Consider the following 121,896-nt stretch of genomic DNA (forward strand, 5'->3'; position numbering starts at 1 on the left):
GTACTTTTGAATCATAGAAGCGCTGGACAAAAGGAAACTGTGCAAGGTCTACAGATATATCCGTAGTTCTACGGGTTTAGGAATTTTCTACGGACCTACGGATCAAGTGCTCAAATCTAAGGATTTTCATAAACTTTACAGAAAAGATTGAAAGTTTCATTTAGTGACAAAAAGCACGAGTACGCTACAAGCAGGGAATAATATCCCGAAGTGCATAACTTTTTTATTTCTGAGAGAAAGAAGCGAACAAAATAGTTTACTTTAATAAGTGTATTAAAAATGGAAGATTTTGATTTTGAAATTCTTCACTTCTCTGCTTTCACTTTCTGATCGTAGTGATATTTACATTAATACTAATACTAATATTTCCCTGGTTGGAGTACGGCAAAATGGCAAAATATTTTCATTTTTTACCACATTTTGGCAGTCCCTAATATGATTTCTGTAGGGCTAAATAAAGCGAATAAGCTTGTTCTTTCTAATCAAGTAGAAGGAATCCTTGTTCTATATGTATTAATGGTCAATATGCTCTTTGAAACAAAAGTTCTGTTTAAGAAAATGTATTCGCTGTGTTCAGATTGGCAAGAAGAATGCAGTGATTACATTTCTATAAACAGCACCCCGCTTTTGGGCCTAAAAATTGCTTCCGAAATTGGGCTCTCCGACGAAAAGTTAATGACTGCTGATTTCCCCGATGAAAAGGTGACTAAAATACATAGCAAAGACAACGAAGAGACGGCAAAAGACAGCGGAATGTTGACGAAAATGTGATTCCAAGTCAAAGGTACAGTGATAAAAATATGGCAAAAATACAATAAAAAGACGACGAAAAGATTGCCAAAACTACGACAAAAAAACAACCAAAAATGGGAAAGAGACATTTCAAAACTATCAAACCGGTGACAAAATACAAAAAAGACAACGAACAGATGACCAATATACAACATAAAAAAGACGATGAATAACAACGGATAGACAAGAAAAAGACAACAGTTTTTGTTGTCTTGGCAACAAAAAGGACGAAAGACGATGAAAAGATGACAATAAACCCAAGTAACCAAGAGTTCGAATAATGGTGTCTAACGAGGGTTAAACAGCTTTATGTATATTAATCTATAACTTACTAAGCAGCTTCACTTTTAAGTAATTAACCGAACTTTCAAGCTGTCTTGAGTTCGCTGCATAGAACGCTAAGCAGCTTCAAAATAAACTGTCAAAAACTAAGAAAAAACTAAAATTTAGCAGAACTTCTATTTTCTATTTTTATACTTCTACCTATAACTTCTATATTCGTTGGACTTGCCTGATGTTGGGTTTGAACCCGGGTGTTCCGCGTTGTAAACCTATCCCGATCCACTGCGTCACCTTTGTCGTATACAAGCGATGCGAATTTTGCCAATGAGTTGTTCTTAAGTAGAAGTTCGTTTTAGAACTTGCATCAGCTTTATGCAGCGCAAGTTAATTATAGAACATAAAGTTTGGAGCCATTAACTAGTCGTGAGATACCGACAGCATATGCTACACAACACAACATAATAATGAAGAGCATTGCATTCTAATTTATGTTTGTAATTAGAAATGTGCGATGATTAAATTTATTCGAGTGAAATAAAAATAATTAATCTCAAACAGTTTTAGGTTCGGCTAGTTTGATCACCAGAAATTTAAACAAAAAAAATCATTTGGTGGCCAGAAACATGCACCGCAGAACTTGTTAGCAACTAAAGTTACTTCAGAACCTTATGTAGCATCCTAATAGCTTTGAAGTATCTATGAAGTACTCACAGCACTTCTTAAAGCATTTAGTTCCACGTATACTTTATATACATTACTAATCAGCAAGAAAGTTCCACGGAACTGAATTTGAACTAATTGTGAACTTTCGAGTTCGCGTTTCAAGTACTATTCGAACTTCTGGTTGCTTGGGAAATCAAAAAAAAGGCAGCAAAATATCAAAAAACCAAGATACGGTGGAAAGTTGGCAAAAGGATCATGGGAAGACAAAAATACAGCAAAGAAATGCCAATAAGACGACAAATACGGAGAAAAGGCAGCAAAGAGATGACAAAAAGGCGACGAGAATGTTCCGAAAAAGCAACGATAATATGACGAATAGACAATGATAAGGTGATGAAAAGATGAAGAAAGAACGATGAAACGACGGCAAATAAATGACGAACTGCCAGTGAAATACCAGCGAAAAGATTTGACGGAGAAGTGAAGACAAGTAGGCGAAAAGACGACAAAATATGATTAAAAGATGCCAAAAATGGCGAAAAACCAAAATACAAAACGACGAAAAGACTATAAATAGATGTAGCCTTTGACTGAAGGTTTTGAAGAGACAATTAACAGTCACTGAAACAGTAACAGGCTCTACCAAAAATGCCACTAATGATGACGCCGGTAAACCGAAAACGCCACAAAAAGCAATAAAAAAGGACAGAAAAATTGTTGAAAAGAGACAGAAAGACGATGACAGAATACCAGATCACAACTAACAAACGTTAAAAAACAAAAAAAAACGATGGGTCAACACGGTGTAGTGGTTAGCGAATCACGAATGACCCAAGCTGTAAAAATGACTATAATCAGATTAAAACAAAAAAACACGACAAGAAGATGATAAGAAAAAGCTCGTATAGGTCCTATACAATAAAAAAGTCACTTTTATCACTTTTCAGCAAAATTAAGAAACACTTTACATTAACAAACTTTTAAATGAATAACAAATGTCAAAGATCAAATGAATCAAAAATTTGATTTGAAATTTAATTAAGTTTTATAATCTATGACCCTTTCCTCTTAAAAGGGTGACCCTTCCCTCTTAAGAGGTTAACCCTTTCCTCTTAAAAGGGTGATCCACTAGACTGCTGCAGCTATCGCGGTATTACGCTGGTAAACGCCGCCTACAAGGTACTCTCCCAGATCCTGTTACGCCGGTTGTCACCGATAGCACAAGGTATCGTAGGGAATTCTCAGGCGGGTTTCATGGGGACTCGCGCAACTACGGACTAAATTTTTACTATGCGGCAGAACTTGCAGAAATGTCGGGAATACAACGTGCCCACGCATCACATCTTTATTGATTTCAAAACAGCATACGATACAGTCGATCGAGACAAGCTACGGCAGATAATGCACGAACACGGTTTTCCGGAAAAACTGACGCGACTAATCAGAGCCATCGAGACATCGAGTGATGTGTTTCGTACGCATCTCTGGGACACTCTCGAGTCCCTTCGTGGCGCGGCGAGGGTTGAGACAAGGTGACGGTTTATCCTGCATGCTGTTCAACATCGCTCTTGAAGGGGTGATCCGACGAGCGGGCATCGAAACAAGTGGCACGATTTTTACCAAGGGTAGCCAACTTCTAGGCTTTGCAGATGACTTTGCAGATCATAACCAGGAACTTTGCGACGGCGGAGGCAATCTGCATCAGACTGAAAGCGGAGTCTAGGAATTATTGGGCTAAAAATAAATGCGTCAAAGACCAAATACATGAAAGGAAGAGGCTCAAAGGAAACAAACGCGCGTCTCCCACGGACGGTAACCGTTGACGGCGACGAACTAGAAGTGGTAGAGGAATTCGTGTATTTGGGATCGCTGGTGTCCGCGGACAACAACACTAGTAAGGAGATTCAGCGGCGCATTCAAGCGGGAAATCGGGCCTACTTTGCCCTGCGTTAAACGCTACGACCAGGAAGCATACGCCGCCGCACGAAGCTAACAATGTACAAAACCCTTATTAGACCGGTAGTTCTTTAAGGACTAAAAGCCGTGATGCTGCTCACGGAGGACATACGCACCCTTGCCGTGTTCGAGCGGAAAGTGCTGCGGACGATATTTGGCGGAGTACAAACAGATAGCGGAGAGTGGCGGAGGCGTATGAATCACGAGCTACAGACACTGCTTGGGGGGACTCCCATCGTACATCTAGCGAAAGTTAGCAGCGATTTGCGACTTCTGAGACGACTAGGAAATTGGCGACGAGTGGCCCAAGATCGAGTTGAATGGAGACGAGTGCTTGAAACAGCACAAGCCACCCCGGGTCTATGCTGCTGAAGAATAAAAAACCCTTTCCTCTGTGATAAAACACAGATAGTAAAACTACGGATTTTTCTTCAGCAAAAATCCTAGCATCACCTGGCATCACTGTGTGCAACCCCCCTTATTAATGTAGCGGCGGATCTGGTTGAGTTATTTTTAGACACAAATTGTGCCTCTTCCTCCGTCTACTGTAGAAACCATGGACCGAGAAGTTTTAATCTAACTTGTTTTTACTTTCAGGACAACGACACTATGCAGGCCCTTACGACTTGCAAGGTACAGCGTGTGACGTTGTTCGTCTGTCTGCGTGTTAGTCGCGATTCTCAGTGCGGGTTTTCGGAGAAAGGCTCCGTGCTTTGAAATTGACCAAACTCGTGGTTTTAGTCTTTGCCCTTGAAATGCGGTCAGACATTAATATTAATATTTTTTGAAACGATGGTTCTACAATTGATGGAGGAACACGCTGACAAACGAACAACGTCACACACAGGACACAGTATCAGTACCTTGCAAGTCGTAAGGGCCTTCATAGCGTCGTCGTCCTGAAAGTAAAAACAAGTTGGATTAAAATTTCTCGGTCGATGGTTTCTACAGTAGACGGAGGAAGAGGCAGAATTTGTGTCTAAAAATAACCCATCCAGATACGTCGCTACATTACAAAAACTATTTTCATGCCAACGTAAGAACCGATAACTCAATATTTAGTGATTTTGATGGGAAACATATCTCCCGAAACCGGTCGGTTTAAAAGGTAAACTATCCGTTTGTAAGAACTATTCGTGTTATGTCCCGTTCACTAAATATTGAGTCGCTACATTAATAAAGGGGGTTGAACAGTCTCCCTTTTGTCCAGCGCCTCTATGGTTCAAAGGTACACGGGTACCAGCAAGCCACACGCCCTGGCCTATTACACCCTCCCCCCCTTTCTATCCACTCTTTCCCCTCCATTCCCAAACAATTTTCATTACTTTCCCCTACCGTCCCTCCATCAATTGTAGAACCATCATTTCAAAAAAATATTAATATTAATGCCACACCGCATTTCAAGGTCAAAGACTAAAAACACGAGTTTGGTAATTATTTAGTTATTCAACACCCAATTACCAGCTTTTGCATCTCGCTCTTCACCTTGAAGCTCGTGGAGTTTTTGCGTTTCTTTTTCTAGGAAAACAATCCCAACAAAGATTTTTGTTGAATAGTAGCTCGTTCAACCATTGTCCAGCTAATTACCAGGTAACAAGAGCTTGATAAGCTGTTATTCAACAAAAATGTTTGTTAGGATATGTACCTATATGAAGTGCACAAACTTTTTAGGTCTCGACACATTAAAGCTGATATCTTATCAAAGACTGCGGCTGAATTATGCAGAGTTCTGCACAACGAAAAAAAACCGTCTGCGTTCCGCAGTACGCAGCAGCACCGGTTTGGCACGCTTAGGGCTTAGGAAGTCGTTACTGCATTGTAGACGGTTAACAGTGGTCCTTTATAACACCAGCCACGTATGGATAATAAATTTCCCGAAGCAGTAAGCATTGTTCTGGCGTTGCTCGAAACTCTTGGGAACAATGGAGACGCCACCATCGCATCGAGTTCGCACTTGAGAACCTGGGCAAAGAAAATGCTCATTGTCGTAGCCACCAATAAGACACGTGTAGGCCTAGAGGGCATTACCACGAGATGCTAACCCGTGATACTCAATCAAGCCCGAAAGCAGATAAATTACTATCGATATAGAGAGAGAGCCGAAGGTGTAATGCGCTGCGTGACATTCGGGTTAATATTTTACGTGCCGCGTCGACACGGGAAGGCACTGGCTGGTTGGTTTGCGCTGCATTCTTCATTTGGCTTGTCACATTTTTTCCCACTTTCAACACCTTTTTTTTGTTTCCACTCCAAGGCAGAATTCCCGCCAGGAATAAACCGTCGCGCCGTTCAACGTCATCCGCATTCACAGCTTTTTTGTACATTCTCCGTCGCTAAATGGTCTATTATCCGTTTTTGTCTCAACGTTATGTTCAAGAAAATATGTTTGCGTGTCTTTTTGAAAAGTTCAGCCAATCCTTTATGCTTAGTTGTGACGGCAATAAAAAAAAAGTGTCAGGTCTGCAACTCTGTGCTGGTGCCTCAAATCATTTTTTCTGCTAAGATAAAGTAAGTCTACGTGGTAGATCGTATAGTTCTTCCACAACTTTTTTGCCGATGGAGCTGTGGGCTTGGGAGCTGAGATGAGGCGGCTTACTGGTGAAGGAATATGAAGATGAATGTGCGGCTAAACATTGCATGCATCCCTTTCATATACATGACCCACCTTACACAATACACAGAGGGACCTTTCTTTGGAGGAATTTTCCTTCCATGTGTCATACTCCATTACTACATACGGAATTATGTGATTACAATAGCCCTGTGATAGTAGGATGGCCTTTACTTAATTTTATCCTAAGATTAACTTTATTCCACGGATAAACTTCCTTTAAGTTTTGCAACCGACAGCTGAAACAGTCACACTTTAAATGCTTTTGTCAGACGCAAAACACTACTTATGCCAGTGTACAAATATGTAAAAACATGACAGAGCAATATGGACACGCCCGGAGAGATTCTGAATATTCCATAATAAAATTTTATTGTCAACGCATTAGCAATACGAAAGGATATAAAGTTCCACATGCTCGATACGTATCGGACCGGGAAGCTGTTTCCGGCAGCTTGCCTGAAAGGCGGGTACAAGGCTGTCATCGTCTTCCAGTTCGAAGAGTGTCGGATGGATGGGTTGTACCTAGTACTGGTGACAGCAGCAGCGGCGCAGCACCAGAGCAGACCAAGGATATAGAGTGCTCCTCCGTCTGTGACGCTGGAAGCAGTTCTGTCAATTTAAGGGCCATTAGCGTAACGATGATACACCGAAGAGCAGTTTCGTGCTGTTCGCTTTGTTTGTTGCCTGCTGTTTGTTACTCTAGTTAGTGTTTGTTCCCTTCGTGCTGATGTGTTCGCCTCTAATATGAAGAATAGAATTTCCCCTCTAATATTCATGAGCTGGCTGGCGCGTAATGTTCGCTACATGTGAAACCAAAGTACTCTTCAACGGAAACTGCTGAAAGTTGCTTCACGATATGATACTGCCGAATATTGACAAACATTGCAACTGTGCGAGCGGAAGTAACCAAATCGTTTTCAACAGTCTAGAAAATGATATACGATTGAAATGATTCGAAAATTAAATGGCTTCAATTTGGGGACAAATTATAATACTAAATACCACTACCTTCCATCATGACTGTAAACGAATCCATCAAACATTCCCAACATGCACCGGGTGGTTCGGAATCCATTCGTCATTGCGCTACATGCAATTAAACTCTCTGGTTGTTCGACAACAACGAACCGTAAAAGCTTTTCTCCCCAAACCACAAATGTGTTATTGAAACAAAGACAAATCGGCGGAAGTACTTTCCGGAATCGAAACCAGAGAACACCTGACGGATGCAAAAAAAAACGGCACAACAAGCAATGAAACTCCATCAAGTGGATAATTTATTAATACCGACTTTTAAATAGCGCACGACAAACAATCTGTGTTTGGATTTCCAGATTGTGAAAATCATTGTTAATTATTCATTAACCAGGATGATCGACATCACCATCATCATCATCATCGAAGTACCAGGGCAACAGACATTTAGTCGCTTGATGCTAATGCTAATTTTAGATGCCTGTCTAGCTGATAGCCAATGATCACGAACGGAAAATTCTTTCTCCATATGGTAGGGTACCTTCCGGTTTTTAAAGTGCTCGGAAATATTAAGGCTTTTTACGTAAACTCACGCTCCTAGTACGCTCCGTGCTAAATTGCTTTCGCCTTATCTGCTACGCAGTCTCTTTGTTTGCCTATCGGCGCTGCTCTGTTGTACCGTTGTTGGTTGTACGGTCGTGGGATTAAAGTAGGAGCGAAGCAATTTTTTTCTCTTCTAATGATTTTTCAATTTTGATACACAGCTAAACTTCCCTCCTTCCGTAGGCGGACGGACGGAAGTTATGAAAATAGCATCGGATTACGGCAAAGCGAGGCTCAGATAATGATAGCGGTAATCGTTTCCGCTTGTGATTTCTTATTTATGGAAAGCCGAAGGTTGTTGGTCTACCTTTAAAGTAATCTGATTTGAGCAGAAAATACTAAAAAATATTTCCTTGATGGCTTGGTTGCTTGGTTAAAGGGGCAATGTTTAAATTTTCCGTGGTATTGCTTTCAAGTGAATGAAACTTTACACATATTCAGTAACTTAAGTGTAGAAAAACGATAATGGAATAGGAAAAATTATGTAAAAATATAATACTTCAAAGCAAAAAAACTACTACTAATGATTAAAACATAAAAAAAATACTAGATGCTAAAACGCCAAAATGACTAAAATACCTTTTAAATTTAGAATTCTTGATCACTTGATTTCTGGAACTCTGCAATATTTGGACTTTAGGACGCTTCAACCCAATTGTTGGACTCTGCAATTATTGAACTTAACATTTCTAGCACTTTCCTATTCTTAGACTCTCCAATTCTTGGACTCTTCAATTCTTGGACTTTTCAATTCTTGGATTCTACAATTCTTGTAGTCTTCAGTTCTTGGACTATCCAATTCTTGGTCTCTCAAAATTCTTAGTCTGTCCAATTCTTGGATTCTTCAAATTTTGGATTCTAAAATTCTCGGACTCTACAATTCTTGGACTATCTAATATTCAAATATTCTCTCAAATTCTTGGACTCCCCAATTTTTGGTCTCTCGAAACCTTGGACTTTCCAAATCTTGGACTTTTCATATCTAGGATTCTACAAATCTTGGACTATTCAATATCCAATTCTTGTACTTTCAAATTCTTGGACTCCAATTTTTGGACTTACCAATTCTTAGACTCTTCAATTCTTGGACTCTTCAATTCTTGGATTGTACAATTCTTGGGCTCTTCAGTTCTTGGACTATCCAATTATTGGTCTCTAAAAATTCTTAGACTGTCTCATTCTTGGATTCTTCAAATTTTTGATTTCACAATTCTTTGGCTATCCAATATCCAATCCTTGGTCTCTCAAACTCTTGGATTTTCCAATTTTTGCACTTTCCAATTCGTAGACTCCCCAATTCTTGGAGTATTCAATTCTATGAGTCTTCAATTCTTGAATTCTACAATTCTAGGTCTCTTAAATTTTTTAACCTTATTATTAGACTCTCCAAATCCTGGACTTTCCATATCTTGGAATCTCCAAATCTTGGGCTATCCAATATCCAATTCTTGGTCTCCATAATTCTGAAACTCTCCAATTTTGGACTTTCCAATTCTTAGACTCTCCAATTCTTGGGCACTTCAATTCTTGGACTCTTCAATTCTTGGATTCTACAATTCTTGGACTTCTCAGTTCTTGGACTCTCCAATTCTTGGACACTCTAAATCTTAGATTCTCCAAATCTTGGACTCTGGTAATTTACAAATGTTGGATTCTTCAACTTTTGTATTCTCCAAATCATGGAATCTTCAAATCTTGGAATCTCCAAATATTGGAATCCCCGAGTCTTGGATTCTTCTATTCTGGAATTAGACAGTTCTTGGAATCTCCTAATCTTGGACTATCTAGTTTTCGGACGTGTCAATTCTTGGAAAACTTTTATCATTTTTGTATCGACTTATACTGGTCAAGTTATTTGGAGTGGGATTGTACTAAGCTTCAATCCCACCTGGATAGTCATTTATTTGAACTTTCTAATTGTTGGACACGGCAATTCTTGGACTCTCCAATTTCTCCAATTTCTAATGATGATCTATTGTGAAATCGCCAGGATGCATACTGTATTCTGTACTATTAATCTTTTTGCTACAATCGCTATTGAGTGCCCACGCATCATATTTTCGTGGATTTCAGAGCAGCATACGATACAGTTAAACGAGAACAGTTATGACAGATAATGCACGAGTACGGTTTTCCGGACAAACTGATGCGGCTGATCAAAGGTACTCTGGAGCGAGTAATGTGCTACGTGCGCGTTTCGGGGACACTCTCGATTTCTTTCGAATCGCGCAGAGGGTTGCGTCAAGGGGATGGACTGTCCTGTATGTTATTCAATATCACTATTGAAGGTGTGATCCAGCGGGCGGGCATCGAAACGAGAGGAACGATCTCCAGCAAGAGTAGCCAACTCCTAGCCTTCGCAGACGACCTCGACATTATTACTAGAAACCTTGGGATGGCGGAGGCAATCTAACCCAGACTAAAAACGGAGGCTAGGAGGATAGGGTTACAAATCAATGCGTCTAAAACCATATACATGGCAGGAAAAGACTCCAGAGAAAGCAACATTTGCCTCCCATGGACAGTGACTATTGATGGTGATGAACTGGAAGTGGTTGATGAGTTCGTATATTTGGGATCTCTGGTCACCGCCGACAATAATACGACTAAGGAGATCCAACGTCGCATTCAAACTGGAAATCGAGTCTACTTTTCCCTTCGCAAGACGCTTTGATCTAGGAGCATACGCCGCCGCACAAAGCTAACGATGTACAAAACGCTAATCAGACCGGTAGTTCTCTACGGACTTGAGACAGTAACTTTGCTTACGGAGGACATACGTGCCCTAGCCATATTTGAACGAAAGGTTTGGCGGACTATTTTTAGCGGAGTACAAACGGAAAGCGGAGAGTGGCGGAGGGGTGTGAATCACGAGCTACAGGCACTGCTTGGAGAGCTACCCATCGTATACCTGGCGAAAGTTGGGAGACTACGGTGGGCCGGCCACGTCGCAAGGATGCCGGACAACTGTGCTGTTCGGACTACTTTGAACAAATGAAACTATTTCCTTGGAATCAGCCTTATTTTCTGGCAGATCAAAGCTAGAATTATATTGTTTGATTAGATTTACATTACTTAAACTAGCCCTACTCTAACTTACATTTTTAGTTTCTTTTTCCCTCCAGCAGATCGGCCACGTTCTTCTCTAGCAGCTGTCTTCGAGCAATAAGAAAATTGATTCACCTTTTAGCGTTTCCAATAATTTTCACACTAACTTTAATCTATTTTTCTCCTGCCTTGTTCTCGATCTTTAGCTGTAAGTTTTAATGTGTGTTTTTATCTAGGTTAACAAATTTTGCATTTCGTTTTTAGGTAGAATAACAACTTTTAATCAAGTCACACATTACTCACAGTGATCAACTTTTGTATCCTGAATTCACGAATCAAATACACGGTATTTTTTGGTGCAAATTAGGCTTAATTAAATTTGTTTTATAAATCTCACTCCCTATTATAAATAGCACAACTTTCCTTTTATCCTGACTACTATTTACTTCTTAATTTTTATTGTTTTCTTCCGTCCCGTCACTCACTCGTCTCTATTTGTTGTTGTTTTACACCGCACGTCAACATACGACCTGAAGTTGATCGTGGTCGTTAAAGGAACATACCCCGGCTGAACGTTCGGCTGTGTACGCGATGCGCTCAGTGCAGTGCTCCCAACATTTCCCCGGCCCGTAAACCTAGTCCGGAGGCCACTTCCGGTCTGGCTTTACCACCATCTTCTTCGCCAACCTCGATCACAGCCAACTGCGCCACAGCTCGCCGAAACAAACCACTGCTCGTCCGGACCAAGGCCTGCCGAACGCGGCCGTCACTCGCCGGGATGACCTCCTCGATTCTTCCACGTACCCAGGATCTTCGCTTGGACCCCTCGACTACGTAGACTAGGTCGCCTTTCTTCAGCACTCTCGCTTCACCGTGCCATTTCGACCGCTGGTTCAACGACGGCACGTACTCCTTGATCCATCGGCCCCACATCTCCTGCGCCAACTCCTGCGAACGCTTATATGCATCCCGCAACACTTCAGCAGGGTGCGGTGGAGGGGGAACCATCTGTGGCTCGTTTGGCGAAACACCTCGCAGAAAGTGGTTCGGACTGAGTGCTTCTGCCTCAACTGTCTCCTGCGAAACGTACACCAGCGGCCTCGAGTTAATCATATCTTCTGCTGCTGTTACTGACGTGTGTAGAATTTCATCTGTCAACCGCTTCCCGTCGTTCAATGCTTCCAACGCCTCCTTAACCGATCTGACCAATCGCTCCCATACCCCACCCATGTGGGGGGCAGCTGGTGGGTTGAATGACCACTGCATCCGCGCGTCGGTTAACTCGTCCGCGCAGCCGCTGTTGATATCGTTGATCATCCCTGTCAGCTCCTTGCTTGCACCTTTCAGGTTAGTCCCGTTGTCGGAGAAGAACTCTTGCGGTGGCCCTCTACGATGTATGAAGCGACGAATAGCCATCAAACACGACTGTGTGGTCAGGCTAGCACTCACTTCTAGGTGAACAGCGCGCGTCACGAAGCAGGTGAACACGGCTATCCAGCGCTTTTCGCTATGACGCGCTACCGTAACGTTAACTGGGCCGAGGTAGTCTATTCCGGTGAAACTGAACGGTCGTCGATAGGGTTGCAAACGCTGTACCGGTAAAGCTGCCATCCTCGGGACCCGTGGACGACTATGATGAACCTTACACCACTGACACGCCTTCGATACTTTGTACACCACCGTACCGACCTTTGGAATGTAGAACCGCTGCCGTATCTCGTTTTTAACCGTTTCTCGATAACCGTGCCCGAAGCGTTCGTGGTAGTGCTGCACGATCAACTCCGTCACATGGTGGTCTCTCGGTAGAATCACTGGAAAGCGCAGATCGAATGGTAAGAATTCGGCTTTCTCCGTACGTCCTTCCATCCGAATCACGTCGTTTTCGTCGACCAGTGGCGTCAACTTGTACAGTGGGCTCGACTTCTCCAAGACTATCCACTCACTCGTAGGTCTGTTTCGATTCTTCATCAAGGTTTTCAACTCATCCCCGAACGCTTCGGCCTGAACCGCTCGTAATAGATACCGCTCCGCCTGCTGGAATTCCTCCTGCTTCAACGGTGTACGTACTGCTGACCACTTCACCGACCTCAACGACTTCGCCTGGTTCTTCGTCGCCTTCAAAGTTTCGATCGGATCGCCTTTCATTCGCCTTCGACAGTTGGACCCGAATCTGCATACGCAAGCCACCGTCCTTACTAACACGTTCCATTTGGAGAACCGATGAACGTCGACCAGAGTGTCCTGCACAACCACGTCGTGAAACAGGAACTGCGCCCGTAGCTCTTCTTTCGTGTTGGCCGGCGCAGTCTGCTGCGGCCAGTTCGCCTCGTCTTGGTACAAAAAACTGGGCCCTTTGAACCAGCTACTGTTCGATTCCAACTCTGCATCACGCCTCCACTTCGTAAGTCTGTCTGCCTCGTTTAGTTTCGTCGGTGTCCAACGCCAATCGGACAGATTCGTACGGCTGAGGATTTCTCCAATGCGAAAACCGACGAATGGCTTATACCTTCGCTGATCCGATCTAATCCAAGACAAGACCGTCCGCGAATCGGTCCAGAGGAACGTTTGCTGGATCTTGTAACTGTGGCTCTCTTGAACGGTGCGCACTAACCTGGCGCCCAGCACTGCGGCCTGCAGTTCTAGCCGTGGAATACTCAGTTGCTTCAGCGGGGCAACCTTGGTACGACTCATCACCAGCACACAAACGATCTCTTCGTTGACGATGGCACGAAAATATCCTACGCACCCATACGCCTTCTCTCCAGCATCGGTGAATATATGAAGCTGCAGGTCTTTCACTTGTTGAGAGTGTGCTTTCCCGAAATAGCTTCGCGGAATCCTGATCTCCGCAATCGTCGGCAGCAACTCAACCCACCGCATCCATTTCTCCATCGATTCGTCGTCGATTTGCTCATCCCATTCACACCCGGTCCTCCACAAGTCCTGAATCAACATTTTCCCGGATATCGTGAACGGTGCTAGTAGGCCCAACGGATCGAACATCGCCATGACGCAGCTGAGAACGTTCCTCTTCGTTGGCCGCACTTCACCTGAGATCTTCAACTGGAATCCTGCATTGGTGATGGTGGAGAAGGAAAACTCATCTTCTTCAGAATCCCAGACGATCCCGAGCACCCGTTCTGTTTCGGCTTGCTTGTCCTGGTGAAAGCGCACCGCGCTGCTGTCGCGTTGCTCTCCCATCTCTCGCAGAAACTCCGACGAATTTGAGACCCAGTTTCGGATGTTGAAACCGCCACGGGAATGGATAGCTTTCACCTCCTGGGCTCTCCTAATTGCCTCCTCAGCCGTGTCTAGACTGTCGAAATAGTCGTCGACGTAATGGTTTTTCACAATCGCTACCGCCGCTTCCGGATACTGCTCCGCGTGCTCCTCTGCGTTTAAGTTCTTGATGAATTGCGCAGAGCAAGGTGAGCAAGTCGATCCGAAAGTCGCCACGTCCATGACGAACACCTGCGGTTTGTCGTTACTTGAAGGACGATACAGGAACCGTTGCGCCTGTTTATCCTCCGCTCTGATCCGGATCTGGTGGTACATTTCCTGTATGTCACCACCAAACCCGACGCTACGCTCACGAAAGCGTTGAATTACTGCCGGGAGAGACGTCAGCATGTCAGGCCCCTTTAACAGTTCTGTATTCAGGGAAACGCCGTTTACTGTTGCAGCTGCGTCCCACACAAGGCGCACCTTTCCCGGCTTTTTAGGGTTCGTCACAACGTTAAGGGGTAGATACCATACTGCTGCTGGATCGGTGTCGACGAGTTCAGCCGGCGTAGCAATGTGCGCGTAACCCTTCAATTGATAGTCGGTGATCTGCTTCTCCACATTCTGCCGCAACGCCTCGTTTTTTAACAGCTTCCTCTCCAATGCTTGCATCCTGCGCACAGCCATCGGATAGCTGTCAGGGAACTTCCGCTCGTCATCGCGCCACAGGAGCCCTGTCTCGAAACGACATCCAACACGAACCGTCGTACTTTGAAGAATCTCACGAGCACGTTCGTTTTCGGCCGACTCCGGAATTCCGGCCGGTGTAACTCCTGCTTCCTCCATCACGTATTGGCTGCGAATCATATCGTGCAACGCCTGGTTGCTCACTGGCTCCACTGCGTGAAAATTCACCACCGCACTCGACAACGAACACTGGTTCTCCTGTCCGTAGACTGTCCAGCCTAATTGCGACCGAACACCGATAGGCTCGCCCGGTCTACCAACCCTAGATTCGAGCGGAGCGAATACGTGCATGTTGTCCAACCCGATCATCATTTTCGGTTCTTCTGCGTCATAATCCTCAACCGGTAGGCCCTGTAAGTGGGGATAGCGTGCCGCGATCTCGCGGAATTGCATCTCCTGTTTAGGCAAAATGAGTTCCGCAACGGTGCGAGCTTCTCGTAGCGGGAACTGCTCGGTTGAGCCTCTAGCGGATACCATCAGATCCACTTTCCGAGAACCGTTCTCGAAGCGCTTCATGTTCCCAGTCCATGTGACGACTAGCGGCTCAGCTGTTCCGTTGATCTTCAACTTGTTGGCGATAGAATCCTCGACCAGGGTAATGGAGGACCCCTCATCCAAAAATGCAAGGATATCCAGTCCTCGGTTCCCGACGTGAAGCGTAACCGGTAGCATCCTAAACAACACGGAGCGATTTAGGCGGTTGTGAGCATTACACTGGACCTCCATTATCTGGACAATTTCTTCGGAACGGTGCAAAAGCGGATTATGTCCTCCTTGGCAGTTTGCCACGTTGCAGCGAATCTTAAAGTTGCAGCGGCTCTTTCCATGGTTATTAAGGCACAGTTCACACAACTTGAACCTTTCGACCAGCTTTAGACGTTCTGCGATGTTTAGTTTACGGAAGTCGTCGCAAAACCTGATCTTGTGATCAGTCCTCTTGCACACCCAGCACGGCTTTTCACTTTTCACATTCGGCGTCGTTTCCCTTTTGCCGGGGAAGGAGTTGTGGACGTGGACAAACTCCTTCTTGTTCTGCTTCGCTCGCGCGGAACGTTCACTGTGATCGTGAAGATCGTGAGTGGAGAATTCGCTGACCTCGGAGACATCGGAAACAATACCGTTCATGAATTCGGTAAAGATCCTTAATGGAGTGCCGACTTGGTTCCGTTTGTAGCGGACCCAATCCAGCTTGTAGTTTGGAGGGAGCTTATCCACAAGCTCTTGGACCAACATGGGGTTGCTCAAATGATCCACGAGCTTCGCAGCTTCTAAGTGGTCGCAGAGCTGCTTGACCGTTATACCGAAATGTATGAATGTTTCTAAACGGTCAGCTCTTGGTGACTTGGCCTGGCGCACTTTCATCAGCAGCGTTTTTAAAAGCTTCTCAGGCCTCCCGAACAAATTCCGGAGATCGCGGATTACATCGGGAACCGAGTCAGGGAGGACCAGCCGACTTCTCACGGCTTCTAGAGCATCCCCTTTTAGGCTGTCCTGCAGGCGCTTCAAATTGTCCAGGTTAGAAAATCCACACGCTTCGGTGGTATACTCATAGCTACTGATGAAAATCGGCCAGAGTTCAGCCTCGCCCCTAAACACCGGTAACTGCTTGGAAATGGACTGTCGAGCGGATATTTGCGCTTGGGAGAGCCCTACCGGTTCCGGCCTCGACACGTTTCGTGTACGATCCAATAGCCCTTCTAATAAGTTCCGTTCATCGCGAGTCAATCGTTCGAACGGATCCTCATTATTTGGAATATCGTGACGATTTGCACTCGGGTTTTTCGGTAAAGTGGGAGGGGGCAAGGGCCCCTTTGTTGCCTTGGCACCAGACACCACAGGTTTCTGTTGAAGCTTCTGGTTATCGAGCCAATCCTCTACCTTCCGATGAAAGTCTTCCTCTTCTTCTTCATCCGGAATTCCACCAACAGCGCCTTCTTCATCTCCATCCTCTTTTTGATCTTCTTCCTTTTCACGACCCGTACCGCCGTAGTTTTCAACCAGTACTTTTTTTGCATTTTTGAACTGTTCACGCAGCTTGTTTCGCCTTTTGAGAAACTCTTCCTCTTCCTTCAGGCGCTGGTTCAGCAATTCCTGCTCCTGTTTCAGCTGATCTGCCCGTAACTCCCGCTCTTGGTCCAATTCCATTTGGCGTAGTTCTCTCTCCAGGCTTAATTCCTTCTCCTTCATCGCACGTTCCATTTCGAGCCGTTTCCTACGTAGAATGCGCTCGTTCTCCAAGGCCTTCTCCTTGGCATCCATCTCTTCTTGCATCTTTCGCAAAGATTCTTCGATTGTCAAAACAGCACTACTCACTGAGCCAGTTTCTCCCTTCGAACTTGTCTTCTTTCCATCCGTGGAGGTCTTTTTCGACGTTGCGACAGCAGCACCTTTCTTTTTGGGTACTTGCAGAAAGTTGCTGCACTTCGGACAGCTCCACGGGTGATCCTTTACCGTATCATTCACTCCAGCACAACCGTAATGCGCCCATCCGTCGCACTGGTCACATTGGACCATTTCGTTTGTGTCCACTTCCGAACACAGAAGGCAGCTGCCGGACTTCGAATTAGCCATCTTTCGAGGTTATGTCCGAGAGATAAAAATCTTTGATTTTTGTTCGGACTACTTTGAACAAATGAAACTATTTCCTTGGAATCAGCCTTATTTTCTGGCAGATCAAAGCTAGAATTATATTGTTTGATTAGATTTACATTACTTAAACTAGCCCTACTCTAACTTACATTTTTAGTTTCTTTTTCCCTCCAGCAGATCGGCCACGTTCTTCTCTAGCAGCTGTCTTCGAGCAATAAGAAAATTGATTCACCTTTTAGCGTTTCCAATAATTTTCACACTAACTTTAATCTATTTTTCTCCTGCCTTGTTCTCGATCTTTAGCTGTAAGTTTTAATGTGTGTTTTTATCTAGGTTAACAAATTTTGCATTTCGTTTTTAGGTAGAATAACAACTTTTAATCAAGTCACACATTACTCACAGTGATCAACTTTTGTATCCTGAATTCACGAATCAAATACACGGTATTTTTTGGTGCAAATTAGGCTTAATTAAATTTGTTTTATAAATCTCACTCCCTATTATAAATAGCACAACTTTCCTTTTATCCTGACTACTATTTACTTCTTAATTTTTATTGTTTTCTTCCGTCCCGTCACTCACTCGTCTCTATTTGTTGTTGTTTTACACCGCACGTCAACATACGACCTGAAGTTGATCGTGGTCGTTAAAGGAACATACCCCGGCTGAACGTTCGGCTGTGTACGCGATGCGCTCAGTGCAGTGCTCCCAACATGTGCAGTGAAATCCGTTCTCTTTAAGAACCCTACCGGCACCATGAATAGAAGGGCCCAACGTGCTAGATGGCTCGACCAGGTTAAAGGCGACTTGCGTGTGTCGAGACGCGCAGCGAGTTGGTGGCGAGTAACCCAGGACCTAGTACAATGGGAGGAATTCTTGATACGGCAAGAGCCATCCCGGCTCTCGGCTGCTAAAGCAAGCTACAGTCAAGTGGCTTCATCGGGATAATATAGAATTCAGCACGAAGGAAGGGTAATGAGGTACCTGAGAATAAGCCATTGTTAAGTCAATTGACATCTAATAGCCTGATTCTACTAATCTTCAAACCCACGACCGCCGGAATATTCTTGTAGGTCGTAGGTTCTTTATAGGTTCTATTTGGATTCTTTTTGGACTCTTTGTGGAATCTTTTTGGATCATTTTGGACCCTTTTAGGACCCTTGTTATACTCTTTTTGGATTCTTCTTGAACTATTTTTTAATTCTTTTTGAACTCTTTTGGGACTCCTATGGAACGCGGTTTGGACTTTTTTAGGCTTGTTTTGAAGGCTTTCGGACTGTTTTAGGGGTCTTTTTTAACTTTTTTTTGCACTTTTTTGGATTCTGGACTCTTCGGGATTTCTTTTAGACCCTTTTTGAATTAGACTCTTTTTTGATTGTTTTTAGATCTTTTTCAACTCTTCTAAAAATGTTTTTGGGCTCATTTTGGGCTTTCTAGATTCTTTTAGTTCTCTTTTTGTATTCATTCTGAATTCTTTTCGGATTCCTTTGAATGCTTTCTGAAATTCCTTTTGAATCTTTTACAGGCTCTTTCAGAAATCCTTATGAATATTTTTCAACTTTGAAAACTTTTAGGATTTGCTTGGACTACTTTTAGATTCTTTTTTGGGTACTTTTTCGACTCTTTGTGGACTGCATTTGGAATAATTTGTACTCTTTTTAAGTTATTTTTGAACTCTTTTTGGAGTCTGTTAAGACACTTTTCGATCTCTTTTTGGGCTTGTTTAGGATCCCTTTTAAACTCGTTTTCACTTTTTTGGACTCTTTATGGATTCTTTTTGTACTCTCTTTGGACTGTCCAACTTTTCTTGTACTATTTTTTAACTTTTTGTGAACTCGTTTCCAACTCTTTTTGATCCTTTTTAGATTCTTTGAACTCTCTTAAAACTCCCATTTTGGAATTGTTTTGTACCTTTAATGGATTTTTGTTAGACTACTTTTGAATTCGTTTTGAATTATTTTTCTTTAATTTTAATCTCTTTTTGAACTCGTTTTGGACTCTTCTTGGACTTTTTTGGGATCTATTGGAATTTATTTTGAATTATTTTTGGAGTCTTAAGACTCTTTTCGGCCTCGTCTTGGATTCTTTTTAATTCTCTTTTAACTCTTTTTGGGCTCTTTGAATTTATTTTGAACTCTTTTTGGACTTTTTTGGACTCTTTTATACTCTTTTCGGACTTTTCCCATACTCGTCTCGTACTTTTTTATTTCTTTTTGAACTCATTTTAGATTCCTTTTGAGTTCTTTTTCAACTCCTTTTAAACTTCTTTTGGACTCTCTCTTCGGCTCTTTTTGGAATCTGAATTACTTTTGGACACTTTTTGGACTCTGTTTAAATTTTTTTGACTCTACTTGGATTCCTTTAGAATTTTTTTTGAACTGTTTTTGGACTCTTTTTAAACTCTTTTGGAACTCTATCCAGACTCGTTGGACTTTCTTTAGAATTTTTTTTGACACTTTTTGAACTGTTTTTGGACTTATTTTGTAATTATCGGATTCTTTCCGGACTTTTTTAAACTTTTTTGAGTTTTCCTTGGAATTTTTTTTTACTCTTTCTGGACTCCTTTTGAGCTGTTTTTAAATTCTTATCGAACACTATTTAGGCTCTCTATGGACTCTTTTAGACCACTCTTTTGGGCTCTTTTTGAACACTTTTTCGATTGTTTGAGGACTCTCTTTAAACACTTTTTGAAATTCGTTTAATTGTGGACTCTTTCGGGATTGTTTCTACCCTTTTTGACTCTTTGTAGACTCCCTTTTGACTGTTTTTGAATATTTTGGACTCCTTTTTAATCTCTTTTTGGATTAATTTTGCACGCTTTTTAAACTCTTTTTGGCCTTATTTTGTACTTATTTTGAACTGTTATTGGACTCTTTGGTATTTGGACACTTTTTGGACTCTTTTTGGACTCTTTTCGGACTCTTTTTTAACACTTTTTTGCATCTTTAAGGTCCATTTTGTGGGTTCTTTTTGGGCTTTTTGCAGTCTTTGAATATTTTTAAGCTCTTTTGTACTTTTCTTGGAGTCTGTTAAGACTTTTCTGTTAAGACTCTTTTCGGCCTCATGTTGGACTCTTTTTTTTCTTTAGATTCATTTTGCATTCTTCTTGAACTCCTTTTGAACTCTTTTAGGACTTTTTTTGGGTTATTTTTAAACACTTTCGGACTATTTTTGGACTATTTGTTTTTCAACTCTATTTGGTTTGGACTCTCTTTAGACCCTTTCAGAATGTTTGGAGTCTTTTAGGCTTTTTTGAACTCTGGACTCTTTTGGAATTCCTTTTAGAGTCTTTTTGTACTCCTTTTGCACTCTTTTCAAACTCTTTAAACGTTTTTGGGCTTTTTGGATTTACCTTGAAATTTTTTATGTCTTCTTGAACTCTTTTTGGAGTCTGTTAAGACTCTTTCCGGTCTCTTTTTGGATTCTTTTTTAATTCTTGGATTTGTTTTAACTACTTTTGAACTTTTTATGGGATATTTTTTGAACACTTTTGGACTATGTATTTTGTACTCTTTTATTAGCTGATTTTAGCCTCTTTCACCATGCTGGGATTTGAACACGGGTCATCGCGTAAGAAGCATGAATGCTAACCAGTTCACCGGGATCGGAGAACCTGTTATTTTCCATTCTATTCTTTATGGTCTCTTTTTAGATTTTTTTTGACTATGTTGTTACTGTTTTCGGATTCTTCCCGAACTCTTTCGGGATTCTTCTTAATTTCCCTCTGAATTCTTTTTGGATTGTTTTTGAACTCGTTTTAAACTTATTCTGGACTTTTTGGGGTTCTTTTTAGAGACTTTTCGGACTCGTTTTGGACATTTTTTGAACTGTTTTTGTTTTTTCAACTACTTCTGACCAATTTTACATTTTTTTATAGTGTCCAATTCAAATTATTTGCATTTGAACCTCTTTTGAACTCTTTCACAATTCGTTTTTGAATTCGTTGAACTCTTTTTGAATTCATTTTGAACTCTTTTTGGACTCTTTTCAAACACTTTTTGGCCACTTATTATGCTTAGGCACTTTTTTAATTCTTTTGAATTTTTTTTAACTATTTTTAAACTCTGTGGTAAGTATTTCATGATTATTTTTGGCCTCTGTATGGTTTTTGGTCTTTTCTGGGCCCTTTTTGGAAGCTTTTGGGACTGTTTTTGGATTCATTTTGAACTTGTTTTGGGTTTATTTTGAACTCTTTCTGGTCCAAAAAAGGGTTCTTCATGGAATCTTCATGTACACTTTTCGAGTGCTTTTGAACTTTTTGGTATCATTTTGGGCTCTTTTTGGACACTTTTTGGGCAATTTTTTGAATCCTTTTTGAACTCTAACTCTTTTTGGATTCGTTTCGAATGTTTTTTTTACTCTTACCTTTTTTTGAGTTATTTTGTTATTTTAGACACTTTTTTGGACTATTTTTGGGTTCTTTTTAGGCTTTTTTTGAATTATTTTTTATCTCTTTTTGAATTCTTCATAAACTTTTTATTAATTGGTTTTGGACTCCGTTTGGAGTCTTTTGTGGTTTTGATGGACTCGCTTGAACTCTTTTTAGATTCATTTAGATCTCTCTTTGCATTCCTTTGGACTCGTTTTTGGACTCTTTATGAACTTCTTTACAATCTATTCAGACCCTTTTTGGGTTCTGTGACATTTTGGATTCTATTTTGCTCTCCATGGCCACTTTTTGGGGTCTGTTTGGACTCTTTCTAGTTTACTAAAGTCGTAAAAATCGTTTTCTTCGTATCTTTACCTTACTTGTAGTGACATTTTGCTCATGTTTCCATCGGAATTTATACCTCTACTAAGTATCTATAAAAACATTTTTTTCATAGCGGTAGACTTTTCAACATGCGGAGAAAAAGGTAGAAAAAAATAATGAAATCAAGGTGTCTTATAGTGTCCCTAGATTGGGAAGGTTATCATGGAAGCCAGTAATAACCGGATTCTAATCCAACTTTTCCCATAGGGCCCATAATTCGGACCTGCTTCAAGCTACGGAGCTTAGTTGGATAAAAGGAAACGAACTACGAACCAAGTAAGTGTTGCTTCAATAAACCACGCTTATCTCATATTCAGCAATTTTTCCTCCACATAATCTACCGGCCTTATAAAAAAACCTATAATTACATTACTTTCTTCTACCATTAGCTCCATCTATTGAAGAAACTACCGCTTAAAAAAATTAATTTTGAACTCCTTATCATTAAAACTCTCAAATTTTTATTTTTATTCGGTCAAAGCTCAAAATGCTTTATTACATAATTGCATAACCGAAAATCCTATTATAGTCGGTGTTGTGAAATCCGATTGTCACTCCGGCGCTATTTTTTTTTCATTGATAACATTTCCGGGCGAGGGAAAACTAATTGCGTTTACAATAGCTATAAAATTCGTGCCGTTGTCATTCATCATCCTGGCATAATAGTTTGAGCAAACATTCGTGGCACAAAAAAACGTAGCATCATACTAGAGGTATACTACATATATGTATATGACATTGACAATTTTTTAAGTCATTGTGCCTGATGGGAGCGATAGCATTTTAGTCACGGTGATTTATAGATCCATGCATTTGCAAAAATATCATGACGGGTACGAGCACGGGGAAGAGAAGGCGTGGTGGATACAAGCAAACATTTGCTTTCATTCGTTTCCGTTTCCGGCCGTTCGTTTCGTTCCGTGGAATGGCATGTCAGTGGAGCATATATCTATCTAACTGTTACACAGCGTTAGTCAACTAAAAATAACAAAACTCTACTATCACTTCAACAATTCCAAATTGTTACGGCTCCCATTCTCATCCCACCGACAACAGATGGCATGCATAAAAAGGCATTCTAAAATTGAAGAGATTCCCTTCTGCTGCGGTATGGCAGTGTTGCCAGTTCTCAACCAACCACAGCCATCTTAAAATATCGAAATAATCTCAAAATGATCATGCTTCTGGTCGAACAAAAAAAACTAACAACCCAAATGCTCTCGAATTCGGCACCAAAAAAGCTCACAAACTCGTATATGTATGTACTTCATGTACTAAATTCGAAGCAAGGCGCTAGACTATGAGAAATGGCAGACAACAATAGTGGTGACGTTCCATCATCACCGCCGTTGTCGTCTTCCGTCATCGGCTTTACTCACTGCCCTTTTTCCTCTGCGCTGCTATGCTGCTGTGTCTATATCACGGAAAGAAGTCATTACAATACCACTGAAGCTTTCAGCAGAGCCTCTTTATTCTTCGTTGCTTCACGTCGGAAAAGTAGTGAGCCGGAGTAAAATAATTCCTTGTGAAAATGCTGGTGGGTAATCAACACTGGCAGAGACGAGGCGAACATTGTGAGAACCACACAATACCCTGAATTGATGCAACAAACATGGTCGGTTAAGCCGCAATGTATGCAATTCGACATAAAAAGTGTTTCACACCAAATTTCCACCGACTCCAAACAGGACGACATCATACTGTGTGATGTCAACCATCTGTTTTTATCGCCGAACATTCCACGGTTGGGGGGCGCTGACGCTGGGTCTGGCGCTGGTTGCGAGTGACACAGGGAACACATAATGGGTCATCCTCTTTGTCATCGTCATCATGCCATAGCTTCGCTAGCAATGCCAAAGGGCTCTCAGGTTGCTGACGGCAGCGCAGATACTAACGGAGGAAACGCTTTCCGCTGTGCCACCCCGGAGAACAACTATTTAGAAGGATTATACAGGAATTGATGCCTCCTAATGATGAATCATGATGGTTCTTAAACGAAAATACCTAATATGAAGAATGACTTGGGCGTGTTGTTGGCAGGGTTTCTGAGATGAGATGTTTCCTCTGGTTCGAATGTTGTGTCTGGCACATGTTGCAACGTCGTCAATCAATTGCGGGAGAAGGACCCGGCACCTAATTCGCCTTATCATGCCACTCATTGCCGCGTACATCATCATAAAGACATAAAAATTGAATTTATTATGGCCGACACATCTCGTTCCGCCTCGCATAACAGTGGTCTATCGGATTATCCTTGCGTCGCTTCAAATGAGCGTATAAACACAGCCATGGCGGGCTGCAATTTATGGGAAAAATAACAACCAACTCCGCAGAGAGTGCACAGTATCAACATGTTATGTACGAATGGCTCGGTCATTTTTACCGGCTGTCGAAACAGTACCATCTTTCAGTTTCAGTTCTCACTTCTTTCTTCAACACGTCCGTATCTATACGGCACTACGGATAGGCGCGAAAAGCGCTCGGTCATTGTATGGTTTCCGCCGTAGTGCCTATCACAAGAGACACACAGCTAGGAGCTTTAGTATCCACTTCCGTACAAGAAGCACGTGAAGCCGATTAGCCTTCCTACAGGCGCGCAATGTTTTTGCGAGTGCCTCCGCTAGGGTGTTCCCCTTCGTCCGTTCGTGATAGTGCGCAATCTGATGAAATCCGAGTCCTGCGAACCCCAGAGCACAACTAGTTGTATCATTTGTATGACGAACAAGTACCTAGTAAGAACTGTTATGGACCTTACCGTGGAAATTTAATATTCCTGGCGCAACTGGGGTTCACAATGAATGTATAAGTTTTACAGTCACTTTCACACAGCTTTTATGTTCGTAGTTGCTTCACAACCAGACGTGTTTCGGGCGGAAGAAAGATTGCTAAATGGTGAAGCACTATTTGCGATGATCCTGCAAATTTATTTTTAATGAACTTTCCCGATCAAACAGGGAAAACCATTGAGTGCTGATAGTATGGCATGGAAGTACCATTCATCTTATCGCACTATACCCGATGCTGAATTGCGGCTGCCGAATTAATGTTCTACAATTTTATTCCAGCAATAAATTTTGGATATAATGCACACTTCATCTTTAGCCCCTCACGCTTTGTCTGAAGAGTCGCCGGATTATTCTTGATATACATAAAATTTTCTTTCACAACGTTATAGTACAGGTCATAATGGTTCTGAATATGCTAATTTAAGAAAAACCATCGAGAAAAAATTGATAAATGTCAATTCGAATATTTTAAGGTGTACGCACTTAGTAATTCCATGATAAAAAGTGTTCCGATTTTATTCAAACTTTGTGTATTTGTTCTTTTTATGAAAATTTTAAGACCGTACTTTTTAATTGGCGCTTAGAGTGCCGCTTCCTGATTTAGGGTGGCTCCAAAAATCAACATCTGAGTCATGACACCTTTTTAAATACTTAACTTTGGGTTCCCACTTCTGTCACGTGATCTTTAAATATTTAAATTTTTGTGCTTGACTGGATGAAAATTGTCAAAGTGAAGAATTACACCTGACAATCACTCGAAACAGTGGACCCCTCGTTCGTCAAAAGGCCAGACAGTTTTCAAAAGAGTTAATTTTAGCGAACGTAAACATTCTCATCGTGTGATTTCTCAAATTTGCTACGTAAAAAAATAACAAACGACACGGTTTTGTAAAAAGAAAGGATGAGGTTTTTAAATTAATTGAAAAACATCCTCTTGCTTCAGTCCATCCAACGTCACGAAAGCAGCTGAGGTCTAACCTGCTATTCTAACGCACGATTTGGATCCGTCCAGCGTCGCACGAATCAGCGTAACTAGTTTCGTCGGAAAACCATGTTCTAGCATTATCTACCACAGCTCATTTCGTTTAACTGAATCATAAGCCGCTTTAAAGTTCACAAACAGATAGTGTATCTGCAAGTTGTACTCCCGGAACTTGTCTAGCAACTGATGCAGGGTAAACATCTGATCCGTCGTGGAGCGACCCTCACGAAAACCAGCTTGGTACTCGCCGACGAAGGACTCCGCTAACGGTCTCAGTCTGCAGAGCACGATACGGGAAAGCACCTTGTAGGCAGAATCGATAGTTTTTACACTCCATTCGATGTCCCTTTTTTATAATTGGGCAAATGAGGCCATCCAACCACTCCTCCGGCATTTGTTCTTCCTCCCAGATCCTGACAATGATCCGGTGGATTGCTTCGTACAGCCGCTCGCTCCCCGCTTTGAGAAGTTCAGCCGGGATACCGTCCTTCCCAGCAGCCTTACCGTTTTTCAGCTCACTGATTGCCATCTTAACCTCCTCCTGTGTTGGTGGCTCCACAGCTTGACCATCGCTTACAATTTCTATCCTGTCCCTGCTGATCTCCGCATTTACCTCTCCATTCAATAGTGTCTGGAAGTGCTCCTTCCACCTGGCTGCTACCGCCGTTTTGTCGGTAAGCAGGTTGCCAGCACTATCATTGCACATCACAGGCATGGCAAACTTCCTGCATCTCACCGTTTTATAGAAACTCCGTGTGTCGTTGCTGGCGTATCGCTCCTCTGCGCTAGCAAGCACGTGCTCCTCGTACTCGCGTTTCTTTAGACGATGGATTCTTTTTTCCGCAGCTCTAGTCTCTCTGTATCTCTCTCTGTTTTGACGCGTTGCCGCAGTGAGCATGCGACTCCTGGCCTGGTTCTTTTTGTCTGTCACTCTCTGGCATTCGGCATCAAACCAGCTGTTACGCTGTCTTCCACGCGTCGTACCTACCACCTCTCTCGCTGCTGTTTGGATGGCACCATGGATGTTCCTCCACAGCCCATTTATATCTTCTTCTTCTACCTGCTGCTCTGCGATTCGCTGGTCAAGCTTCCTGGCGTACTCCACTGCTATGCCGGCTGCCATTAACCGCTGGATGTTGAAACGCAGCGTCCTCTCAGTGCGAGCTTTCGCCGTGTTCGACAGCCTTGCGCGAATCTTACTCACTACGAGATAGTGGTCAGAGTCGATATTTGGCCCACGAAAAGACCGTACATCGATAACGTCCGAAAAGTGTCGACCGTCAATCAAGACATGATCGATCTGAGAGCTAGAGTCTCCATTTGGATGCCTCCAGGTGTGTTTCCGGATATTCAAACGTGGAAAGTAGGTGCTACATATGGCCATCCCTCTGGCCGCGGCAAAATTTACGAGCCTCAGACCGTTATCATTGGTCGACATATGCAGGCTATGTCTTCCAATAACTGGACGGAAGAATTCCTCCCTCCCGATCTGCGCGTTTGCATCTCCGATGATGATTTTCACGTCGTGTTTTGGGCACTCTCCATAGATCCTCTCAAGCCTGTCGTAAAACTCGTCTTTAGCATCATCGGATTTATCATTTGTTGGTGCGTATAAGTTGATTAGGCTATAGTTGAAGAATTTGGCCTTAATCCTCAACACGCATATACGGTCATAAACGGGCCTCCACCGGATAACTCGTTGCTTTTGTTTTCCCAACACTACGAAACCGACTCCATGTTCTGCTTTCTTACCGCCACTGTAGTAGATGTGGTACTTGAAAGAAGTGCCTGCAATAGGATCTACTGCACGGAACTTCCTTTCTCCGGAATTTGGCCACCGAACTTCCTGACTGGCAAGCAAGCCAGTCCGTGCCGGTTCATGGAGAGTTCGAACATTCCAGGTACCAAGTTTCCAATCGTTATCCCTTAATCGTTTCCTTGTCCCTTGCCGTGTCCTATACCAATTGTTCCGTCCTGAATTTCTTTGTTCGTTGTTCGTGGTAATTGAGTTTTCGGTATACTACCTTACCGGGGTCGCGATACCTACATCCCGCTGATGGGTCTGCCATCTTAGGTATAGCTTGCGGGATACAGCATTTCATATTCAGCCGCCAATTACGAGACAGACGCTGTGTGAGCCGCCCCACACCTGGAGAACAGGCGCTCTAGTTCGCACCTCCTAGCTTAGCTGCTTTAGTAAGTACATGAAGCATTTCCGGGTAAGGCCATCGACCGTCATCATTTGACTTAGATCTGCGTGGAGGCGCCAGGGGGGAGCTTGAGAGAGCCAGAACTATGTTTGACGCTCCTTCCAGGTAACTCTCTTCATTTCATACCCTTTTTTGATAGCCATAGCTGTTCTAAATTGGTAACCAACATTCTATTCAAAAATTTTTTGTCAATCATCAGCTGCAAATAAGCATTGTCAGCACTATGAGAAGCTTAGCAGTAAAGTAGCCATATATTTTATCAAAATAGTTTTAAGTAGCTTTTAGGGGGAAACCGAAAATGGCTTAAAGATGGCTGGATAAATGCCTACCGTTCAATCTATGTATTGTTTTGTGCCTTAAAAAATGCGTCTGTATTGCCAGCGCACGCTTTCGCCACGTAATCAGTGCTTCTAGTGCTGTTATAATATCCTAAAACTTGTCATTCCATTTATCGGTCCGCTATATATCAAAAAACGCTCAGCAAAATATAATTGCTATTGGAAAATAAATTTGACTGATCATATAGATCATTACGTGTTCATAAAACGTATAATCTGGAATTAGTTAATAGATATTTGGGTGTACACATATTTCGTTGCACTAGCGATTTCCGAAAAACAGCACTACGGTCTCAAAGTTTTGCCTCATCAATGAGCATCTAAAGAGCTTTCAACTTTTACCGCATCGATAAGCTTAGAGTGAAGTAAACAAACGATCAGCTGACCAGGAATCAAAACCTGGCCTTCAATGCAAACGGATTAATTAACCATCCGATTGATCCTATGCATTATTCAGTTGCTGCTGCAAATCTTAAATGAATCGAAATGTCTTGATAAAGAAAACAACCTATATTTCGAGATGTTCGTAGACGGTGCGGTTGGCTGCGGATCAGCTGTGTTTATGTTTGCAAGCTCTGCTATTTGACATGTATTATCAATCCTTATGCACCATTCAAATAAACTTTTAGGTTTTTAACGAACACATGAGATGTACAGTACAGTGTTTGTCGCACTAATACAATAACGTTAGCCACTTTCGGCTTCTCCTTAATCTCATTGCAACGGAGAGACCTATCTGGTCAACCACGTTCTAGTTGATGGTGATGGCCAGCACTGTTCGGATGTCGCATAGGTATCTTGACTGACGACCGTGCGGTGATCGAAAGGTGGAAGCAGCACTACGATGAACACCTGAATGGTGTGCAGGCGGAAGACCATGATAGCGGAGGAAGTGACCACATTGGTGTAGCAAGCAACGAAGATGTGCCACCCCCATCGATAAGGGAAGTTAAAGAGGCTATCGAGCGGCTGAAGAGAAACAAAGCAGCGGGAAAGGATGGCATTGGAGCGGAACTTATTAAAATGGGCCCGGACAAGTTGGCCGGCTGTTTGCATCACCTGATGGTCAAGATTTGGGATATGGAATGATTACCGGAGGAGTGGAAAGACGGGACTATCTGCCCTATCTACAAGAAAGGTGATACGCTGGACCACTGAGCGATCACTATTCTGAATGCCGCCTACAAAGTGCTGTCCCAAGTCATCTTCCATCGACTATCGCTAATAGCCAATAGATTTGGGGGAAGTTACCACCGGCTTCATGGAGGGTCGGTCTACAACGGACCAAATCTTCACCCTACGGCAAATCTTCCAGAAGTGCCGCGAATTCCGAGTCCCCACGCATCACCTGTTCATCGATTTCAAAGCCGCATATGATAGCGTAAACCGACAAGAGCAATGGACAATTTTGGACGAAAACGGCTTTCCGGGCAAGCTTACTAGACTTATCATGGCTACGATGGATGGGATCCAGTGCTGTGTGAGAATCTCGGGTGGATTGTCGGACCCATTCGAATCTCGCAGGAGACTTCGACAAGGAGATGGTCTTTCCCCCCTGCTATTCAACAGTTACGCTTGAAGCTGTGATAAGACGAGCGGCGATCGATATGCGGGGCACGGTTTTCAATAAATCCAGTCAATTTATATGCTTTGCTGCCGACGTGGATGCTGTCGGCAGAACATTTAAGGCGGTGGAAGATCAGTAAACCAGACTAAAACACGAAGCAAAAAAGATTGGATTGACGATAAATACGTCTAAAACGAAGTACATGCAGGCGGGCGGGACAGGGCGCGACAGGGCCCGCTTGGGCAGGACAGAGGTAATGTGATGGTAATGTGGTAAAGAGGTGAATTCGAGATAGTCGACGAGTTCGTATACCTTAGCTCACTGGCAACAGAGAACAACAATACCAGCCGTGAGATTAAAAGGCGTATTTTCAGCGGAAGTCGGGCCTACTACGGACGCCACAAGCACTTGTGGTCGAACAATCTGAGCCTCCGTACAAAGTGCATACTTTACAAAACGCTAATTAGACCGGTTGTCCTCTACGGGCACGAAACGTAGACACTGCTAGAAGAGGACTTACGAACACTCGGAGTTTTTAAACGGCGGGTGCTAAGAACCATCTTTGGTGGAGTGCAAGAGAACGGTGTATGAACCACGAGCTCGCGCGTCTCTACGGCGAACCAAGTATTCAGAAAGTGGTTAAAGCTGGACGGATACGTTGGGCAGGACATGTTGCTAGAATGTCGGACAACTAAGACGATAGGCCAATTAAGTAAAAAGTAAGTAAGTAAGATGATGCTGATGATGATGACGATGATGATGGTGGTTAATACGACAACCATAGACGTTCTACTCCGCAATAGACAATATGTACTACATTTCACTAACAGATAAGTACAGCCAACTGTCGCTAATTGCACTAAGCTCTTAGCCCATTTATTGAAAGACTTTCGGTAATTGGGCTGAGATGTCAAAGCCGAGAGATACATCAATTGTTTTTGTCAAAATCGTCGCATTTTTAACTGCTTCACCGTGATATTAAAAATGGGAGGGACAAGTTCAAAAATGACCAAAAAACGATATGATGCTATTATATTCCATTTAATTTGTTTTAACATTTTCTATATAAATTATTTTACACATTTGAAATAGTCCATTCAAGAGCGCCTCGGAAGAAAGAATACGCTGTCAGAAATGACGTTTGACTTTGTTTTAGATGAGCTATAGCCCAATTAACGGGAGCCCGATTAAAACGTATCCAGCTTTCCACGAGCGATAATGGCGGATATTGAGCACAAGTGGGCACAATTTTTTGACATGCATTGGAGGAGCGTCGAGTTCGCCCTGACGGAATTACTATGGATACATTTATAATTGTTTGTTGTTCGAGTGTAATAATGTAAACATTGTTTGATTTTGCAGATCAGCTGAAGTGGAACATAACTAAACGGATTCAAACTTTTATAGTGGTTTGCGGCCATAATTTACTGAAGGCACTGGCTCAGAATACTTTTTCACAATCGTGCGAATTAAACATTCGAAACATTACACATTAACGCAAACATTAACTTCATGTTGGTCGCGCCGTTGTCAAGTTTACTCTCGAACAGCGTCTCGACTTGATAAGAAACTTTCCGTTGCGTATTTGGACATTTTCCCCGAAATGTCCGAAAACTGCGAAGCCACAATCCATAAAACTTCTTGTCCGTACAATTATGTTCCTCTTTAGCTGATCTGCAAAATTGAACAATGTTTACATTTTTACATTCGAACAACAAACAATCATGAATGTATCCATAGTAACTGCGTCAGGGCGAACTCGACGCTCCTCCAATGCATGTCAAAAGATTGTGCCCACTTGTGCTCAATATCCGCCATTATCGCTCGTGGAAAGCTGGATAGGCGAATTCGAGCAAAACTAAGAGCAACCGTTCGCTACCTGGTTGTGATTATTGGAACTACAAAAAAAGTGCAATTCCCAAAATGCTTGCTGGCACCTATATGGAACTCGACTTTAAATGTAATATTTTATTGAATTACCAACAGTGGGAATGATGAAAATGGATAATAAAGGTAAGAAAAAGCATTACCTTTCATTTGATATATATTGTTTCTGTTTCGGGAGATTATTAGAGCTTCGCAAGTGTATTTATGTTTACGAACTGATAGGTTATATGTTTGGTTCTTGGCGCAGATGATGCTAATCACGAAAATAAATCCGTTAGCATTTGAAAACACATTGGCAAACAGTGCAGACTGAAAATAATTGGTGATTCTCTATCCCGGATATGTAAACTTTTCAGCTGACTCTATGTACTTTTGTTTCATGCGGTACAAAATCAAACATTAACATTTTTCTGCCATAAAGTTAATTAATTCGAATATTTTCACTTACCTTAACGTAGATAAACAAATTTCTTCCAATATTTCGCTATCTAAAATCCTGACAATTGAAAGGATTAATCAAAAACTGCATTTTATTTCAGCTTTTTTCAAAAATGTATGGAGTTTGACAGCGATTTTACTTTTCATCACTTTTTTTATGCAGCGCCTCTAAGCGGGCGATAGCTTATCAAAAACGCCTATAGCCCACTTAAAGATAGCTCAACGAGCGAAAGTTGACTATGTTGAATTTTTAGCTAGATTTATAGCTACAGTCAAATTTCGTTAATTGCACCAAGCTTATCGCCGATTTTGACAAAAACCTTAATTAATTAATCTGAGCTGTTTTCACTAACAGTTCAAGTGTTGTTCATGTCATCCTTTGTGCAGTTAACGAAATTCGACTGCAGTTATCTCGTTCGTAACTGTAAGCGGTTGGGCGGAAACTCCACTTTTCAGCGATAAAGCCATCAACCTTTTGGCGGATACATTTTTGACCGAGAAAACAAGTAATAATTCATTTTCGATTAAACATTTTCATCGTCACCCTTTTCAGCCAGGCCTGCAGCTCATCCGATAAGCTCGGTATAAGCCTTCCTCAAAATATTACATTGACATGATACCATTAATCATTCATTAATCAAATTCCTTAAAAGACTGCTCTAAGCATAAACACCGCCGGTCGATAGGGCGCCATGACGAACGATGGTTCAATCAACAAGAAAAACCGACAGCAGCGCAACGTAGTGGTCGAAACAGTACCTATACATATACTTACCGGCATCTGCCTGCCGTGTGGATCGAGCGCGATACGATGACAAGCCATTTGCAAACAAAACTTGTTGCCGTCGGGTTGTTTTGTTGGCAACAGCCATGTAATCACAAGTTTTCCGTCAAAAACAGGATTACGGTTTTAAGCCCTGCTTAACCGATCGCAAACATTGCGCGCTACCAGCCGTGATGAGACAGAGAACGGTATGTAAGATAAGTCATATTGTGGTGATGAAAATCTTTGCAAAACAATATAATGGTCGATTATTTATAAAACCGTGATTCTCAGTGAACGTTTTCATCATGTATCAAGACACAATGAAGCTTGCTACAAGCTTTACAATCATTTGGGCTCTGCTGGCAGTTACCACAGTAAGGACATTTATAAGATTTTTGCATCACACTATTCTAACTCTGCACGTAATCTTTCATCCTCAGGCTCAGTTCTTACCATCATGGTTAGATGGATCAGTGAGCGAAAGTTTAACGCTTCAACGTTCACGACCCACCTATCCGCCGACAGTGCAACGACCGAATCAACCACAAACTCAGCTGCCAACTCCCGCGCAGGAGCAGCGCGCGGTTGATTTACAGAATCACGCTCTAGAACGATTGTTCGCCCGAGCGTTCGGCATTTCCACTCCGGTCGAATTTCGTCATGCCGTTGTTCAGCTCTTCTTCCGCAGTCAACGCGAGCTAGATCTTTGCGCAGAATTTCTGTGGGAAACACACCTGCTGAAGGAATACCGGCAATGTGCAGTACTGACCAGGCAAACCGCCTGGCGTCAGGTGCAAGTCCTGGCGGAGGACATTCGCGCACTGACCGCAGCCGATTACGATTACCGAACGTATTAGGTATAGCAAGCAAGTTACAAATATGGTTCGACGATAGTCAGTGTGTATTTAGTTACTAGAAATAACTTCTGTCATCCTTCACTATTATTTTAAATAAATAAATGGTAGGCTATCCACAGTAAGTTATCCACAAAAGTCAACTCTTGTGCGGTATCCAACAAAAAGAACGAAAGGAACGATAGTTGATTTATATTGTGGCATGTTGCGCCATCCTGCTGAAACCAATAGTGGTCCCTGATGGTTGTCTCTTGTACATTTCAATTAAACTAGCGTACCCCATGATTTCACAACTTGATGTTCCTTCGCAGGATCGTCCGATCATAGCAACGGCAGATTGAATGCAGCAGCCCAAAGATGTCCAAGGTTCGTCGAAATGAACATCGGGTCCTGTTGGACACTTGTCAAGGAACCAATATTGTGTACGAAGTGCCTGCAAAAGCATTTCGGTGCCTGCCAGATTAAAACACCATGTGGAAGAAGCAACGAAGTTGATGCACAATAGACTATTGCACGACGACAAACGTTATATGTACCTAGTAAGGTTACAACTTCTGAATCAACGAAACCGTCGAACAAAATTCAGGATAACGAAGAAAGTTCTGTTTCGGTACGTGCCAGTGGTGGTGGGTCTCAAGATGAAACCAGCGAGGTATTCGAGCTCCCAGAAATCCATATCCTTCCGAAGAAGTCTGTGTCAGTTACAGCGATGGCCACCAGGTATAGCTATCTTGAAAAGTGGAGTCCTACGAAGGTCGAATCCTAATAGGGATGAACAACTGTCCATTGGGTCAAGCCCTGTGAAGCGTAGAAGGAGAGGAAAATGAACCGATGGTGTGTGAAACCCGTCATGGCTGGATAATATACGGACTCTGCATAATGAAATCTGCGGTGGTAGCGGTCATCACAGTTTCCACGTTAACCTGAAAATGAATTTGAGTGTAGCCTTGAAGGAATATCGATCGATGGAATTACCAGTAATCTCTGGTTCATCCAAGCTGCCATCTGCGAAGGATGAAGAACGTGGGTTGCAAATCCTGTCTACGGAAAAACGTTGGGTGGCAAATCATTACGATTCTAGCTTTTTGTAGCACTATAACCAGATACAGCTATTTAACAATAAAGATATGACTTTGAAAAGGCTAACCCGTCAGCAGAGGCAAATGAGGCAAAACCCCGATTTAGCCACAGCGATGCGTGCGAGGATATCCGTGTACGCGACAGAGAGCCATATTTGAAAGTTTTCAGTAACGGAGAGATCAATAAAATACTTTAACGACCGGTACCTTACAAACCTGGGAAGCTACGAAATGCGTTTGATGCTGCGACAAAGTTTAACGACGTTTCATTAAGTTCGTTTCTGTTTACGAGGCCTGATCAGCCTCCACGAGTTCCACGTTGCTGTCGTGGGAGACATCCGAGAAATATGCGTTCGAATCCAAAAAAAAGGTCAGCGAGATCTGATAGTTCTGTGGGAAAGCGAGAAGCCAGAAGGTGAAAACGCCAGTCCGTCGTACAAGCTGTGTCCGACTACCGATGAGCGCAGTGCCCTGCAAACGCAGAAGTGCATCAATGCCTTTCAGTGGGTAGATAAACCTTCCAGATAACTGATTATGCTACCGAATCTGAAATATGTGACCAGCTTAGTGACTGGCGACTGCCAGGTTCCGTGTTATCATCTAAACCATCACAGATTCATACAAATCCCGCCAAGTACAGCTGTCAGTGCCGTAAGATGTCGCTGTCGCAGTGCTAGTCTGTAGACGCATCCACGAGTTGCGTGAATCTCCGAAAGTGCTTGACGACGAAAAGCGAAGCTTAGAGTTCGTTGATCCAACTCCAAAGTGAAGGCTCAATTTCTCCTCGGTTCCACATTTGGGCGGTTGCTGGGAACGGCTAATACAATCCGTCAAGAAGATCTTCAACGGTATCAACCCCTGCGCTTACTCTCCAATGAAATCCTGCGCTCCATGCCAATAGAGATTGATTACCGTAGAATTTTCAACTTAACGCTAAACTTGCTAATTTTTCCGTCCATCAGCATGCAATGGAACCTCATCAGCGTAGTCGTCGTGTACATTCTCCGGGATCGTATTGTAGCCATCTTGTGTTGTTTATCGTCGCGATTTGGAGCCATTACCTTCCTATAAATCAATAATCCGCCAAATTTTTAACTTAATCCGCTGTCGTAGATAACATTCCCAACTTGTTTGGGATATCTCGAACGGAGAGGTTGTGGTGCCACTTGATAGTACTGCTAATTCTCTGTGTCATCACTACGGCTTCCGGTTTTCGATTTTACTCCGATTCAGGCTCCTTGTTTATCGACAACCCTTCCCTGAAAACATTTATTACATTGGTGTAAGTCGATTTCACCGTTTTTAACGAGTTCGTCAACTCCACGGTGGTGTTGCGCGAATTTTCGTAAAATGAGAGTTGTTCACTTGATCCCGTTTAGAAAACCTTTTAGATTGAACTTCTCTTTTGGTAGCTGACACGACAATGGACGTGGGACTAGGGACAATTTATGTCCAAAAATAACACAGCTCCACCGGCAATAGCGGAGACTGAAAGACCTGTCGCACGCTTATATAAACGTTATAGAAACTATTTTCAACCAGCATCTGTGGTTCATGGGTTATGCAATCCCAACAAACATTTTTGTTTAAGAATAGCTTATTCAATCAACGTACAGCTAATTTCCGTGGAACAAGTGCTTGATAAGGTATTATACAACAAAAATGTTGCTTGGGATATTAGCAAATCATGGGGGCTTAGGAGGAAAATTGAGTTTTATTTCTGTTATAATTACAGAGACTATAGATTACAGAGGCGACAAGGCACTCAAAATCCGCAAAATTTTGAATCAAAGCGGAGAGTATCATAATAAATAAAGGCAACTCTGCTTTGATTTAAAAATTAGTGGATTTTGAGTGCCTTGTCGCCTCTGTATTCTATAGTCTCTGTTGTTTTAATAGGCTCCCATTACAATCTGGTTCAACCCACGAATGTCTTAGCAATTAAAAAAAAATAATTACGAGCCTATTAAGTTCTGGTTCTAAATCTTATCTAAATCTTCCGAGTTTTTCACTGACTATTAATTTCCCGTGCATAGTTCTGCTGTTTCAAACAATATTCAAACCAATATCTCAACTCCCAACCCGTTCTAGAACATTTCTGTACCTAATAATCTAACCGTGTATCGTCTGTTTATCTTGAACTATAACTGCAGATAGTAAATAATGATAAGCAAATGTGTTTGCTTGCCAGCTCAATTTGCGGTTCCTCCATTGCTAGGCGCTCTCGCAGGATAGTATAAGCTCAAGCAATTCACGTTTTAGCTAAACGCGATATCAATGCTATTAACCTGTGGCTCGTTGAGAATACATAGAGAAATTTAAACTGCCGACACTCGGTCTCTAAGGCCACCTATTAAGTGATATCTCGGTGTATACGTCTGTTTGTTTGTCGTTTGCCCCGTCTTTCGTTCCGGACATGATGCAAAAGTTCCAGATGTGAATTCACTGTGGCTCGCGGTTTTCATATAAAAGCAATGGCGCTGTGGTAATAGAATTTAATTAAGTTTTCCATTTCACTCCATCCAGTAATCGTGCTTCGCGTGGATCCCGGGGCGAGTCCGCAACAAACTATCTTCTACGTCTGCGGAACAAACTAGCAGCGACGCGCAAAACTCCAACGGGAAAGAATTTCAATAAAAACTTTTCGGTGTCGGTACTGTCCTGTCCTGTAGGCCCGGAAATGTCTGCTAAACTATTCATGCTTGCGGCGGCGGCAGTCGTCCTGCTATCTGGCTTGACACTTTCCGAGGTAAATTATTCTCATTTTCAGCCAATTTTGGTTTTGTTTTGCAACGACTAGTAGATAGGTGGTCGTAAAACTTCTGTTTTTCAACTCTGTTCCAACTTGGTCTCGCATAGGCTCAAACTCCAGCGCCAGCAGCGGGCCCAACATTCGAGGATTTGGTGCAGGAGCGGGAAGCTAAAACGTTGCACGTTCTAAATCTGATGGTCGCGGGTTCGAGCGCGCCACAAGAGTTGAAGGATGCCGTGCTGGCCAACGCCCAGCAGGAGCTGGCCAACTGCGTCCAGCAGGCATCCGTTCATGCGAGCCCTGGTGTATTCTACTCGTGTACTGGATTGGTGCTTAAGAACGCAGGTACGGCACTGGGCGCTGCTGCTTCTTCCGGCGCTGCCGGATCGGGTCTCTGATAGTGGATTGTGGACAAGATGAATTGTGATGTTTTTTTTTCTGATAATACATACATGTGATAAATAAATGTTTTAAATTTAAAAGCAATCATTTTGTTTTATTTCTTCTAATAAATAAAAAATAAAGAATTTAATTCCTAACGTACCTAACAGAACACTTTTTCTTGTAACGCCCTAGTAACGTTTCCACTGTTTAGCCGTGTGTACACTACTGTTGCCCGTTGCCCTGATGGGAGCGTGATTTAAAATCCATGAGAAAATATTCTCTCTATACCTCACGCTCTTTTCACTATACGATCAGCTGTTTTTAGCATATGTTATGCTCAAGTTATGCTGACGGCGAGAGTGAGAAATAAAGGGAAAATAACGGAGCCGATGTTTGCCTCTGCCACAAAAACACGACCGAACTGTCAAAGGCAGAACAAAACAAAAATAATATCAAAAGAAAAGTGTCGATTGTTAATCATTGTTTGCAGCAGGAATAATTCTTTATACCTAGTGAATCATCGCGATTTACGTTTCAAATAATGGGAAATCAATTGGTCGGGGTAGCTCCGTCGCAGATTTACCCCGTCGAGCACTATCTGATCGGATCGTTCGAATCGGATTTGCAGTATGAATCCAGGTTTGTACTAAGTTTTTTTTATTACAAAGGGCTACAATGACAGGCATTTGTTCTTGTTCTGGACTTTTAGCATGGGAAGCACTCGCTTCCTAAAGGTTGCGAGGGCCAAATCCGACGAAGGGTTGGTGGTGGTAAAGGTGTTTGTAAAGCACGATCCTTCCCTGCCACTGGAGCAGCACGTCGACAAAATCGAGTACATCAAAAAGAATTTGGCCCATGCTGCAAACTGTTTGCCCTTCCAAAGGGTGCTGGTAAGTAGAAATGATTGCTGCTAATTGTAGGTATGTGATATTACTTTCACTAATTATAACCCTCTAAAGATCATTTTGTGTTATCGTCAATCTACAATAAGTACAATTATCGATTTTATAGTGGTTCTGCGAATAAATTTAAACTCAATAGGTAGCAATAGTTCCTCCCTAGTTACTCCCAGTTGGCCTCGAGGTCTGATTCTGGCTTAATAAGCCAATCGTCGTATGTTCGAATCTCGGCTGGGAGAGGCTGTTAGAGTCAACAAGATCGTAGCAACTGGCCCTGCAATTGTCCTGTATACTAACAACTGACTGCGAAGTCTGTCATATAAAAAACAGAAGGTCAAGTTTCGATAACGGAATGTAGCACCTAGGCTTTGCTTTTTAGATAGCAATAATATTTCGTTGTCGACTGGTATCTGTACATTTTGAGGACATTTTCATACACACCAATACCGTTTAAATTCTAGACAACCGAACGAGCCAGCCTGATCATTCGCGAATACGTAAAGCATAGTTTGTACGATCGAGTATCGACTCGACCGTTTCTCACACTAATCGAGAAGAAATGGATCACGTTTCAAATCTTGTGTGCACTTCACCAGTGCCACAAGCAGAAGATCTGCCACGGCGATATCAAGCTGGAAAACATAATGATCACTTCATGGAACTGGATTTTGCTGTCGGACTTTGCTTCTTTCAAACCAACTTACCTGCCGGAAGACAATCCGGCTGACTACAGCTTCTTTTTCGACACGAGTCGCCGACGAACCTGTTACATTGCACCGGAACGCTTTGTCAAGTCCGCTAGCGGTGAAGCCATCCCGCAGAAAGCGGACGTTTCACTCGTGGGAGACAATCCGTGCTACACTGGCAACTTGCAGTCGGAAATGGACATCTTTTCGGTAGGCTGTGCGCTCCTGGAACTCTGGACTGAAGGAACAGCACCATTCGAATTTTCCCAATTGTTGGCTTACCGCCGCGGAGAAGTTGAACTAGTCAACAAACATCTCGAGTGCATTGAAAATGATCGATTGAAAGCTCTCCTACAATCGATGCTAAGTTTGGATCCTAAGAATCGCAAATCTGCGGAGATTTATCTTGACCAGGAACGTGGCAAACTATTCCCGGAATATTTCTATTCCTTTTTGCAGTCGTACCTGCAGATGTTTTCTACTAGTCCAATTGTTCCGGCAGATGAGAAAATCTCGCGTTTGCACTCGGATATCGAACAAATAATTGCGATTGTGACCGGCCAGAAAGAACAACCGCCGCGAGAAAATTCCGAACAAACCGACCCGGAGAAAATCGACTGTGTAAAGGTCAAACAGAGTCCGGAAAGTGACGGTTTAATACTGATAACTTCCGTGGTGACTTCGTGCATTCGAGGTAGGCATACTAATAAAAGGATCTCAAACCGTTTAATAAGTTAACTTCATTTTTAGGTCTCAAATTCTGCAGCTCAAAACTGGCTTCGCTCGATATTCTGCAAAAGTTGGCGGAGAACACAGCATCGGAAACTATTCTCGATCGCATCCTTCCCTATATACTGCACCTTGCTCAAGATTCTACACCCCGAGTTCGGGTTTGTGCGCTCGATTCACTGACCCACTGTCTCGGTATGGTTCGCAATCTGTCCCGAAGCGACGCGAATGTATTCCCCGATTACATTCTCCCGGCAATAGCCCCTTTGGCAATCGATAGTTCTACCATGGTCCGGGTAGCATACGCTAGAAACATCGCTACTCTGGCGGAAACGGCCGTGGGTTTTCTCGAGCAGTCCCAATTCTGTTGTAGTTCCGAGAATCACACACCGCCCCATTATGAAACTGAACTTAGTGCCCTTCACGAGATGCTCCATCAATCGGTGTTGGCGCTTCTAACCGACTCTCAACCCATCGTCAAACAAATGCTCATGGAGTCCGGAATAACTAAGCTTTGCGTATTTTTTGGTCGTCAGAAAGCGAATGACGTGATTCTATCGCATATGATTACGTTTCTGAACGATAAAGAAGACAAAAACTTGCGAGGTTCTTTCTTCGACTGCATCATCGGTGTGGCAGCCTTCGTCGGTTGGCACTGTTCGCCAATGTTGATCCCTTTGCTGCAGCAAGGTCTTACGGATCCAGAGGAATTCGTTATCGCCAAAGCAATACGAGCAACCACTTCACTGATTGAACTGGGACTAATTCAAAAGTCAGGTATTATCGAATTCATAGCCGAATGCGCATGCTATCTAAACCATCCGAACTTATGGATTCGCCATGAAATTTGCGGACTGATTTCCACCTCTGCCCGAATACTTAGTGCGCTCGATGTGCAATGCAAGATAATGCCATCGATTGCCAACCATCTGAAAGTTCCGCTGATTCAGGTTGAAAAAGCGGAACTCCTAATGGACAGTCTGCTGACAGCAATACCGCGCAACATCTACGATGCCGTCATCAAGTGTCACGACATAAACCAGCTGATTGAAGTTTTGCGCGAAAGAAAAGTGGCTCGCAGCAAGTGTGGTGAAGGCTACATCCCTCAGTACGGAGAAATGACCACGCAGATGAAGAATGTAAGTAGTTTCTAGTCATTCCCCTGGTCCATAGCATTAAGCATCTTTTTGTTTTGTAGCTTTTCCGTCGACTCACAAACGAAGGCCTCACCGAACTAATCGAAGCCCAGCTGCTGGCCATGAGCGCTCACCTGATCAAACTGCACCGGTACAAACTGGCGGAAACACGCCTTCCGCACAACAACGGCCGAATAACGCTCGGTCCAACGATCATCCGCGATGTTCCGCTGTGCGATCGCACAGCCATCGTCAAAGTCGACCTGAATCTGGTCGGAAAAGGCGCGAAACAGCGCAAATCAGAATCGGAAAACCCCCAAGAGTGGCAGCACATGTTCACTACGGCAGTGGATTCACATTCCCCGTCACCCACCTCCCCGAGCAACGATTCGGTAACGTCCGTGTTGACCGTCACCAACTTGGCACCGCCAACGCAGCCAACCCCGACGTCAAGTTTAGTCGAGTACAGCATGCCAGAGCGTACGGCCATGCAGGAGCGTTCCGCCGAATGCCGGGTAGAATTCGAATCTCTCCTCGCCAAACTAAAAACCAGATACGCGTCCTACGCTTTGAACAGGGAACTTCGCGATCCACTGCTGAACGCTTCACCTCTTCCCATAGGTTGGAAAATGAACGGCACCATAGTGGCTCACCTGCACGAGCATAAAGCAGCCGTCAGTAGAATGACGACACTGAAACAAAGCGGCTCACTCTTTGCCAGTGCGTCGATCGATGGCACTGTTCGACTTTGGGACTGCAACAAACTTGACGGTCAGCAGTCGATCAACCGATCGCGGCAGTCCTACCACGCCAATACTCCGTTGCACGCCATAGCCGCATGCGATGCTGGACAATCTCTGGCAATTGCTGGCAAGGACGGTGCTCTTCTGCTGTTGAAAATCGATACCAATTCCAGCAAAATGGCATTACAGCAAGCACGCCATCTAGACTCCAATTCACAGGTAGATCGTGTGAGCGGAGAACCCCAAGATGATGGGCCTGTTGTTGAAATGCAACCTCTCGACCAGGGAGCCCAAAGCGTCATTGTGTACGCTACACTGTACGGAGCACTAGTTGGGTGGGACATTCGAATGCCAGGTCATGCTTGGCGACTTGAGAGTGACCTCCGCAAAGGTGTCATTACGACTTTTTGTATAGATCCAGCAAGCTCCTGGCTCACGGTTGGAACCAGCAGTGGTCGTCACGTGTGCTGGGATCTGCGGTTCCGCCTCCCGATTGCAGAAATCAAACATCCCCACGAATCTAGAATACGCCGAGTATCGCACCATCCGACAGAGCCTTCCTGGTTAGTTTCTGCTTCTCAAGGAAACAACGAAGTCTACGTGTGGAACATCGAAACCGGTCACAGGCAGCAAGCTTACTGGGCTAGTCCCAGCCCTCCGTTATCCAATACCAACGTGTCGTCACATTCCGTGTGTGCTCTCCTGCCGGGAGTTGTTGACGGTTATGGGTTCCTACTGACGGGAGGAACCGACCAACGAATCCGCTACTGGGACTCTTCCAATGTAGACAACTGCTCGCTGGTAGTCCCAGCACCACGAGATTATCTGGCAACATCCAACATTTCCTACGAGTAAGATTAAACACTAGAGCTCAAGCGAAAGTAAGTTTAATTTCCCATAATTTCAGATCCCGACTCATCGACGGCACCAGGGTCGTTTCCGAAATCCATAACAACGCCAGCACCGGCGGAAGTGCTGGCAGTGCTCCGGATCGTGCCAACCGAGCTGGCTCGGAAGACGCACCACGATCGGGACCGGAAATGCCCGCTCCTGGGCATCACGATGTAATCAGCGATCTGCTAATGTGCCGAACAGTGAGGCAATCCTTCATAGTTTCCAGCAGTCGGGATGGGGTTATCAAGTTGTGGAAATAGACGTTTTACTAAAATGATAACTAACAACACTGGCAAGCACGATATTTTTGTTATAATAAAGATCTAATAATATGGTTCAATTAGCACTGAAAGCGATTTTGGGGTCATTCTTTGCTTAACCACCATTGGCGGAACGTTCTACTACCGGTTGGTATCAGGTCGTGGTTGGTAAACCGCTGAATAAAGCGCACCGTCGGTACGCTTCATTCTTCAGTGATTCCCAATTTCTTATTCAGCAAGATCCCTACCACCTGGTAGTACCAGCCGGGATACGGGTAATTAACCCTGGTAAAAGCAAGGTCGAATGCTGACAGAGAAGGAGTGCTCCTTTGACCTTCTTTGGCACTCCGGGAGATGGCGATTGGTACTCAACCACCATTAAAAAGTAATAAGCAATGAACGATGAACAAAGACATTCGGACTGGACTGGAAACTCGAGACGTTCTCGAGCGCTCTCCGAAGTTCGACGTCGTTGTCGTTGCATTGCAGGAGGCTGAGTAAAGCTTTCATAGTGATTGCGCCAACGAAATAGACTTAACACTTTTCATCTTTGGCTCCAAGAACATGATTGTAGGATATAGAATGAGTAACGATTGTTCCAATTAACTCGTATTTTGAATTGTTATTCAAAATTACCCAAAAGTAATGAATTTACGTTGCAGTGTAAAATGTATGGAATGTATAAGGATCGAAGATCGCTCTCATGGAAGAATAGCAGAGACAGATGTTTCGCCTTCACCAACATCATGAACGTCACAGCGCTAAGGCACCGCTTGAAAGAAGAAGACGGAACGAATGAAAGAATAACAAAAAAATTTGAAATTTGCCGCAAAATTCGGATGCACTGCGCAGCAGTCTTCATTCTGTGTACTAAAAATGAGCGGAGCTGTCGCAGATTGGTGTCGCCGCAATTTAAAAAAAAAAGAAAATGGCTTCTAAACGCCGGAACGGACACGACAATGATCATACGTAGTACCTTCTTCCAGCATAGACTCCTACACAAGTACACCCGGAGGTCACATAGAATCACAGATCGACTACGGTTTGATCGACTGTCGGCACTTTTCAGTCATCATTGACGTCAGATCTTATCGAAGCGCTAACGTTGACTCGGACTACTACCCAGTGACGGTTAACATGCGTCCAAACCTCTCCGTTTCCCGTAAACTATGTACAGCAATCGGGGCCTACCACAAAAGACGATCATTAAGACTGTCGCAGTGGCCTTTTAACCCAATGCCCTTCTGGCATACAAAAAAAAACCTCTCCGTTCTGGACCATATTTTAAATCTCGTGCGTTTGAAGCAGCCAGACGTCGCCGTAAACTACGCGCATTCACTCGAAACTGCGCTGCCGGAAGAGGACGAACTGAACGAAGCCCCTAGTATTGTTGGAACACCATCAGCCACCGACAGCCATTAGCAATGTAGCGGAGAGCTCCATCGGACACGTGGCAATCAGCGGAACGACTGGTTTCACGATAAATGTAGGAGGTTGACGGATGAGCAGAACGCTGCGCGGGCACCCAAGATACCCAGTATCACGCGTCAGAACGTGGAAAGACACAAACAGAAAACGATGCAGTGAACCCAAATCTTCCGGGAGGAAAAGTGCTACCTGGTAGAGCAGAACTATGCGGAGTTGAAGCAGCTGCGTCGTTCTCAAGAGTTACGAAAGTTCTGCCAGAATTCGATTTGATGAACACTTAAATGGCGCCCAGGCGAAGAACCATGGTGGCGGGGAAAGCAATTTCGACGATGCGACAAACGGAGAAGAGGTGCCAGCCCCAACGACAGGCGAACCAACCTAACAACGATGGCAGCTTTCACAAAGCGAATCTAAGAAATCGACGCTTAAGGGACGCAATTTTCTCAGCGTTGTTGTTGTTGAGCTTGAGGTTTTGGCGACAGCAAGATATGGGATATCTTACCTGACGAAGCTGGATAGCTATCGGACCGATAATATCCAACAGCAACTACCAACGGTCGATCGGCGAGCAACCAGTATCACCTGACTTCGAACAAACCCTTGTACGTATAAAGTTTGAAACAGTGATAGAAATTACGTGAAATCGAAGCACATTTTTTATTTCCCAAGTAGAATAAACAAATCCACTCTGGTGGTATAACAGTACACTATGCATGTATGACTTTGAGCCTCAAGCTAAACAATTATCGACTTTAACATTATTAACAGTTGAGCATTACGCAACTATCACGTTGCGCAACAGCTTCGATTCTCAAGAACAAAATTTCACTGCTGGTAATGGTTTTTAGATAACCACGTTCTTCACTGGCACAAAGATCACGTCCGATTCGTGTTTTTTTTCTGTTTTGCCGGCTGTTGTAGCAGACTAGCGAAGATGGGATATTACTTCAGCGACAATCCCTCTCCGCACGCTGCACTAGGGCTAATTAGTATTCTATCCCCGCCCTAGAAGTCCCGCCTGTGCGCGATCCCAGGCTGTATGTAGGTTTGCAGATCGGTGGGTAATTTTATGCCATCAAATCGGCGGTTCTTTACCGCGCAGAATATGCCTTAATCCGAGGGGGAATTTTCACCTTTGATTGACTTTATGTTAATCTGATGCAGACAATAGAGTTAGTAACCGGTGAATGTGAGAAAAACACCGTACGGAGATAGCAAGGATCGGTTCAACTTCTACACCTGACTGTATTTTCTCCTGCATGTCATAACTTTATTGTCCATCATTCTAACGACGTTTTGTTACGTTGACAACTTCCTGAAATACCGCGATGTACTTTATCACTGCTCTGTCACTGGAATTCACAATTAATCATTTAAGTAAAATGGCACAAACAGGGTGGCCACTCAATTTCAAATTTCAAATTCCCGATTTTTTCCCGACTTTTTCCCGGTTTATGTATGATTTTCCCGACCGAAAAATTTTTCAACTGGTCGGATTACTTTAAAATTGTTTGACCGTTTGAGAAACCGTTTTGAAGTCTTGATAAAGATAATTGTTCAATTTAAATAAATTAAGCTTAGATCGTTTAGAAATGGGGCAATTTAATTTGGCGATAGCGGTGCTCTCAGTCGGATATGCAAGTTTTTGACTGCGTTATGTTGCTTGTAAACAGTTCTGCTTGATTTATATTTTTTGTAGTCTAAAACTAATGTGATTCCGAAATATTTATCATGCAAGAGGAGAAAATAAAAATGATTGACACAGTCAACCCCAAAATCCATCAGCGTCAACTCAGGTGCAGGCAAAACTGCTGGATTATCCCAAAGTTATAGAGGCGTGAGTTATCAAAAACTTTTTAACAAAATATGTTAGAAAATTCTCACGACTGCCCGCAAAGTGCAAACCAAACGTGGGAGTGAAACCCTTGATCGTCAACTGCGGGTAAAGATCATTCGGAAAGTTTTTTTTTCGGAAAGTTAAGGTTAATCCCAATATCTCAGATTGATTTGGAGAAAAAACTGAATATGGCTGCTACACTGTACGGCGAATTTGAAAGGCTCCAGGTGGTACCGAGCAGGCCAGAATTCGGGCATGTAAGTTGTACGACTAGATGCTAACGAAGCGCAATGGATCATGGAGGAGAAATTTATGCGAAAGTCGATTACAACCAATTATCGGGGGTCAAGTTTTTCAAAGCTCCTACTCGCGGGATGGTTCTTAACGGATGCAAGTTTGTTTTAGCGGATAAGTTCGTGAAAAAATGTATGATATGCATGCATTTTTGCATGAATATCAAATTTTGAGTTAAATTTCATGAAAAAATATTCATTAGCTTGTTCACATTATTTTTTCTATGTTGCCCGTTAGAAGGTTAATTACTGACGTGTCAAGGTTCCATCCCACACTGGGGTGGGACACGTGCCATTAGGCCGTATGAATAAAAGAGTTAGAGCAAACTCTCCCATAAGATTTACACGGGAAAAGCAAAGCAGCCTGTTTCATTCAAGTATGCAAGTATGCAAGCAATAAGAGATTTTAAACATTTTGGCATGTTTTATTCAGAAATATAAGTCCTTAATTGGTTTACATTATGATTTCTGATAAGTGTCTGGTATTGGGAGACACAATTTTTAAGTAATGATTTTTTTCGATTTCTCATTTCGCTTCTAAAATGGTTCATTAGTGATTCAAGTACGTGTATCCTTTTTTATTGGAAAATAGTTTTCTATATTACTCTTCCAGTGAAAAAAACTGAAGTTATGCAGTGTTGCTTTTATATATGTCAAAATCCTTAAGTGTCCGGTTATGGGTGACTTGCCCCTAATAATGCCTCACAAGTCTCCATAAGATTTTGGAATATTTTGTTTTCCGCTCGGTGAACGACTAGTGAAGGAGCCATTTGCTAGTGTGGTGTCGATCTAACTCGTAAGTAAACGAAGTACGTATTGACCAGCCGAACTAACACACTTCGGTCAATTGGACGCTGTTAATCGAACCAAGAGGATAGTGGAGCGGGGTTCGGGTTCAAATCACAATTCCGAAGAAGTGAGCCGAATGAACTGAGCTGAACTCAAACTGAAGTGGCGAGATGAAAAAAACCTGAAAGGCGCCCTGAAGATTTTGATTGAAAAAATGCAGCTATTGAAAAAAAAAAACTTCTCGGGCGGGTATTTCCCGGTTTATTTGTGAAATTCCCGGCTTTTTCCCGGTTTTTTCCCGACTGTTAGTGATTCCCGACTTTTTCCCGGTTTTCCCGATTTTCCCGACTGAGTGGCCACCCTGCACAAAGTATGCAACCTCCACCACCGGTAGCGGCAGACATTGGCATTGTAACCTTTATTACCTATTAGAACAACCTTCCATTTGGAAAAATTTAATTAAAACTATACAATACTACGACAACACGGTAATTGCAATGTGTCATTAATCATACCAAATATATACTTTAGTGGTTCGGATTCTGCAGAAAACTCGTTCACTGCATGCTACCTACTAATCTGGTGGTAGGATGCAATTGACGGTGTCCTTTACGCTCTGGTTAATGGTGCGTGGAAAACTATACTTTATGACCAATTTTATTTCTTAAAAGTTCAATATTACTAGCGCCAACCCCCAGTGCTTTCAGCTTCAAGCTAAACTGCAGCGTCGTTGCTGTACTTTCCGGGCCCCACATGTGCTGCTAAAATCCAAACATGCTTTATGGTGCAAGACAGCACAGTGATGACAGTTGCGGATCACAAGAACTACCAATTAGTGGTCTCTTGATTAGCGGTTTACGGCTGAATCCATCAACTTCTATGCACCGTAAGTGGTTTGACATGGATATTGTCCGGCAAGTGACCACCGGCACCGGTTTAGAACTGCAATAGAAACAACTATGCCCCATGGCGGCATCGTAATGTTGATATTTATCGTTTATTTATAGAACAGCAGTTGTAAAAATGAAAATATCTCGTGTCGCCTTATCCAAAAAAGTTTAGGTGTTACATTCCGATTTCGAAATTTGACCTTCTGTTGTTATTAGACACACTTCGCAATCGGTCGCTAGTTTACGGGACACTTGTGGAGCTGAATGTTTTCCTTATAAATGTTGCGAAGAACTCTGGCTTCGGGACATGATAGTTAAGGCCGTATATTTTACATTTTGTAAAAGCAGTTGTAGTGGTTAGATGTTATTACGGTCTAAGGGACATATAATTGGGCCCGCACCTTGCCTACACCTGGGCACCCCTGTTTCAGATTGAGTAGTCTTGGAACTTTAGTGCATTTTTTCGCTACCAAGCAACAAGTGCAACTCCGCCTGCAAATAATGAATCTCGGTAGAGGCATGTTCGATGAACCTTACTTACTTACTTACGTGGCTTGCCATGCTAAGACAAAGCCTGTTGAACAAAGTTTCTCCATGTAACTCGGTTGAGGGCTACCGCTCTCTAATTCCTCGGACACCGAGTACTCTCCGCCAGATCTCGCTCCACCTGGTCTAACCATCTTGCTCGCTGCGCTCCTGGTCGTCTTGTTCCTACCGGATTTGAGGCGAACACCATCTTTGCAGGGTAGTTGTCCGGCATTCTTGCAACATGCCCTGCCCATCGTATCCGTCCAGCTTTAGCCACCTTCTGGATACTGGGTTTGCCATAGAGCTGTGCGAGTTCATGGTTCATCCTCCGCCTCCATAATCCGTTCTCCTGTAGGCCGCCGAAGATCGTTCTTAGCACTCGTCGTCCGAAAACTTCGAGCACTCGCAGGTCCTCCACGAGCATTGTCCATGTTTCATGCCCGTAGAGAACAACCGGTCTAATAAGCGTTCTATACAGGGTGCACTTTGTACGGGGACTTAGTCTGCTCGACCGCAATTGCTTGTGGAGCCCATAGTAAGCACGACTTCCGCTGATAATACGCCTCCGAATCTCACGGCTGGTATCATTATCCGCCGTTACCAGTGAGCCAAGGTAGACAAATTCATCGACTACCTCAAACTCATCGCCGTCGATTAATATACTACTGCCTAAACGGTGTCGTTCGGCCTCGGTTCCGCTGGCCAACATGTATCTTGTTTTAGACGTATTTACCTTTAACCCAATCTTTTCTACTTCGCGCTTTAGTCTGGTGTACTGTTCAGCCACCGCCACAGATGTTCTGCCGATCATATCCATGTCATCGGCAAAGCAGACGAATTGACTAGATTTGTTGAATATCGTGCCCCGCGTGTTGATATCCGCTCGGTTCATAACACCTTGTAGCGCTATGTTGAACAGCAGGCATGAAAGACCATCACCTTGACGAAGCCCTCTGTGTGATTCGAATGAACTTGACAATCCACCCGAAATCCGAACACAGCACTGTGTACCATCCATCGTAGATTTAATCAGTTTGATGAGTTTCCTGGGGAAACTGTTCTCGTCCATGACTTTCCATAGCTCTTTCCGGTCGATGGTATCATATGCGGCTTTGAAGTCAACGAACAAATAATGCGTGGGAACTCTGTATTCACGGCCCTTTTGGAGGATTTGCCGCAGTGTAAATATTTGATCCGTTGTAGACCGACCTTCGACGAAGCCGGCTTGATAGGTTCCCACAAATCTATTCGCAATTGGTGATAGACGGCGGAAAATGATTTGGGACAGCACTTTATAAGCGGCATTGAGAACGGTGATCGCTCGATAGTTCTCACAGTTCAACTTGTCGCCCTTTTTGTTGATCGGGCAGATAACCCCATCTTTCCACTCCTCCGGTAGCTGTTCCGTATCCCAAATTCTAACAATTAGTCAGTGCAGACAAACGGCCAGCTTTTCTGGTCCCATTTTAATAAGCTCCGCTCCGATGCCATCTTTTCCAGCTGACTTGTTGTTCTTTAGCTGCATGATGGCCTCCTTAACTTCGCCTATCGTTGGGGCTGGCACCTCTTCCCCGTTTGCTGCACCGTCGAAATCGCTTTCCCCGCCGCCATGGTTTTCCGCCTGGGCGCCATTCAGGTGTTCGTCGAAGTGCTGCTTCCACCTATCCGTCACCTCACGATCGTCCGTCAGAATACTGCCAGTCTTATCCCGACACATTTCGGCTCGCGGCACAAAGCCTTTGCGGGATCCGTTCAGTTTCTGGTAGAACTTCCGCGTTTCCTGAGAACGATGCAGCCGCTCCAACTCTGCATATTCCTGCTCTTCCAGGTTGCGCTTTTTCTCCCGAAAGATTTGTTTTCGCTGCATCTTCTTCTGTTTGTGTCTTTCCACGTTCTGACTCTGACGTGTGGCACTGCGCATGTTGGCCTCCCGCGCAGCGTTCTTCTCATCCATCACCCTCCTACATTCATCGTCAAACCAATCGTTCCGCTGATTCCGGGCCACATGCCCGATGGAGCTCTCCGCTACACTGCTGATGGCTGTTTTGATAGTGTTCCAACAGTCCTCGAGAGGGGCTTCGTCCAGCTCGTCCTCTTCCGGCAGCGCAGCTTCGAGTGAATGCGCGTAGTTTGCGGCGACGTCTGGCTGCTTCAGCCGCGCGAGATCTAACCGAGGCTGGCGTCGGTACCGAATGTTGTTCATAACGGAGAGTCTTGGGCGCATGTTAACCATCACTAGGTAGTGGTCCGAGTCAACGTTAGCGCTTCGATAGGATCTGACGCGATAATGTCTGAGAAGTGCCGACTGTCGATCAAAACGTGGTCGATCTGTGATTCTGTCTGATTTGGTGACCTCCAGGTGTACTTGTGATGGATTTTGTGCTGGAAAAAGGTATTACGTACGGCCATATTCTTGGAGGCGGCAAAGTCGATAAGTCTTAGGCCCATTTCATAGGTTCGCTGGTGTGCACTGAACCTTCCAATCACCGGTTTGTATTCCTCCTCCTGGCCGACCTGAGCATTGAAATCCCCGATGACGATCTTGATATTATGTTTCGGGCAGCGATCGTATTCACTCTCCAACTGCGCGTAGAACTCATCCTTGTCGTCATCGGTACTTCTGAGGTGAGGACTGTGCACGTTGATGATGCTTATGTTGAAGAATCGGCCCTTGATTCTCAACCTGCACATTCGAGGATTGATTGGCCACCACCCAATCACCCGTTTCCGCATTTCGCCCATCACTATGAAAGCTGTACCCAGCTCGTGTGTGTTGCCGCAGCTCTGGTAGCTGGTATGTCCATCTCTGAACGTACGTACCGTTGAGCTCCCAGCTAGCATTTTTATATGTATAAAAAAGTTAAAAATCAGCATTACCTACATATATACATGCTAATAAATCGTATTTGATGCGGCAAAACTGGCATATTCGTGCTATTTTGGAGGCGATATACGTGATGAGGAACAAATAAACGCGTTTCAGCTATATAAGTAACTATATACGATAATATCCGATTAAGCCCGGTTCGCTCCGTGCTGCTATACGATTTTGTGCTGAATATTCGTATGTGTGTCAGTTACTGTCATTATTTACGACAGAAAATCAGCTTGGGCGCACTTTATGAAGCATAACTTACGATTCCGAGTTTATTAAGAGATATTTACGATAATTTTTGTACTTTGATATACGAGTTGGTGCTGGCTGGGCTCTTCCAGCACACCTCCTGCAGCGCTACGATGTCGAACTTGCGGCTCTTCAATACGTCGGAGAGCACTCGAGTGCTCCCTTGGAAGTTGAGAGATCGGCAGTTCCACGTCCCGAGTTTCCAATCCATAGTCCTTTTTCGTCGCGTGGGTCTATTCCGATTGTTCCAGTAAGAATATATTTGTTCTTCGTTCCGTGCTTTAGTATTTTTCGTGGTGACGGCTTGCAAAGCCTGCTACACCAACCCCTGTTTCGCCGGAGGGCCAACGAAGCTCGAAAGAGCCCTCCTTTCCTGTCAGCATACGACCTTGGCTTCCACCGGGGTTGGTTACCCGATCTCCACCAAAGTTGCTCGTATTCCGGCTGGTACCACGAGGAGGTAGGAATAGGAATTGCTGAATAAGAGGCTATGGACCACTGTAGGGTCTATTTTATGCCTACACGTGCACAAGGCACCGACGGAACGCATTATTCAGCCGTTTACCAGCCCTGTGGAACAATTGCGACTGGTAATTAAAGCAAAAGGAGAAACATTTGAATTGAACTAATTTAAGACAAATGTTTTGGATATACTTTATACGAAATACACTCAAAATTAAAATTGTATTTTTGTGACCATTGACTTTACTGACAGTTACTCACCCTGTATATCGGTAGGTACAAGTTAGATATCTGTGCATTGGTAGCTGCCCAAAATAAATTAAACCATAGTCACTTAATGCTAAACGCTGAGCGTAAATATCAACAAAAACCACGATTACGTCCACCGCAAGATGCATTTCGAAATCGTGTGTTTCTTTACCCAAATAAATAATTTCCGCACTGCCATACGATCAGGCGTCCATGGCTCGTATAGCCTATTCCCGCAGCAGACAACAACGATTTAGTGGAAACCTAAACATCGTGCAGTAAGCTGTAGGTGCCTTACCAGTAGTAGACCCTCCAGCAGTAACCCTCAGCTAAGCTAGCAACAGGTTTTTCACCCGCCCATTGTGGTGGCATTTCACGCGACTCGGCGCACGAAATTTGAACGTCCAAACCGAGGCCTATCGGTGCTAGGTTTTAGTCTGTTTTCTTCACTCGCGCTCCTTGAAAGCTAGCGATTTGTTTTTGTTTGTGAAAAGTGCATTACGTCGTTTCATTTAATTCAAAACAACTGATAGTAGTGAATGCGGTCAATATAAGTCAAGAACTTTTCGTTGGTTCTCTTCCTGCTTCCCGACGACAGGGAAAGATGTCACGTGACATTGTTCTTCACATTTAGAATGTAAAATCTTGCAATCTTCGAGAATTCCTATGCGCTGCTGGAGGCCGTTGACCTACAACGTACTTCCTCGAGAATGCACTGAGCGGCTATCACAGAAGGTATGTACCTACGCAAGTTGCGCTGCAACCAAACGGGAATTCACCATGTTGCGCCGATGATTCAATCGAACCGCGAATGATTAACACCATGTGCAAGAAAAAAGTTGAAGTTCATGAACGCGCCCGCCGTTAATGCCGTGATCCTCTTTCTGTGCAACGCAACGGCACTCAACAGCACAGCACAAGGTGACGGAGGCCTGCCCCCTGAGGCCGCCGCTCGCCCTCGCGGGCATCAGATCAGCCCATCATCACCACAGTTCAGTTCACAGCTGGTGTCAATGGATTTGATACTAGACCCCGGCAAGGTCATCCAGACTTGGCGGTTTTTTTCTGCTGGCTGAAAGCAAACAACATATGACATATTTGAATGACTGCGAAATGAAGCAAGTGCCGTATGAATGGACTAGAGGGTGACAGATTTGATGAATCAGTTGCATTTTACCGTGCGTGTTGTGAGCCAAATTAGTTTCCAGTGTAATTAAAGCAAAGTCAGTAGGAAGTTTATGTTCAACGGTAAACGGTAAATAAAATGTTTGTCAATAAAACTGAATCAATTGAGTACGGCTCAGTGGAGGAAAAGTTGTTCTGCAGTTGTTCCGAATCGCATTCATTAGAATATTGAACTGTTAACTGGATTCCAGATTCGATTCGTTCTAAAAACTCGGCGAGTGCTTTAGTGACCATCTACTTCAAGAAAATTATCTGTGTTTACTTCTTGCATTTGTGAGCAGAGCCCGTACCTACAGCAAACGAGACTGAAAGAGGACGGAAAAGAATCTAATATGAACGACGCACTTTACAATTCTGTATTCACTTACTTTATTGTACTTTACTTTAGTGGAGACGATTCGTTATCGATCCTTTGTCGAGTGAATTATGATCGATCCTAAGTACTGTCGATCCTAAGCCTGGAACACCAGTTGAACGCGCATCTTACACGACAACGCACATTCACCGGGAGCGTGATCTACTACTAGACTACTACCGAATATCCAGCTTTCCATGAACAAGAATTGCGCAGTGTCAGTCGATTCAACATTTTATGCAGGTGGCATTTATTCGGATTTGACATTTTATGCAGGTCCACCAGTGGTTACCGACCAACCCCCGCATGACCAGAATTAAGTGCCGTGCTGTGACGTGATGATGACAAAGACAAATTTTACGCGTAGTTGGAATACGACCACTGCCCAAGACATGATGTCAAAATCATCATCGGGGACTATTGGCTCAGGTTGGTCAGGAGGAGGACTTTTAACCGGTGATTGGACGGTTCAGCGCACACCCTCAAACGAACGAAAATGACTTAAGACTTGTCCACTTTGCCCGTTCCAAAAACATGATCATACGTAGTACCTTTTTTCTAGCATAACCTTCACTATAGGTACACCTGGAGATCACTTAACCAGACGAAATCAGAAATCGACCATGTTCTGATAGCTGGTCGGCACTTTTCGGACATTATCGACGACAGTGATGGTTAAGATACGTCAAAAACTATCCGGATGTAAACCGGACAACCGGATGTCCATGAAAGCTACGCGTTATCTCTCAAAGCCGAGCTGCCGGAAAAGGGTGAACTGGATCGGGCTTCATTGACTACTGTTGAATTGCCATGAAAACACCCATTAACAGCGAAGGGGAGAACGTCTTAGGCCGTGTGGCACCGAATCGAGTTTAACGAGGAGTGCCAGCAGATATTATATTATTAGAATGCATCGCGGGTACAAATTCTGCGAAGAGCCACACGTCAAAATGTGGTACAAACAAACAGAACCGGAGACAACCAACCCGGCCTTTCTAGGAGAAGAAACACCACCAGGAGAAAAAGAAATGCGAAGAACTCGAGCAGCTGTACCGCTTTCCCGACACACGAAAGTTCTTTTATAAAGTCAACGAATCTCGCAAAGGTTTGGTGCCGCGGGCCCTAAAGTGCAGACTGCAAAAATAAAGCTGGAGGTACTTTGACTGACGACCGTGGGGTGATCGAAAGGTGGAACCAGCACTATGATGAACTTCATTGGTGTAGCGAGCCAAGAAGTTCCCCCCTCGATAACATTGCTAAAGAAACCATCCAGCAGCTGAAAAACAACAAAACAGCAGGATTAAATCATTAAAGCGAAACTTACTAAAATGGGCCCAGACAAGTTGCATAGCATCAGTTGATTGCCAAGATTTAGGATTCAGAACGACTACCGCAGTATTGGAGAGACAGGATTGTTTTCCTTATCTACAAGAGAGGCGATAAGCTGGATTGTGAGAACTACCGAGCCCTATCTTGAATGCCACCTAAAAAGTGCTTTCCCAAGTCGTCTTCCAGCGTCTGTCGCCAATAGCCAATATATTCGTGAGAAGTTCTTCATCCTGCACCAAATCCCCCAGAAGTGCCATAAATTCCGAGTTCCACGCGACACCTGTTCATTGATTTCAAAGCCGCATATGATAGTGTAAACCGACAAGAGCGATGGAAAATTCTGGACGAAAACGGTTTTCCGTGAAAGCTTGCTAGACTTATCATGGCTACGACGGATGGCAACCGGTGCTGTGTGAGAATCTCGGGTGGATTGTCGGAGCCATTCGAATTTCGCATGGGAATTCGACAATGAGAAGGTCATTCCTGCCTGCTATTCAACATTGCGCTTGAAGCTGTTATAACGAGCAACCTTAGCGGAGACTGGATAACCAACCCCGGTGGAAAATAAGGTTGTATACCAACAGGGAAGCAGGCACGGTGTGTCTCGACACTGCAAGAGGGCAACCCATCACGAGACTCGGAAACGTAGGCTTTAGTACGGCTACCTATCTAAACCCAAAAAGCTAAAAAAAATCAAGAACATTCTACTCGGAACATTCGGCGTGGTCAAAGGCGACGAAATAAGGACATGGAATGGAAATTTGGTACCTGGAAGTGCAGACTGGTAAATTTCGTTGGTGGTGACAGGGTGCTGCTCAATCAGTTAGAACCCCGAAAGTTTGGCATCGTGTCACTGCAGGTGATCTATCGCAAAGGCAAGAAGGTGTGGAGAATCTGTGACGGTAAAGCCCAATTTTTACAGAGCGGTAGAGCGACCCCCGAGCTGGGAACGGGCTTCGTAGTGTTGGGCAAAATGGAGGTTCGCGTAATGGACTGGAAAGCGATCTATGAAAGGATGTACGTGTTGAGGATAAAAGGCCGTTTCTTCAACTACACCATCATAAACGTGCATTGTCCACACGAAGGTAGACCCGACGACGAAAAGTAAGCGTTCTATGCGCAGCTGGAGGCAACGCACGACAGCTGCTCACGACGGAACATCAAGATCGTCATCGGGGATATGAACGCCCAGGTAGGCAGGGAAGCAATGTATAGACCGGTGATCAGGTCCCATAGCCTACACACCGACACAAACGATAACGGCCAGCGATGCATCAACTTTGCAGCTTGCCGAGGCTTGATGATCAGAAGCACTTTTTTCCCCACAGAGATATCCACAAAGCCACCTGGAGATCACCTGACTAACGAACTTCGAACCAAATCGATCATCGAGGGTCTGGGTTTTTTCTCGAACATCACCAACATACGCTCCCTACGGGGTGCGGATCGACTCGGACCATTACCTAGTAGCAGTACATGTACGCTCAAAACTATCGACGGCTTATAACTCGCGACAAAGCCACCCTCCTCAGTCAAACATTCGGCAGCTAAACAACCCGCCAGTTGCCGAAAACTACGCACGCATACAGGATAAAGCTCTGCCTTCCTCTATACAGCTAGATGCTTCGACCCTCGAAAACGGATGGAGTATGATACACTCGGCCGTCAACGAGGCCACAACCGCGGTGCTAGGAGTGGAAACCTCAAGTGTACGAAATAAAAACTATCTAAGCATACCCACGCGAGAGAACTTGGCAAAGTATCGACGAGCGCGAAATGAGTTGACCACGATCCTAAGGAGGAAAAAGCACCAGAAAGAGAACAGAGATCGTGAGGAACTGGAATAATTATTCCGGGCTAATGACACGCGCAAGTTTTACGAGAAAGTGAACCAAACTCGTAAGGGCTGAACACCTAAACCTGATATCTGTAGGGGCGAGGGAGGGGATCTAATCACCAACGAGCGCGAGGTGGTCGACAGGTGGAAGCAGTTCTTCGATGAGCACTCAATGGCGATATAGTAGAAGGAGACGCAACGGAAGTTAACGTCGGAATTCCTTCACATGACAACAGCGTGTCTACTCCCGATCTCGAAGAGATCCGGCGTAAAATTCGTTAGCTGAAGAATAATAGTGCCGTCGAAAAGGACCGACTTCCGGCAGAGCTCTACAAAAATGGCCAAGAATCGCTAGCAACGGCACTTCATTGTATAATTTCTAGGATTTGGGAGGAGGAGAAACTACCGGAGGAGTGCATGGAAGGTGTAGTCTGTCCCATCTACAAAAAGGGATACCAGCAAGATTGCTGTAATTACCGCGGCATCACGTTGGTCAACACCGCCTACAAGGTGCTCTCCCAGATTTTGTTGAGTCGTCTATCCCCAACAGCAAGAAAATTCGTAGTGCACTATCAGCCGGGCTTTATGGGGGCCCATGCTACTACGGATCAAATTTTACCTCCAGAAATGTCGAGAGTACAACGTGCCCATGCATCATATTTTCGTGGATTTCAGGGCAGCATACAATACAGTAGAACGAGAACAGCTATGGCAAATAATGCACGAGTACGGTTTTCCGGACAAACTGACGCGGCTGTTCAAAGCTACTCTGGAGCGAGTGATGTGCTACGTGCGCGTTTCGGAGACACTCTCGTGTCCTTTCGAATCACGCAGAGGGTTGCGGCAAGGGGATGGACTGTCCTGTATGTTATTCAATACCGCTATTGCAGGTGTGATCCGGTGAGCGGGCATCGAAACGAAAGGAACGATCTTCAGCAAGAGTAACCAACTCCTAGCCCTCGCAGATGACCTCGACATCATTACTAGAGACCTTGGGACGGCGGAGGCAATCTAACCCAGACTAAAAACGGAGGCTAGGAGGATAGGGTTACAACACAATGCGTCGAAAACCAAATATATAGTAGGAAGAGGCTCCAGAGAAAGCAACGTTTGCCTCCCACGGACAGTGACTATTGGAGGCGAAGAACTGGAAATGTTTGATGAGCTCGTATACTCTCTGGTCACTATCGACAATAATACGAGTAAGGAGATCCAACGATGCATTTAAGCTGGAAATCGAACCTATTTTTTCCTCTGCAAGACGCTTTGATCAAGGAGCATACGCCGCCGCACAAAGCTGACGATGTACAAAACGCTAATCAGACCGGTCCTCTACGGACTTGAGACAGTAACTTTGCTTACGGAAGATATACGTGCACTTGCCGTTTTTGAACGAAAGGTGTTGCGGCCTATTTTTGGCGGAGTACAAACGGAAAGCGGAGAGTGGCGGAGGCGTATGAATCACGAGCTACAGGCACTGCTTGGAGAGATTCCCATCGTACACCTGGCGAAAGTTGGGAGACTTCGATGGGCCGGCCACGTTTAATTCAACTGTTTAAAATGTCTGCATTGGGAGTGAGGATAGTTCCGAAGATGAACTTCCAGTATTCAGTACTGAAGAATGATGATACCGATAACGAAAATTGAATTGTGTTTTTTCATCGAATGTTCAATGCTTGAAATTAAATTAAATGTATCATTCATTTGAATTTTATACATAGGTATTTAAACTTTTCTTTGAACTGTTTTGACTGAGATCTCTTCCTAGCCTTTTCTCTTTTCATTTGTAATTTGTTATTTTGAGTGTACAGTGGGCTCGCATGATGGAGTTTGGTTCAACTCAGAAATTGGTCGCATTCCCGGGTGTATTCGGCACGCTCCCAGAACGTGTCCGGGTGTGACCAATGTGGTCCTAGACACCATACATGACGATAAAGATCACGTGACATCTTGTATTTTAGTTCAATTCAGAAACTGAACCCCGTGGAAGTATCCGGGACATTCCCGGACATATTCAGATATGGCCAATGATGCCTTGAACAATTTATACGACTACCAAGGGTCTGCTGACGATTAAACCTAGACCAAATTGGTGTCTGTGCTTGAGAAGAACAAGTGACAAACTCTCCCCATCCTAACAAGACTTTTTACGTACGACGATTAAATCTAGATCAGATCAAAAAGTTTTTCAAACAAAAACTTTTTCAAGTCCTTATTGGAAAACAGGAATTTTAGTATTTACGAAAATTATAGCACCTACAAAAAAATGATCTATGAGTGACTTTTACAAAATATTCTGAATTTTCATTAAAATATACCCAAAAAAAATATTTTCTACACTGAGAAAAAAGCATTTTAAAAACTAAAGTTCGATAGCCCAAAAAATGCCATCGCAGATATTGATGAAATTTTGAAGATAGATAATTATGTGGCTTACAAGTCTTCCACACATCGCAAAATGGTCATATTAAAGAAGAAAAAGTTTTTCTCAAAGTGCATTTATGTGCTAGTTATTGAATGTTGGCTATATATAGCGTAAAAACTGAATGATTGCAATCAAATGATTTAGTTCTGGATGGACAACCAGTTAATAATAAACAGTAAACGAAGAACTATGAATTTTATTAAATTGATAAAATAAAATAAAAAATCAAGCTGCTATTTTTTACGTTCTTTAAAAACTAATTTTATTAAGCTTGATCTACTTGATAGATTATCGCATATAATATGTCTAAAATGAGTCACATCTCTTACTCTTCATTTTAGCAGGAAAATCATCGGCAACAGCGCTGCAACCCGCGAAACTCAACATTCTGAACGACATAAGAACTTTACTATCGCCGCGCTTCGTCCGTTTAACCTGCCGGCATCAAACAAGCGCATGTAAAAACCAGATTCAGCGATCAACAACAGCCGCTTTGCACGTCTGATAGAATAAATCCGTATAAAAGCATAGATCCGAGCTTTTCCACCAACCAGATCATCAAACAGTTTCTGCCCGGCCAGACGCATTGCAACAGAAGTGGCAAAAATTAAAATCGCGTGTAGCATACTCGTTGAACAATATCATACTAAATTCAAAGCCCATCTAAGGATCGCACAAGCCGCGCAGCACCCCAGTTCAGTGGTCAGTCAGTGGTGTGAATAACCGTATATCCAGAACCTTAAGTGCAAGCCGATGCCTACCGCCATCAAAACGTGTGCGGTAAAACAAGTAATTTTAAGCGAACCATTTGAGGACAAACCTCGCCATAAGACCTCAGCTCTGGTGTGAAAAGTGATTGGCGCTGTGTACCTTCTAATTAACCAACGCTCGTTTAGCGCTCTCGGTGGCCAGGCTGAAAATAGAAGTCACGATGAGGTCATTGTCGCTTGTCCTAGCAATTATGCTGAGCCTGCTGTTACTAAGCGAGATGATCCTAGCCACTCCCGTTCTGCTGGACAAGCTGTTCGGATTTGCTGCATACCAGCCGACCTACTCGGGTTACGGTTACGGAGGGAATCAGTACGGCTATTATGGTACCGGCGGTGGAGGCCCCGGTTCCGGTCCGACACATCGACGAAAACCGAAGGGTCGTTCGTACAAGGACATCTGCCGGGTGGTGAACCCAACGCAGTACGCTTTGCCCGGTAGTGCCGCTTTTCCGGCGGCGCCGTTCTGTCCGTATTAGCTGAGGTATCATGAAATCATAATTAAAAACAAAAAAAAACTCGTTCCTTTCAAGTGTAAATCTCACTTTGATGATAGTGTTAGAAACGTTAGTCATAAGCCAGTGATTATAAAGTGAATAATTCAATTAAAATAAAATGTTTTTATTTTGGTTTTATTAACGTACACTTCTTGATAGATAAGCGCAGCCTTGAACTCAAAACTCGGTTTGAAGTGCATTGTTATCATGGTGGTGGCTCACGGTTTGAAACTAAAAACGTTAGTTCAACTAGAATCGCAATATATAGTCCAGTTTCGTGAATTTCTAACAATACAAGCTTGGAAAAGCTTATTGGAAAAAGTGTAAAAAGGCATATTTTTCATACGTACAAAATTGTATTTTGGAAAAAAATGCCATCGGCTCATCGATTCTAAAACTATTTCAGGTTTTATCTACTGCCTTTTGTTATTCTTTATTGAACTTCTAAACTACCTATTCTAAAGATTTATATTTTTGTAAGTAGAAGGTACCAAAAAGTGATTTAAAATATTTTTTTACGGTGGCAGTTAATACACAATGTGGGTAACCAACCAAACCAATTAAAAAACAGCGGGGTTTTTCAGAAACAAGTAATTTATGGGTACTGAACTGTTTCTGGCCATCTCCACATCCGCCGTTAAAGGCGAATTGATGACATGGGAAATGTGCAATAGTAGTATATGACCAAAAGGCTACTTGAGGTTTCAATCCCCAGATTTTGCCAAACAGTAAGCTGCAAGCCTAAGTTGCTTTCTTAACAGCATAATCTAGGTGGGCAGCCCAGTTCAGTTTTTTATCGAGAACTATTTCGAGATGTTTGACTTCATTAGTGAAGCTCAGTCTGACACCATTCAGTATTCAGTATGGTGGACATCCTTTGATCACCGAAATCGTGACCGCTGACCGACGTATCTCCCAATGATGCTGTAATTTCTCTGCTCGAGAGCATTGTTTGAATCCAGCTCATTTTAATGTGGTCGTTTCCCTTTTGACAGAGAGCCGTATCAATTGACGCGAAGCGCCTTCTATATCAAGAAAAGCACATAGTGTCGTCATTTGATATTTGAACGATTTCTCAATTAACGTCACTAAGCAGTGCAGTGTGGTTTCCGTATATTTACCGTGTTGGTATGCACACAGACTAACAGACGTAACACTTCGAACAAATTTTCTAACAAAACATCGTTTCAATGACACCCCTAAAACTTAGAAAAAACACTAGCATCACCTGGTGCAGTCTACGCGCTAGGCAAAGCAGCTTGCTATAAATTTAGCAATGCTATTTACTTGTATATTATCTGACAACAGCACCAGTGCAAGCGAGCGACGTTCTCGCGCAGCGACTGTTGTTTGAGACTTGGCTTAAATGAACATTTGAAATGATCATTTTTATTGGCGATAAAATGAGGCTTCAGTGTTACGTCTGTTAGTCTGTGGTATGCACGTTGATTTACATGTAACGGAGAGTTTTTTAAAAATTCATTGCGGATACAGTTATCCGTGATTATCTCCATCAGCTTAAGAAGCGTTGAAATCAGACTGAAAGCCTTAGGCATGGTTTTGTCTTTTTTGCCAGCCTTAGAACACCACCCTTCCGCCAATTCTCCGGGATATATCCCAAATTGAAACTCGCTAGAAAGAGGTTAATGAGCTCGGACATTATAACAGCGTCCGTTTTTTGTAAGAAAATGAGTAGAATATCATCCGGATCTGAAGATTTCATTGGTTCAAAAGAGCTGAGTGCCCATTTGATCGAAGCCTCCATAAACAACCGGCGTGCAAGCAGAATCGAGTCGCTTGTGAGAATGTGTAATGACCTATTCCGCTGCTGTCCGCCTATGTCCTGTCCAGTGGTCACTGTCGAGCCAGGCAGGTACGTGTTCATTAGAACTTCCAGAGTTTCCCTGGTGGTTACAGTGAGACTCCCATTCTCTTTTTTAATTGTCCTAGACCATTGCGGTGGTTCTTGGAAATCGCTTTCTGCAGACGCGTAGCCTCAGGCAGAGTTTGTATGCTTTCGAAAAATTTAACTCGTGATTTCCTTTTAGCTTTGCGTAGCTAAACGTTGTATTTGGTGAGGGAAGCTCTGTAGTTTTCCCAGCTAGACATGATTTTGGCCCTACTGAACAGACGCTAAGCCTTCCGAAGGAGATTGCTTAGCGTCTCATTCTACCAGAGCACATCACGGCAAACTGTTCGCGTGTTTACAGGACAGTTTGTGTTATACGCATCCGTGATCCTACATTGCAGGTCACTAACGGTGATATGCAGTTCAACTGGAGAACAGGAATTACGTGAGACAATCAGATATTTCCCTAAGGGAACTCCAATTGGTTTTCTTCGGATTCCTAAATTGTACTCTCTTTAGAGGATTAGCCTCGATGTTGAAAATGAAATGTCTGTGGTCTGATAAACTTGGTTCATCAGAGACATGCCAGTTTTTGACTTTCTTAGCTATAGATGCGCTACATAGAGTGAGTTCTAAGACCTCTCGCCTGATAGCATTTATAAAGCTGGGGTCATTCCCTACATTGATCACAGAGAACAGACAATTATGTTCATATAAAATTTCATGCAAATGGTGTGTAAACTTTTGAACAAGACACTAGCGACATCTCTCTTATGGTGCACCAGTTGCCCAAAATCCAAGTTGCCAAATTTATTATATATTCTTGACATAAACAGCATATTCGAAATACTAGCAACTCTATTATCAGTTTCTGTAGCAACGGTTGTAGCAACGGCTCGAATTTGTTTATGTTATTTGTTAACACGGCTAAACATGGAAAACAGAAATCGAACGGCATTTCAAATTTTTCTTTGATTTTACTAAATGTAAATGTGAAATAGGCATCTTATTTAGTTTTTTCGCGTCGGATTGTATTTCATGGTTTTACATAAAGTGCCGTGGTACTAGCAGTAGCCTTTTCGTCTTTTAGGACCGGAAAACCTGTAGGTACTACTTCATCGAGGTCCACCGTTAGTGCAGCGTTTGGCTTTGTTTCATCGACCTCGAAGGCGGCGGCCGCTAAAACCACAGCGTATTCTTGGTCTGTTCATGGCTCGAAACACTGAATTCGTAATCGAAATCACCTTTGTCGCCATGAACTCTGTTTTAAATTCAATTGGCCAAAGTTATGGGCTAGCCATTCAGCTAAATTAAAAAGATATTTAATCGTTACTATTTTTAATAAATGTTTACTTTTATTTTAAGCGGTAAACATCGCGTTAGTTACTATAGCAACTGCTGAATGCTTTAGTTAAAATAATGACGAGAGCTTTGATACGCGTTGACAGACATTAACAACAAAAGCTCATTCTGTCAGCGATGTGAGCGCCACGTAGTGGAAGCATTACCACATACTTACAAAATGGCAGCTGAGCTTTTACACACGTGGCGAGTTCAAGATGAATGTCTGTTCTCTGTGCATTGATTACCGTTAGAAGTAATATATTCAAGTAGATAGTCACCCCTGCCGTTTGTATCCGAGCTGTCCCATATCGTGTGGTGCCCATTTGCGTCGCAGCCTATCACGTACGGCTTGTTGACTGCCTTGGAGTACCGCACGAGCTCAGCAACCTCGCCACCGCCCGAGGTCCTTATTCCCTGGAAAGTAGGCGGACGGAACGACTATCTCCTGCTTCCCTCTAGTCGTCGAGGCTAGCACCGTAATGGCAACTACGTCGCGTTGGATGAATTCTCTCATTAAAGAAAATGTTATTTGATTGAACTAGGTTTATCATGGTTCTAAGAGATCTTGCTGGGATGAGGACACTTATCACTTTTTCTGGCGCACTTCTCTAACACATACATTAAATTGGTCTAGGTTTATAGGGCTAAGGCTAGGGCTATTAGTAAAGAAACTGACTAAAGAAATGACATCGGAGCTCAGTCACTCGCGGCCTCCTGTCATCATTAAATCTAATTTACACATCGATGATTGTTGTGCGTGACTCTGTTCAAAGTTGCTAGAAAAAGTTCCAACAATATTTTTTTCGAGTTCAACATTTGGACTAATTAAAGATAGAATTAACAAAAGGGCGAATGTCGCAAGCGTAAACAAACCGAGTGAGAGTTGTTTTTCCTATATGCTGGTCCAGCAAAAAATAACTCACTCGTTTTGTTTACATTTGCGACATTCGCCCTTTTGTTAATTCTATGTAGAATTTATGAACTGTAAGCTACAAATACGACTGCCTGGAGTTTTCGTTAGGCAGCACGGACCGATTTCGTGTTTCGATGATATTTGTTGCCGTTTGCTTGCAGTCAATATTTTCTGCCGCGTTCATCGAATGATATTCCGCAAGTTTTCGAGCGAGATTCAGAAGTTTTCATCGAGATTCATGCCCACTTGGTATCAACGAACCGAAAAAGAGTTACCTGCCACTTCTTTAGACAGTTTCTTTAGCTATTAGCGTTTAAAATCCTTCTTTTTTTTTGGTGACGCTTGCATTTTTTATTTTTCGGAATGACGCGAATGACGCCCTATTCCGAACCTTGCGGTAAGACGTAGTCCTACGTCAAAAGTTTTTCTAGCTGTTCGCGCTTTGGACAATGAGAGTGAATTGGTCAGAGACAGTTAGCAAAATGACTATCTTGGTCTTTTTCACGCTCATTGTTTTCTATAGGATGGAATGCTGCATATCTGCGACACAGTTACTACAGTTATTTGGGTTTATTCCTTCAAAATTTGGAGGAATATTTAATATTCTACAAATATTGGATTAAGTCTGAGTCAAATGAACAAATTAAGGATTATGCATTTAATCTATCTTCATCAGAACTCATTAATAGTATATTGAAAACTCTTCAATAAACTACCTGTCTAAAATAGGTAGGTTTATTAAATTTTCAAGTGTTCAAAATATATTTAGAATATTCGAAATGATGACTAACGGGTAAGACCGTCTAGAGACGGCCTTCGCTTTTGGAGCTCCAGAGCCGCATACGAAATTTGTTTTTAATTAGCAATATGCAAAATGTGTCCAGAACAGATTTCTTGACATTTTGATACTAATGTCATAACATTCTGACCATGCATTCAAAAGTTATCATTTTTCAAAAACAAAAATTCCGAAAAATTCCGAAAATAATTAATGCGCGAATATTCCCTTTTTTACTTTTGAAGGAAAAGGACATCTAGAACAAAATGATTGACCTAAACTATTTTTCTATGAGTAAATCTCATGCATTATTTTAATTTTGTAATATATCTGAATTGAAAAAATATCTGGGAAGAGTGTTAGACATGAAAAAAGAAAAGGAGAAATTGGACTTTTTCTTACCTGGCGCTCCTCCAGATAATTATTTTTGCGTGAAAATCAGAACGTAAGGTTTTTTTGTGTGAACTTTCATGATAAAATAGTCATTAGCTTGATCGCATCGTTTTTACGGTGTTGCCCGTTAGAGGGTTAAGTAAGAGAGTGTTTCATTTGCTGTGTGAGGTATCTATTCAATGTAATCAGCGATGTGACGAATACTTCAGTGAAATTCAACGGATTTTCATTAAATCCTGAGATGTCCTCAACGTGTCCAAAATATATAAGCTTAAAACAAACACTGTACCTAGTCCTTCACAATATCATGCTTTAAAATCATTCAATAATTTGATTATATGGGCTAAATTAAACTGATACTCTCATTATGATATGTAAAAATGTAAAAAATAGCTTATTTTCAAAATTGTTCAAAAAAACCTAGAAAAAAACTTAAAGCGAAAGTTTCAATCAACTGACACAGGCGCGACGCGCGAATTAAAAACCGATGAGTTTGTGGAACTAACGGTAACAGGTGTTGTTTCCACTTTAGTTCTTCAAAAGTGTATGTTATTCTCTCTCTTCCACAAGTGAAAAGAGAAGTTGATCACAGTTTCTCTTTGGAATCATACTCACTCTCACAGCGGTTATCGGCGCACTCATTCAACTTTTGACAGCAGCTTTTGCAACATCACAGACAGAAGCATAACAAAAACATTAAAACTGTGATGTGTCAGTTTGGCTGATACGATAAAGAAAAAATTCGTTTTTTTTTCGTAGCCAATGTAAAAAATTGTAAAGTGTAAAACCGGAATTTCTGTGTTACGTTCCACCAGGTGAAAACCTCCGAACCAATAGTGATTAAAACATTTCCAGTAGAGTTTCATTACCGGGATGGAATCCCAAAAGTATACACTCTCTTCAATACGGCAGGACATTGTGGACAACAACTTGCATGTTAAAGCCATTATTCAAGTACTTCTACAAGTTTCGTTATGATGTTTCAAATGATTAATGCATCTTACCAAAATCAAACAGGATATTCTAGCATTCCGTGGTTCAATAGCGGAATTAAATACTTTAAATGAAGCCGGTCGAGGGAAATTGGCTGCTCTAAGGAAGTGTATTGAACGGCTGGATGATTGGGCACGGGACGAAGGTGACCCGCAAGTTTACAAGGATGTCGACCAGCACCGGGAACAGTTCTCCAAGTAAGTTCGCAATGCTTTGTTCATACTCGTAACCCTATTCTACGGCTCTAAATTTGTTACAGAACCCTTCAGGCATTCCGCAAAGCAAACATATCAACTATGCTCGAGATCGAAAAACAACACAAAGAGGAACTGTTTGCCCTTAGTCCGGAGAGTGAACTTCGTCAGCGGCATACAGGAGCGGGTTCGTCCAGCAATCGATCCTCGCTACTGTCCCAGCAGGAAAGTGTTACCGAAAGAATGCGATCGATATCCCAGCAGCTGTCGGAAACTACCCAAAAGAGTGCGGCCACTCTGGAAACACTGATTTCCTCCAGTACCAGTGTGGAAGGCACCCGCGACGAGCTACTGAGTACGTCCGGTACCATTTCCCAATCTGGCAAACTACTGAAAAAGTACGGCCGACGCGAATGCACCGACAAAATTTTACTGTTTTTTGCTTTCGCTTTCTTTCTGGCATGCGTGTTTTACATCGTGCAGAAGAGGTTATTTTAAAACACAAGTGAAACGCATCGCAAAATGATATTCTGTTACACGTTGGCAAAATTTTTGTTAGCCAGGAAATAAGACAACGTTCAAGTTTGACGATTTAGACTTTTTTCAAACGTTTTTTAGCACAAGATCCGCCAGTAAATCAATAATAATGGGATAGATCGTAAATTACACACTACAAAATGACTAAAATCTAATAAATTATTACTTCACTAAATTATTCAACTCTCACAGCAAATGCTGCGATTTCCCTCTTGATGGAAAGTAATAAATAGTATGACTGCGATGAATTACGATAGCCAGGCAGGGTAGACGTTTGGCCAAAGGTATGGAATAATGAGATTTTAAACTTATAGATACTGATACTATGTAGTATCTGCTGCATTTACTATCTGAACTCTGCGACCACCACTGCAAACTGATGGAATAAATAGATCAAACAAATGAAATGATACCTACAAAGTGCAATTTGTCTGTCAATTGAAAACCAGTCTTATTCAGTGCGAATGTTTGTAATGAAGTAATAATCCGTTGTACATTTATATTCATCCTTATTCTTGTTTATCCTGCGTTGGTAAAAATAGTAAGATTCGAACATTTCGGGAAATGTGTTCAAATAAAACTAAAGAAGGGTGTTGAACACTGGAATAGATTCGAATGAAAACAAGAATTCAATTTGGTGACACTCGTGCAAATATGAATCAAATGGAAACAAGGATAAAGGTGAAAAGTTCTAAAAAGAGGTCCTTCATAATCCATGTAATAATTTGTACAATTTCAGCTCTACTCTGCCCTACTTGCAAACAAAAATCAAACACAAGAAGTGCGAAACAATAATTTGCATGCCATTAACTGTAGTCTCTCAGATATATACAGTGGCGACTCGTCCGCATGTTCAAACTGTTCATAGGGCAGGCAACAAAATTCAGCCCGACAAAATTGTTTTCATCACTCGTTCATGATTTCGTTTGCACCGACGCATGTGATACGAATTTAGTTTAGTTACAAAGCTGATGAGCAAACCCTGCAACACGACGTTTGAACGTTGCTTTAGAGATCTCAATGCACAAGCATACCAACACATTATTCCTGGTGTTGATTCTTGATACTGAATTAGCACCAGGAAAAATGTGTTGATACGAAGGAGATAAAAAGAGAATGTGAACCAGCTTTTACTCGAAAGGGCCGTATGAATAAAACAGTTTACTTTGCTTTCCCGTTTAAATCGTATGGGAGCATTTGTTCCATATCTTTTATTCATACGGCCTATCGTCTCATTAACTAGTTCATCTTCAGCATTGAACAACTTACTATCCCTATGGCCTGCGCGTTGATTTCATTTTATTCAGTTACGAAGCTAATGAACAAAACGTTCAACACGACGTTTGAACGTTGCTTTAGAGATTATCACCAGGAACAATGTGTTGGTACGAAGGAGATTTGAAAATAGAGCGCGGTTGGCATGCATTATTCGCAAAATTTTCTCATTAACTCGTTCATCTTTAGCATTGAACAACTTACGCATATTGCTTGTGGTGTGTGCTTGTGCGTGCATCGCAAGAAGGTGGTTATTCTTGAATTTGGTTCAATAGGTAAATTGAACGAAAAGTTTTCGGTTCGTAGGTAAAATTCAGAGACGAGTTTGCTGGTAAAGTAAACCGTCGTATTCCGTTGTTATTTAAATAATAGGGGTATTCACGTAGAGCTGGCTATGTTGCGTATACGGAGTATTGCGTATTTATACTGCCGCTACTCGCATAACAGTTCCATCTCCGTTTACGCAGCATAGCATGCGCTACGTGAATAACCCTAATGTTTGTTTTATGGTTAAAATATAGAAATGCGATAATAAAACAAAGCTGCTATTAATTTGTATTTCTCGCTGGTTGAGCAGGTAAGCTAAACCCTTACGAGTCGCCACTGGATATATACCAAAGAGAACCAATATCGTGAAAGTGTACCACTTCTGTTCACTAACTACTATCCCTACCGGCACATGGTGCCACTTGGGTACACAACCTTGGTTGCCATACGCAGACAGGGAAAGGCTCCCGTCCACTTTAAGATGGCAGCCCCATCACCAGCATAGGAACCTTAGGCTAATGCCTACTGTACCCGAAAGCAGCGAGTGACAGAAAATAAAAAAAGAAGTCGATCTGAATTATTGGCAATGACCTTCAGCATGACTCTTGCCCAGCAGGGTAAGCTGACTCAACTGACAAGCAAGCTAGCCGCCTGAAGCTTGAGATACTTGGGCAGAGTGAGGTCCGATGCCCGGATACTGACGAACACAAGACACGGTCGGGACAAGTCTTGCTCTACTCTGATATACGATGTAGAAATGCTATTCGAGAGAGTAGTTGGATTCCTACTGAGCCCAGGGGCTTATGTGCCCCTGTTGAAGTGGAAACGGATACAAGAAAGAATAATTGTAGCTAGTTTTAGGACACGGGTTGGACACAGGCACCATGCTGCAATCCAGTGCTATGTGTCAACAGATGGTGCCAACCACCAGTAGAAAAAGAGTTTCTACAGCTGGCTGAACAACTTGGTTGAGAGATTGGGACATTCAGATTCAGAGGCTTCATCTCTAGATGAAATTCAAGTAGCAATCGAAATCCAACAGAGCACCAGAGATAGACTGCATTTCGGTCGAGATGTTCAACGCTGACCCATCTTTGTCAGCCCAGATGATGGATCAGCTATTCAGCAATTTGGTCAAAGTCCTTATAAAAGGAATCCTACTGAAAGCGGTAACTGGTGTGGCACCACGTTGTTCTTTATTACTCAGAAAGTAAAACAAAGTCTAGCTGTTACAATTTGTTATCGAAGCCTGATCTTCTGTTTTTAAACGAAAGACTTCGCAGCCCGCTGTTCGAGGACAGGACAATTGCGGGACTGGTGCTACGATCCTACTGATTCAAACATATGATGACTGACTACTGTTAGTCCAGCTTCGTACCCCCAGGTCACCTGGGAGGAGTACTCTGTAACGTAATCCTTAACAAGATCCAGGAGAAGATCAACGCTACTCTCCGGCGGCAGCAAACTGGATTCCGTGCTAACCGATAATGTGTAGACCATTTTACACGCAACGCTCCGCATTACATTGGAGCAAATCAACGTATTCCAGGACTCTCTTCTATTCGTTTACTTCGAAAAAACTTTTGACCGACTCAACCGCGAAAACATCTGGGGCGCACTCGAGCGTAGCAGAGTTCCAGGTAAGCTAGTCCATCTCATCGAAGCTCAGTACGAGGTGTTCTCGTATCAAACCACCAAAACAATAACAAAGAGCTAAGTGGCCAGTTCATACAAGTCTCAGCATATTTAGGGTTGCCAATTGTTCAAATTAAAAACAAACCCCATTAGTTTGCATGGGGAATCGTTCAAATTAACGGTGGTCCACTGTAATTCGAAAAAAGTCGAACGAAATAAAAATCCGATCCGTACAGAATATGGATGAGAATCACTGGTTAGTATATTTGTTACAAGTCCGACGCCTTAATCGGGTGACATGATAAGTGCGGTGAACGCGATTGCTTCTTCGGACAGATCAGCAATCGGTCTTCATTCGCATACGGACACAAGACAGCAGACTATGGGCCCTATTCTCTAAGTCACGTCGAGCAACTCGACTCGCCTTAGTCACTGTCGAGTGTCGAGTGCAGGGAGAACGGACAGCATAGCGGCTCGATGAAGAACCAAAACAAAGGAAGCTCAAGTATCACTGGTGTCACTAGCTTCGTAGCGATCGATTTGGTCGCGTTACTTGACAACAAAATCGTGTCGCGTGTGACTTACATAATACCTAAAATGGACTAGTCGTGCAAATTGACACTCGACGTGATGACTTTCAAAATAGGGCTCTATATTTTACGGGCAAGGTCGATTAGGCTCGTAATTCTTTCGATCAGAGGTAAATATGTGATATGCAAATGTATGACGTTCTTAACCTAAATCTAATCGGCAAGTCAATACGAAGCGCTTCATACAGTTTACGGGCTTACACGAACAACTCATTCCAAGGAGTAAAGAGTAGCATGTAGGCCAAAACAGAGTCAGCCCGTTTGCAGAAATCAATAGAAAGCCCTCAGAATAGTATTCATTGCATGATGCTGACAAATGACGCTGTGTTTATTATAGGGCTTTTCTAGAGCAATTTTCTAAGTTGATGTCATAACTCCAGCGTACCCGTTTGGGAAGCATTATCGGCGTGAGAGCGACGACTGCCGACAGAACGGCTGTGACGGTTTTGGTTGCAGGATTCGGTCATCATCCTCTAGCAGCGTCGTCCTAATGACGAAGTCATCTGATTAAGGCTAAGTCAGAGCACCGTTCACCCAGTTGGAAGCAGTAAGCTGTTGCTACGGTACGCGAACGCTACGCACAAGTGATTAGTAAGCGTAAACAAAGAAGAAGCAGGAGTGACAAGTGGTGATGTCAAGCTAAATAGATAGATATAAGTAAAAGTAAGGTTTACTTAGCCTTCTTCTTCTTCTTCTTCAGCAGCATAGATCCGGGGTGGCTCGTGCTGTTTCAAGTCTCCATTCAACGCGGTCTTGGGCCACTCGTCGCCAATTTCCTAGTCGTCTCAGAAGTCGCAAATCGCTTTCGACCTGGTCGAGCCATCGTGCACGTTGGGCCCCCTGTTCCTGGTGCCGGTGGGGTTGTTGAAGAGCACTATTTTCGTTGCACTGTCGTCCGGCATCCTTACGACGTGTCCGGCCCACCGTAGCCTGCTAACTTTCGCTAGATGTACGATGGGAGCCCCACCAAGCAGTGCCTGTAGCTCGTGATTCATACGCCTCCGCCACTCTCCGCTTTCTGTTTGTACTCCGCCAAATATCGTCCGCAGCACTTTCCGCTCGAACACGGCAAGGGTGCGTATGTCCTCCGTGAGCAGCGTCACGGCTTCAAGTCCATAAAGAACTACCAGTCTAATAAGGGTTTTGTACATTGTTAGCTTCGTGCGGCGACGTATGCTTCCTGATCGTAGCGCTTTACGAAGGGCAAAGTACGCCCGATTTCCCGCTTGGATGCGCCGCTGGATCTCCTTTCTAGTGTTGTTGTCTGCGGTCACCAGCGATCCCAAATACACGAACTCCTCTACCACTTCTAGTCAGGCTTCATTCTCGGTTTTTTGCTCAGTAGATGCTCATTTGACTACAGCGCCTCAACTAAACAGAATTCGAAAAAGTAGTGTAAAGGGCGATTGTGGAGCTAATTATTATCTACATTATTGTTGAAGAAAGTATAGTTCTATCGTTTGTATTTACGGCGCTATGTGGCTGCTACCCCGTTGGTAGCAAAAAGAGTGCTCATTTGGCCAAACCGAGAATGAAGCCTGCTTCTATTTCGCCGCCGCCAACGGTTACCGTCCGTGGGAGACCCGCGTTTGTTTCCTTTGAGCCTCTTTCTTTCATGCATTTGGTCTTCGACGCATTTATTTTTAGCCCAATTCTCCTAGACTCCGCATTCAGTCTAGTTCAGGTACACCCCTTCCTATTCCTCCTGTTTTCCTTCCCGTCCTCATCAGGTAAATGATGACACGGGCAAGATGGGCAAAGCACAAATCTTCCACATGATTGTGAGGAACGTGCTGCTCGAGCCAAAGATGCTGATACCTGATACTGGCGTAGATTGCCTCAGCCGTCGCAAAGTTCCTGGTTATGATATCGAAGTCATCTGCAAAGTCTAGAAGTTGGCTACCCTTGGTAAAAATCGTGCCTCTTGTTTCGATGCCCGCTCGTCGGATCACCCCCTCAAGAGCGATGTTGAACAGCATACAGGATAAGTCGTCACCTTGTCTCAACCCTCGCCGCGTCTCGAAGGGACTCAAGAGTGTCCCAGAGATGCGTACGAAGCACATCACATCGTGTTCGTGCATTATCTGCCAATAGATGGTCTCGGTCGACTGTATCGTACGCTGCTTTGAAATCAATAAAGATGTAATACGTGGGCACGTTGTACTCCCGACATTTCTGCAAGATCTGTCTGATAGTAAAAATTCCGTAGTCCGTAGTTGCGCGAGCCCCATGAAACCCACCTGATAATTCCCTACGAAACCTTGTGTTATCGGTGACAACCGGCGTAACAGGATCTGGGAGAGTACCGTGTAGGCGGCGTTTACCAGCGAAATACCACGATAGTTGCAGCAGTCTAGCCAATCACCCTTTTTGTAGATAGGACAAACCACTTCTTCCATCCATTCCTCCGGTAGCGTTTCCTCCTCCCAAATTCTCGAAATAACCCAGTGTAGAGCCTTTGCTAGCGTTTCTCCGCCATGTTTATAAAGCTCTGCCGGTAGGCGGTCCTTCCCAGCGGTTTTATTGTTCTTCAGCAACCTGATTTCTCGTTTGACTTCTTGGAGATCAGGTGCTAGGACATTACTATCTTCCATGGGCGCTCCTAGGTTAATTTCCGTTCCGCCTCCTTCTGCGACTTCGCCATTGAAGTGTTCATACTTAGCCACCCCGACAATTTTTTGAGTAACGTTCGGCTAACGCCGGCGAGTTTGTTTTAGAGTTTTTACTGGATTGCTGAAGTAGTTTCTGGTACAGTTGAACCGTCTTCGAACCGAAAGTCAGAAACAAACTAAACCAGCCCGTAGGAATACTCTCAATACAAGGCAAGGCAAATGGTCTCCGTTGGGAGTGGCGCATAATCCCTTCTGTTAACATTTGAACGACGTTCCGGTTCCAACTGTCCCAGGTTAAAGGTATGTACAAGTTAATCAATATATTCAAAACTCAGCTGGGCGGTGCTGCTATAATCAGTAGGATCGTTGCACTAGCCCCGTAATTGTCCTGTACTCTAATAACCAACTGCGAAGTTTATCGATAAAGAAGAGTAATGTCTAAAGATGGTTTTACCCAAGGTTTAGCTTTGCAGAGAAGCACTCGATTGAAATCCGCAAGGACAACGAAGCAGAGGCAGACCCCAGATGCTCGAGTTGACGAAAACCTATCCTGGCAACAGGCTAAAGCGGTGGTGTAAACCATCGACAGTCTAGATCTCTGATTTCATCTCTTTATTCTGCCGGATCGGTGGACATGGACCAATATGTAAGTAAGTGACGAATTTGTCCAGCACAGATCTCCCACTGGTGACGGCGGAGAATGCTACCAGCCGTGAGATTTGAAGATCGTGCCGCTGCGGAATCTGCGCAAGCTTCTTTGTAGTGGGGAAGATGAACATTATTACTGTATAATTGCTTATTAGGTATTTTTATTAATATTGATTATAAAACGAATAAATAATCTACTATTCAAATAAAATGTTTTTTGTGTCATAACTCATAACTAATTTTTAACTGCTATGTTTAAGTCTCAGCCTCAAGTATCCTGCTTATCTGTTTAACACAGCAAGATTTATCACTGATCCGCCCTAACAATTAATGTTTAACATATCGCCTACACAATACGTCGATGAAAGTCGACGGCCTTGCTCTTTCATGCCGGTTGACCATTCGCTCCCAGAACAGAGTTTTGAGCATGGTTGATATACTCATTCTCGCGAGCAACGCAAGAGCGCACGTGGCGGCTTTGCTTACGTTGATCAGAAGCACTTAAAGCACTTTATTGTAAAGTATGGCAAAACAAAAATTAGTTATTTTAGTAGTGTTGTCACACAACACAATAATAAAATTTTGCATCAATCTCGATGATACTTACAATGAACGCGGCTTATTGGACTTCAAAACAAACGACCAGGAAATTTGCAGTAAAATGCTATTTTTCCGAATCACCAGTTATACGTCCAAAAAATCTGCAACACTGAAAGTAACAAATTAACAAAACCAACAAAAAGTATTGCAAGCTGACATGACCATAGTAACGCGTGGCGCGATCTCTCACATGTTCTCCGAGAGCCGAGAGGGAGCAACATTTTGCTCGTACTACAGCAAGAGCGAGAGCAAGCAATATGAAACTTCGGACGCTTTCGTAGCAGCAGCAGAAAGTTTTTTGCAAATTTTTTGTGACTATCTGCCTATGCGCGTCGGTGTGCACCCCGACGACCATATACGCAGCCCGTCGAGCCAACTCTCATTCATTCACACTCGGGGAATAGACCGTGTTGGACCTGCTTTTTAGGTGAATTTTCTCGCCGAACAAGTGAGAGCGTGCGAAGTTTGGAAATTTTCTGTAAACTTATTTGCTAGATGCAGTTTTTGTTTACTGAGTAATGTGCTTTAAAATATTTCAACATTTCCATTGCTAGTGAAGACGTACGACGGCGTCAGCGCGGGTGAACTAGTTAGTGCTGCAGCAACTGCATAATCTTGGTTCGATGGTTGGCACAACGCGGAAGTAAACCAGATAATTTGACTTTTGTTTGTTTTTATTCGATTGCCAATCGTGGGCATCGCTTCGGATGCTTGAACTTGAATCTTCCTGATAAGATTCAAGCGACTGCAGCTGTCTGTGTTCACGATACCGAAGACAGGAAAGTAAAAGTTTCTAGTTTGTGGCTACAACAACGTCTACATTCGGTGTAGTCAGCAAAACTAGTTTGTGGAGAACGTGCCTTCCGTAGCGTTTTGACTGCACGCCCCAGTCTCAAATTCTTCAGATATCGAAAGACGTAAGCAACCGCTGCAACCATGATGGAGGCACTCTACATCGGTGGCGTTGAAGGGTAAGTCATTCAAGCTATTATTACTGCAATTTAGAAGGGAAAAGTCAGCGGTATGTGCCTGTTGGCTAGATTTTCGTGACAAACAACCTGGCATGTGTGTAGTTGGAATGGCAAAATAGAAACGGAGCACAATAACAAAAATCCATTGTATTAAAAGGGGTCTGTCGGAGTAAAGCGGACGAATAACAAAACTAAAGTTTCATAAATTACTAGTAAGTAATTAAACTTTTTCCAAATTTCAACCAAATGATCTGCCTGAAGCTATAATGTGATGAAATTGCTCGTGCTCACGATCAACTGTTCCGCAGCTTCGGTCAAACTTGTTTGAGATTGTTTTGGGGGGTTGTTTTGCATAAAAATCAATCTCTGGTTTCGGAGTCGATCGAGCGAATATTTTTAGTGATCAAAGCGTAGACACACCATTATACACCACAACACATCTTCTGCATAATATGTATCCATGTTTTCTGAGAAAATCATGTATAAGTACCTACCTGCATGTTATTAGAATTAGTAGCGCTTATTTAGCGAAGGCCATGCACTTGAACTTTAATTGCAAATTTCGCACTCATTTTCTCAAACCAGTGAAAGGGATCGTCGTAAAAACACCGGCATTTAACTTTACAATTTTGTTCCCCATGATGGAGACCAATTTGAATCAAGTTTTCCGCCGCATTCACTTTCATTGTTTTTTCCTTGACCGTTTTCTACAGCACAAAATAATTCGCTTGCAAATTATTAAGTGCATAACTAGGTTCTCACTGTTTCTATTATGAAAATGCCTCTTCATTTGGGAAAAATTGTTACTACCGAATCATTCCGTTCTTTGATTTGAGCAAGTCGCTTTTTATTTTTCGGATAGTGACGTAATGCGGAAGCTGCAATCAATTGACGAATCGAAGGGCGCCGGACCTGACAGCCTGTCACCGCTCCTCTTCAAAAACTGTGCTGCGACGCTCGCGATTCCTGCAAGGATTATTTTTAATCAATGCATGTCGGAAGGAACTTTCCCGAATGTGTATAAAACTGCTGCTATTACACCTGTTCATAAAGCAGGTAGCACTCGCACAACGTTAAGAACTACCGCGGAATTTCGATTCTGAGTTGTTTGCCGAAGGTATTCGAAAGCCTTATCCACGAATCACTTTACCCGAAGGTTCATCGTGTCATTTCGGAATGGCAGCATGGATTCGTGAAAAAACGTTCGACAGTTACCAACTTGATGGCATATGTTTCTTCAGTAACGAGCGCGCTTGAAAAACGTCAGCAAATTGATGCCGGTTTTGCAAAAGTCTTTGATAGAGTGCCACATTCTTTGATGGTAGCGAAGCTGGAAAAAATGGGATTTCCTGAATGGTTGACACGGTGGATACTGTCATATCTCACCACGTTACAGTCGTACGTGTTAATGAAACCAAATCCCTACCATTTGAGATTCAATCCGGTCTGCCCCAAGGAAGCCACCTGAGCCCTCTGCTGTTCATTCTCTTTGTAAACGACTTGTGTTTCACGATAAAAGCGTCCAAGTATATGTTTGCTGACGATTTGAAGTTCTATCGGGTAGTTGCTTTAAGTGTTGAGTGCTCTGTCATACAATTCGACATTGATTCGCTGTTAAATTGGTGTTAACTCAACGGAATGGACGTGAATGTGCAGAAATGTAATGTCATCTCATTCTGCAGAAATAGGCATCTCACCTTGTTCGATTACAAAATGGATTCAGCCAGTATCACCCGAGTCGATTCTGTTAAAGATTTGGGCATTCTTCTAGACAACAAATTGTGTTTCACTCAGCACATTACAGCTACTACTGCTAAAGCGCACGCTATTCTGGGGAATACACAGCAGTTTACCGACTCTTATTGTTTGAAGTCTCTCTACTGTGCGGTTGTACGCAGTATCCTTGACTATGGGGCGCTTGTATGGGCGCCCTACCACGCTGTCCATATCAACCGAATCCAATGAATCCACCGTCACTTCGTTCGGTACGCTCTGCGGTTGCTGCCCTGGGATGATCCAATACGACTGACCATACGAACATCGATGCGCTTTAATACGTCTTCCAACGTTGGCGAATAGAAGGGCTTTGCTGCAACGACTATTCATCTTTGATCTGCTAGGAGGTAATATCGACAGCCCGGAGCTCCTAAGTCGAGTCCGATTTAACGTCCCACCAAGGCATACTCGACGAGCTTATTTCTTTAGGCTTCCATTGCACCGTACTCAGGTTGCTCAAAACAATCCACTTGACGTATGTTGTCGTGTATTTAATACTGTTTCTGACGATTATGATTTTAATGTTACTCGGACTACTTTCAAACTTAGAATAAGTAATTACCATGAACTGTGTACGAAATTTCGAAGACTAGTAGAAATAATTAAATAAAAATATTTCCCATCATTAGCTACAACTTTTTCCCACTTTTTTTAGCAGAGCTTGAATGCCGTTATGGTAAAACTGTTCATCTTTTGGGGCCATCCTCGCATAATGCAATTTATTTGATGCCTTCATATAAGCAGAACTGCTGAACAACCCATTTGAGTGTTTCCAAGTAGGTTTGCATGGGTTCGGCAACGTGAGGCCGAGCATAGTCATGCTGTAGAATCACTTTGTTCTGTGCTTCTGCTCGTATTTTAACCGTTTTTCTCGCTGTGCTTGGCTCAATAGCATCAATTGAACCCAGTAACAACCCACCCAGTTTTTTTTTTTTTTTTCTGTTGGGTACTCTCACCACTGCGTCCATTATTTTGAACTATTGTGGTATGCCCCATTGTCTCTTTTGCTGTACGCTTCAGGCTTACCTATCACTTATTGAAGAAGTGGAACCCACCCAGTTAGCTCCGGGGTACAACGCTGGCCTAACAAGCCAGTCGTCGTATGTTCGAGTCTCGATTGGGCGGAGTCAATAGGATCTTCGCAACTAGCCCCGTAATTTTCCTGTACTCTAATAACCGGCTGCGAAGTCTGTGGATAACGAAGGGTCAAGTTCTTGAGGACGTTTACACCCATGGCTTTGCTTTTTTTTACCGTTCCCCAGTGATGGTGAAACCGAACAATTCACTGGTAACTGAACGTTCTCGGAAAACCACAGCTAAAGATGACGGTTAAAGCAAATGGTTGTCAGCATCGAAGATAAGGGATGAGCTGAGTTAGCCATCAATGAGTTTCAGAGCAATTCAGCATGTCCAGGAAAAGCACCTATGCTCACGCGGAAGCATCTCCAAGCTCGGCTCAAATTCGGTAAGGAACATCTAGACTGGATTGGACCGATAAAGGGTTATGTTCAATGGTCTGATGAAACAAAAGTGAATTTGGTTGGATCGGATAGAAAACACTGGGTTCGCCGTCCTATGGGCTCTGGTTTCAAACCTCAGTACATAATAAAAACATTTAAACATGGAGGAGGAAATATCATTGTCTGGGAGTGTATCTCTGCTGGTACGGGGTTGGTCCAATTTTTCAGTACCTGCAGGCTGAGATCTTAGAAACTGATATGCTGCAGGATACGGAATAGGAAATGCCGTTACAATGCACAATGGCAATTTATGCAAGATAATGGCCGTAAACATACTGCTCGATAGATCATGAAATGGGTTAAAGATAACAAAATCAATCTTATATAGGCTAGTTGATCCAATAGTTGTGGTAGTACCAATAGTTGCGCTACTATTCATTATTAATGCATATTTTCGTCACCGTAGCATTTAAGATAAAACAATTACATTCATTATAAAAAACAGGTTTTTAGAAGTATTGGTAGTTAGACTACACCATTTAAAATTAAAGCATTATTTGTTAAAATGCCAATTTTCCAAAATCCAACGCGCAGTTGGAGCGCACAACTACAGTATCCCCCCGCTAATCCGTCACCCAATAATCCGACGACTCGATAGTCCGGATCTCGCTAATCCGGAAAATTCCGACCGGAAAATTCAACCGAACACAGCTTTCATTGGGCGTCTTTATTTGAGTCAAGATGTTACTCAATTCAACTAAATGGGAAGGGTAAATGGTGCTCCTTATAACTGCGTTCAATTTTGCCAGGAGCACCATTTTTTATCACTCTTCTCAAAAGATTAACGTTCTTGCGCTCATTTCTAAGCTAAACAAGAATTCAAAAGTATTTTATAGAATAAATTGAGCATTTCTTAGTACAACACAAATTTATTGCGTATTTGCGACAATTTTTTTCGGAAATTTCCAAAGTTGTTTACGTCTGGATGTAAACAACACGACATCTCAAACCCCCACTGACGTTAGTTTGACTGCCGGATTATCGAGTCAAAATTCGTTAATCCGGCCATGAATTTGTCGGATTAGCGGGGTGGTACTGTATAGGCGCTCATCTATAGTTTTGCTACGATGTTTTTTCACTTTTTTTTTTTCCGTGTTGGGTATTTTTATCACTGCGACCATTTGTTTGATCTATTGTGATATATTCCCCGTTTTATTATAGCTATGTTGTCAAGATGACGCACCACTAGCAGAAGTGATTGTCATTGTTTGACTAATAGCATTTGTCCAGCCCGGTGATGCACTTCGGATGAAGTGCACTACTGCGCTTGTTCTCCAAATATCAGAGGATTCTAACAGCCCTCTTTCGAAGAACCTTAATCTTTTATTGAGAATTGCCGGACATCGGCATAACAGGTGTTCCGAGTCTTCTTTTTCTATGCCGCAGAAGCGACATATATCATCATGAAGTTTTCCCATTAGCTTCAGATGATAGCGGCTCGGACAATGTCCTGTTATAAGACCAGTATAAATGCTTAGATCTTTCTTCGAAAGCTCCAGTATTTTGCGAGTAATTGAAACGTTTGGAGAGATGAAACGTTTCGACTAAAGAAACTGACTAAAGAAAAGACACTGGAGCTCAGTCACTCGCGGCCTCCTGTCATCATTAAACCTGGTTTGCTCAACGATGATTGTTGTGCGTGACTCTGTTCAAAGTTGCTAGGAAAAGTTCGAACAATATTTTTTCGAGTTCAACATTTAGGCGATTTTATGAACTGTACGATACAAATTTGAATGCCTGGTGTTTTCGTTAGGCAGCACGGATCGATTTCGTGGTGATACAATGGTATTTGTTGCCGTTTGCTTGCAATCATTAATTTTTGCCGCGTTCATCGACTGATACTCCGCAAGTTTTCGAGCAAAAGATTCAGAAGGTTTCATCGAGATTCATGCGCACTTGGTTACGACGAAACGAAAATGAGTTACTTGTCACTTCTTTAGTCAGTTTCTTTAGTTTCGACTGCCTAGCATTGAAAGTGTTATTCCAATTTGATTCCACTTTCGTACATTCCCATGCTTTTAGCTCCATTTTTAAAGCAGAAGCAGATAAGCAACAGAAGGGCTCAGGTCCTACAAATTGATGAGATGATCCGAGTCTTGCTAGTGCATCAGCTCTCTCATTTCCATCAATTCCACAGTGACCTGGGACCCAGTACAAGTTGACTTGGTTACGACGAGACAATTTTTGGAGTGATTGAATACATTCCCAGACAAGTTTTGATGTGCATGTCGCCGACTTTAGAGCGTTTAGAGCTGCTTGGCTGTCGGACATGATGCATATATTTGAATGTTTATAGTTCCTGCGCAAGCACACAGTCGTACATTCTAGAATTGCTTGTATTTCAGCTTGGAATACAGTTTTTTCACTTAGCAACCTAGCAATGTATATGGAATACCACAATTAAAGGAACATCAAACTTAACTAACGAAACATTAGCGCAACTGTTGGTACAATATAATTGAATCGGAAAATTCATTTTTTCTTAGAAAGCTTCTCGTACAACGAAAGCAATTGTCTTGCCTTGTGACAAATACCTTGTATTTGATAAATTTATATACCACAAGCATTAATTGAAGCATGTACCTCAATAATAAAAAAAGAAAAATGAAGTTATATTGTGCTTAGTGGCGCAACTAATGGATCATCTACCCTAGTCAGTTCAGTTTGCCGGAGAAAGTAATTTTTGGTGTTATTATTCAGCTGAAATAAGTCGTCATCGATTCTGTCAATTTCAAAAGCAGTTTATTTGTTAGAAACAAAAATTCTGTTCATGAAAATATATTCGCTGTCTTCAGATTGGCAATAAGGCCACGTTTTGGCCACGAAATTATTGGAGAGTAAATCCTCTGTTTGAGGTTCGTCCACAAATTTCCTATCAGTCGTAGCTGGAGAACGTTTGGAGGGTTTGCGGTCTTCGGCGTTTATTTTCAGTCGGTTTATCTACTCCGGTGATTTTTTGGCATAATGGGTCAAGGCCACCCAGGTAACCAATAAGCATTAGTATAAGCAGTAAATAAATCGTTTATTAGCATCCCTGGCGTTTTATACTGCAGGTTGCTGTTTATTAGCCTTTTGCCTGCATAACTGTTGTAAATTGGCATCCACAATTCTATTTAAATTCTTGTCGGTAACTAGCTGCAAATAAGCACTGTCAGCACTATAAGAGCTAGCAGTAAAGTAGCCGCATATTTTGCCAAAATAGCATTTAGGCAGCATTTGAGGCAACTTAAATGCTTATTGACTTGCATTTAAATTCCACTGGAAATGCCTATTGGTTACCTGGGCAATGTCGCGCGAAAGGAAAGAACGAAAAGCGCGACAGCCAGCTTCTGCCAAAAGACCACATCCTCACTCGCGTCCGCGTGATACATCTTGATGAAGGCGGCAACTTCCGGCAGGCACTCCGTACTGTATATCTCGCCGCTCACCGCAAGCCCCGAAGGCAAGAACAACGGCTTGGATAATCACTTCTCGGCTGATCATCAGCCACAGAAGTAGCTTTTTTGGGAGCCTGACATGGAAGCTTAGTGGCGGATCTGGTCCCTTGTCCCCTGCCAGTTCATCGTCTGGTAGCTTTCGTCATCCATTATAACCACGACGTCACGCTTCGCCGGAAAATTGTTTTCACTAGCGCGCTCCTTCTGGGTGATTGCCTGCTGTTTAGACAAGACCAGTCTCAACTGTCGCTTCCGAACAAAAATATCCATTTTGGGTAGCTACTTGTTCACCGTTTGGCCGGTTGCTCCAACCTGCCAGTCTAAGGCACGAAACGATGAGATCGCCTAGCTCTCGGTGTTCCCCTCCAGCTTCTGTTGCACTTTACGGTCGTGCAGCACCGCTGGGCGGCCGAAAGCAGTCCTTCGTTCTGCTCTCGCCTTTCTGCAGAAGAAAGAGCATGTAGTAAATGCCGGATAGGCTAACAAAAAGCACCTCACCATGTCCAATTTCTTCGCTCCGGCAGTATGAACAAAGAATCGAGCGTAGTTGCCTGCTTGTCTTCGCCATGGTTACTGCAAATCGACTGATAACGGCGTCAGATTTTTTTGTAAACAATAGAATTCCTACGATTGACGATGCTGGATAGGTCGATTCATCACCAGGTCCATTTTTAGTGCACACGTGAGTCGCTTGGAAACAGCTTAGCGATCAGCTCCTAATACCGAAGCAAGTGTTCTTCTTGTGTTTGATATGGATTCCCATCGAGCAGTTCATTTCCGTAAATTCTCGATGCATTTTCTTCGGTGGGTTTCTTCGAACGAAAGACGAAAACAACAACAGCTCCCTACCATACGTCTAAGCCGTCTAAGCTTGTTTCACAACTTTTTGGATATCTCGAAATCAACCAGGGCTTACTGCTGGAGCCATCTATTGACAAATAACTATTTAGGTCATCTATTGACAAATAAGTAACTTAGGTCTAAGTTTTTGGAATCTTCGTTTAATTTTTGTATTTCGTCCCTAAAAAATAATTTGTGTTTTACATATGTTGTTAATCGATAACAAAAAATTGCGAATCAGGAACAACTTGCGATAACATGCTCTCCAGTGTGGAACTACTCGAAACCCTATTTGATAACCTGTAGCGACCCGCAATAAAGTCGAGTGGATGACAATGTGTCATAAAGATAACGACCATAAGCCATTGGCGAAAATGATAACGCGTCCGAATGGTTTCCTAGTGTTGGGTTCAAAATTCCAAACAGACGCCAAAGAAACTAGCACACAGCGATAGCCACCAGGATTTGACCAAGACCTTATCGCTAACCGGCTTATAACAGTAATCTTTCACTGTCATGAACATCGAATTGATTATTAACTAGTGCAAACGATAATGAAATTTGCATCAACAGTTTCTTCATACGAGGAAAGTTAGAAAATATCCATCGCGACCACACGAAGCATCTATAGGCACATTTGAAGCCTGATAAAAGCCCTTGCGTGCTGTTCTGCTGACACGAAAATCGATTAACCCATTTCTAGTCGTGACAGAAATTTGAGACATTCGAATTTGATAAAATCTCATTTATGAAACTTCATACTAGCGTCAAGCAAAAATGTGTGCAGTCACTCCTATCTATGTATATTACACTAGAAAAACAAACATGATGGAAGTTAAGTGAGTTATACACAACTCATATTAGATAAGTTATGTTATTTTTAAACATTTTTTTCCTTTCGTGTAAAAAATGGAATTTGTGTTTTTTATTCAATTAAACTTTTACGTGCTAAAAAATGTTCAGTTGTGTGTGGCCCGCATTGACACATCAGCATCGTTTCAAAGCTATGCCCTTTGGTCAGAGATGGGTTCAAACTTACTACGCAATTCGCGAAACTGTAATTCACTCATATTCGACTAAGTCAGCTATCTAATCAACTGATATACACATATAGTACGGACAGTAATAAAGCGCAGCTATAGTCAAAGCAGTGAAGTGTTTACGCTGCATGTTGGCAGATATAATCGTTTACATTTACGAGTTACTGGGAAAGCACCCCTATGGGAATGACTGCATCGTGCTGTGGGGGTGTGGATGACTGCCAAGCCAATTGAGTTAACCACACATAAACAACTCGACAAGATGGATAGGAAGCCAGAATATAGTACAATATTTGCAAACCCCCCGTTTCTGCCATGCCTTCCAGTAAAACAGAAATTGATTTACGAATACCTACTATTTCCTCGCCATTCCATAGGCACGCGATGGCGATCCCTCATATGGCCAGTTAATGACGTATTTATGTAATTGGTTTTGTTTTCTATCGGAAAATTGAAGTTCGCGTGTGCATTATGACATTGAAAAATGATAGAATAGATTAGGTATGGGTAGCATCTTGAAAAACTAGCAGTAACTAAGTACGTAGCGAACTAAAAAACGGATGTTTGAATGTTCGTGAGTACATAGTTCGGTAGCTTACAATATTATACTTTTGATTACTTGATTGCACTCGAACCAGTAATCTACACTTTAGATTTGAAAAAAAAACTCGTTCACAGCTGTGGATGACAGAATCTAATTTGGATAGTGTAACTTCTCATTATCTCTCTCTGCTTCGACGGCATGATTATAGATAATGATACTGTCGTACACCATCGACAGAAGTAGCCATTTCTCATCACCGCCACCATAACTCGGGTATTATTGTTACGCAAATGTGTTTCACAAGAAATGGGAGACTGTGAATTTCAATGATGATTGCCAGTAACGAGTTCGAAATTCATGCGTTAAACAGATCTTATCAATTGCAGTGACGAAATTATATACAAAATAGGCTTTACAAAAGAAAATTATCAGATACTGTTGTGAGTATACACAACAGAGTCAATTAAATGAAAATTATTAGTTAAAAATGACTGGAAAATTCAAAATAAATTTTCATACCGTTTGCGAAATTCGTTTATTTTTTTCATTGGTCTAATTGAAAGCGTACAAATTCGCGAAAGTGAAGTATAAATTTGTAGCTTGTTTTCCTTGTTTCAAACTTGGTACAAATACAGTTTTTTACTAGTTTTCGATTGAAAACTTAACTAACTTTTCATCAGGTTTTGTAAGAAATTTGCTGTTTTGCAAGGTATTTTAAAAATACGACCAAGATCGCGAAGCGATGGACGAACTGTACCGTGCTAACGATAAACGGAAGTTCTACGAGAAGCTAAACCATTCGCGTAAAGGCTATGTGCCGCAGGCCAATATGTGTCGGGACTCAGACGGTAAGCTTCTCACGAACGAACGTGAGGTGATCGAGAAGTGGAAGCAGTATTATGACGAGCACCTTAACAGCGATGTAGCTGAACATGAAGGAGACAATATGGCAATAGATCTTGGAGCACGTGCAGAAGACGACAGAATACCTACCCCCGACCTCCAGGAGGCAGCAGAAGAGATCGATCGGCTGAAGAACAATAAAGCGGCTGGGGCTGATCAGCTACCCGGTGAGCTGCTGAAATACGGTGGTGACGCACTGGCTAGAGCACTGCACTGGGTCATTGTCAAGAGGAGCTACTACCGGAGGAGTGGACGGAAGGCATCGTGTGTCCGATCTACAAAAAGAGCGATGACACCGTTGAACGCCGCCTACAAGGTACTCTCCCAACTTTTATGTCGTCGATTATCACCATTTGCAAAGGAGTTCGTGGGGCATTATCAAGCGGGATTCATGGGTGCCCGTGCCACCACGGATCAGATTTTCGCGCTTCGGCAAGTATTGCAGAGATGTCGCGAATACAACGTGCCCACGCATCATTTATTTATCGACTTCAAATCGGCGTATGACACGATCGATCGAGATCAGCTATGGCAGATTATGCACTACTACGGATTTCCGGATAAACTAACGCGATTGGTCAAGGCGACGATGGATCGAGTAATGTGTATTGTTCGAGTATCAGGAACAGTACCGAGTCCCATTGAATCTCGAAAAGGGTTATGGGAAGGCACGGTGATGGGCTTTCATGTTTGCTGTTCAACATCGCTTTGGAAGGTGTGATAAGAAGAGCGGGTATAGGCACGATATTCACGATGTCCGTCCAGCTTCTTGGTTTCGCTGACGACGTTGACATCATTACACGTACCTTTGAGAGGATCGTACGTACATCGAATTGAAAGCTGAAGCCAAACGGATTGGACTTGCCATTAATGTATCGAAAACAAAATACATGAAAGGAAGAGGTTCTAGAGAAGTAAATGCTGACCTCCCTCCCTGGATTCATTTAGATGGTGATGAAATCGAGGTGGTAGAAGAGTTCGTGTATCTGGGCTCACTGGTTACCGCAGACAACGACACCAGCAGAGAAATACAAAGACGCATTATGGCAGGAAACCGTGCCTACTTTGGACTCCGTAGGACGCTGCGATCGAACGAAATTCGCCACCGCACGAAGTTAACAATCTACAAGACGCTGATTAGAGCGGTAGTCCTTTACGGCCATGAGGCATGGACTATGCTCGTGGAAGTTTTCGAACGAAAGGTGTTGCGCACCATCTACGGCGGAGTGCAGACGGAAAACGGAACGAGGAGGAGGTGAACGAACCATGAATTGCATCAGCTGCTAAGGGAACCACCCATCACTCACACCGCAAAAATCGGTCGCCTGCGATGGGCTGGGCACGTCGTGAGGATGTCGGACGACAGCCCGATTAAAACAGTTCTCAATAATGATTCGACTGGAACGAGAAGGCGGGGCGCGCAGCGAGCAAGATGGATCGATCAAGTGGAAGGCGACCTGCGGACCCAACGCAGACTACGTGGCTGGCGAATTGCGGCCATGGACCGAGTGGAATGGAGACGACTTCTTCGTACAGCAGAGAAAACCATGGTCTGGAGCTGATTAAGTAAGTAAGTTACACTTGGAAAAATACTGAAACGCTGAATGAATTAGCGGTAACAAGGTGCTGCGCTTTTCGCATACATGAAGAAGGGCTCCATCTCCACTTTCGGTTGAAGCAGTTGTGTTCAAATTGGTTTTCTGGCCATCGCGGGAAATCCATGTGAGCTTATGTACTGGTCTTTGGGGGAAGAGCGATCCCTCAACGACCACAGAGCTCCGTTTTCGCTAATCTCCTAGGCAATGACTTCCTGTGACGCGTTCAAGGTTCACGTTGTTAGAACCAAACACTTGTCCGGAAGATGCGTTGTGTTCGCCAGTATCGGGCCAACGAACCTTACTCAGTCCAGCATTTCAAGCTTCGGGCAGATAACATCCCTTGTAATTTGAGCCAGCTTGTTCTATTGCGTAAGGGTCCAGTATATTCCATATTCGATTCGAGTGCATGTCTTTATACCAATAATCCAGATCTATTCCTTCTTTCATTCCTAGATTCTTAAGTTTTGCTTCATTTCACTAAGCTTACTACAAAACTCTGGGTCTGTTAGTAACCGAATTCGAGGCAAACGCCTCGTCAAAGATAATCCTAAGCATAGCGACGTTCTTCTCTTCTGTATATTTGTATCTCTTCTGTGGGCACGTAATATAACTGTGCTCTACATAACCAGCCAGTCGTCCTATGTTCGAATCTCGACTGTGATTGATCGTAGCAGGATCGATAGCAATAGCTCCGCAAATGTCCTGTACAGTTACAGTTGCATTTTGGATGAAATCCAACGATAACTGTACAGGATCCAATCCGCCATCAGATTTAAATGCCTTCTGATTCTGATGCCGAATCGGAATTCATTTAAATTTGATCTGATTGATTAATAAAACTAGTCTGACTGGACAAGATCATCCGTTCAATATCTCGACACACTAGATGGTACTCACAAAACCGTTAAGCCCCTTAACCTATGAGACGGACTATCACACGAGTAGATAAGTTCGCATACAAAAATTCGTTCAACCATACCAACATTTGGCCGCAACAAGTTCTTTATTGTTCGAAGGATTGCCACAGTCGTAATCGTAATCTTATGCCAGCAGTGAAGGTATAACTGATGAAATCTCGTGTAAACGAGATACAATCGGTTATAGCCGGAACAGCATCAGGCCATCCTTTTAGTTGCTCCCATTTGTAGCCTTCAATTGGCCTCAATTGAATAATGGATTTGAGCGTATCAAGTAAGTCAATTATTTCTGTAAGAATGGTGTGGATTGCGATCCGCGATGTTGACCGCATGCTAAGGCTCAATACCTGTTGCTATGAATTATCAAAATTGCAATTGAAGTTTGTGTTTTATTCGCCTTTGACCTTGATGTGTAGGTCTTTTAACTCGGAAGATCTTAGTTTAATTGCAAATTAAATATCAAATCATGTAATAATCGACCCATTTTCTATCCTCCGCAGTGGCGCGACACACTCGAAGCTGGTAATCTGCGACCAGAGCGGTAAAGTGGTTGCCTCAACGAAGGGTCCCGGAACGAATCACTGGATGGTGGGCATACCGGAGGTTGCCAAGCGAATCGACACAATGGTACGGGATGCCAAGGCACAGGCACATATTCCCGACCACCGTAAGCTGGCCGCGATGGGCCTCTGTTTGAGCGGTGCCGAACAGGATGCTACCAACAAAGAGTTGGAGAACTATCTGCGGTCACACTACCCGGACGTTGCCGAACGCTACATGATAGGCAGCGACACAATCGGCAGCATCGCAACGGCATCGAATGTAGGTGGAATGGTTATCATCTCCGGAACGGGCTCCAATACACTGCTGCGAAATCCGGACGGGAGTACTTACGGATGCGGTGGATGGGGTCACATGATCGGAGACGAGGGTGGAGGTATTTTATCTTTAGATTCACTTTCAAATGTACGAATTTTAGTTGAAATAATAAATTTCTCTTTTCAGCCTGGTGGATTTCCAAATGTGCTATTAAAACTGTTTTTGACCATGAAGACAACTTCCGTCGTAGCAAATTGTGCGTCGACCGGGTGTGGGAACTAATACGGGAGCATTTTGGAGTAAAATCTCGTGTGGACCTGTTAGATCATTGCTACGCCAAGTTCTGCAAACCTACGTATTCCGGATTGTGTGCTAAATTAGCCAAATGTGCCAAAGATGAAGGTGACCCACTGTGCAGAAAATTGTTCGAAGATGCCGGTCAAGAGCTGGCTCGTTCTGTGTGTGCCTTATCACCTCGCATTAGTCCTGCGCTGATCAGTCAATGCGGAGAAGTTGACGTCGTCTGCGTTGGCTCAGTTTGGCTTAGTTGGAACCTGCTGGAACCGGGTTTCACAAAGGAATTGGAGAGAGCTCAATTCAAATATGATCTAAAATTGCTGAACTTAACGAACACAATGGCACTAGGAGCGGCCTACCTTGCGGCCGATACATTTGAAATGGAATTACCGAGAGATTATTCCAAAAATTATGAAATCTTCTACAGCCATCGGGCCGTACTGAATGGAGGCACTAATGGAAATTCTAACGGAACAAATGGTAACCATGAGACTACTAATGGGAGCATCAAAGATTCCGCTAAGAGCAGTAGTAATGGGGTTTCCAACGGAACGAACGGTACTACTAATGGAACAAAGACTACTTGAAAGTTTTAACGCATCCAGATAGTTGATTGTTAATCGAGAACTGAGATTTTTGTATAGGCAACATATATTATCGTTAAAAATATTTTAGAGAAATTAATAGCACAAAAACGAGCTACCAATGTAAAAATGTATTCATGAGGCAGTATCAACATATACGAGTCAATGTATTTACACCTACCTACAAGCTACAATAAAATATGCAAAGTCAAACTGGTTCTTCGACTCTTACTTAATGCTAAATTCCTTCGGGGTCCTCCAGCTTAACCTTGACGGTCATTTTCTCAACGCCACGGTAGATGTTGATAGTTAGAATTCGATCCTTGCCTGCCAGCATTTCGTACACATCAGCGGAGTTTTTCACCTCCTTGCCATTAATGCTGGTAATAACGTCACCCGGGTAGAGGCCCCCACTATCAAAAACAATTGAATACCAGAATAAATCAAGCGTCCAAGCAATAAATTTTGAAATACTTACACATGTGCTGGCGATCCCTGGATAACCTTCCACACCAAAATGCCACTTCGAACACTTTCCGGTACGTTATGGCTTCTCTGGCGTAGCTCCCGCAGTATTTCCGGCGTTAGCGTCAGCATCGTGATGCCCATGTACCGCCGAACTGGAATTTTCTCCGTACTGAAACCTCTGGACTTCCTCCGATCGGCTCCTTTCTGGAGAAATTCTTTAGCATGATCGATCGGAATAGCAAAACTAATCCCTGGTGTCACTTTCATGCTGTTGATTCCGATCGCTTCCCCATCTAGGTTGACCAACGGACCGCCCGAATTACCGAACGTAATGGCCGCATCCGTCTGTATGTAATTGATATCCTTCCCACGTAGTCCCAGTTCTTGCGATGGGCGCTGTGTTGAACTAACAACACCGGCCGTTACCGAGTTGTTCAGTGACAGTGGACTGCCCAGCGCAACCACCCACTCGCCCGACCGCAGTTCAGCCGATTTACCAAGCTTCATCACAGGTAGATTATTGCACTTGATGCGTACCGTCGCCAGATCAGAGTTGGGGTCTACATCCTCCACAGTTCCAGGAAAAGTTCGTCCATCTACCAGCTTCACTGTAACCAAAGCGTTTGGTTTGCTTATAACCACATGTGCGTTGGTCAAAATCAAGCCATCCTGTTCGACTATAAACCCAGATCCGTTCGAAACCGTCACCGGTTGGCCCGAGAAAAAATCGTAGTGCCGTGTGTCCTTAATTTCGATGTATACTACTGCTGGCGCTGAAACATCGACTACATCCGCAATGAAATTGTACATCGCTCGGCGTCCTTTTAAATCCTTTCCTACCTGGGTAGCCGCTGACACTCTGGGAAACAGCGAAAACTTTCGTCCTTCGTCATTACCGGAAAGGGTTTCTTCACCATTAACATTGTGTTCTACGTTTGCTCCCAGAAACAGTCCGGTGAGTATACCAGCAAAAGAACAGAGCTTGCCACACTTAGCCCCAGTTTTGGACTCATCGCCATGTTGACGACCTCCGTCTCGGTCTTCGTGCTGTTGCTTGTTGCTGTTACCTGCGACCGCTGCTATCGCTCGGATGGTGGCTTGGGGTTGGCTGACAAATGAGTGACGACCGATGATAGTTCGGGCTGAACGAACACTAATTATTGTTTGCCGCAGTAGTAGCATTGTGCATTGGATTGAAGGGCCTTATCACAACACGACACGGTTCCACTCTCCTCCTGTGGTTGTTTTGATTTTGATCCCAGAAACTGTGGGACGTGGATACTTTTACGTTTACTTTTCCCAAACGAACACACAAACAAAACAATTCCGAACGCGAAGGGATGCCAGCTAAGACTAATTTAAATTACTTAAAAATTTTAAGGAAAATTTTGAGGAAAGTTTTGGAAAAACTTTTTCATGTGCTTTTTCCAGATTATAATTTTATTCGGTGACTGAAGAAATTGCTTAAATTTTATATAAAAAAAACATTCTGCGATGCTTAATCCTATAGCCATGCATAAAATAAATGCATAAAATTTTTCAAGATCCGAAATGTAGGAGTAACCTTAATAAGCACATTTTTGTGAAAATCTGTACATACCTTTTACATATCTGCAGATCAGACTCATCCGATTCATCCAGATCCAGTCAGATGGAGCAATTACCATGGAGGCACACATTGAGCAAAATTTATTGTCAAGAAATAGTTCAGTAGAGTTAAATATGTTATTTCATATTACACCTGTTGTTACACTTATTTTTATACATTTCAATATATTATGTAAAATCAAAAAATCATAAAAATGCCATCCCTGCTCTTGCAATCGAACTTGCATGCAAAAGGATTCAACTGCCAGTTTTACGAGCAGCTGATTGACGAGCAAATCAAAACAAAAAAAAACAGCCAAAACATGAATGAACCTGTACCAGCAGTGACAGCATTTATAGTCCTTACGCAAAAGGCAACCATTTTTAAAGGGCTTGAAAAATTTTAGATTTTTTTGCACGATATGTGCCGTTAGATTTGCATACTCCGCCGCCGGGTCACCAGTTGTTATTTTCTTTCTATGTGTAGTTTGTTTTTCGATTACAATGTCCGACGATGAACTGTGCATTTCCAAGCATGTTAAATTTAGCGACATAAGTGCAATTTTGGAAAAATTGAAAAGTGCGACCGATCAGAAAAAGCATAGCAAACGTGACGACATCCTTCGCCGGTACTTCGAGTCCTTCGAACAGTTCCGTCGGGAGTTTCGATCGAAAACTGGAAACAATGCGGTAAGTAAGAAGTAGAAAACGCAGAAGTAATTTCTGTGTAAAACTACTAGAGTCACGCCAAGGTTATTGGCAAGTTGGTAATCCTCTATCCGTTGCCATTCCAGCGCTCCAGCATATTCCCGATCCTACGGTTTCTGCTGCCGGCGGCAGACCGAGAGCGTGACTCATACGGGTTGCGCTTCAAATCGCTGCAAGATCTGTACATCAAGCTGCTTGGCATCAGCGAGACCAGCATTGAGGCCCGCCGGCTGGCCGGGTACGATGAAACCGGAACTGGCAGCGGAGGGGGCGATTTTGCCGATCGCATCTTTACGCTGATGCGTGGCCGATGTCCACAGGAGTGTCAGCTGACGGTTTGGGATGTCAACCAGCGGCTTGACGCCATAGGAGAACACTACCAAAATAGCGGTCGGCGCGGTAAGATACAGGACGAACTGATACGGTTAGTCGAGGGTCTGACTCAGCTGGATCAAAAGTGGCTCATACGAATAATACTGAAAAATCTTCGGCTCGGTTTGAGGCAGCAAAAGATACTTGCCCTGTACCATCCGAAGGCGGGAATGCTGTTCGATCGTTACAGTAATCTATCGCAGGTTTGCGACATGGTGGAAAATGGGACGGGCTTAGAGGAGTTAAACGAAACCAATACAGCTGTGAAGTTGTTCCAGCCGGTGAAACCGATGCTTTGCCAGCGAATCGATCTGAAACTGGTTGACGGATTGCTAAAAAAGGAAGAGTTTTGGCTAGAAACGAAGATGGATGGCGAGCGCTTTCAGCTTCACAAGGAGGGACCCATTTTTAAATACTTTTCTCGGAATACTTACGAGTACAGTAATGTTTTTGGGAGTAATTCGAACCACCCTGGAGCTACGTTAACTCCCTTTTTGACAGCTCTTTTATCGTCTACAGTGCATAGCGTAATTTTAGACGGTGAAATGATGGTATTTGATAAGACCGAGCTGACCTATCGGGACAAAAGCGAGAATACCGATGTTAAGGGTATCAAAGCGGATAATCCTATTCTGCGACCGTGTTTCTGCGTTTACGATATATTGTTTCTGAACGGTAGAAGTTTACTGACGGTGCCTTACGCAGAGAGAATTCGTCTGCTTGGAACAGTGGTAAAGGAAAAGGTTGGTATTCTTACGTTCTGTAAGCGTATCAAAGTGAACAGCAGTGAACATCTGGTTGAGCTACTGAATCAAGCGATTGACGCTCGACAGGAAGGAGTTGTAATCAAAAAGCAGGACTCGGTATATAGTCCCAACGAGCGCAACGCTGGCTGGTACAAGATAAAACCAGATTACATCGATAACTTGGTTACCGATTTTGATCTGCTGATCATCGGAGGATATTATAATTTTAGAAAGACGTTAGTTAACACCTTTCTGGTCGGAGTTCTAGAGAAGCGACCGTCGTCTGAGGATGAGCAGCCTGTATTCTTGGCCGTAACCAAAGTCTCTATGGGCCTAACAAATGACCAGTTGGCACAGTTGAACAAATCATTCCAGCCACATTGGCGCGACGTACAGTCCAGAAAAGAAGGACGATCCACAGTTTACGAGGAACCGCCTGAGCTTCGATGGGGTGAAACTCCTCCAAGTGTATGGCTTCCACCGAAACATTCAACAGTTCTTCAGTTGAAAGGTTCCGAATTGGTCCGAAGCAGTTCCTATGGCACTGCCTATACAATACGCTTTCCTCGTGTGATGGCAGTACGAGACGATAAAGGATACCTTGATGTCTGCACCAAGGAAGAGTTTGATCAATTGTGCTCCTCCAGCACCACGGTAGCAAAACTAGCAAAACGATACGTAACAGCGTCAGATTTGATTTCGGATACCTCTCCATCAAGACCCGCCAATCGAAAACGCAAACGTCCTTCGCCTCTTTCACTTCGTCGTTCAGCTAAACTGCCGCTAGAACAACGCGAAGATGAACAACCAATCGACCGCATTTGCGACGGTTTGGATTTCTGTGTTGCAAGTTCGTCGAAAGGTTTGCCTCCAGTAAGCGAGCTTGAAACCATGATTCGTCGTCACGGAGGACGAGTAGTCAAGAACGCAGGTCCTAAGACGTATGCCGTGGTCGCTGGTGATCGCACCTTTTTAGTAGATAAAATCATCGAAAGCGGCAAGCAAAACGTAGTCTCCGTTGGATGGCTTCTGCGGGCGTTGGGCGGCAGCGAACCTAGGAACGAACCACTGTTGGAGTTTAAACCGAACGACATGTTAGCTATTACGCCTGCGCTCCGGGAGCGGATGGCGGACCAGTTCGATCGGTTTGGCGATTCGCTGACGGAAAAGATATCCGGCCTTGACGAAATGCGCGATCTGCTGAAACAAATTTCCGTCAATGATGTGCAGTTATCAATGACGGAGGTTCGACAAGGACAGACAGAGATTCTTGGGAAAAAGTCGAGTCTCAGGTTGTTCCGCGGAATCGCGGGGCGTCTTTACGAGCAAAACTTGTGTGATGATACCGATCGATACAAGGCACAGTTCAGAATGCTAAAATTCATTCGTGCCGGTGGCCGTTGGGTAGCACCATCTTCCGATGACTGTGTGTCTCATGTTTTTGTGTGTGAAAATGAAGCATTAGATAAGAGCCATTTGAAGCAATGGTTGGACAGTTTAGCAAAACAAAGCTTAGAACCTAGTATTTTAAAAATTGACTGGATAGAAAGCAGCCTAAAACAAAAAGCAATTACAGATGAACGATCGTACAGAGTATTTTAGTTTTACAAAACATATTTAAAATGTATTTTGAAGGTAAATAAAATTATACCACCATTTATTTGCATGCGTTTTATTAAGGGTAATATTCTAAGGGACATTTTACGTTTAAATGCCCAGCAATTACAGTTCAAATAGATACTAACTCGTTAAATTAGTTTAAATTGTAATATTGCAGCTAATTAGGTGCTATCCTGTGCACTTCAATCAGCTCTAATTTTTTTTCAGTCAACCCGTTGCATTTCTGCATCATTTGCTTGTTTCGAGCAGATTACTATATTGCGTATATGCATAACTCCTTACACCCGCTAAAAAACTTAACATACTTCATCCTGTGGTACGTCATTGCGACACAATTGCTAGTGAAAGTTATTTGAAAATCTATCAACTGTTTGGTTCGATATGATCAACTTGAATCTAACGAATCGCTTGGGACATGTGCAACGGAGTTAGCATCAATTCTAGCTGAGCATCCTTGAAGTTAGCACCACGTAGATTGGCCTCCTGCAGGTCACTCCCGGAAAGGTTGCAACGCTGCAAAGCAAACAAAAGAAGCAAGTTAGAAACATCTCATATGCATTCTTTGCCAATACCGCAAACTTACTTCCAAATCAGCCCCAGCCAGAACCGCAGCTCGCAGATTGCAATTCTTCAAATTTGCATTCCGCAAATTAGCAACCCGCAAGTTGACACCGGCCATATTACTGTTCTCCAAGCAGGCACCCTTCAGATTGACTCCTTCCAGGTTGCTGCGCACCCCGGTCGGATCTTCGAAGTTGCAACCCTGCAAATTGGCACCTTCCATGTTAGCGCACAGGCCCTTCACCGACAGCAGCTGGGCGCCTTCCAGATTGGCAAAGCTGAGATCCGCTCGCTCCAGGCAGCAGTAGTTCAAGTTAGCCAGCGATAGGTTGCATCGCTGCAAACATGCATACTTAAAATTGATATGGCGCAGATCCAGCTTTCGCAAATCCGCACCCGCTAGGTTGACACCCTGAAATCGCAGTTCCGTCATCTGGGAAGTCTTGATTAGAGCACTGATGACATCCCGCCGCGAAAGCGGCATATCCTCCATAGTGGCAGCCTGCTGCTGTTGAACCAAACTTTCCAATTGCGGTATCAAACCTTCAATACCGAAAAATTTGGCCTCCTCCAGAATTCCTTCCAAACTCAGATGGCCATCGTAGATCAACTGTCCGTGACGCAGGTAATTCAGAATCGGTTCAAAGTATTGCGAGCTCCGGTCGATTAAGTACGCGCCCTGACTGTCCTTATCACTAGGACACATGGCATCCTCCTGGGCAAACATCCGAGCCAGCATACTTCGCGGTTCCTTGTTAAGCAAAGTGCTCAACGTTGTCGTGAAAACCTTTCCACCAACATTTAAACTAACCCATTTATAGGGGGTTGGTTCCGCGGTCACGCCCAGAGTTTTAATGCTATCTTTAGTAGGAGATGTTGGAGTGTTGACTATTTGCTTGGAATTGCTACACCCAGAAGTAGAAGGCAGACAGTCATCGACTGGCGAACGATTACTCGTTGCAGACGAGGAAAATTTTTTCGAGCTCATCGCCTAAAAAAATGAACTTTAACACTCTTCTTACTGCTCGGAAACCGCTTTCGAACAGAACACCTTATGTGGCACTGTGACTAACACCTTTGTTGTGAAATATTTTTAGCAATAATTATAATTATTTATGGAAATTTGTAATAAAATTTCTATCGAGTCACTTTTTATGCTTTTGTTTACGATTGTCGTCGACAGATGTCAAAAGAAGTTTTCCATTTTTGGAAGGTCATCGCACTTAGAGCATCCGTAACGGTGCGCTGTATTTTAGTTGCTCTGGTGAAGTTACCCCATAGGCAGGCAACCATGTTTTCGCTGCCAACATCTCGTGTGTGTGAAAATGTTTCACTCAACTGCCAGCAGTCTGATTTGGGCCCGCTGTCAAATTTTGAGCCCAGAACATGCTGTCGCTGACGTTCACTGCAGCTCGTTATCCAGCTTTCCACGAGCGATAATGGCGGATATTGAGCACAAGTGGGCACAATCTTTTGACATTCATTGGAGGAGCGTCGAGTTCGCCCTGACGGAGTTACTATGGATACATTCATGATTGTTTGTTGTTCGAATGTAAATATGTAAACATTGTTCAATTTTGCAGATCGCGTTAACCTTATCGGAATCCGGTTATAAGGTGAGTCATTTGAATTGGCAAAATATAATCATGTTTTTTAGTCAACACTTTCGTTTAGGTTGGCTTATTAGACATTGATCTGTGCGGTCCCAGCGTTCCATTCTTGCTAGGACTAGAGGATCACAATGTTCACCAATGCGAAGAAGGATGGGTACCGGTTTATACCAGTGCCGAAAAGAAACTGGCCGTTATGTCGATTGGTTTTCTGTTGAAGAGCCGAACCGAAGCTGTTATTTGGCGACTGGCGAGGACCCAAGAAGACTGCAATGATCAAACAGTTTTTAGAGGACGTCGCTTGGGATGAGTTGGATTATCTCATTATCGATACTCCTCCGGGCACTTCGGACGAACACATCACCGTCATGGAAAACTTGAAGGGAGTAAACGCAGATTGTGACAACGCCTCAGGAAATGGCCTTGGAAGACGTCCGAAAGGAGGTAACTTTCTGTAAGAAAACTGGGATACCGATCATTGGGATTGTAGAGAATATGAGCGGCTTTGTGTGTCCCAATTGTGCCGAATGTACGAATATATTCTCTTCGGGAGGTGGATTAGCGTTGACAGAACTGGCAAAAGTGCCCCACTTGGGGACGTTACCGATCGATCCACATGTTGGTGGATTGGGGGGTACGGGAAAGGCATGTGTGAATGAACTATCAGATTGTACCACGTCACAAGTGCTGAGAGATATTGTTAAGGTTTTAACAGTGGAAAAGCAATAAAACTTAAGCTTAATTTGAAATAAATGTTTACGTTCGAAACTTCCACGATCCAAACTGGTCATCAAATTAAAATACAAGAAATTATTTGGCTTTAAAACTCCAAGTATATTAAGGCTTAGAAAATATCTCTTACGACCGTAACTTTATGGTAATAGTGTACAAAATACAACCCATTGTGGCTGTTCTACGGTATACAATGCCGAAAGTGGATGAATCGAAAGTTCTGTGTCACCTCGTACCGTTTTGTAAACCTCAGAATGATGCAAATAAGCAGCGTATGGAAAAAATCCCGACACAATGCAGCGGCATATAGTTTCCACATTGTCACCACAAGAAAGCAGTGGTATCATACACAATCATACCACTGGTATGTTTAATTCTCGTTCCAGCATGCTGCAAAGTTGTGTTTTGATTTCATGTGCGCGTTTCAAATTACGATAAATCAAAAAATTTCGTTCACAGAATTCTTTCGTGCGATCATTTTCAACAAAGGCTGTGTACACATTCAAAAGTGTGATCAGATCTCCCTCAGAAACTTCAAAATTACGCTTCGCAATACGGGCTCGTATGGACGCCTGGCCGCTCACTGGTTTTGAGAAAACTGATTGAGCTTGCAGCATGGCTATTATAATAAGAATTTCCTCTGAGCATCCCATCTCGCCGGCGTTGTACAGCATTTTAGCCAACATCGGATTTATAGGCATTTCTGCTAGGAAATAACCAACCGGGGACGTTAAGTTTCCATCGGAGTCGAGTGCATCCAGAGCGAACAAAGTCTCCAGTGAAGCCAGCAGATTCTTAGCCGGTGGTGGTGAAGGAAACGTGATCCGCAATATGTTATCAATTCCCAATGCTTTTAGAAATAAAACCGTGCTGCAGAGATCGGTTCGGCGCATTTCCGGTGGAGTATAATCGGGTAGTTTGTCCCACTCTTCTTCGGTATAGAGACGGTAGACTTTTCCGCTGCGAATCCTTCCGGCTCGGCCGGCTCGTTGTTCCGCGGCTGCTTTGCTAGTCGGTACTATTACCAAACTGTTAGTGGTGCTCTCGGCTGAATACCAGTTCAACTTTACAAATCCGCTATCAATAACTGAAAGTAGTTGACATTAGAATTTCTTTAGTTTCAAGCAAGCAGTTAAGTTACAAGCCGGCTTACCATAAACAATTCCTGGAATTGTCATTGTCGTCTCCGCTATATTTGTAGCTAAAATGACTTTCCGAACTCCCTTAGGGGCATTGAAAAAACTTTCAACTGATCCGTGTTGGATAGCGTTCCGTACATGGGAAGTATTGTCAAGTCATCCTTCCCACTAGCCTCCTTAAGGCCCAAACAGAATGCAGCGTTAACGCATCCGTCAGCGTCAATTTGACAGTAAACCCATGGGAAAACTGTCAGAATAACGCTGACGGACGCGTTGACGCAGCATTCTGTTTGGCCCTTTATGCTCACGCAAAAGATCGAGTGCTTTTAACACTTCTTCCAGCCCCGTCAGGAACGCAAGAATATCTCCCGGTTTCTCACTACGATGGATTTTCATTACCGTTTCCACTGTTCCCTTCACGTAGTCTGGACAAGGTTCTGAAAGTGTAGTCCAAATTATTATATCTTTTTGAGCCTGACGAACAAAACGTTACCTAGCAAATAAAACACCTCGTAGGGATACATGCGACCTTCCACGGAAAGTATGACCGAGGTGTCCTTCTCGTCTTTCTTTTTCTTCAAGTTGAAAAATTCCTGGAAGAGTTCCGCATCAACCTTAGCGGATGAAATGATGACCTTCAGGGCACTCCTTCTACGAATGATTTTCTTCAGCAACCCTACCACAGTATCGATGAGAACACTTCTCTCGTGTGCTTCGTCCACGATAATGACACTGTACTGCGTGAGCAACGGATCGGCCAGCATTTTCCGCAGTAGAATTCAATCGGTCATGTACTTAATGTGTAATGTTTCGAATGTTTAATTCGCACGATTATGAAAAAATATTCTGAGCCAGTGCCTTCAGCAAATTATGGCCGCAAACCACTATTAAAGTTTGAATCCGTTTAGTTATGTTCCACTTCAGCTGATCTGCAAAATTAAACAATGTTTACATTGTTACACTCGAACAACAAACAAACAATCATGGTTGTTTCCATAGTAACTCTGTCAGGGCGAACTCGACGCTCCTCCAATGAATGTCAAAAGATTGTGCCCACTTATGCTCAATATCCGCCATTATCGCTCGTGGAAAGCTGGATAGAGATGTCAATGGGGTGGGTGAAGTGGTGACTTGACTTGGGTGACTTTGAACCCTTTGAACAGCGCTGCTATTAAGCTTGATGAAGTTTGCCGCACGCACACATCGACGCGCGATTTGTTGTTGCTGTTGTTAGATTTTAAATTGATTTTACACGTTTGTTTTTGTTTTCCCCCAGTTACACCCCGGTAAAAAACATACGTTTGAGTGAAAAACGATAAGTTTTTGTAGCCTTTAGCACTGGGCTTAGCAAATTCTGTATTTTTAGTCACTCGTTTTCGTACCGGTCGTTGCTATCGCGGCAGCAAGGTTAGTCAAGGTTTCAGCATATTTCGGGTTACCAGTTATTCAAATTAAAAAGTAACCCCGTTAGTTTGCATGAGGAATCGTTCAAACGAACGGGGGTCCACTGTATTTCGCACACAGTCAGTATGGGATGTTGAAAACAAATATGCTGCCGTGAGTTGATCATACACGAAACACGAGCGAAACTAGCGCGATGGCCGCTGCCAGGACGCAAATGAGTAACCGCCTGTTGTTAATGGAGTTGTTATGCTTCTTTACGCTAGTCCGATCCATCAAATCCTTTCTGACAGAATTTCTCGCTCAGTCTTCACTGGCTAGAAGTAATACAAATAATAATAACCTGTTACTTTTTTCTAAAAAAAAATATGTAAAATACAGACAAAATTATTATTATAATCACTATCTCGCCGTTCTGTAAATAATATTTTCACAAATGATGTAACAGATATTGGGTTGCTAAGATTGATGTGCGACTGAGTTTTTCAAAACTTCAGCAGAGTAAATGCAATAGATAGTGTTTGAGAGCCACATGAATACGTGAGATCATGAGATAAGCAAGGGACGAAATTCACTCACTTCAAATGAATCAGGTTCCTAAGATTTTATGCTTTTTGTACCACGCGTGGTGTCTATATAGTTTGTGGTCAAACATTAACTTCATATTGGTTGCCAAGTTTGCTCTCGTACAGCGTCTCGTTTTAATAAGAAACTTTCCGTTGTGTATTTGGCTATTCTCCCTGAAATGTCCAAAACTGCGAAGCCACAATCCATAAAATTTCTGTCCGTTCAATCCCGTTCATCTTCAGCTGATCTGCAAATTGAAACAATGTTTACATTTTTACATTCGAACAACAAACAATCATGGGTGTTTCCATAGTAACTCCGTCAGGGCGAACTCGACGCTCCTACAATGAATGTCAAAAGATTGTGCCCACTTGTGCTCAAAAGCCGCCGTTATCGCTCGTGGAAAGCTGGATACATTTTAGATTTATCAAAGCCCCTCGCATACTAGCTTACTAGCCGATTTGTGTGTCATCATGACTCGCGCATTCGCTAACTCGCTTACTCGTGAATAAAAACTCGTCCAGTGTGATCGACGCTTTACTAAAGATCCGTAAACGTCGATATACACCATCGACATTTTTACCGAACGCGTTCGGCTGTTGAGATTTCGGCAAAATTTTGCCGAGGTCGGTGCTTTTATTTAAGTGTGTACTCCTTCTCTTTCTCACTCACAGCATTTGCATTGTCGCACTTTTTGTGCCAGTCGCACTTTTAAACTGCGGTGTCCAGTAAGGTGCAAAATGCGCGATAAATATTTGAACCTGGAAAATCTTTCGGTTTAAGTTTCAGCAAGGGATTTTCAGTAAGGCGTATAAGTGTGTAGTAATCAGAGATTACTTTTGTAATCATTTACGAATTAATTAGGTAATCAATTGTAATCAGTAGAGTAATCAATGATATTGCCCCTTTTATGACTATTTAGACTACTGTGATAATCATTTAATGCAACGTACCGCATTTTGCACTGTTAATCTGACACAAGAGTGGCTTTTAGTTTGATCTACTAATGGGTTTGACTTCTTTAAACTTCTTCCCCTTCTTTTTCACGAGCGAAATCGTGTGCGAGATTCGACTGTGATAATCGTGTAAATCGGGGTAGTCTAAATAGGGGCAAATGTCGCAATAATCTTAAGTAATCATTAGTAATCATGATTAATCTATTCGCAATGACGGCACCGCACGACCTCTTTTCCACTTACAGAACTGCCCGCAGCTGAATGCGTGAAAATTATTTCCGACATATTTCTGTCTTTTGCACTCTTTAACAAATCGCTATTCCGCTTCACGCATACTCGAAACTAATGTAGGTGTCTCCACTGCGGCGCCGTCATAGCGAATAGTAATCACAAGAGATTGATTACTGGTAATCAGAGGTAATCAGTAAAGTAATCGAAAGTAACTTTTTTTCAAAGGTGCGTAGTAATCATAGCTGTTGGAAACCCCTTGAGTTTCAGTTTCAACAAAAGCCAGCAAAACTGAGACCAAAGATCAGAAAATACCCGATAAAAAATCCCCCCTACTTTTCCCCCGATTTAGTAGGTTCGCGTCGGCTGAATCGCCCGATTTTGGACCCGACGAATCGGCCGATTGTTGCAACGACGCTTATGGGAGTTTAACAGGGCGATCTACCGATTCGTCGGTATGTTTAATCGATCGACAAAAACCGACTAAATTGGCTGTTTAGTCGGGTGACGAAATAAAGGTGTCTGATGGAACCAAACGAAATAGGTTGATTAATCGGGAGATAAAATTTGTCAATATACCGACGAAATAGGTGGATTAATTGGTGTATGTAGTTAACTTGCCTACCAAAGCCGATCAAATCGGTGGAGGAATCAGATGACGAAATACGTAAATCATACGTTTATTAATTGGTGTATGTAGTTAACTTGCCTACCAAAGCCGATCAAATCGGTGGAGGAATCAGATGACGAAATACGCAAATCATCATAATAGGTGGATTAATCGATGGAGAAAATTTTGTAACCTACGGAACCATACGAAATAGGTCGATTATTTGGGACATAAAATTTATCAATACAGACAAAATAGGTGGATCAATTTGAGCATTATATTGAAGTCTATAAAACCAAACCTAATTCTAATAAAAATGCTCCTAATAATGCCCTGAAAGTGGCCCTCTTCAACAACTCCTCCTGCCTCAGGAACAGAGATGCCCACTGTGCGGTATCGCTCGACCAGTTTAAAAGCGACTTTCGACTTCTGAGAATTGGCGACCAGCGGCCCAAGACCGAGTTGAACGAAGAAGACTGCTTGAAATAGCACGAGCGACGTCGGCGCGATGACAACCTGTAACGATCAAAAGGTAATTAATTGGAATCGAAAAAAGCTGTTCATTGAAGAAATTTCTCTCTTCTGCGGAACATACATGAACACTTATATTGACTCCTATAGTTTAATTTCACTAACCTGCTCATCCTTCATGAAGCCAATCGATCAATTTCCTCCGCAGAACCAATCCGTTCCCATCGTGACAAAGGAGATGAACTTGTCGCAGGACCTTTTCGATTCCATGCCTCATTGACGGCGACGCAGATCCGGACGGAGTTCCTTTAAGGAAGATATAAACCGAGTCAAGAGCAGCTTGTTACTGAACCTAACCTCTATCTCCGTTGTGTGGCTCCACAATCCGATAGGAAAAAATAGTCGCACGATAATTTTCAGTGCCAAATTCCAACTAAAATAGCGATAAATTTCAAATTCAATGCAGCTGTCTTTTTATGTAAAGGATACTTACCTAGCTATTCAAATAAAGAACAAGTGAATTAGAAGTAAACTGGCCTTGTTCAAAAATCAATCAGACTTAGCTGTCAAAACATCATTCTGTACAGAGTAAATCGATCATCATCTGATTTAATCGTTACCCGACGGTAACAGATTAAATATACCAATGCGTCGGGTGACGGAGACAACCACCCAACGCGATCCGACGAAGTCGGTTGATTAATAGGTTGATTTCTTCGGCATCCTATTTCGTCGATAGATGCGTAAAACAGCATCTGTCAAAATTTTCTATTGGGTATTGTGCTTTGCAGCTGTACCTGGATTAATCCAGATTATTTTCTCTAATGCCAATGTATATGACAAAACAAAACAGCAACATTGTAGTTGTTACTCTTTCTCTTTCTCACTCACAGCATTCGCATTGTCGCAGTTTTTGTGCCAGTCGCACTTTTAGACTGCGGTGTTCAGTAAGGTGCAAAATGCGGGATATTTATTAAAATATTTATTACAATACAGAAAATTTTACCGAGTGCAGTTAACGTGGTTGGTGTCTCTGCTCATTTATACTCACCACTATCGAACGAATGCAGTATTTCTTGAGGTACGCTCATTTTTGGCACTGCCCCATTTTTTGTTTCCTTTCTACCGTTGGACTGAAAGCTATCTTCCATCTCGCTCGCTTGACTATTCATCCAACCGATCCCACCATTGGTTGCACAATTCACCTCGTCCAAACCGGAAGTGACGCCTATCAGTGTTTGCGTTCACGATTTGTTAGAGGAAGACACGAAGTAGGCAGGAGTGATTCTGAATCTGAAATCAACTAGCAGCGCAGCACAGTCCGCGAAAAGTTTTTGTCAGTGAAAGAAGTGCTTAGTTTTTTCTCACGGGTGGAAATTCTTGTTAAATATTCGGCTTTCCCTTTTTTGTTTCGATAATTCGAGGCGTCTGAAGAAGGAAAACGTAAAGTTTTTTTACGTTTCAAACAAAGGTGAGCAAAATGATGGTGAATTTTCTTTGACAGTTGATGAGGTCAGCTCGAGCGAAAAAAAAAATGCAGTGGAAAACTCGATTCTTCCTCTAAAGCGCGGAATATTGTGCAGATCGTAGCAAACATCGTTCGCTAAAGTTTAATTGCTCATTCGTGTGTTGGTTTGCAGATTCGAGGAAGTTTTCCGATCAATTGTTGGAACGAAATGGCGACGGAAGGCCAAAACGAGTCACTGCCAGCTACGGAACAATCGGTCCCAGCGGAAGACAAACGTGAGTATGAAACATAATGAGGGCTACGCTTTGTTGCCCTTATTTGACATGCGGCTGTGTAATTCTTTTCCACTTTTGCTGCTTGTGCCTTTGGGCAGAAGTGAGAAGCAGGACAGATGAGTGAAATCATGTTCAAAAATCAGATCGGACAGTTTCATTTGTTTATTCTATTTTCGCTAAGCTTTATTTGAGAAGCTTAGAAGTGAAGTTAACTTTACTTAAAACTCATCGGGTGAGGTGATGTCAGAAAGTATTCATTTCGTAACAAGAAAGGAATTTTCTTTCCGCCCACCCCTCTTCCTCATCACTCGAGTAGCTTTGCTCATCAGTTCATCATTTTACTGTTTGCTTTTTCCAGTCCCGAAGGTAGCAGCCGAGGTGAAAACCTAACCTCTCTTCTTTTTTTTTTGTTTGTCTAATTTTTTTTCTCTTTATTTTTTTTTGTTTTTGTAGCAAAAGAAATAACCAAACGCACAATCCGGCTGGAAACATGGCATAAGATAAAGGAACTGAAGCCGTTGCGGCGCTACTCCGTGTTCAACAAGATTCCCAATTTTGTTGGTTCCGAGAAGGCCGCCGAACTGCTCGCCGAAACGGAGGAATTCAAAAATGCAAGTGAGTATTCTAGGACGATATTCACTAAATATCTACTTTCATCCGTTTTGGAAAAAAAAATTTTTTGCGGCAATTTGGTTTTTATGGGTTTTGTGTGGCTCTACATTTTACAACACATTGATAGTACCGGTTATCAACGTTAAATTTGATTTGTCATTAGGGTCTTATCACTTCAATTCTTATTGTCTTGAGCTTAATATTTGCATTCCATAGTATGTAGGAGGATGTTGATTTGTAACACATCATCTTGTTTAAAATAGTAATAAGCTAGGCTGTCTTGCTCTTTGTGCTCCGAATTTACTTATTTTTACTTATTTGCATAACGCCTTTTGAACCTTCATAACACCAAATTTGAAAATATATGTTTGAGGCTCTTACACAACATTACCATCAACAAAATTGTTGAATTAAGTATTGGCTTATCTTTTGTATTTACGGCGCACTTCCGGTTTTACTGAGTGCTCACATAGAGCGGTATTTGTCACGGGAGGGCGCCCTAAATACACAAGATAGAACAATAGTTAATTTAGCAATTCTTTTGGTAATCCCATACACTGCCGGTGGAAGCATAACTATCCCATGTTACATTTCGTCATTTTTGACATTTTGTTGTCTAACGTTATAATTCGGTGTGTATTTTTAAAATATGAATGAAAAACATGGTGTTTACACTAGAAAAACTAGAAAAATTTAAAGACTATTTGTCCCACTGAAAAAATAGACGCATATTTGTCTCACTGCATATATCATTTAATATAAAATGTTTTCGGGTTGTAGGTATAACAAAATTGATTGAAGTTTTTCAACATTTTCTCAAAGAATTAACATAATAATAACATCAAAACTAAGTAATTTTAGAAAAATCAGTTTTTTAACTTTGAGTGCGATTTTCTCATTTTCGTGTTTTGTAACATGGGACAGATATGCTTCCAGCGGCAGTACATAGCTTTATCAAATTTTGCTTGGCTGAGATGACACAGTTAAATAAGTAAAATCGGCACAAAGAACAGGACAGTTCTGCTTATAAGATTAGAAAACCGATCAAACATCAATCAACAATTTGCCATTTTTGAAGCTGATTTATTATTGATTCTAATCGGATAGATTATTGATAATTATTGCGTATGCAGCACTATATTGGCCTTCCGAAAACCGGCAAACGATTTTTATTCCGTACCGTGCATTAAACCTAGTGTCGGAAGTAGTGCGCTGTATAGCACGTCTCATTTGCTATACAGCGCGCTATTTCCGACACTAGGAGACTAATGTACGGTAAGGAAGAAAAATCGTTTGCCGGAAGCACAATATAGTGCTGGCGGATTGGCGACACAATATTATCTTAATGTGAATTAAAATATATAAAAATGTTAATTGAATTGCAGAAACGACGTTAGGAAACAATCTTCTTGCATTATATGCTGTTAATGCACTAGTTTTTGCACTGAATGATTACTCAGTTCGTCTAGCGTATTAAACTTCCATGTTGGTAATTTCTTAAAATTGACATAAAGTAAAGCTTTGCTGATAGCGTATTGTCTAAACTCCACTAGGGTAGATGTACCAGTGGTTGTGGGTGTACCAGTAATAGTGGAAACTCGAAACATTTCATAATTTTGGCGAATTTTAGTATCATGTCGACAGAATATCAATTTTCGATTGTTAAATGTATATTTGTGGACAGTTTTATCTAACGTATATAGTTAAAATTTAAGATGTTGGTGCATAAATTACAAATTCCTTTTGAGTAGACCAAAACGGTGCAATTACTTAAGAAATTCATAACAAACCATAGCATTTAAACAAGCCTACGTTGTTATCCACCAGCTGCCATGCACATTGCAAGCGTTACTAAGGGCGGTAAATAAAATTCCACTATTATAGGCAAATTTTCCACTATTATAGGAACATTGCCACTACTTTAGGAGCACAGACTAATGTCAGTAAAAGCAATATTTTAGATATATTAACCAACAGAATGGTATAATTTTGGTATGTATATAAAGCCAACATTATGGCGCACCATATTATCATATAGTTCAATTGGAAACTGGTAAATTGAGTATTCTGATTGTCTTTAAATACTTTCCCCTGACATAATCCCTCCATTACTGGAGCATCTACCCTAGCGCTGATTCTAACAGCATAAAAAATTTAAGTGAAACATATTGATTAAAACATTCATTTTTTCGCAGATTCCATCAAGGTAAACATTGACATGGCCCAGGAACCGATCAAGCTGGAGGTAGTCAAACACCACAAAACGCTGTTCGTACCGCCAGCTCAGAAATCGCCGAACGTGTACGCAAAGATCAAGAACTGCAACCCTGACGAGCTGGACCTGGTTACCCAGAAGAAGATAATCAAACTGCAGGGCAGCGAGGACACGTTCGAAGAAATCGGTAAGTTCATTCATTCGTGTATGTTGCTGGTGATAGCTCTCGAAAGGGTGTGTTGATAAGCGTGCTGGAGAATTTGCAACACCTTGCGCAAAATGAAGGTAAACAAACGCCGCGCTGCGAAGTGAACTTGATAGCCGCGAGAGGTCATCACTGCTGATAGCGATGCAAACAGTCGCCGCTGGTGACAAGGGATTGAGTTTGATGACAGTTATTGTATGACTTTCTTTTCTATCATCAGATATCAACGGTATTGAAAAGCTGGATATGGTTGTGGTGGGATCCTGTGCAGTTGACAGACTGGGCCACCGAATCGGCAAAGGCAACGGCTATGTAGATTTGGACGTTGGCATTCTCATATATCTGGGAGTAATCACGAAGGACACCCTAATCGTGACCACAGTTCACGACCTGCAGGTGTACGAAACATTGCCGGAAAATTTGTTCAAAACCTACGATCTACCGCTGGACCTGATTGTGACACCGACCGAAGTGATTCGCGTTGAAAAGCGCCTGACGCGCCCCGCCGGTATCGAGTGGAATCTGCTTTCGTCGAGACGTCTTGAGATCGTTCCAGTTCTGAAGGAAATTAAGGAACGAGAAGAGAAGTAAGTGAATCTGAACAGCTTAATTTAGTACAATTCACTTAATTGTAATTTAATTTTTTTCTGGTTCAGGTCGGGCAAGGTCATTGAACTGAAATCAGAAGATACTGACGTGGAAAGTTACCAGCAGAAGGCACGCCAGCGGCGGTCATTCCTGCGCCCACAGTCAAACAATCGCCGACGAAGACGTTCCGATCGAAGGGTAAGTGAAAAGCAACAGAACGGTACGGCCGAAAGTCACGATGACGGCGATGGCAACGATAAAACCGATGGCGAAGGAGAGGACGGCAAATCGAAACAGCGTCAGCATAAACGCAAGCCCCGTAATTTCCGCCGTGGACCACGACGATCCGGCAAGGAAGCGGGTGAATCCGGTGCGGAGAGATCAGAAGGGGAAGATAACAGCAAGAAAGAAAATGCGGGTGAAGGCGGAGATCGCAAGAAAGGAGGACAGCGTCGTGATCGCCGCGGTGGAAATCAGAAGGGCGAGCGTAAATTTAGCCGCGTCGAGCGGGATTTGTGTATAAGAGTAACGAATATTAGCCGCTCGATGAGAATTAAGGACCTCAAGCAGGAGCTGCGTAATCGGGATTGCAATCCGATTTTCATTACCTGGAATGGTTTCTACGGTAAGTGCTACCTGCATTTCCAGAAGAAGCAGGATCAGAACGACGAGCAGCAGGGAGCGGAACTGTTGAAGCAGCTGGAAAATTTGACGTTTACTGTGACGCCGCGTGAGAAAGAGGGTGAGCCCGTGGGTGAACCGAAACAGGTGACCTTGACCTGCGAGATTATGAAGCGCAAAGACGGCGGTGGCGGTGACGCTTCCTCGCCAAGCGCTCCCACCACAAACGGAACAGTACTGGAGGGCAGTCGGATTGAGACGACGGATGTGACGTCTGTCTAAGCCGGCGCAGAAAACCTAAAATAAGCGCTGGGGAGGTAAAACAAAAAAGAAAATACAGCGCGAACAGAGTGCAAAATATCGGAGAGAATCGATTCCCGGTTTCGGAACCTGTCCGTAGCCGGAAGCGGTCTTCGTCGTGGCCAACGTGTCGTCCAATCTCTTTGTCAGTTAGTTTCCCTCACATCCACGTTGTTTCGAGATAATATTTTTTACTATGGAAGGAGGAAGCCTACGCTGTCGGCGCCGCGCCGTCGTCGTCACCGCTTGGATGCAACCAAGTTCTTATCCAGACATTTTCGAAAGTACTTTCGCTGTTGGTCGCAATCTGGCACACATGGATTTACCGCTGGAAAATGCTTAAAAAAGAAGGGATAAGACGTGGAATTATTTACCAACACAAAAGAAAGCGCTCGTTGCTGCAAGGCTTTGCTGGTTTTTAGCTAATTGCAACAAGTTTGAAAATTGGGCGCTCTATCCTTTTTCTGATAAAGGACCAATCGAGCAGATGTTATTTTTTCTGTTACTTACATTAGGAGATATTTTTCCAGATAGAGATTATTTGTTATTACGTTGAACTTATCAGCTTTCCCTTCCAATATCTCAAAACGTACATTCACTCACATTATATGAAAAGAAAATAAGTTCCCAAGAAGCCGAGTGGAAGAGAGCGAGAAAACCGCCGCGGTGTGCGCGCGAAATCCGATTTTTGCCTCCTTTTTTTGTGTCGAAAGCGAAAGAGAGACGATATTATAGTGCGAAGCGAAACCAGAGAACAAAACAACAAAACCAACCCGATCGTGTGTGTGAAATATAGGATAATGTGCCGCTAGGAGCCAAGATTTTTTACTAGTGGAAAATAAGCAATTCTTTTTCCTGCTATAGAAGGATAAACGATTGACGAACCAATGAATTATTATTATTACTACAACTACAAAACAAAACAATACTATCATCATGTGTTAGAGCGACCATTTTTTGAATGAATTACGATCAAAAACGATTGAAATATTTATATTTAAGCCACTGCTGGTATATAGAAGAATCAAACGTAACACTGAGATTTGCAAGCAATGAAATCAACATTTTTCCTGGTTAGAAGAAGGGTCACTTGACCGAGAAATATTATGCATATTGTCAAGAGAAAGAGAGAGAGAGAATCACACATGTGCATGATGCCTATTTATATCTATATAATATTCATTTATGGTGTTAATAGCAAAAAGGGTAATTTTCTTCTTTGCACTTGAGCAATACATTAAAACGGGCAAACGGTACATTGACGCGTGTAGGCAAAGTAACGCAAAGGCAGGCGTTTTTTGTACTCTAGATCCAAAACATATTCTTTAGGTTATTTATCATTTGACACATGATACACACATGATTGTTTTTTTGCATTACGTTAAGTGCGACGAATCAGCGAAACAAACAAAGAAAAAAAAAGATAAAATTAGTTTGTTAAAGGAAAACCAGAAGCGGTCGCCTTCACCGCTTGAGAGGATAAAGGAAACATTTTCAAGAAAGGCAGATGTATTTTGTGAGCCACGTTTTCAATCGAACACGGGAGGATCGCAAATGCGCAACAAGTGTAGAAGCTCTGATTTAGAAGAAGGCCAGAAAGGAAAAATATTTCTAAGCATTACAAAGGTTATAAAATACGCGAGAAAAGCAGCTTACCTTTATCTACAATGCAGTGAATTAGTTTATCGAACGAAGATAAAATCATAATGAAATTGAAGCAAGTAATAAACACTAAATGAAAAAATTGTAACAATTAGTTTATGGTTGAAAGTTATGTAAGAACGTCATCGTGTGGCTGATCGGGCAAATCGCTACCGTGAAGTATTCACGTAGAACCACAATTTGATGAGTGTTTGTCAAGAGTAGAGAGCAAACACCACGGCCCGATCATGCCAACGTAGATTTTAGGGTTAATGAGCAGGATTCGATCGGTGACGAGAAAAAAAAGGGCGATCAACGAAACGAAAAAGAATGACCTGTTGTTTCTCCGGAACAACCAATTAAAGTATGGTCAAAGAGGTCCTTGCTCGCCCTTGTCATGTTTTCTCTCCTAATATTGAACTAGTACCTATATTTAAAACCAGAGAGCACTGTTCGAATCCGTATAACGATTTTACCTATGAATCATATGTCATTATCATTGCAAATTACCGAAAAAAACTAACAAAAAAGCACACATGTGATAGTACTCAACTAGAATGGCCCAGATAATCAAGCTATCAATCATTTTTACAAATTTTCTCGAAAGAGAAAGTGTCATTTGTTGTTGGGATTGAACAGTTTTAACAGAAGCCGTGGGCGCAAACTAGTTTTCTGCTGATTTCTGCAGTCTATATAGAACAAAAAATTAAAAATATCGCAGAACTACGCATGTGTGCTGTACTATTAACGTTTATTTTGAACCCCGTTTATAAAGTTTCGTAACGGTTTTGCAGCATGCGATTTCACTGAACAACGGTTCATTGCATTAGAACAATGCTTATAGGGTAAGTTAAAGAAGAAAAAGATGAAAAAAAAAACAGATCAACTAATAACATTTACAAACGAGTGAGTAAAAGAAAGAAAATCACAATGCCGCGTTAATTCTAATCAGAGTGTAAGGTTAATAGGATTGCGCAAAGCACCCACACAACAAACACACTAGGGACGAACGATAACGAGGAAGAAGAGCAAGCAAAACGTATAAAAACAATTAGCGTGCTTGGAAAAGTACACACAAAACAAAATGAAACGTAGGTTTAAAAATTGATTATAATACATCTATGAAACAAATCAAGCAAGTAAATAAGGAGCAAACTGGAAGGGAAGTTTTCCGAGACGATCGACGCAAGAGTAAATAATATTAATCTGACTCGACCTTCGTTTGAGCTACACGATCGGAAGTGAAAGCTTCACTTCCTTGTTGTTTTCCGTGTATAAGAGTAAGGTTTACTGTATGCTAACGTTTTCTTTTAACAAAAACTAAACCATAATACCACAGCGTTACATTCACTATTTAGGCTACCGTTAATTTCACGACCTCCCAACAAATGTTTCTCACTACAAACAACTACTAATCACTAAAAACGAAGCAGTCGAGCGCTGTCCGTGTCTGTTTGGTTTTGTTTTTATCACACGGCGGAGACACCGGAATAATTAATCTTTTTAAATCGTGTCACACCTTTCCCCCACTGTCAAAAAGTAAGTAAAACAAATAAATTAGTATCTTAGTACATTTTGGTGCAAGCGCACGCTGCCGCAAGAAGAAAATACGCAAATGAATATTATTATGTGAACAAGAGAAAATAAAACTAGGCCGTAAAATGCAAAAGGTTGATGATAAAAAAAATGTTGAAAAATCGTATCTTTGGATCCCCCGAAAAAAACAACTTCTTTCACTGTTTATTCCAAAACAAAATCAAACCAAGCTGCTGTTACCAGCAGCAGCGTTCGTAGCAGATCCACGGGAAAACACCAATCGAACAAACAAACACACACAGGAAAAAGAATTAAAGCCAAAAAGCAATTTTCCAATTCCGAAATTAGCAAGCAGAGCAGAAAAATGGAGCGAGCTTGTGTAGCACAGCACATTCAGAAAAACGGGGCTTGATGTTAAGCTTTGAGCTGCAAGAAAAAAAGGAAGAGTATCGGAAGCTCTAAAAGGATAGAGACCACACTGAAATATCTAATCAGAACAACAAAAAACAAACAACAAAAAAACAAAACGCCCAGGGATTAAACATAAACGAAAGAAGCAACAAGAAGAAGAAGAAGCATTCACAACAAAAAAAAAACTCGAAAGAAAAGGCTAACCTGAAAAAAGAACAGCGGCGAGAGGCCCGAGCTCTAGAAGCTCTAGATTCATAACTCAAACAACTAGCCGAACAACAAAACAAACGGTAACAATTGAACACAACCACAAAACACACAACCTGTTTGATACTGGAAAATTAAGGAAAAAATCAACATTTGTAAGAAAAATGAACAATAACAGAAAAAACTTTTTGAATAAAATATTTTACGCCTAATGTTTGGCTTTTTTGCTGTTTCCATGGAAAGAAATGTGACCGCCCGAAAAACGTTGTATTTTACCCAAGGAACATTTTTTGTACAATAGCTGATCAAGCGTTTGTTCCACGGGTATTAGATATACAATAGTCGAATAAGCTACTCTTAAACAAACATGTTTGTTGGTTGAATTATCCACAGTAGTTAGTGTATTGATGCCTAACAGGAGATCCGGAAAAGCAAATGCAGCAGTTCCTGAAACTTATTCCAAAGTAATGGCTCTTTCCAAACCGAGCCCAAAGTTGTCATCGAGAATCGTCGGGAAAATGGCAGTTTCTCAATCCTATATGCCCGGAACGTAAAGAAGAGGGTTGGTTTAAGAAGTTTCAAGACAAAATCTGGAGACGAAGCTATGCTCAACGAAGCTGACGAAATACCGATGGCATCGTTATGGATGATGAAATGTACTGCAACATCGTTTTCGAACAAATTCCAGGACAAGAATTATAGGTACCTACCTCGTTCGATTGACAAAGCGCCCCGGGAGTCTAATAAATAAAAAAGAAGTCAAAGTTCCCGGATAAGTTCCATGGTTGGCAAGCCAACTGCAACCACGGACTGAAAAATGATTAATATTTTTTGAAACGGTAGTTCTTTTTACTATTGACGAAGGGATGAAAATTTTAGAGTGAGAGTGAAAGAGCGGAAAGAGAGAGAGGAAGGGAGGAGTTATTCGTAGCTATGCTTAACGCTTGAAAAGTGATGCTTTTGCACCTTTTGGAACCATGAAAGGTCTGCGAGAAAATTTAGGTTTCAACGACCCTTAATTTTCAACTTTTCCCATTCACGTCGTTCCATTTCCCTTCGTTTCTTCGAAAAACTGCCGTTATAAAAGAAAAGAAAATGATTCTCAGTCTCTTATCCAGAAACCAGAATCTTCTCATGGTGCTAGCCGAAATACGAGCAACCTTAGCGAAGTTCGGATTACCAACCCCGGCGGAAACTAAGATCAGGGAAGGACGCACTCAATCCAGCTGAGTATTGCTACGAAGAATTAGCTTTCCTCGACTTAGTGAGACCCACTGAGTTAAGAAACGTTTTGTACCGGCACTACAGCTAAGGTGGCCCTAGTAAGGCAAGCTACCTACACAAATTTTCTTCCTACCTTAACAATCATTCCAATAGTCGTAGAGGAACGGTAGAAGAAATTAATGAAACAAAGGAAAGAGCAGGGCTTAAAAAGGGATCGCAAGTTGAATGTGACTGCCGTGAATGCGAACTTTCCGCATTCAAACTCCGCTTTTTGAACGATCATTTGACAGTTTTTCTTATCCAGTCAATCTGCTGCTTGCGCTGCTGCCGTCTTACAATTCATGCGGCATCTCAGCAAAAGCAAACAGTCAATCTCCCGTTTTGCTTTGCGCTTTGAGAATATAAACTGCAAACTGACTGGAAGCATACGGTGACGTATTTTTTCGTTTCTCTTTTTGTCTCCAAATCGGCTGCTCACAGTAAAAGTTTGTCACCCAGACGTCGGTCCGACGCAAGCAAAATATTCGTTTGTATTGGACGGAGTCCGACCGACTTCTTCCATGCACATGTAGTGGTTGTTTTTTTGTAGTATTGAATCATACGATTGTGCGGTTGCTTTCCGTAGCGTGGTGATTGCCAGTCATTTGACTGTTTTGCAGTCATTCGCTGCTCCAAACGGTAAAGGCAACTTGATCGAAACGAAAATGTCAAAAAGTTTTAGAAGCCGTTCGTTCTGCAGCGTGCAGTCGGCGTTTGACTGAGCAAAATGCCAGTTGTGTTATGCATAGCATTCGTATTCCACCTCTAAACGGACGGTGTGAACTTGAATGCGCGTTGGTGTGACTGCGGTAGAAAAAAAGGATCGGTCGAAGCCCTGGGAAAGAGTGAAAAATTAGGCAAGGGAGAGTCATTGAAGCAACGCTTAAGGTTGTATAACGTTCCTCTTTTCCCAAGCTGGACCCAAGGGGACCCGCGGATCGAATCAAATCATCAATCAATTATGACGCGAATTGAACCAAATCATCAATTATCAATTATAGAATCAATTATAACCGGTTTCGAACCCAATAGTCTTCCTATGGATGGCAAGTATTGATGAACCTTTGAACCACAGCGAACTGGATAAAAACTACAACTCCCTTATTTTAAACTTCACCAACAGTGGGTGGGTTGAGTTATTTTTAGACAAATTGCGTCTCGATCCGCGGAACCCCCAGCTTGGGTAGAGGACGTTATACACACTTAATAAGCGTTACTTGAAAGGAAGAGGTTCTAGAGAAGTGAATGCTGACCTCCCTCTTACTTACTTACTTATGTGTCCATGTCCGCCGGTCCGGCAGAACAAAGGGATGAAATCAGAGATCTCCACTGCTGACGGTTAACCGCCCTGGCTTTTACCTGTCGCCAGGATAGGTTCTCGTCTACAGCCCGGATGTCGTTGGCTAAGCTCCGTCGCCATGAGCCTCTGGGTCTGCCTCTTCTACGCTGTCCTTGTGGATTCCAGTCGAGTGCTGCTCTGCAAACCTCGTTCGATCCTTTCCTCAAGGTGTGTCGGATCCACTTCCACCTACGTTCACGAATTTCTGTGGCTATCGGCCGTTGGTGACACCGACGATGGAGTTCCGGTGATAAAATGCAGCCCTGTGTCACGCCAGCATTAACCCTTGTGGGGTCGGACAAGACGCCGTCGTGCAAAACCTTGCACGAGAACGCCTCGTACTGAGTCTCGATGAGATGGACTAGCTTATCTGGAACTCCTCTACGCCTAAGTGCGCCCCAGATGTTTTCGTGACTGAGTCGGTCGAACGCCTTTTCGAAGTCAACGAACACCAGCACAAGAGAGTCCTGGAATTCGTTGATCTGCTCCAATATAATGCGGAGCGTTGTGATATGGTCTACACATGATCGGCCAGCACGGAATCCAGCTTGCTGCCGCCGGAGAGTAGCGTCGATCTTCTCCTGGATCCGGTTGAGGATTACCTTACAGAGTACTTTGAGAGTAATACAGAGCAACGTGATGCCACGCCAGTTACCGCATTCCGTTAGGTCTCCTTTCTTAGGGACTTTGACCAATATGCCCTGCATCCAGTACACCAGAAAAGTTGCGGTTTCCCAAATATTGCTGAAAAGCTGATGCATCATCTGGGCTGACAAAAGATGGGTCAGCTTTGAGCATTTCGGCTGAAATACGATCTATCCCTGGCGCTCTATTGGATTTCATACTCTTGATGGCTGCTACAATTTCATGCAGCGAAGGCGCCTCCGAGTTCACGCAATTTATTCGTCGAACTGTAGGCGTCGTACGCTGCTGGTTTTGTTGGTCTCTGATATTTGAAACTCGGAAGAGTTATTCAAAATGTTCAGTCCATCGCTTAAGCTGTTCTGTACGGTCAGTCAATAGCTGACCAGCTCTGTCCTTTAGCGGCATCTTTGTATTCATCCTGGCACCACTAAGACGGCGAGAAATATCGTACAACAAACGGATATCACCATTGGCGGCGGCGCACAGTGGGACGGATTCAAAAGAATACGGACATCGATATTTGCGATGAAATTACCAAAGATATCAACTTACTGTCTTCTGCAATGTTTCTTAGATTTATGAGAACTTTATAATAGTATTGTAAAATTTGGGATTAAGGGGATACCACAACAGATAGAAAAAATAACTTTTTAGTTTCAAGCTTACCGTCTTCGATTGGTGAGAAACATTTGTAGGTAATATTGTTTTGAGCAACTTCACTGAAGAAAAAAAGTGGCTATCTCTTAAGGGAAAAAAGTTACGGAGCGAAACTTGCGGGTACCCCCTTAATATTGGTATTTTTCACATAGCTCTTTTATTTCAACTCTTATAAACATGAAATGTTCTGCAAAGTTGTAGACAATACTAATTTTCATATTTTTGTAAAATATGTGGAAATTCTACAATTGCCGGTTTTCAAGTTGTTGAAATTTTTTGCTTTTTTCATTGCAAGCTTTAAGGGGATGTTTCTTGAGTAGTAGCAGAATGTAGCAGCTGACTTATAATGTTTTTGCAACATCCACTCTTTATCTATAAGGGCATGTATAAATGACAATGGGATCTCATGGGCCAAATGAGTAAATTGCATTTAAGTTTTTCAGTTTTGAAGATTTAACCCTCCAACGAGAAAGACCGCCTGCTGACCTAGATCCTTAGAGCAACTTATGAAATTTGTTTTGAACGAACAATATAAAAAGTTTGTTTACAATAGACTTCTTGGCATTTTGGAAACAAGATTACAACATTCTGACCATGCGTTCGAGAGTTTTCATCTTTCAAAACCAAGAATTCATGAGAATTGTAAAAAGGGAATTCCGTCATTTTTACTTTTAGAGAAAAGATCATTTAGAACAAATTAATCGACCTCATCATTTTTGTGAGTTGTTCATATGCTTTATTTAAATTTTGTAATACATTTGATTTTTAAAAAATATTTAGATATACCGCTGGAGACATGGGAATCGTGGAAAAAAGTCATTAGCTCGAACGTACGGTTTTTTTTCGATGTTACCTGTTAGAGAATCAAAGTAAATAATATGTACCTAACAACTTGTCGCCTGTTCGAATCCTGACTGGGAGATGCTGCGATGGAATCGCAGCACTATCCCTACAATTGTCCTGAATTCCTACAACTGGCTGTGAAGTCTGTCGTAATAAAAAACAAAGTGCCAAGTTTCGAAAATAGCATCTAGGCTTTACTTTACTTTCACCGTGGTTATGGCATTCGTGCCTTAATTTGTTTTTATGTTTGTGTATATATAAGACATGTTTAGTAAAAGAAATCAGCTAATTTAAGGTAACATGAGATTTGTACGACTTTAAACGTTCTTTTGTACTGTAAAACTGATAAACTAAAATGCAGTTTACTCATTTGGCCCATGAGATCCCACTGTCATTTATACATGCTCTTATACATAAAGAGTGGATGTTGCAAAAACATTATAAGTCAGCTGCTACATTCTGCTACTACTCAAGATACATCGCCTTAAAGTTTGCAAATAAAAAAGCAAAAAATTTCAACAAATTGAAAACCGGCAATTGTAGAATTTCCAAATATTTTACAAAAATATGCAAATTAGCATTGTCTACAACTTTGCAGTACATTTCATGTTTATAAGAGTTGAAATAAAAGAGCTATGTAAAAAAACAATAATAAGGGGGTACCCGCAAGATTCGCTCCGTAACTTTTTTCCCTTAAGAGATAGCCACTTTCTTTCTTCAGTGAAGTTGCTTAAAATAATAATATCTACAAATATTTCTTACCAATCGAAGACGTTAAGCTTAAAACTAAAAAGTTATTTTTTCTATCTGTTGTGTTATCCCCTTAATCCCAAATTTTCCAACACCATAAAAAAGTTCTTATAAAGCGAAGAAACTTTGCAGAAGACATTAAGTTGATATCTTTAGTAGTTTCGTCACAAATATCGATGTCCGTATTCTTTTTAATCCGTCCCACTGTGCGGCGGTTTCTCCTTGTTCGGCTAGGGAGTTAGTCCAGGCTCTCTTGTCCCGCCTACAAGCACGTTTAACAGCCCTCTCCAGTTCGGCGTATCGTTGACGGGCAGCTGTCTTAGCCGATCTGGTCCGCGCTCGCTCAATGCCGGCTTTCGCCTCTCTCCGCTCGTCGATCTTCCTCCAAGTTTCATCCGAAATCCACTCCCTCCGCCCACTGCGCGCTTTGCCGAGGGTTTCATCACTGGTCGTGATGAAGGCGTTCTTGATGCCGGTCCATTGCTCTTCGACGGTTCCACCAGGTGGCAACTCAGAGGCTCGAGATTCAAGTTGTTCAACAAAGGCCCTTTTCACCTCAGGATTCTCCAATCGGCGGACGTCGTAGCGGCACCCAACTTTCTCCTCCCGTCGTTGGACACGTGCGACGCGCAGACGTATCTCAGCGATAACAAGATGATGGTCGGATGCAATGTCAGCGCTGCGTTTGTTGCGTACATCAAGAAGGCTCCTTCTCCATTTCCGGCTGATGCAGATGTGGTCTACTTGGTTTTCTGTTCGGCTGTCGCGGAAAATCCACGTGACTTTATGTACTGGTCTATGGGGGAAGAGCGATCCACCAATGACCATGTCGTTATTACCACAGAATTCTGTAAACAGCTCCCCATTTTCGCTCATCTCTCCTAGGCCATGGCGTCCCATGACGCGTTCAAGGTCCGCGTTGTTTGAGCCAATCTTCGCGTTGAAGTCGCCCATGTGAATTTGGATGTCCCCCTTCGGGATTTTCTCAACCACGCTGTTCAGCTGGCTGTAAAAGCTCTCTTTCTCCTGCAGGTCGGCAGC

General features: G+C 42.8%; 10 protein-coding genes and 2 pseudogenes across 13 annotated transcripts; 8 read left to right on the top strand and 4 right to left on the bottom strand.

Annotated features, from left to right (window-relative positions):
* Positions 1–10,866: 10,866 nt before the first annotated feature.
* LOC128739316 (uncharacterized) lies at positions 10,867–17,504 on the bottom strand. 2 transcript variants are annotated; one of them, XM_053834895.1, is made up of 3 exons: positions 11,237–17,504; positions 10,986–11,139; positions 10,867–10,926 (listed from the first exon to the last, which is right to left on the bottom strand). In XM_053834895.1, exon 1 carries the CDS (start codon positions 17,471–17,473, stop codon positions 11,531–11,533), a length of 5,943 nt encoding a protein of 1,980 aa, XP_053690870.1. In that variant the 5' UTR covers positions 17,474–17,504; the 3' UTR covers positions 10,867–10,926; positions 10,986–11,139; positions 11,237–11,530. The 2 variants fall into 2 exon arrangements, with proteins under 2 accessions (XP_053690870.1, XP_053690800.1); XM_053834825.1 differs by having other exon boundaries at positions 10,986–17,504.
* A 20,013-nt stretch (positions 17,505–37,517) lies between these two features.
* Positions 37,518–38,347, top strand: LOC128732616 (uncharacterized). Of its 2 annotated transcripts, XM_053825903.1 has the most exons (3): positions 37,578–37,608; positions 37,678–37,900; positions 38,011–38,347. In XM_053825903.1, the coding sequence occupies exons 2-3, from the start codon at positions 37,832–37,834 to the stop codon at positions 38,299–38,301; spliced, it is 360 nt and encodes a 119-aa protein (XP_053681878.1). In that variant the 5' UTR covers positions 37,578–37,608; positions 37,678–37,831; the 3' UTR covers positions 38,302–38,347. The 2 variants fall into 2 exon arrangements, with proteins under 2 accessions (XP_053681875.1, XP_053681878.1); XM_053825900.1 differs by having other exon boundaries at positions 37,518–37,900.
* A 376-nt stretch (positions 38,348–38,723) lies between these two features.
* Positions 38,724–43,713, top strand: LOC128743170 (phosphoinositide 3-kinase regulatory subunit 4). Its single transcript, XM_053839733.1, has 6 exons — positions 38,724–38,926; positions 38,997–39,177; positions 39,648–40,566; positions 40,623–41,740; positions 41,800–43,331; positions 43,388–43,713. Exons 1-6 carry the CDS (start codon positions 38,829–38,831, stop codon positions 43,632–43,634), a joined length of 4,095 nt encoding a protein of 1,364 aa, XP_053695708.1. The 5' UTR covers positions 38,724–38,828; the 3' UTR covers positions 43,635–43,713.
* A 17,235-nt stretch (positions 43,714–60,948) lies between these two features.
* LOC128732581 (uncharacterized) lies at positions 60,949–61,719 on the top strand. The gene has a single exon (XM_053825863.1). It carries the CDS (start codon positions 61,297–61,299, stop codon positions 61,609–61,611), a length of 315 nt encoding a protein of 104 aa, XP_053681838.1. The 5' UTR covers positions 60,949–61,296; the 3' UTR covers positions 61,612–61,719.
* Positions 61,720–67,614: 5,895 nt separating this feature from the next.
* On the top strand, positions 67,615–69,037 carry LOC128745112 (vesicle transport protein SEC20). Its single transcript, XM_053842103.1, has 3 exons — positions 67,615–67,860; positions 67,924–68,096; positions 68,159–69,037. The coding sequence occupies exons 1-3, from the start codon at positions 67,780–67,782 to the stop codon at positions 68,589–68,591; spliced, it is 687 nt and encodes a 228-aa protein (XP_053698078.1). The 5' UTR covers positions 67,615–67,779; the 3' UTR covers positions 68,592–69,037.
* A 7,624-nt stretch (positions 69,038–76,661) lies between these two features.
* LOC128745341 (N-acetyl-D-glucosamine kinase) lies at positions 76,662–91,701 on the top strand. Its single transcript, XM_053842387.1, has 3 exons — positions 76,662–77,228; positions 90,304–90,740; positions 90,809–91,701. Exons 1-3 carry the CDS (start codon positions 77,194–77,196, stop codon positions 91,504–91,506), a joined length of 1,170 nt encoding a protein of 389 aa, XP_053698362.1. The 5' UTR covers positions 76,662–77,193; the 3' UTR covers positions 91,507–91,701.
* On the bottom strand, positions 91,557–93,296 carry LOC128745330 (serine protease HTRA2, mitochondrial-like). Its single transcript, XM_053842376.1, has 2 exons — positions 91,982–93,296; positions 91,557–91,916 (listed from the first exon to the last, which is right to left on the bottom strand). The coding sequence occupies exons 1-2, from the start codon at positions 93,151–93,153 to the stop codon at positions 91,742–91,744; spliced, it is 1,347 nt and encodes a 448-aa protein (XP_053698351.1). The 5' UTR covers positions 93,154–93,296; the 3' UTR covers positions 91,557–91,741.
* A 668-nt stretch (positions 93,297–93,964) lies between these two features.
* LOC128732308 (DNA ligase 4) lies at positions 93,965–97,032 on the top strand. Of its 2 annotated transcripts, none has more exons than XM_053825901.1 (2): positions 93,965–94,248; positions 94,323–97,032. In XM_053825901.1, exons 1-2 carry the CDS (start codon positions 94,063–94,065, stop codon positions 96,984–96,986), a joined length of 2,850 nt encoding a protein of 949 aa, XP_053681876.1. In that variant the 5' UTR covers positions 93,965–94,062; the 3' UTR covers positions 96,987–97,032. The 2 variants fall into 2 exon arrangements, with proteins under 2 accessions (XP_053681876.1, XP_053682704.1); XM_053826729.1 differs by having other exon boundaries at positions 94,353–97,032.
* Positions 97,033–97,042: 10 nt separating this feature from the next.
* LOC128733685 (BTB/POZ domain-containing protein KCTD9) lies at positions 97,043–98,740 on the bottom strand. Its single transcript, XM_053827855.1, has 2 exons — positions 97,588–98,740; positions 97,043–97,517 (listed from the first exon to the last, which is right to left on the bottom strand). Exons 1-2 carry the CDS (start codon positions 98,551–98,553, stop codon positions 97,401–97,403), a joined length of 1,083 nt encoding a protein of 360 aa, XP_053683830.1. The 5' UTR covers positions 98,554–98,740; the 3' UTR covers positions 97,043–97,400.
* Positions 98,741–98,748: 8 nt separating this feature from the next.
* Positions 98,749–99,904, top strand: LOC128746224 (cytosolic Fe-S cluster assembly factor NUBP2 homolog; annotated as a pseudogene).
* Positions 99,905–100,047: 143 nt separating this feature from the next.
* On the bottom strand, positions 100,048–103,486 carry LOC128746225 (probable ATP-dependent RNA helicase DHX35; annotated as a pseudogene).
* A 3,048-nt stretch (positions 103,487–106,534) lies between these two features.
* LOC128740537 (methenyltetrahydrofolate synthase domain-containing protein) lies at positions 106,535–115,561 on the top strand. Its single transcript, XM_053836088.1, has 6 exons — positions 106,535–106,750; positions 106,920–107,022; positions 107,476–107,637; positions 109,830–110,036; positions 110,275–110,641; positions 110,711–115,561. The coding sequence occupies exons 2-6, from the start codon at positions 106,956–106,958 to the stop codon at positions 111,543–111,545; spliced, it is 1,638 nt and encodes a 545-aa protein (XP_053692063.1). The 5' UTR covers positions 106,535–106,750; positions 106,920–106,955; the 3' UTR covers positions 111,546–115,561.
* Positions 115,562–121,896: the final 6,335 nt, after the last annotated feature.

The sequence above is a fragment of the Sabethes cyaneus genome, chromosome 1 (assembly GCF_943734655.1).
Source record: "Sabethes cyaneus chromosome 1, idSabCyanKW18_F2, whole genome shotgun sequence".
Lineage (NCBI taxonomy): Eukaryota > Metazoa > Arthropoda > Insecta > Diptera > Culicidae > Sabethes > Sabethes cyaneus.

Excerpts from the sequence above, each read along its gene's own strand:
- LOC128739316 (XM_053834895.1), bottom strand. The coding sequence starts at position 17,473 with ATGGCTAATTCGAAGTCCGGCAGCTGCCTTCTGTGTTCGGAAGTGGAC.
- LOC128732616 (XM_053825900.1), top strand. The coding sequence starts at position 37,832 with ATGTCTGCTAAACTATTCATGCTTGCGGCGGCGGCAGTCGTCCTGCTA. Across the intron at positions 37,901-38,010 it reads CTGGCTTGACACTTTCCGAG|GCTCAAACTCCAGCGCCAGC; the intron begins GTAAATTATTCT and ends GGTCTCGCATAG.
- LOC128743170 (XM_053839733.1), top strand. The coding sequence starts at position 38,829 with ATGGGAAATCAATTGGTCGGGGTAGCTCCGTCGCAGATTTACCCCGTC. Across the intron at positions 38,927-38,996 it reads GATTTGCAGTATGAATCCAG|CATGGGAAGCACTCGCTTCC; the intron begins GTTTGTACTAAG and ends CTGGACTTTTAG. Across the intron at positions 39,178-39,647 it reads TGCCCTTCCAAAGGGTGCTG|ACAACCGAACGAGCCAGCCT; the intron begins GTAAGTAGAAAT and ends TTTAAATTCTAG.
- LOC128732581 (XM_053825863.1), top strand. The coding sequence starts at position 61,297 with ATGAGGTCATTGTCGCTTGTCCTAGCAATTATGCTGAGCCTGCTGTTA.
- LOC128745112 (XM_053842103.1), top strand. The coding sequence starts at position 67,780 with ATGGAATCCCAAAAGTATACACTCTCTTCAATACGGCAGGACATTGTG. Across the intron at positions 67,861-67,923 it reads ATGTTAAAGCCATTATTCAA|GATATTCTAGCATTCCGTGG; the intron begins GTACTTCTACAA and ends AAAATCAAACAG. Across the intron at positions 68,097-68,158 it reads CACCGGGAACAGTTCTCCAA|AACCCTTCAGGCATTCCGCA; the intron begins GTAAGTTCGCAA and ends AATTTGTTACAG.
- LOC128745341 (XM_053842387.1), top strand. The coding sequence starts at position 77,194 with ATGATGGAGGCACTCTACATCGGTGGCGTTGAAGG. Across the intron at positions 77,229-90,303 it reads TACATCGGTGGCGTTGAAGG|TGGCGCGACACACTCGAAGC; the intron begins GTAAGTCATTCA and ends TATCCTCCGCAG. Across the intron at positions 90,741-90,808 it reads GATCGGAGACGAGGGTGGAG|CCTGGTGGATTTCCAAATGT; the intron begins GTATTTTATCTT and ends TTCTCTTTTCAG.
- LOC128745330 (XM_053842376.1), bottom strand. The coding sequence starts at position 93,153 with ATGCTACTACTGCGGCAAACAATAATTAGTGTTCGTTCAGCCCGAACT. Across the intron at positions 91,917-91,981 it reads CAGGGATCGCCAGCACATGT|TGGGGGCCTCTACCCGGGTG; the intron begins GTAAGTATTTCA and ends TGTTTTTGATAG.
- LOC128732308 (XM_053825901.1), top strand. The coding sequence starts at position 94,063 with ATGTCCGACGATGAACTGTGCATTTCCAAGCATGTTAAATTTAGCGAC. Across the intron at positions 94,249-94,322 it reads CGAAAACTGGAAACAATGCG|TTGGTAATCCTCTATCCGTT; the intron begins GTAAGTAAGAAG and ends GTTATTGGCAAG.
- LOC128733685 (XM_053827855.1), bottom strand. The coding sequence starts at position 98,553 with ATGAGCTCGAAAAAATTTTCCTCGTCTGCAACGAGTAATCGTTCGCCA. Across the intron at positions 97,518-97,587 it reads TGGCTGGGGCTGATTTGGAA|CGTTGCAACCTTTCCGGGAG; the intron begins GTAAGTTTGCGG and ends TTTGCTTTGCAG.
- LOC128740537 (XM_053836088.1), top strand. The coding sequence starts at position 106,956 with ATGGCGACGGAAGGCCAAAACGAGTCACTGCCAGCTACGGAACAATCG. Across the intron at positions 110,037-110,274 it reads GGACACGTTCGAAGAAATCG|ATATCAACGGTATTGAAAAG; the intron begins GTAAGTTCATTC and ends TTCTATCATCAG. Across the intron at positions 110,642-110,710 it reads ATTAAGGAACGAGAAGAGAA|GTCGGGCAAGGTCATTGAAC; the intron begins GTAAGTGAATCT and ends TTTCTGGTTCAG.